The sequence below is a fragment of the Cannabis sativa genome, chromosome 1 (assembly GCF_029168945.1).
Source record: "Cannabis sativa cultivar Pink pepper isolate KNU-18-1 chromosome 1, ASM2916894v1, whole genome shotgun sequence".
Taxonomy (NCBI): Eukaryota; Viridiplantae; Streptophyta; class Magnoliopsida; order Rosales; family Cannabaceae; genus Cannabis; species Cannabis sativa.
In genome coordinates this window covers 23,951,348-24,095,526 of record NC_083601.1, presented here as the reverse complement: position 1 = coordinate 24,095,526, position 144,179 = coordinate 23,951,348, and the positions used below count along the sequence as shown (strand labels likewise).

General features: G+C 32.6%; 8 protein-coding genes, 1 long non-coding RNA gene and 1 other non-coding gene across 14 annotated transcripts; 7 read left to right on the top strand and 3 right to left on the bottom strand.

Moving 5' to 3' along the window:
* Positions 1-23,851: 23,851 nt before the first annotated feature.
* Positions 23,852-24,826, bottom strand: LOC115704865 (uncharacterized). Its single transcript, XM_030632074.2, has one exon. It carries the CDS (start codon positions 24,662-24,664, stop codon positions 24,023-24,025), a length of 642 nt encoding a protein of 213 aa, XP_030487934.2. The 5' UTR covers positions 24,665-24,826; the 3' UTR covers positions 23,852-24,022.
* Positions 24,827-45,716: 20,890 nt separating this feature from the next.
* LOC115704165 (uncharacterized) lies at positions 45,717-47,276 on the top strand. The gene is made up of 4 exons (XM_061107121.1): positions 45,717-46,011; positions 46,118-46,218; positions 46,396-46,441; positions 46,549-47,276. The coding sequence occupies exons 1-4, from the start codon at positions 45,717-45,719 to the stop codon at positions 47,274-47,276; spliced, it is 1,170 nt and encodes a 389-aa protein (XP_060963104.1).
* A 13,111-nt stretch (positions 47,277-60,387) lies between these two features.
* On the top strand, positions 60,388-61,625 carry LOC133032326 (uncharacterized). Its single transcript, XR_009685046.1, has 2 exons — positions 60,388-60,667; positions 60,875-61,625. It is a non-coding gene; the product is annotated as an uncharacterized LOC133032326 (long non-coding RNA).
* Positions 61,626-80,875: 19,250 nt separating this feature from the next.
* Positions 80,876-82,915, top strand: LOC133032754 (uncharacterized). Its single transcript, XM_061107082.1, has 2 exons — positions 80,876-82,063; positions 82,208-82,915. The coding sequence occupies exons 1-2, from the start codon at positions 80,876-80,878 to the stop codon at positions 82,913-82,915; spliced, it is 1,896 nt and encodes a 631-aa protein (XP_060963065.1).
* A 9,249-nt stretch (positions 82,916-92,164) lies between these two features.
* On the top strand, positions 92,165-95,862 carry LOC115706232 (uncharacterized). The gene is made up of 6 exons (XM_030633810.2): positions 92,165-93,542; positions 93,660-93,792; positions 94,243-94,363; positions 94,505-94,541; positions 94,634-94,901; positions 95,036-95,862. Exons 1-6 carry the CDS (start codon positions 93,336-93,338, stop codon positions 95,113-95,115), a joined length of 846 nt encoding a protein of 281 aa, XP_030489670.1. The 5' UTR covers positions 92,165-93,335; the 3' UTR covers positions 95,116-95,862.
* A 16,169-nt stretch (positions 95,863-112,031) lies between these two features.
* Positions 112,032-112,138, top strand: LOC115711759 (small nucleolar RNA R71). The gene has a single exon (XR_004010636.2). It is a non-coding gene; the product is annotated as a small nucleolar RNA R71 (small nucleolar RNA).
* A 6,487-nt stretch (positions 112,139-118,625) lies between these two features.
* Positions 118,626-121,413, top strand: LOC115705573 (uncharacterized). Of its 5 annotated transcripts, none has more exons than XM_030632944.2 (6): positions 118,626-118,750; positions 119,158-119,340; positions 119,462-119,594; positions 120,218-120,338; positions 120,480-120,516; positions 120,610-121,413. In XM_030632944.2, the coding sequence occupies exons 2-6, from the start codon at positions 119,158-119,160 to the stop codon at positions 120,856-120,858; spliced, it is 723 nt and encodes a 240-aa protein (XP_030488804.1). In that variant the 5' UTR covers positions 118,626-118,750; the 3' UTR covers positions 120,859-121,413. The 5 variants fall into 5 exon arrangements, with proteins under 5 accessions (XP_030488804.1, XP_030488800.1, XP_030488803.1 ...); XM_030632943.2 differs by having other exon boundaries at positions 118,652-118,771; XM_030632942.2 differs by lacking the exon at positions 118,626-118,750 and adding an exon at positions 118,838-118,994.
* An 8,991-nt stretch (positions 121,414-130,404) lies between these two features.
* Positions 130,405-131,290, bottom strand: LOC133029143 (uncharacterized). Its single transcript, XM_061101623.1, has 2 exons — positions 130,722-131,290; positions 130,405-130,614 (listed from the first exon to the last, which is right to left on the bottom strand). Exons 1-2 carry the CDS (start codon positions 131,101-131,103, stop codon positions 130,580-130,582), a joined length of 417 nt encoding a protein of 138 aa, XP_060957606.1. The 5' UTR covers positions 131,104-131,290; the 3' UTR covers positions 130,405-130,579.
* A 10,686-nt stretch (positions 131,291-141,976) lies between these two features.
* Positions 141,977-142,729, top strand: LOC133032737 (uncharacterized). Its single transcript, XM_061107025.1, has one exon. The coding sequence runs from the start codon at positions 141,977-141,979 to the stop codon at positions 142,727-142,729; it is 753 nt and encodes a 250-aa protein (XP_060963008.1).
* Positions 142,730-142,942: 213 nt separating this feature from the next.
* Positions 142,943-143,982, bottom strand: LOC133029142 (uncharacterized). Its single transcript, XM_061101619.1, has 2 exons — positions 143,242-143,982; positions 142,943-143,137 (listed from the first exon to the last, which is right to left on the bottom strand). The coding sequence occupies exons 1-2, from the start codon at positions 143,742-143,744 to the stop codon at positions 142,999-143,001; spliced, it is 642 nt and encodes a 213-aa protein (XP_060957602.1). The 5' UTR covers positions 143,745-143,982; the 3' UTR covers positions 142,943-142,998.
* Positions 143,983-144,179: the final 197 nt, after the last annotated feature.

Below are 144,179 nucleotides of genomic sequence, written 5' to 3'. Positions count from 1 at the left end.
CCCCGAGTCTGAATTTCAGGAGGAGTACCGAAAGGAAATTCAAACTCTCAACTATGATGAAAATGACAACCAAGATGTTGTCAACTTGGATTCAAGTGGTATGATATTGGATCAAAGTGGTGATGTTGTAAACTTGGATGCAAGTGGGATAACATTGGATCAAAGTGTTGATGAGCACCCAATACCTGAAGAAATAAGCATATCTTCATCTCAGCAAGAAATTGAGGATACAGTCCCAACTCCATCCGACATACCACACCAATCTCTTACTGAAGATGTTCCTGAGACACACAAGAGACAACTACCCCCACGTCACACTAGAGGTATCCCTAAACTCACATATGAACCTGATTTATCTAGTAAAGTCAAATATCCTATGAGCCATTATGTTTCCAACCATCGCTTGTCAGACTCAAATATGTCTTTTATGAATCAATTATCTGTTGTATCTATTCCTAACAGTGTGCAGGAAGCCTTAGCTGATCCCAAATGGAAAACAGCTATGAATGAGGAGATGAAATCTCTACAAAAAAATGAGACATGGGATCTTGTTGACCTTCCACCGGGGAAGAAACCAGTTGGTTGTCGATGGATCTACACTATCAAATACAATGTTGATGGCACAATTGAACGCTTTAAAGCAAGGTTGGTGGCAAAAGGGTACACTCAAACCTATGGAGTCGACTATACAGAGACATTTGCACCTGTGGCCAAGATCAACACAGTTCGAGTCCTTTTATCTCTTGCAACAAATCTTGATTGGCCTCTACAACAATTTGATGTAAAAAATGCATTTTTGCATGGAGAATTGTATGAAGAAGTTTATATGGATCTACCACCGGGATGCAAAATGCCAGAAAAACATAATCAGAAGGTTTGCAGATTGAAAAAATCATTGTATGGGCTGAAACAATCTCCAAGAGCGTGGTTTGGACGATTTACAAAGGCCATGAAAGCCTTTGGATATCAGCAAAGCAACTCAGACCATACTTTTTTTATGAAGAAGCAACAAGGGAAGATCACTGTCCTTATCATTTATGTAGATGACATGGTGGTCACAGGAAATGATCTAGAGGAAAGAAAAGCTTTACAAGAATACTTGGCTAAGGAATTTGAAATGAAAGATCTAGGTACTTTGAAATATTTTCTTGGGATAGAAGTGTCACGATCAAATAAAGGCATTTACTTATCCCAAAGGAAGTATGTCCTAGACTTGCTGCAAGAAACAGGCATGTCAGCATGCCAACCAATTGATACACCTGTTGAAGAAGGCTTGAAATTATGCATTAAGAGTGATCAGGTTCCAGTTGACAAGGGAAGATACCAGAAACTTGTTGGCAAGCTGATGTACTTAGCTCATACAAGACCAGATCTTGCATATGCATTGAGCATTGTCAGTCAGTTCATGCATAATCCTGGGGAACAACACATGAAGGCAGTTATGCGCATTTTGAGATATTTAAAGTCTGCTCCAGGAAAAGGAATTATGTTCTCTAAAAATACAGAGGAACAAACCATAGATGTATATACTGATGCTGATTGGGCTGGGGACAAGAATGATAGGCGATCTACGTCAGGGTACTTCACTTTTGTAGGAGGTAACCTGGTTACATGGAGGAGCAAGAAGCAAAATGTTGTTGCTCGGTCAAGTGGAGAAGCTGAACTAAGGGGAATGGCACTTGGAATTTGTGAAGGGTTATGGCTAAAGTTTCTACTAGAAGATTTGGGGTACCCACCAAAGAAACCAATCCAGTTATATTGTGATAATAAGTCAGCTCGTGACATGGCTTATAATCCAGTTCACCATGATCGAACAAAACATGTTGAGGTTGACAGATTCTTCATCAAAGAAAAACTGGAAGACAAGATTTTGGAACTACCGGTGATCCGATCAGAAGACCAATTGGCTGACATCCTTACCAAAGCTGTATCAAACCGAGTTTTCTTAAAGTTTTTGAACAAGTTGGGCATATGTGACATCTATGCACCAACTTAAGGGGGAGTGTTGAATTACCATGATATTAGCTGTGATATTAGCTGTGATATTTGCAGTAATTCTAGGATTAATTTCTTAGGTGATTCTTTCCTATTTTAGGAATGAATAGCTGTAAGTGAGTGAATGAAATTAGCTGTAAATGAGAATAATGGGTTGTAATTATAGAATGAAAATCCTATATATAATGATTCTGTAAAAGCATAACAGTAATACAAAATAATGGATATCAATGTTGAGAAGATTGATCCATGTTTTTTCAATTGTTGTTTCCATTAGTTCTTGCTCTTCTCATCTCCATCATCTTCAAAATTTTCTTCAGTTTTTTAAGCTTCTTTTTCAGTTTTTATTTTTTATTATTTTTTTTGTTTGTGCATGTTTAGTCTCAGATATCAATTTGGAATTTTGTTCATCACTCCTCGATTTTGTTAAATATACATTTTGTAGTTCTGTATGTATTATTCGGTGTTTAGTATTATATACTTGATTTTTATATTTTTTTAACAGTTGTTTTTTGTTGTTCTGAATTGTTTTTTTAATGTATTTAGGGTAAGGGGAAATTTTATAAGGTAAAGGTTCCCTTTCGTGATGTTATGGTAGTCCCCACTGGCAAAAGAGTTATTGAGGTATAGTTTTTTTTTTTTGTGATTTTATTTAATTATTTTGTTTTGTAGTTTTACTCTTGTTTTACAATTGTCCTAGTAATTTTTTATGTTATTGTTCCAGGATTCTGACTAGAAAAATAGTTGTTTTCTAGCTATTATGATATTACTCTGGTAGTTCAGTCTATAGATATTGAAGATGGAAACTTTGTATGCGTTTTGAAGTACACACAGTATAAAGAAATAAAAAAAGTCTAGGGTAGTATATTTATAAAAAATACCGTGCGGCAGTATATTTATAAAACTTACCCAAAATTTCAATACTAATTTAAGATAGTCAAAATCTAATACTAAATACATAAATATTAGTTCTCTGAACAGTAATACATATTCTCAAAATCTGTTATTAAACTGCTATTTTTATATTTATTTTTCTATCTAAACTCTTAAATCACGCCAATTTAATCTATATTATATTAGTGATATATTAACAAATTGAATATGATTAATTCTGAAAAAGGAAAAAGATTTATAAAATAAAGAAAAGATAGGCCACTTTATAAAGATAAAGATATAACTTTCTACATAAATAGACATAAAAGAAAATGACCAAAAGATTGTGGCATGTATGTTTCAATTAAGAGAGTGTGTGGCTCTTATAAAAACTCAACATCGGTCACTTGTTCATCTTCTTGAAAACCACTTACCTCTTTAATTAAATTTTGTTTAAAAATTAAAACTAACTATACACAAATATGAAAGCTATCCTTCATATATACTCGAGCTGATTAATATAATTATGTTAAAAGAATGTGAAAAAGTGGCTTATTTGCAAATTTTACTAAGTAGGATCACCCCTGAGCAGGCCATTAAACCCATATCATCACACCTTAACTTTTGTACTTGTACATATCCATATTATTAAGGGAAAATTACATTTACAAACGACATTTTTCTCTAATTTACAGAATTATCGTTGCTCATTTAACTTTACAAAAATAACGTGGGGAGTCAATACAATACCTTCTCTCATCATTGTCAGCGCACTTTTTTTTTCTTCTGTTTTTCTTGTCTTTCTTTTTTCTCTTAATCTTCTTTGTATGTATACTGTAACTTATTTGTTTTATTTTATAATTCTTTTTTATCTTTATCTCTTTTTTATAATTTTTTTTAATATTTTTTTGACTATATAAATAATTGTTTGAGATTAAAAATTAAACTGTGATGTCTAATTTTTCGAAATAGAAAATGATAAAATTAAAAGTATATGATTAGTTTTTTTTTTTCTATTTGGTAAACAAAAAAGAAATCATCAACCCAAGCAAAATTTAATATACCAAACTAATTTTATTATTATTTTTATATATATTTTTTTCTAATTCTTTCTCTCTTCATTATAATTTTTTTAAGAAAAAATTTTGTTTAAATCTTTTAGTTACTATTTGGTTAACAAATATAAAATAAACTAAAAGGATAATACTTTAATTTAAAATATTTCTTTTATGACCAAATAAATATATACTTTCTACATATTAAAATTAAAATAATATACATTAAAAAATAAATTATTATAGTATTATTTTTTAGCCAAATAATTAGTGGTGTAATTAAAATTCTTTGTTAATTTTTTTTCATGAACATTTTTCTAAAAATATTATTGAGTGAGAAATGTATAATCTTTTTTAGTAAAAAAAACACAAAAAGGAAAAAATAAAGGAAAAAGACGTCTAATGGTTTCTCAATTAAACAGAAAAAAAGCCTAAATATTTACTTGTTTCTAGGTTTTTATTGTCAGGCACTAATAGTTAAAGATGGGTATTCTTTGGTGACATGGCACGTTAAAGATTGTGAATTGTTTTTGTAAGGTTATTATTGTAAATAATTTTCTATTTATGTATATTATTGAAAAAATCCCTATTATTAATGAGAATGGGCTCTTAATCAAAAGCCCATTCATCAGTTCTTGTTAATTAATCAAATTTTAATATGAGAGGTCGTATATATAGACACACATATGTTCATAGGTTGATTCACATAGATGACAGAACCTATTTATTTAATATATAATGGTTGACCAACTTATTGAATATTTTTAGTTTGTAAATTTCTTAGACCATAAATCGATTCAATATGAATGCATATTGATATAATTTTTATATTTATATAGAAGAAGCAGCCATATAAAAGGCTACATGACCAACTTATATGCTACAAATTTTATAGCCAATTTTCCATTTTTTTTTTTTTTAAAAAAAAAGGGAAAGAAATTGGAGTGAATTAGTTATAACAGTTCTTTTGGCTGATACTGGAAAAAGAGCAATAACTTTTTTTTTTTTTTTAACAAAAGCAATAACTTATTTATTTGATATTAGTAATGTTACCCCTTTTCAAAACATGAGTTTTATATTCCCTTCCATCCCTTAATCTAATCATCCTCTAAATTACTCAAACATGATTCTAACATAGTTTTATTTTATTTATTAACTAGAGAACTAATTCGCGCTTCGCGCGGTATTGGACAACATTTGTTATTTTTTTTTTGAAATTGCTATTTTTTTTTACCAAATTACTGATATAATATAGAATATTATATAGTATTGTGAAAATTATTGAAATTATATATTTTTTTTATTTTTAACTGTGCATAAGTTTAACAACAAATTCAACATTATTCTCTTTTCTTTTGAAATTATAAGATATTATTTTAATTAAATATTCAATTTGAAAATACATGTGCTATCTTTTTTTTTTAATTCCCTTTGTAGGTTTTTTTTTTTTTTAAATGGAATCCCTTTTCGTAGTTTGTTATAAAATATTGAATTAGTTGTATAATTATATATGTTTTATTTTTAATTTAAACTAAATAAAATATATCAAAAAGATTTATAAGCATAAGTGAAATAGAATAAAAATAAATATTATCTTAATTATTTTTAATTTGTAAGTCTTTGCTCTGAAATTGTCATAATAATAAATAAAACATACATAACACAATATCAATATTATTATTGTTTGAATTTTTTTTTAATATTTTTATTATTGTCATTATCACTATCAATATCATTATTGTTTAACTATTTTACTTTTTTTTTTTTTATAAATACTTTAACTGTTTTATTTATATTTGTGATTGGTTAAATATGATATAAATAAGTCATTAATATACTAATTAATTTTAAAAAGTTCTATAAGAAATCGGTTATGGCTTCATTTTTTTATTTCATTAATTGGTGGTCATCTGTCATTAATTGAAGTATTTATGAATTAACATGAGAAGATAAATAGTTTTTTTTTTTTTTTTGACTTGTTAAATAAAAAAAAAAATAAGAAATATTTTTTCTTGCATTAATTGTTAATTTTTTGGCAAAGGAATAGTATAATTGTGAATAATCTTTTTTTTTTTTTTTTGCTAAAAGTAAATAAATAAACATTAGCACAATAACACTACAAAGCCTTGTGTAATATTATCAATATCTTTAGCTTTAAGCTTGCTAAAATAGCATTAGTTTTAAGAAGTTGCCTTTAAATATTATCATTTCTATAATAAAAAAAAAATACTCATACAATGCTAATATTAGGATTCCAAGTCATCTAAGTATTCAGTTGTTGCTTTTACTTAATAATAAAATCTAAAATAGCTAAGATACGCAAAAAAATAATTAAATAATAGTTAAAAATAGATAAATTATATAATAGAAATATCATAAATATATTCTAATTTTTTTAAATATTTCTATATTGAAGAGAAAGAGAATTTTTTCTCTTTTCTTCAGTTTTTTAAATATATTTTAATTAATACGTCAAAAAATATTTCTAGTTAAAAGATTGTTATATATCCTTTTATATTCTTCCTTTTTATTTTATTTTTTGGAAAAAAAATCCTTTCATATTCTTTAGTTGAAAAGAGAAAAAGTTTTCATTCTCTTCAATGAAAGAATTAATATTTTATTAATTATGTTTTAAAAGGCTATTAATTATTAACACTAATGTATAACAATTTTTTTTGTTAATATTAATATTAATAATATTATTAAAGGAAAGATTGTAGACTATTTATTACATAACTATAGAAATATAATGTTAATAGCACATTTAATTTACATTAAAATTAAAAATAATTAATATATATACATTATATATAGAGTTTATATATAGAGTATGGAGTATAAAATAATATTAAAAAACTAAAATACATGATAAAAATTGAGAAAACTAATAATAACATGATAAAACTCATGTACTGTCACCTCGTACTTTGGTTGTGCTCATATTCAAGATTAGTAAGTGTCCCTTTAAAAAGTAATTGTAATACATGTAAAATAATAAATGAAGAAGCATATATATATATATACACATATATATTACAAAGGAGGTGAGACTATTAGAAAAAATATAATAAAAATTAAGAAGAATTGTGTCATTTTTATTTTATTTTGTAATAGATAATAGTAAGAGAATTGAGAAGAATATAGTAAGAGAATATATGAGATAATTTTTTTTTTTCAAAAGAAAATTACCTGATATTTTTTTTTCTTGCAACTATAACAATTGAATAGAATTTACTTTCTCTCTTGTGTTGAATTTTCATTTGTGACGATAATCTTGCAAAATATCATATAAAAACAACACTAACATGACAATAATTTTCAATTACAGTGATATGTATTACTTGAATATTTTTGAATAGCTCAAAAAGAAAAAAAAAAAATAGAAGAAACTAAAATCTTAAGAAGACATAAAAAGAATACATGAATATTTTCAATTACAGTGATATATATTACTTGAATATTTTTGAATAGCTCAAAAAGAAAAAAAAAATAGAAGAAACTAAAATCTTAAGAAGACATAAAAAGAATACATGAAAGTAGTTTTCTATATGATTACAATATCAAAGTCATATAACATTTGGACTTTGGAGCTTCTAAATATATATAAGTACATAAATTTTAGGGGTCCTATAGTCTTTACCAATACCAAAACATATTATATATATGTATAAAATAAATAGTGTTATTACTAACCTAGTCTTTTGAACTTTCAAAAGTAATGTATAATTATTAATATTGATGATATATAATTTTATTATATTAATTAAAATTTATATTGTCTCAAATATAAGAAGGTGGAAGAGTGTATATGTGTATATATGCATTGTATCTTGATACATTAATTAATCGTAACTATTATTTTTGTAGAGCTATTATTATTTTGTAATTGTATATGTTAAGAAATTTTTAAAATAATAAGGAAATAAAAATAGATAATATAGAATATAAGAATATTAGAAGTCATTGCGGATCATAAATTATGTATGTGAATATACAATTATAAATTATATATGTAAATAATGTGTAAAATAATATTGTATATGTGTGAATATTAAGTACTGAATTTTTTTATATATATATATAGAAATGAATTTTATTGCTCATAAACTAAATTATATATATATTTTTTAAAAAACTCAATTATATGATCTATGAAATTCTATAAATAAATAATATATTTTGTGCTTAATAAAGACTAATTATATATATCAGTGGAAGGAATACCAATAGTTTTTATATGTTACAAAATGAATGTGCATATTAATAGTTTTTTTTTTAATGTTACAAAATTAATGCAAACACACTTTGATTTTATTTTTGTTGGAGAAAATGTTAAGCCCTCAAAAATTAGAAAAAATAGAATAAAAAAGATAGAGAATGCCACCTAAATCTTTTGATGCTTTCCTTTATATATATATATTGATTATATTTTATATCCACATAAAATATTAATTAACACTACTATATGCCTTAATATCTAAGCACTTACTATTCTTATCATTCATTTTATTTAAGTCTGTTAATAAAAAATAAATGACTGTTTAAAACCGACGACTGTAATATACTATATTTTTGACAATTTTAAATAGTGTGGTTTAATATTTTTGACAATTTTAAATAGTCATTTAATGAGAATTACCGACGATTTTGAAATGTCCAGTATAGTGGGGTTATAATAATATGAAAGCCCAATTTCTCATTTCTCATTTCAGATTTCATATTTAATTTCTGTCATCCGTGCTCTATCCTCTCTTTGGCGATTTTGAGCACCCATCACGAACCATCGAACCCAATGACCACCCACCACGTTATCCCTTCCCTCTCTCTCTCTCTCTCTCTCTCTCTCTCTCTCTCTCTCTCTCTCTCTCTCTCTCTCTCTCTCTCTCTCTCTCTCTCTCTCTCTCTCTCTCTCTCTCTCTCTCTCTCTCTCTCTCTCTCTCTCTCTCTCTCTCTCTCGGAGCACCACTAGTCGTGCGACGACCCCTCCTCCTCCCTCTCCCTCATTTGTAGTCCCTTTTCATTGCTGGGGACTTTCATTAATTTCATCCACGAGCACGATGGGTCGGTTCATGGCATTCATTTCCACAAGTCATAGCCACTGTTTGTTTCTGGGGCAACGAAGCTATGGGAGAGTAGAGAAGGGTTGCAAATATGTGTGTTCTTGCTATTGGTTTGCTTTTTTTTTCATTGTTATTCTCCATTTTCTCGAATTATCATTTATTTGTTGTTGAATCCATTTTAGATCTAGATTTGTGCTTACCATCGTTTTGTTTATTTTTTCTTTTTTTTTTCTCCATTCTATGGATATTTTGATATATTTGTTATTGATTCCTTTTCAGATTTAGGTTTGTGTTTGTCATTGCATATTTTTCTTACTCATTATTATGCGTGGATTATGTATGAATATCGTCTAAGATGAAGTTAGGTTTGAATATTTTTAAATAATCAATTGATTTAGAAATATTTAGTATTAAATTCATGCTCCGCATTGGATTGAATTTTGTTTGTTTAAACTGAAGTTTCTTTAATTTGGTGTTTCTCTTGTAGCTTTTGTTTCTGGGTGTGTTAAGTGTTGTTCTGGCAATCTTGGTGGTTGTTTTGCTTTGCCTGCTATGGTTCTAGTGCTGTAAATTGACAAAAGTAATATATGTAGTCGACAGTTTTGCACAGTCAGATATACTATAAGCGACAATTTTTGCACTGTTGTATAGGTGAGTGTAAAAAATTATCTGCAATTCTTCTTATTATTGCCAACGGTTTTCTAGTGTTAGTAAAATTTTTTGTTGACGTTTTTACACCGATGCCTATTCCACCCAATTTTGCGACAGCCAAATAGGCGTTGATCTTAGAGACCGACAACAATACTATACCCGACTGTTTAAAACAGTTAGGAAATCTCCATTTTTTAGTAGCGAAGGCATGTTTCGTGTTTTCTAATTATTACAGAATAAGTTAAGAGAAGAATGAAGGAAGAGAGGAAGAAAGTTTTATTTTAAAAAATAAAGAACTTGTATACAGAATTTGTAAAGCCCGCTTAGTTAATTTGGAAATTAGCAGTTGTTTATGTTTAATTATGAAATTATTTATAGCTATTTAAATAATTTATGATACTGTTATTTATGGAATTCAAATATGCATGATTATGTCATCAGTAGCTTTATATTTCGCATTCCCGGTGTCCGGTATTTTGGAACTCGGCGTTTGGCTCAGTAGAAATCACAACTTAGTATGTTAGTATTTTGGGGACGGGTTTAGACATTGGGAATGTCGGGAATGGCCGGGAATTTAGAATGTCCCAAAAATACCCCTTTAGTATGATTTTCATGATTTTATGGTGGAGGGGCAAAATGGTCTTTTTGCCCCATTAGTATTTTTGTCTTATGTGATTTATGAAATGGAAAATAAATGTTAATTGTTTATTTTATTTATTTGTTGGCTGAAATAAAATGTGATATATGGCTTATATTCCTTTTTCCTCACAATTTCAACACTTAGTCAAATTAAAGAAAAATTTCAAAGAAAACACTCTTTTTGCTCTCTCTCTTTTTCGGCTGAGACTTGGGGTTCAAGAGCTGGAATTTTTGGTGGTGATTCAAGCTTGGATTGCAAGCTCTAGTAATCCCTTGTTGAGGTATTTCTTTGTTTAATTTCTCTACCTTGGTTTCTTGAGTTTATTTGATGAAAAAGTTGAGAAAATGCATGTTAAATTGAAGTTCTTGCTGCTGTGTTTAATTGTTGTTTCCAGTAGCTTAATTAGGCTTTAAATGGTTGGATTACATAGGTTTTAATGCATGCTAGTGGTGTTGTTTAAAGCTTTGAATTTCCTATGCAAATATGTGATTTTTGAGTGAAATGGTTCATTTCGTTTCTGTGAAATTTCTGGGTGTTCTTGTATGTTTTCAGAGGTGATTTTATGCTTAGTTAAGTAGAATTAACTAGGTTAGGATGCATGTTAGTGGATTTAACCAAGTTTGAGTTTTTGAACTCAAAGCTTGGTCTTTAATGGAGAATTTTGTATATGTGCTTTCTGGGTGATTTTGAGGCTTTGGATTTGTTCTAGGGATAGTTTAGAACAGGTCTGGAAAGTTTGGGACCAATTGGGGTTGAATTGGTCGAGTTATGGGATTTTTAGTTGGTCGTTCGCGAGGAACCGATTCGGTTGTGCATCCGAATTCGGATGGGGGTCCTGAATTTCCCAGAACCGGAATTCCGGTTGGGCAACCGGTCTTCCGGTTGGGGGATTTTTCAGAACCCTAGTTTTCCTCGTTTTTGGGTTTTTAGGGGTATTGCCATGCTTTTTATCGATAGGGAAACTTTTAGTTTCGAGTTTTAGTCCCCGGAAGTGATTTAGAGTGTCACTTATAGCGTTGTGATTTTTATGGTTTAGGAGCCGCAATCCGCCGCTCACTTCGGTTCCAGTCGAGTTGACCGCACACCTGAAATCTAATCCGTGTAAGATTAGTATAACAAGATGCATATGTAGATTACATGTTTAGCGTGCATGTAGGAAGCCTGCTAGATAACATAAGATATGTATTTAGGCTTCGAACCATCCAACCCCGTCACGCTCTGTGACAGTGCCGGGAGTATGACCACAGCCGGAGTATGACCGGCTCGACCGATCAGTGACACTTGGTTGGTGGTTCGTCTATTGACCTATCCCGTCTGTACAGCCGGAGTATGACCAGCAGCCGGAGTATGACCGGCTCGACCGATCGTGAGGATACTTGTCAATAGTACCGTCCCCCGAACGTTCAAAACTCGGCACCATGTTGGACATGGCAAGAGTGCTCGGCACCATGTTGGACATGGCGGTAGCGGGACTCGCATCGTGTTGGACACGGCGATCGGTTTTATGTATGATATTATTATGCTTTTCTTACCGAGTCCGTCGACTCACGCTTACGTTCATGTGTAGGTAAAGGCAAGGCCGTAGCCGATGGACCGTGAGCGAGCTTATGAGATTGTACATGCTCGGGGCGGTTAGGCCTGGAGCGTACGATCCTCGGGACAGCACGGCTGAGATTTTTGTAACTGTCGTTAGACGACTTTCATTTTGATGTAAAAGTTAACCAGTTAAAACGTTTGTAAATGATTTTATAAATCGGGATCCCGAGACTTTTATAATATGGTTTATAAGTTTAATTAAAAAGCAAAATTTTAATTAATCACGTTTTTCCATAAACCTCGTTGATTAGCAACGAGCTGCACAGTACGTTTAAAAATTCACGTAATACGCCTAAGTTAGTTAGGGTGTTACAATTTGGTATCAGAGCCGCCAGGTTGTCTTCCGAAGATCGTCACGACATGTACAATCATCATCAGCAGTTAGCTCGGTTCACGGTTCGCAAGCCTTTATTGCTTTAGTAGTTTATTTTATTCGATTATGAAAAAGAAAAGCCTCGTTAGGAAGCATGTTAGTAGCTCGATAGTAGAATAGGCGCATGTTTCATTTCTAATTTCCAAATTAAGCGGCATTAGTAAGCTCGCCTTGAATACGACCTGATATGCCAACTCTTGGTTTCGCAGGCGGTTCTAACTAGATGGACGCCAGGCGGACTACCAGAGTCGGCAACTCCGTAGGGTCGAATCGGGACGGGGAGCTCGGTTTCCCCCACCTGCCAGGGGCGAGGCGGGGTCCCCGAGGCGGGGCTCGTGGCCGGGTGATGAAAACCCGCCACGGGCTGCCCAGCTCCCCCAGCCGATCGTGGAGCCCCGAACCGGAGTTACGGTTTGCGGAGATGCAAGCCAGATCGAAGAGCAAGACCTCGAGATTCGTAGGTTGAGACGATGCAGGTGCTCCTGCAGTTCCAGGCCCGTAGTTCCAAAGTGGCACCTGCCCCTGCTGCCCAGGCCGAGATAGTGGTGGCGGCCCATAGATTGGAACCATTGTATGAGCGGTTCCGGAAGCAAGCACCTCCGGTATTCCTGGGAGGTCCAGATGTATCGAAAGCCGAGCAGTGGCTGACGGTGATTACCAGAATTCTGAATTTCATGGGTATCACCGGTAATGACAGAGTGGTGTGCGCCACATTTCAGTTCCAGGAGGACGCCCTGGTATGGTGGGACATGGTGTCTCAGATTCACGACGTCACCACCATGACTTGGGAGAGGTTCCAAGAACTCTTCAACGCGAAATACTATAATGAGGCGGTCAGAAGCGCCAAGAGGAAAGAGTTCGTTCACCTGACCCAGCGGGAGAACATGAGCGTCACTGAGTATACTACTCAGTTTGACCGGTTGGCGAGGTTAGCCTCGGGAATTGTGCCGACCGACTTCAGCAGGAAGGAGAAGTATCTGGACGGGTTGAATCCCAAGATCAGGCATGACCTGATGATTACCACCGACGACAGCACCACCTATGCTCAGATGGTGGAGAAGGCACTGCGAGCTGAGGGCGCAGTGGGGTGCATGTCAGATTCAGTCAGTACTCCGGTTGGTGGCGGGGCTCCTACCCCTCCTGCATCAGGCTTTAGCAGGGGGAGTAGTGGTTCGGCCATTGATCAGAGGAAGAGGGCACCCACTGCTTCCGGCGGCTCGAGTCAGAACAAGAGGTCTCGGGGGAACCGCAACGCAGGAGTCGTCCAGGTGGTACTGAGACCCGATTCTCCTATCCCGAGTGCCCTAGCTGCAAGAGGCATCATCGGGGTGAGTGCAAGGGGCAGGGATGCTTTCATTGTGGCATGCCCGGACACTTTAAGAGGGAATGTCCCCAGCTCCGGCCAGAGGCACCGAGAGCTCCAGCGATACCCACTCCAGCCAGGGTGTTCGCTATCACGCAGGCTGATGCAGATGCCAGCCCATCAGTTGTTACAGGTCAGCTTTTTATTAACAACTCGCTTTATTCAGTGCTGTTTGATTCTGGGGCTACACACTCTTATGTGGCGGCCAGAGTCTTTAGTAAGTTGGGTAGACCCTATGATAGATATGAATCAGGGTTTGGAACCCTGTTACCTGGCGGAGAATTGGTTATCTCCAATAGGTGGATTAGGTCTATGCCGATCAGGATAGATGGTAGAGAGTTAAGCGCTGATCTGATAGAGATGAGCTTAGTCGAATTTGATATTATTTTAGGAATGGATTTCCTATCTAAATATTCGGCGAGCATTGACTGTAAGAGGAAGATGGTGGTCTTCCAACCGGAAAGTGAAGAACCGTTCGTGTTTGTGGGTTCGGTTCAGGGATCTCGGATCCCGGTGATCTCGGCTATGTCAGCGAGAGAATTATTGCACGGTGGGTGCTTAGGGTTTCTGGCCGTGGTGGTGGACACCACTCGGCCAGACACCATTCGGCCAGAGGACATCAGAGTGGTTCGGGAATTTTTGGACGTTTTTCCCGAAGAACTTCCAGGGTTACCACCTCAGCGGGAGATTGACTTCGTGATTGACTTGGCACCAGGGGTGGATCCGGTTTCCAAAGCCCCGTATAGGATGGCTCCAGCTGAACTTAAGGAGTTAAAAATTCAGCTCCAAGGATTGCTTGACATAGGGTTCATTCGGCCCAGTGTGTCATCTTGGGGAGCCCCGGTTTTGTTCGTGAAGAAGAAGGATGGATCTATGAGGATGTGCATCGACTACAGAGAGTTGAACAAGCTGACGGTGAAGAATAAATATCCATTACCTAGGATCGATGACTTGTTCGATCAGCTTCAGGGGAAGACGGTCTTTTCTAAGATTGATCTCCGTTCGGGTTATCATCAGTTGAGAATTCGAGAGGAGGACATTCCAAAGACGGCTTTCCGCACTAGGTATGGACACTACGAGTTTCTGGTTATGTCATTCGGACTAACCAATGCTCCCGCAAAGATTCATGGACCTGATGAATAGAGTGTTCAAGGATTTCCTCGATATCTGTGTGATTGTGTTTATCGACGACATCCTCGTGTACTCTCAATCAGAAGAGGAGCATGAGTTACATCTTCAGATGGTACTGCAACGACTTCGAGAACATAAGCTCTACGCCAAGTTCAAGAAATGTGAGTTCTGGTTGTCTCAGGTGTCCTTCCTAGGGCACATTGTGAGTAAAGACGGGATCAAGGTGGATCCCGGGAAGATTGAATCCGTCAGGGATTGGCCGAGACCGAAGACAGTGACAGAGATCAGAAGCTTCTTGGGATTAGCTGGGTACTATCGTAGGTTCGTGGAGGGGTTCTCCAAAATTTCAATGCCCCTAACCGAGCTTACAAAGAAGAATCGCCGATTTATACGAGTCGGATAAATGCGAAGCCGCTTTCAGAGCCGAAACGAGGTTAATTACTGCTCCGGTACTAGCTTTGCCTTCGGACAAGGAGAAGTTCGTAGTCTACTGTGACGCATCCAAACAGGGTTTGGGGTGCGTATTGATGCAAGCCGATCGGGTTATCGCTTATGCCTCCCGTCAGTTAAAGGATTATGAACAGCGATACCCGACTCATGATTTAGAATTAGCCGCAGTGGTTTTTGCACTGAAGATTTGGCGGCATTACTTGTATGGGGAGAAGTGTGAGATCTATACCGACCATAAGAGTCTCAAGTATTTCTTTACTCAGAAAGATTTGAACATGAGACAAAGGCGTTGGTTAGAATTAGTGAAGGACTACGATTGCGAGATCCTCTATCATCCCGGAAAAGCCAATGTAGTGGCTGATGCCCTGAGTAGAAAGGGTCCCGGGCAGGTAGCTAGCATGGTTCAGATCTCACCCCAGCTAGCAGAGGATATGGTTAGATCCAGCATTGAGTTTGTGGTAGGTCAGCTTCACAACTTAACGCTGCAATCTGACCTGTTAGAAAGAATAAAGGTTGCTCAGACGACAGATCCGGAGTTAGTGAAAATCCGAGATGAGGTATTGGCTGGTCAAGCCAAAGACTTTTCAGTGTCAGATAGTGGGATGCTTTTGTATAAAGCCAGGGTTTGTGTCCCGAACAGTGTGAATTTGAGAAACGAGATCTTTGAGGAGGCTCATTCTACTCCATATTCTCTGCATCCCGGCACCACCAAGATGTACCAAGATTTGAAACCGTACTTCTGGTGGAGCGGTATGAAGAAGAATTTGGTAGAATTCGTATCGAGATGCCTCACTTGTCAGCAGATCAAGGCTGAACATCAGAGACCAGCAGGGTTGTTGCAGCCTCTAACCCTACCAGAATGGAAATGGGAGGATATTACGATGGATTTTGTGGTCGGGTTACCTAGGACCACGGGTATGTATGATTCCATCTGGGTAGTGGTGGACCGATTTACGAAATCTGCTCATTTTCTGCCGGTCAGAACAACATTTTCAGTGGATCAGTTGGCAGAACTGTACGTCAGGGAGATAGTGAGACTTCACGGGGTACCGAAGTCTATAGTTTCGGACAGGGATCCGAAATTCACCTCCAAATTTTGGCAAAGTTTGCAACGGGCAATGGGTACGAAGCTGAAATTCAGTACAGCATTCCATCCTCAGACAGATGGTCAGTCCGAAAGGACAATTCAGATATTGGAGGATATGTTGAGAGCCTGTGTTATGGACTTTGAGGGTTCATGGAGCAAATATCTACCGTTAATAGAGTTTTCGTACAACAACAGTTATCAGAGTACGATAGGGATGGCACCCTATGAACTGTTGTACGGTAGGAAATGTAGATCCCCTATCCACTGGGATGAGACAGGGGAGAGGAAATACCTAGGTCCAGAGTCAGTTCAGCGGACCAATGAGGCAATAGAAAAGATAAAAGCTAGAATGCTTGCCTCACAGAGCAGACAGAAGAGTTACGCAGATCCGAAACGTAGAGATGTTGAGTTCCGAGTAAGGGACCATGTGTTTTTGCGAGTATCTCCGATGAAGGGGATTAAACGTTTCGGGAAAAGAGGCAAGTTATGCCCTAGGTTTACAGGACCTTTCGAGATTCTCGAGAAGATAGGTCAAGTGGCATATCGGTTAGCATTGCCTCCAGCTTTATCAGCAGTGCACAACGTATTCCATGTCTCAATGTTGAGAAAATACGTTTCAGACCCCTCTCATATACTCAGTTATGAGAGTCTTCAGCTTCAGCCAGACATGTCCTATGAGGAACAACCAGTGCAGATCCTGGATAGAAAGGATAAAGTCCTTCGGAATAAGACCATAGCATTGGTCAAGGTTCTCTGGAGAAACAGTAAGGTGGAAGAAGCCACTTGGGAGCTAGAGTCAGATATGAGAGCTCAATATCCAGAGTTATTCAGGTTAGATTTCGGGGACGAAATCCTTTTAAGGGAGGGATAGTTGTAAAGCCCGCTTAGTTAATTTGGAAATTAGCAGTTGTTTATGTTTAATTATGAAATTATTTATAGCTATTTAAATAATTTATGATACTGTTATTTATGGAATTCAGATATGCATGATTATGTCATCAGTAGCTTTATATTTCGCATTTCCGGTGTCCGGTATTTTGGAACTCGGCGTTTGGCTCAGTAGAAATCACAACTTAGTATGTTAGTATTTTGGGGACGGGTTTAGACATTGGGAATGTCGGGAATGGCCGGGAATTTAGAATGTCCCAAAAATACCCCTTTAGTATGATTTTCATGATTTTATGGTGGAGGGGCAAAATGGTCTTTTTGCCCCATTAGTATTTTTGTCTTATGTGATCTATGAAATGGAAAATAAATGTTAATTGTTTATTTTATTTATTTGTTGGCTGAAATAAAATGTGATATATGGCTTATATTCCTTTTTCCTCACAATTTCAACACTTAGTCAAATTAAAGAAAAATTTCAAAGAAAACACTCTTTTTGCTCTCTCTCTTTTTCGGCTGAGACTTGGGGTTCAAGAGCTGGAATTTTTGGTGGTGATTCAAGCTTGGATTGCAAGCTCTAGTAATCCCTTGTTGAGGTATTTCTTTGTTTAATTTCTCTACCTTGGTTTCTTGAGTTTATTTGATGAAAAAGTTGAGAAAATGCATGTTAAATTGAAGTTCTTGCTGCTGTGTTTAATTGTTGTTTCCAGTAGCTTAATTAGGCTTTAAATGGTTGGATTACATAGGTTTTAATGCATGCTAGTGGTGTTGTTTAAAGCTTTGAATTTCCTATGCAAATATGTGATTTTTGAGTGAAATGGTTCATTTCGTTTCTGTGAAATTTCTGGGTGTTCTTGTATGTTTTCAGAGGTGATTTTATGCTTAGTTAAGTAGAATTAACTAGGTTAGGATGCATGTTAGTGGATTTAACCAAGTTTGAGTTTTTGAACTCAAAGCTTGGTCTTTAATGGTGAATTTTGTATATGTGCTTTCTAGGTGATTTTGAGGCTTTGGATTTGTTCTAGGGATAGTTTAGAACAGGTCTGGAAAGTTTGGGACCAATTGGGGTTGAATTGGTCGAGTTATGGGATTTTTAGTTGGCTGCCTGCGAGGAACCGGAATTCCGGTTGTGCATCCGAATTCCGGATGGGGGTCTGAATTTCCCGAACCGAATTCGGTTGGGCAACCGGTCTTCCGGTTGGGGGATTTTTCAGAACCCTAGTTTTCCTCGTTTTTGGGTTTTTAGGGGTATTGCCATGCTTTTTATCGATAGGGAAACTTTTAGTTTCGAGTTTTAGTCCCCGGGAAGTGATTTAGAGTGTCACTTATAGCGTTGTGATTTTTATGGTTTAGGAGCCAGTAATCCGCCGCTCAGCTTCAGTTCCAGTCAGGTTGACCGGCACACCTGAAATCGGAATCCAGGTAAGATTAGTATAACAGTATGCATATGTAGATTACATGTTTAGCGTGCATGTAGGAAGCCTGCTAGATTACATTAGATATGTATTTAGGCTTCGAACCATCCAACCCTGTCACGTCGGTACAGGCTGGAGTATGACCAATGGCCGAGTATGACCGGTTCGACCGATCAGGCTGACACTTGGTTGGTGGTTCAGTGCTATTGACCTATCCCGTCGGTACAGGCTGGAGTATGACCAGCAGCCGGAGTATGACCGGTTCGACCGATCAGGAGGATACTTGTCAATAGTACCGTCCCCTGAACGTTCAAAACTCAGTACCATGTTGGACATGGCAGTAGTGCTCAGTACCATGTTGGACATGGCAGTAGCGGGACTCAGTATCGTGTTGGACACGGCAGTCAGTTTTATGTATGATATTATTATGCTTTTCTTACTGAGTCTGTCGACTCACAGTTTACGTTCATGTGTAGGTAAAGGCAAGGCTGTAGCTGATGGACCGTGAGCGAGCTTATGAGATTGTACATGTCGGGGCGGTTAGGCCTGGAGCGTACGATCCTCGGGACAGCACGGCTGAAATTTTTGTAACTGTCGTTAGACGACTTTCATTTTGATGTAAAAGTTAACCAGTTAAAACGTTTGTAAATGATTTTATAAATCGGGATCCCGAGACTTTTATAATATGGTTTATAAGTTTAATTAAAAAGCAAAATTTTAATTAATCACGTTTTCCCATAAACCTCGTTGATTAGCAACGAGCTGCACAGTACGTTTAAAAATTCACGTAATACGCCTAAGTTAGTTAGGGTGTTACAGAATTGGCACAGGACAATTACATATATACTAACAGATCTGAGCTAACTAATCAAGAACCAATAATGAACATAGCTAGAGTTAGACAAACTAACTCTAACTAATTTAACTGGACTAACTAAAGCTAAAGACCAATAAACTAATTAACAGTATTAATAATAAAAATAGTATTTACTGAACTAATCACTAACTAAACACTACTCACTGAGCACTAAATTTGGCATCCCCCTGGACTATATATGCATAGACAACCATATTGTGAATGTGAGAATGAAGTGTTGTAGAGGGCAATGGCTTAGTGAAGGCATCTCCAAGTTGGAGATTGGTGCTAACAGGAATGAGACGAATAATAGATTGTTTGATTTTGTCTAGAATAAAATGGTAGTCAAGTTCGATGTGTTTAGTTCTTTCATGTGATGTAGGATTATTGGTAATATGTATTGCGATTTGGTTGTCACAATAGATGAAAGCTGGTGTGCCTTGTGCGATTGAAAATATTTGAGGAGATATTGGAGCTAGGTAATCTCACTACTTATGGGTTCTAATGCAATGTATTATGCCTCATCAGAACTTTTTAAAATTATTAGGTGCTTCTTAGTTACCCAAGATATGAGGCAGTCACCTAAAAAGATACAAAAATTAGTTGTAGATCATCTGGTAGTTGGAGATGAGGCCCAATCCGAGCCTAAAAAACTTCTGTGATGTAGGGAAGCTGTGGTTGAGTATAGGAGGCCTTGACCTAGTTTTCCTTTGGGATATCAAAGTAAATTGCTGATGGCTTGCATATGAGGTGTTTGGGGAGCTAACATGAATTGACTGAGGTTGGGGACAACAAAAGTAATCTCAAGTCTAATGTGAGATATAATAAGCGACCAATGAGTTGGTGGTATGCTGAAGGATTTTCAAGCAAGGTGCCTTGTTGATCATCCAATTTGATCTTGGTGTCCATTAGAGTTTTGGTAGGTTTGCTTCGTGTGTAGCCTCTATCTTCTAATAATTGCAAGGCGTACTTCCTTTGAGAAAGAAACAATCCTTCTTTAGCTCAAGCTATTTTGAACCCCAAGAAGTATATGAGGTTGCCTAGAGCTTTGAGTTTGAACTGTGCATGCAAGGATCCTTGTAACTGGTGTAAAAGAGAGATGTTTAGTCCTGTTATCATGATGTCATTGACATAAATAAGGAGTGCAATGAAGGTACTATTGGAGCCTTTGGTGAGCAGGGAATAATGTGCTTGTGAATGAGTAAAACCTTAGAGAATGAGAGCATCGGTGAACTTATTGTACCATTGTCTGGAAGATTGCTTGAGTCCATAGATCGATTTGTGGAGTTTGCACACTAAATTTGTTTCTGCAAACAAAGATGAAGGAAGTGTAAGCCTTTTTGGGCGAGACATATATAATTCCTCATGGAGATCTCCATTGTGGAAAGCATTATAAATATCGAGTTGAAGTGTGTGCTATTATTTAATGGTACAGATGGTAAGTAACATCTTGAAGGTGACCATTTTGGCCAGGGGGAAAAAGGTTTTAAAAAATGCAAGTCCTTCTTGTTGTGTATATCCTTGAGCTACAAGGCATGCCTTGTATCTTTCAATTGAACCATCACTATTAAGTTTGATTTTATAAACCCAACAGCAGCAAATGGCATGTTTATTTGGAAGGAGCTTAACAATGGTCCATGTGTGATTGTTGAGAAGAGCATATAGCTCTGTTTTCATTGCCTAGTTTCACACTTTATTTTGTACAACTTGATTGTAATGTTTTGGTTCATTATGAGTTTGGACTAGACAAATAAAACTTTTGTGAGATGTGGACAAGTTAGTGTAGGACATGAATTTATGAAGAAGATAAGGTGTAGATCGAAGATTGATCTTGAATAGTAGAATGACATCCATAGTCTCGAAGATAACTTGGTGGTTTATAAATTCTTTTAGTTCTTTTTAGTGTAACTAGACATTATCATCATCTGGTGGTTAATCAGTTTGCTTTGTAGGTGTAGCAACAATGTCTTATAACTTAGGGGGAGAAGTGGATTCTGGTATGTCATCTACTGCAATATCATCAGAAATAAGGGCATGAATTGTATTGTTGGTAGGGCTGATCATCGATCGATTTGGTCGGTTTTTTTCTATATAGAAATCCAGAATTCAGTTTTCGGTCTGGATTGGTGCAATCTGAAAACTGACCGACCAATCCATAACCTATCTCAAAACCGACCGTTTTGAACCTCGGTTTGGTCGGTTCAAACTGTCCAAACCGAACTTCTTTTTTTTTTAATATGATCCATATTCCATAAAAACACTATTTAGTATTTTACAACTACAAACATATAAATTAATTGTTCAAAAACTAATTATCTTATTCTTTTAACTTTAATATTAATAAAATAATAATATATTATTATGATATATCATTAGTAATTACAATACATAAAGTAAAAAAAAAAACTTAATAAATTAATGTATATATATATTTATAACGGTCGGTTTCAGTTTTTTCGGTTGGTTTATTACCCAAAAAAAAAACCAACGGTTCAATGGCGGTTTTAACCGTTAGCGGTTTTTTCAATTTTCGATTCCAACGGTGTTCGGTAGGTCTGTTTGAATAATTTTTTCAATTTTCTATATTTTATGCGCAATCCTAACTTTTGGTACCAGTGGTGAAAGGTATATGTGAGGGATAATCAATTATGTGTGTATGAGATAGGTACATGAGGTACATGAAGGTCTATAATTGGACAATTCTTCTCAAACCATTTTCAGTTTAGTGAAATACATGCTTACGGTTTGAGCTTCTTGCCTCAGATTTATTAGACCATTTCCCAAATTGTAGATGCGAGGGCCATTTCTTGGTGAATTCTCACCTTAAGATCGATCCAAATTGCTACAACACTGTCATCATAAAAAAATGCTAAAAGAATTTTTTTTTGGAAATAGAATTTAGAATCCAAGAAATAACAATACTGTTATTTCTAACCCATGCATTATATAGAAGAAAAGCATTTGGTAAAAGTTTAGGGATAGAACCATCAATGAACCCAAGCTTGTTCCTTGATCGAGATTGTAAGCTGCATTGCTCTACTCTAAGACACATAATTGTCTTGACCAATTAGAAGTTAAGATACTAGAGTATTCCCTAGACTGTCACCATGATAAAGGTAATATGGATTAGTTGGATCTTCAAGAGGATTTCTTGGATTGGTGGCTTGAAGATTCTAGTTGTCTTGAGCGGAAGGAACTTGTGGATTTGTGGATCGAACTTTAGAATGGACAAATTGATCATCATTCAACATTATTGAGCTGAGCTAGAGGCGAAGACTCCAAGGAACCTAGAAACACCAGGATGAGAAGAAGAACAAAGAAGAACACAAATTGAGAACACCACCTTTGTCATAGAAGAAGACACAACAAGGAAGGAAGAAGAAGAACAGGAGCTTTAAGGAAAAGCTTATCTTTTTCGCTCTGATACTATATTGCGGAATGAATTAAGAGAAGAATGAAGGAAGGAAAAAACTTTCATTGCAGAAAATAAAGAAGTTGTATACAGAATTGGCACAAGACAATTACATGTATACTAACAGACTTGAGCTAACTAGAGTAATCTAACTAATCAAGAACCAATAATGAATATAATTAAAGTTAGACAAACTAAGTCTAACTAATTTAACTGAACTAACTAAAGCTAAAGACCAATAAACCAACTAACAGTATTAACAGTACAAATTGCATTAACTGAACTACTCACTAACTGAGCACTAAATCTGTTACTAATCAATGTGTTAACCTTTGCTAATCAAAGGATTTTAAACATAAAAGTGTGATTATTAAAATTTTCATAACAACTAAAACTTTAATAAATTTAAATAATTAGTCAATTTTCGTGCCTGAAAATATATGTCAGAATATTATTTTGTAAAAAAAAAAAAATCATGGTTAAGATACTATAATAGGAGATTGTAATAAGGAGTTTTCATTTATAAAGAAGAAAAGAAAGTTGATTAATCAACCAACCATGCAACCTTAACAAATTTTCACCAAGGGAAAGCCAAACAAACCCTTAGTTACAACTTATCCTGCTAATATATAAGCCTTTGTTCCTGTAAAGTTCCTTTTCAGAAAATTATAAATTTTTATTCTATTACGTATAAATGACAAAAGGTATATTTATGGAAGGGAACATGCCTTCATAAAAAATGTTGCAAATACCTAAAAGTTGCTTATTAAAACTTAATATAAGTATAAATATATTTTATGTTAAAAAAAAAAAGTACAAATATATTTTATGAATATTTGTTGCTACAAAAATTTAACTTTTAAAAACTAATTATCAATATGTAAAATATATATAATTATGATAAAACCTATAATTAATTAATTATTATTTATTTAAATAAATATCAACATAGTTAGTGTAATATTATTTATTGTAATTAATTTGCAACATATATAATTCAACGTACGTATATAAATTAGATAATTAATATTTCACAAATTATGTATATAACAACACTATACTAAAATAAGTTTGAAAATAAATAACTACATAAAGACACATAATTAAAATAAAATAAAAAGAAGCCAATTAATAGTACTAGTCTACTAGCTAGAATGAAGATTATTATGAAATCTAAACATCAATTGACTGATCCCTTCCAACTACTAGACACACTACATTGATCGGAGTTAGCCACAGAGGAGGCGCCGCCGCCGTTACCACACTTGGCCACCGTCCGTACACTCTCAATAAGAGCCTCAGTCCGAGCCTCCTGGGACAGAATCTCAGAAAGCTGCTCAGGGCTTATGACCAGCTTCACTTTCCAAACCCCACTGCTGTTGTACCTCGGAACCACCTCGGCATCCGGTGCAGCCGCGGCGGCCCTACCCTTCCTCATCATCATTGTCATCATCAGATTCGAATTCCCTTGTCCTTGATGATCACCGCCGCACGACGACATCCGATACGGGGTTGCAACGACACTATTAACGACGTCGTTTGCGGCGGACGACGTCGTTTTGTAGTTATTATAATTATTGTAAGGGTTGAGAGGCAAGAGATAGTAGAGCTCACCAGGGTTGAGCTCCTCGCTGTGGAGGAGTGGATCGGAGAAGAGGTCCCGGCTACGGAATATGGCGTGGCCTGGGAACTCGTCGGTGATGGAGCTGACCGTTATGGGAGCATAGAGCTCCATTATGCCGCCGCTTGAGGTTACAACTTTGACTTTGACCGCATCTATTTCTGACTCTCCTAACCCTGCTTTGAACACACAATTTCCCATTATTATTTGTTAATAATAATTTTAATGATCATATATGGGAGGTTAATGGGTTTCTTTGGTCATAATCTTTAGTGTAGGGAGTTTCTTGAGGGTTTCATGTTGATCGATTCGATAGCTGTGTTGGGCCGACACAAGAATTCCTTTTCTTTCTAATCCAAAATTGTGTGTGTGAATATATATATGCCGTTTTGAATAGCACTAATATGGGTCCCACTTTTCCTTGATCATGATAAATTATTGATCACTACGCTATACGAATATTGTAATATTTATGGAAAGTTTAATCCAAAAAAAGCTTTTAACAGGAAAAAAAAGTTAAGAAAGAATCTTAATTTTATATAGATTTAGTCACATCCCTTACCCAGTAGCGGACCCAGAATTTAAAGTGAGAGGGCGTAAATAAATTTAAAAAGAAAATATAAAGTGTAGTTAGTGGGATTTGAATCTTTACCCTCTAACCTATTTAACAACTACCTTAACCATTACACCAAGATTACTATTATGTCTATAAATATCATCTTTTAATACAAATATATGTTGTAACTAATTAAAATACATATATATTTTTTTCTCGATTTTTTTTTTCAGGGGGGGCGACTGCCCCCCCTCGCTACAATGTGGGTCCGCCCCTGCCCTTACCAATTATCCAATTGTTTATTAATTGATATCAAAGAATAATCATAGTATAATTAAATTTAAATATGCAAAAAAAAATTTGTGTATGCGTTATTTTTTTTATATAACAATGAAAATAAGCAGACTAAACTTCAACTAAAAAAAATACGAAAAGAAAGAATAAAGTCTTGTCAATTGACATGTTAGAAAGTTGAGGTTTGTTTCTGGTGAGTTTTCCTGGTGAGATTGTTGGCGTTCCTAGTTTGTGTTATGGCTTCAAGTAGCAGTTTGAATGAGGGATTGGAAGAGCAATATGATCAGTTGAATTTGGAAGAGGAAGAAGAGGGGATATTGATAACAGGGGACGATGAGGAAGAGGCGATAATCTTTGATGATAGATGGTGCTTGGTGGGCAAATTTTTAACGGGACGAACGATGGATTTTGATGCTATGCGACACATGATGGCATCACTTTGGCAACCTGGCAAAGGTGTGTTTGTCAAAGAACTGGATACGAATAGATATATATTCCAGTTTTATCATGAATTGGATGTGCAGGCTGTGATTGATGGGAGCCCTTGGACTTTTAATAGGGTCCCTCTTGTGTTTCATCGACTACAGAAAGGGGAAGATCCACGGAGTGTGCGTCTCCATAAACTCGACATGTGGGTGCAGATACATAATTTACGATCTGGTTTTATGATGGATAAAGTGGTTCGAAGTGCAGGAGCGTATGTTGGTACGTATGTGAAGACGGACCCGAGAAACTTCAATGGAATTTGGAGGGACTACCTCCGTGTTCGGGCTACTATCGACATCGAAAAGCCATTGAAACGACGTATGAAACTGAGTAAGGAATCGGGTGAATGGATCTGGGCTAATTTCAAATACGAATACCTTCCAACTTTTTGTTTTGTGTGTGGAATCATTGGTCACTCCGATCGTTTCTGCCCAAAACGTTTTGACCAACCTATAGCTGAACTTTCAAAGCCTTATGAGATCGGGTTACGTGCTGTTATGAAGAAGAAGAATTATCTAATCGGTGCTCAGTGGCTTCGGTCTGGGAGGGAGGAGGAGACGGTGGCGGAGGGTGGTGTTCACGGTCAGCCCAGCACTGGTGGGAAGGCAGTTAATGTGCCAAAAATCATGGAGATTGACATAGATATTCCTGGCGTGATTGGCTCTGGCGTGATTGGCTTTGGGACTATATTTGGAAAGGAAGATCACCTAATTAATGCTGTGCATTCAACAGAGAATATTGAAGCTGGAAGGGATGACAAGCATGTGAATGATACAAATATGGAAAGTCAATCTCAGCAAGATATTGTTTGTATCTTAGATAATAAAAAGAGGCGTATGGAGGATAGTGTGGAGAAAGATGTATGCGTGAATGACATGGCTGAGGTGGATCAGGTGGTTATTGGTTCGGTTGGGCCAAAAAATGTGCAAAAGGTGGGCCTTGGTTTCCAAGCCCACCAGACATTATGAGTGTTTTGGCATGGAATTGCCATGGGCTTGGGAACCCATGGGCTTTTCAATTCTTTAAGGATCTTGTGTTCCAAAAGAAGCCCAATTTTGTTTTTTTATGTGAGACTTTATCAAGAAGTGTTGTTGTGGAAAAGTTAAGAGTTGCTGTGGGATTTGAAGGAGCGGTGTCTTGTGATGTTCAAGGCAAGAGTGGTGGAGTAGCTTTACTTTGGAGACATGAGAGTGAAGCTCAACTTCTGGGTTATGGTAGAAACTACATCGATGTTGAGATTAATGGGGATAATGGTCAAAAGTGGCGATTGACGGGACTATATGGGGAACCTAATAGAAGTTTGCGACAACGCACTTGGGATCTTACGAGGAATTTAAAAGCTAAGTCCAATTTGCCATGGTGTATCATTGGTGATCTCAATAATGTTACTTCTCAAGCTGATAAACGTGGAGGTAATAACTATCCTAATTGGTTAATTGATGGCTTTTGTGATTCTTTGTCTGATTGTGAGTTAGTTGATTTGGATTTATGTGGTTATCCCTTTACTTGGGAGCGTGGAAGGGGTAGTTCAGATTGGATTGAAGTGAGAATTGATAGAGCTTTAGTGAGCCAATCTTGGCTTAACTTATTTCCCTCGGTCAAGCTTTTGAATCTCGAAGTTACAACTTCTGATCATTGTCCAATTCACCTTGTTCTTTCTCCTCCTTTAGGAGCGGTCAAAGCTAAGATTTTTAGATTTGAGAATTCTTGGCTCAAGGAGCCACTTTGTTATCGGATTATTGAGGATGTTTGGAGTTTAGATTCGACTACTCATGTTTTGGAAAAAATAAAAGTTTGTGGTGAAGTGTTACTTACTTGGGGTAAAGACTATTCCGGTAATTTTCAAGAGAGATTAAGCAAGTGCAAGGCTGAGTTGCGCAAATGGAAGAAGGGCCGTGACCCTATGGCAGTGGACAAGTATAAGGAAGCCGAGATTGAATTTAATAATGTTTTATTGCAAAAGGAAATTTTCTGGAAACAACGAAGTAAGCAGCTTTGGTTGAGAGAAGGTGATCAGAATTCAAAATATTTCCATGCAATGGCTTCGTCTTTTCGACGAAATAACTCCATTCAGAAGCTTCGATCTCCTACTGGGGGTTGGGAAACTTGGGATGGTGGTCTCCCGAGTTTGATTACTGGGTATTTTGAACAATTATTTACGCCTGGTGTTGTGGAGGGTTTTGAAAGTATTTCCACGGGTTCAGGCATGGTGTCACATGATCAAAATTCAATGCTACTTGAGCCTCTTTCTGATGAAGAAATAAAGAAAGCATTGTTTCAAATGCACCCTGACAAGTCTCCAAGACCTGATGGGATGACTCCGGGTTTCTTTCAAAAGTTATGGCCGGTTGTGGGTGATGATGTTCGGATACTGGTGCGGTCTTTTTTTGCTTCAGGTTTTTTTCCTCCTTCTTTAAATGAGACTAATATTGTTCTTATTCCTAAGAAGAAAAATGTTGAGCTTATGAATGATCTTCGACCTATTTCGCTTTGTAATAATCTGTATAAAGTCATTTCGAAAGTGTTGGCTAATAGGTTGAAACTTGTGTTACCTGATGTTATTTCTGAAACTCAAAGTGCGTTTTTACCTAGACGGTTGATATCAGATAATATTATGGTATTTTTTGAGATTATGCATTATTTGAAGAGGAAAAGACTGGGGAAGGATGGCTATATGGCTCTCAAACTTGACATGAGTAAGGCTTATGATAGAGTTGAATGGCCTTTTATTGTATCGGTGTTGTTGCGTATGGGCTTTGATAGAAGAGTGGTGTCTCTGATCATGTTTTGTGTTAGTACGGTGCGGTACAAGGTTACTCATGGTGGCCATAGTATGGGACCTATTACCCCTGGCAGAGGTCTGAGACAAGGTGATCCTTTGTCCCCTTATCTCTTTCTAATTTGTGCTGAAGGGTTTTCTTCTCTTTTGAAGGATTATCAACGACACCAGCTCATTTCTGGCATTAGAGTGGCGAGGGGTGCCCCTATTGTCTCTCATATGCTATTCGCGGATGATAGCTATGTGTTCTACAAGGCTAAAGATGAGGAGGCGGCTAGTATTCTTCAAATCCTCCAATTATATGAAAGGGCTTCGGGTCAAAAGGTGAATTTTGCTAAATCATCTATATTTTTTAGCAAGAATACTAACGCTGATACTCGGTCCCGATTGTGTAATATGTTGCAAATGGCGGAAGCTCCTGAAAATAGTCTTTACCTGGGTTTGCCTTGCACTATGGGTCGTAACAAAAATGCAATCCTTGGTTTTCTCAAAGACAAGATGAAAAAGAAGATTTTCAATTGGGAAAGTCGGTTCTTATCTAAAGCTGGCAAAGAAGTTCTGATTCGATCTGTTGCTCAAGCATTGCCCATGCTATGAGTGTATTCTTGCTTACTAAAGAAATTTGCTCAGATTTAGAGGGTCTTATGTCTAAAATCTGGTGGAAATCTCAATCTAACTCTTCTAGCAAAGGCGTGAGTTGGATGAGTTGGAAGAGATTGTCTAAGCATAAGCATGAGGGTGGTCTTGGTTTTCGGGATCTCCGTGACTACAACTTGTCCTTTCTTGCTAAACAGGGTTGGCGCTTGTTGACCAATGAGAACTCCCTGGTTGGAAGGATGTATAAGGCTAGGTATTATCCTAATGGTAGCTTCTTATCTGCTTCTTTAGGCCCAAATCCTAGTTTTATCTGGCGAAGTATATTTGAAGCTCAATCCGTGGTTAGGCATGGGGCTCGGAAGTCGATTGGGTCTGGATGTGGGGTTAGTATTTTGTACAGTCCTTGGTTACCGGATTCCATTAACCCGTATGTTGAAACGGTACATCCTGCTCTTGTTAATCAAAATGTTGTCTCTCTATTGTGTGTGGATAACCATTCTTGGGATGTTGAGGTGATCAATGACTTGTTTGTTGAGCGTGATAAAAATCTAATTCTCTCTATTCAGCTTAGTGATCACAGTCCATTTGATATATTGTCTTGGAACTTGGAGACATCGGGCTTTTTTTCGGTAAAGAGTGCTTATAGATTTCTGCAATCTACACAAGGGAATTGGACTGATATGGTTGTTACTTCTAGCTGGAAAAAACTATGGAAATTGGAAGTTCCACCCAAAGTTTTGCATTTTTTATGGCGAGCCATTACTGATTGCTTGCCAACTAAAGTGCAACTGAGCACAAAGCATGTAAATGTGGATCTCTTTTGTCCTTTCTGCAATAACTTTTATGAGACCATTTCACATGTGCTTTTGGAGTGTTCCTTCTCTCCTTCTTGCTGGAACCTTTCGAGCTTGAGTGCTATTCAAGGTTTTAACATCGACTATGGCAGCTGGTTTTTCACCATCCTTGATACTAAACCAACTGAGACTTTGGTTGAAGCTGCAATGTTGAGTTGGAACATTTGGAATGCTCGAAACGACGTCTTCTGGAAGAGTAAAAATCGAAGTGCTGCTAGTGTTGTTCTCTCGGCCCGATCCACTCTGCAACAGTGGAGTGCAGCGCGTGTGGAGAAGTTTGGGCCGCTGCTGGTGCCTAGTTCTCACACGGGTCAGGTTCTGTGGAAGAAACTGGGGTTAAATACCATCAAAGTGAATGTTGATGGTGCTATTTTTTGCAGAGGAGAACAAGTATGGCTTCGGTTGTGTGGCTCGTGGGGCTAATGGAAGACTAATTGAGGCCATTTCAAGCAGTCGGCTGGGTGCTGTGGGACCAGAGATTGCTGAAGTTATCGGGGTGAAAGAGGCTTTGAGTTGGATTAAGCGCAAAGGATGGATGGAGGTGGTGATCGAGACGAATGCGCTTGTGGTAGTTCAGGCTGTCTTGGGCTCTATCCAAATGCCTTCACAGTTTGGTTTCTTGGTATAAGATTGTCGTAACTTAATGTCTTGTATTAATCATGTGTCTTTACATTTTGTTAAACGGTCTGCTAATAGGGCGGCTCATTGTGTTGCAAGAGCGTCTTGTTACCACCCAGATCGTATCTTTAGTGAGCATGATGCTCCTACTGATCTTATGACTATTATTGTTGCTGAAAGTTTATAATTGAATAAATCATTTTAGTTCAAAAAAAAAAAAAAATACGAAAAGGTATCCATCAAAACTAATTACCAAATATGAATTGGGGACATAAAAAAATAGTTATAATAATAATTTACGTTCATTTGATATTTAAGGAAAGTTATATAGAGTCAATGAATAGTAGTTATAGAAAATGATGAGTTGTCATTGTGATATAGAGTGAGACACACACAGCAGATCACCCTCGGGCCATTTCCTATATCTTCCGGAGCTAGTATTTGTGTCTGTGGGGCCTAGTGAGTTGCTCACGTGCGTTACAGAAAATATATATGGTGACAGAGAATTAGAGAACAATTAGTTTGATTTGATCAATGATTTAAGGACTAAATAACGATGGTATACGAAGCTGCACATTTTGTGCCCTAGTCAACGATTAATTAGCTAAATAGTACTTGAAATGTGACTAAGTAGGTGGACAATGATGATCGTCCAGGCTCACCACTCTATTACATGCTCTTCATCTTTGAATTACTTATTTTATATATATGATCTAAAATGTGGTCCCACGTGTCGGTTCGACAGAGTATTATACATGAAACAAGACCAATAATATATAATAGAACAAAAAGGGTGCCCACCTCAAAAATCAATACTTTTCACGATCCAAAAATGGTGTCGTTTTTTGATCATGGAGCCTTTTTCATTGAGCTTCAGCTAATTACTTAGGTGGCGTTTGATGGGGATGAATGAAAATAGATGAATAAGAATAGAAATGAGAATTGGAATAAGAATAAAATGGAATAAAATTTAAAATACATAAATAAAAAATTATTAATTTTTTTTTTAAATTTTGCATTAGAAAGATCTTTCCTTTTATTTTAAAATGAAATAGTCATTCTACTAAAATGGTAGAAAGTTTATTCCATTGAATGATATTCTAATACTTTAAAATACAACCAAACAAAGAAATAGAATAAAAATTATTTCCTTTCCACTCTATTTTATTACTTCCAACTAAATGCGAACTTAATTTTTAAAAGCAAAATTAGAAAGAGAGGTATATGTAGTCTTACACTTTTATGTACATATATACATTATCTTCACTATATTGATAGAAAGAAATGTAGCTACCTATGCATGCCACGGTCGGTGGGGAATAAAGAACAAGATTCTATTTAATCTGAATGAAAACGAAATCTAACCAATAAATGTTAAAGATGGAACCTGATTCCATAACCATAGCTAGATTTGGTACCGGCTATATATCATTTTTCTAATGTTTAATTTTTGAATAGGAATAATTGTAAATGAAGGGATGTGCTAGCTTTAATTTTCCCTAATTTCTTTCTTTTAATAATCATAATTAATAATAATAAAAACTATACGTAGGGTATAGAGTTATAACATGCAAGAAAGGAAGAATGTATATATATTGGCTGCCTAGATGACTTTGTACCACACTCAATAGATTACCACCCAAAAGCTTTCGGTGTACACTCAATTACACTTTTGAAATTCCATGTCGTTTGTCATTATGATCATGGAAATTTCATTTATGTCCTACAAAAAGCAGAAAACATTTTACTAATTACTTAACGGTTAATTTGGGGATTGTAGCCATATAAATTTAGATACATTATTCCATCCATATATGTGGGGACCTTAATGAACATTAGTATAATTGTCTTATATTGCCTTACATTGTAGTCTATATATACTCTTATATTATGATCACAAAACAAATAGGGAAAACGCCAACACAAATTGTGTAATTATTATCAACTGACCACAATTATTGATTAAAAATGACAAGAACGTTGTTCTCGAGCTAAGTGTCATGTATAAGATATTAGTGTCAATGTATGGATTTTCTTGCTTTAATTTATTAGGCTGTAAAGACCGTTTGTACTACTCATCTTGCATGATTAAATCTAAAGCTCATGAACCTTTTAATTTACTTTATTGGCGAATTAACTAGAGAAAATTCTACTCTATACTCTTTTTATATTGTCCTATTTTATTTTTACTCTTTTTTTTAAAGTCTATTATTTTTACCTCTTTTTTTAAACATTGTACCAATTTTGCCCCTGTCACTTCAAGATACTCTCCATGTGACTCTCTTATGTCAGGGTATTTTGGGTACAATACATATAAAAAGAGGTATGTTTCAAATAAATATAAAATTAGAGGCAAATTTGGTTAATTGATTAATAAAAGAAGCATTTTTCAACTTACCCCAATTAACTATGTATAGATTAGCAACAATTAATGCTTGCCAAAGGAAGGAACCGATAATATATTGGCTAGTCATCATTGTTAAATGTATTGCATTGAGATATTTACCCCTCATCCCTTTCAAAATAAAAGTTATGTATATTAGTTTAGTTTGAACTGCACGCACCTGCACCTGCTAGTCTGCTACTCTAATTAACATCACCAATTATTAGAAATTGATATACATTTCTACGATACTCAATTAAGTCTAGAATTTTCTACACATTTGTAGAAAAACATACTCTAAACTTTTAGATAATTGTAGAATAATTTAGAATTTTCTAAACATATGTAAAAATACAATAGAACATATATAGGCATTTCTAAAAAAATTTAGTCTAGAGGTTTTTAGTTATGCATGCTTAAGAAATATGTAGAGATATATGGATAAAATTCTTGAACTAGAAAGATCTAGAGAAAACAATTCTAGCCTCAAATGCTTGAAGGCTAGCAACTATAAATATCCATCAAGGGTTCCAAATTGTAATCAAGCTTGAGTAAGCCAAATCAAGTCTTTTACTACTAACTTACTACATTGTCTCCTCTCTTACTACACACATAAAAATTAAACGCATAACTCTTCCTTGTCCCACCAATCATCCAACTTATCAACTTATCAACATCATCATACTACACTACCTAATATCCATCACATACAAATCTAAACCAATACAAATTTATTCTCAAACCATCAGTGGTATTAGAGCTCCGTTCGATCATATATCAGTGGACGTAATCTTTTCCACTCATCAACATGAGTTCGGAGTACAATCACTCTTCACTACCTCTTCTAATTTTCCATGGAGAAAACTATGATTTTTAGTCCATCAAAATGAGGACCTATTTTCGATCACGAAATCTATAGAAAATTTTTAAAGGACACTACAACATTGAACACCATTAGCGGCGGACCCCTCCGCCGCTATTGGTGTCATTTTTGGCCGCTAAAGGGCATTAGCGGCGGACCTCGGCCGCTATTGGCCTGCCGCTAATGCTTGGCCGCTATTAAGAGTATTAGCGGCCAAAAAAGACGTCCGCCGCTAATATTATTAATAGCGGCGGAGCATTAGCGGCGGGGCCCCGCCGCTAATACCCGTCAAAATAAAAAAAAATTAATAAATATTTGTAAAAATTTATTTATATATTAATAAATAATTATTTATATAAATATTTAATAAATAAAATGTAATTAATATAATTATAACAATTTAATAAAATTTATTGATAATTTTAAATTGTCTCCAATGTAATTAACTTTAACATATTAAGCCTAATAAGATATTGTCTCAAAATTAAACTAAATTATTACAAAACATAAATAAATTATTCATTAACATCTTCGTTCAGGTCTCTAATTATAAAGTCTTGATCCGGATTATTTTCGTTACGAGTCCCCGAAGCCCGTGGCGGAGAAGGCACATATGCTTGGTTTGATGATAAACCCAGCGTTAAATTACCGAGCTCAGCTTGGTTGAAAATGGGAGTTGAATAAAATTAGTTCTCCTGCGATGAACTTCCAAATAATCCAAAATCAGCAAAGTTTGAGCCGAGCGGAGGAGACTCTGATGGTGTTCGGTATAAGAACTGATTAACAATTTAAGTAAAAGAATAAAATTAACAATTTAATTGTAATAAACTTAAAAAAAAATTATTCATTTAATTGCCAATTATATTTAAATTAAAAAATAAATAAATTCTTCATTATGAATTAAAATTTTATAAAATTAAAAGTTTATCTTTATAAAATAAATTTATATTAAAAATAAATAAATTGTAATAAAGTTAATATATTATTTCAAAATTTATATAATTTATTACAATTCAAACTAATTTTTTATTTAGTTTATAAAATTAAAAGTTTATCTTTATAAAATAAATTTATATTAAATTATAATTTTTTAATTCTATATTTATTCTCAATTTTTTATAATAATAAAATTATAAAAACATAAAATTCCATTACCATGTTTTTTCTTAAAAACTTACATAAAAATTTAATAATTTAATTACAATTTTTATTAAAATTAAAAAAAATTATTTTTATTTAACTTTTTAATTTTTAATATTCAAATTTTTATGTTATATTATACTTTTTTAATTTTTTTTCATTATTTTCATTTTTCTTTATTTAAAAAATAACAAATTACAAAACTTAACACCTAAAATTATACCAAATAATTTTTTAACTATCCTCATTTTATTATGATAATACTACATATTAAACATACCCGATAAAATTAATTAAATCAAATAAAAATTATAATATAACAACAAAAATAACAAAAATAAATACTTTCAATTCCACAAAATAAATTAAAAAAGTAAAAAAAATTACAACAATAAAATATGTATATAAACTTTACAAAATATATTTATTTAGTATATACACTCACTAAAATTATATATATTAAATCTACACATATATAAACAAAAACAACATATATTATATATATAATATACAAAAAAAAAATACATTATATTTTAAAAATATAACCAATTAATATAGACATATATATATACACAGTGAACATATATACCCAAATAAAACAATAAATATACAAATCAAATATATATATACCCAAATAAAACAATAAAATATATATATATACAGTGAATATATATATACAGTAATATATATACATACACAGTTAATATATACACAAATAAAATAATAATACCCAAATCAATTATATATATATACACAGGAAATATATATCAAAATTAAATAATAAATACCCAAATAAAATATATATATATACAAAAAATAAAGAATTAATACCCAAATAATGTATATATATACACATTATTATATATACACCCAAATGCACAATATATATACAGATCTATCACAAAAACAAAAAAAAATCCGATCTAAATATAAATATATACCCAGATTATAAATCAAAGATATACATACAACAATAAAAACTGTATATACAAATCTAAAACCTAAAATTATATAATATCAAAATCTAAAATTAAAAAACAAAACTTACCAAAAATGGCCGGTCGGTAATGCAACGGCGTCGGGATGGTGCTGGTGGTGCGTTGGGGTGGTGCTGCGTCGGGGTGGGGGTGCTTCGGGGTGGTGGTCGACAGCCAAGGGGGGGAAGGCTCGGGCTGATGGGGGGAAAAGGGGTTAATGGATTTTTTTGAATTTTGAAAAGAAAAGGGAAAATGGAGAAGTGGGGCTGATGGGGGTATTTATAAATGGTGTAGCGGCGGACTATTAGCGGCGGGGGTCCGCCGCTAATAGTAATTAAATAATTAAAAAAAATAAATAAATACTATTATCGGCGGACCCCCGCTGCTAATAGTCCGCCGCTAATAGTTTGAAATGCAGGGAATTATCCACCTATTTATTAGCGGCGGACTATTAGCGGCGGGAGTAATAGTGGCGGAGCAATTGCGGCGGACTGCCCGCCGCTAATACTTTTTTTTTAAAAAAAATCAGCCATTATTAGCGGCGGACCCCACTGTCCGCCGCTAATACCCATGTTATTAGCGGCGGAGAGTGCCCGCCGCTAATAGTGCCACCGCTAAAGGGTATATTTGTTGTAGTGGGAATTACTATTCTAGAAGATATTACATCTCTTTTGGAAGATCAAAAGAAGGCACTCGAGGATAATCAACAAAAGGATTCCCATGCATTATACTGCTTGCAACAAGCTATGGCGGACAATCTTTTTCCACGAATTATGAGCGCAGCAACGGCAAAAGAAGCATGGGACACGCTGCAGGAGGAGTTTCAAGGAACCGTCAAGGTACGCACAGTTAGACTACAAAAGCTTAGAAGAGATTTTGAGAATCTTAAAATGAAAGATAATGCACTACTACAAAACAAGCCTTTAGAGTCGCTTTTTTCAGCATAATAATTAATAACCAACGCCATAGGGTTGAAAATTTTTAGAAGAGAATTTGACGCCACTTTTGGCGTCGGTTATTTGGAAATAACCGACGCCATAGGGTGTGCCCCCCTATGGCGTCGGTTATTTCTAAATAACCGATGCCAAAAGGGTTTATAACCCTAGCTCATCACTTCATCTTCCTCATTCGACCAGCCAGCCCAGAAATCCCCAAATCAGAGAAACCCCAAACCCTCTCCGCCAACCACCACGAAAAATCACCCCCATTTCACCATTTTTTTCACCATTTTAGCTCATTTTTGTTTCTAAATCTTCTATTTTTCATACTTAAAACTATATACCTGAAAAGATCACATTTTTCCTCATTTTTTAGGGTAAACCGAAGGTAGAGGTAGTGGTTGTGGTGGTTATACCTCCGGCCACCGTTTTTAGAGGAGAAAACATTGTATCTCAACGTCTATTAAGGTATAAATCTGATTTCTACTAATTTTAGTAATGTACATTGCTTTATTTTTTATTTTATAAATTTTTTAGGGTTTTTCTATATTATTAAATATGTATTATGTTGTATTGAATATGTATTGTGTGTATATATATTGTGAATGAGAAATGTATTGTGTGTATATATATTGTGAATGAAAAATGTGATATAGGAGAGTATATATGTATGTATTTTGTGTTGTATTGAATATGTATTGTGTGTATATATATTGTGAATGAGAAATGTGATATAGGAGAGTATTTTATATATTGTATATGTATATATTGAGTATTTTAAAGTTTAAACTAATAGTTTTGTTAATTAAATATTGTGATGAGAATGAGATAGGAGAGTATTAAAATAAAAGTTTAGAAATTAATTTCTATAAAATTAGTTTAGAAACAAAAATTTAGAAATTAACTATATTTTGTATTAATTTTTTTTTTCTATTTTCAATTTTATTCATGTGTTTTTATTTTTTTTAGTAACTAGTAAATAGTTAGTTACAACTATTTAGCAAGTTACTAATTTTCATTCATATTCATGTATTTTTATTACTAACTAGTTACTCATAATTTATATAAGTAGTAAGTAGCTAAATAAAAAAATTGGTAATTTTGTAGTATTTCTTTACGTTGTAGGTTGTGAGGTCAATTTGCAAGGATCCGACTTATTTGGTGTTGATCGGTTTCAAGGTAGCTCGAGGTATACATTTACTAACTTTTATTATAATAATTATGAATGCTTAGTAGAGTTTGAATATCTTAAATATTCATCCGTAGTGAAGTAGGTTCTGTGAATACATATACTGCAGTCGGATGGGTGGTAAACTTTTATATTCCTAAATGTTGTTGTGATTATTTTATATTGTTTTGAATTGTGTTTTGTTGTTATTAATAGGTTTGAATTTTTTGGAAATGTTCAATTATAACTTAATTATCTTTCATAGAAATTTCAGTAGAATTAGGATAATATTTGATTTTTTTTTCTATTAAATTTGGTTGTTAGAATTTTATCGGAAGTCAAGTACATAATTTTTAGTATAAGGTATGCTTTCTTTAACTTACTTTTATAAGAATGTTTTTTTTATATATATTTAGATAATTCTTAAATACTTAGAGTAATTTTAGAATAATATTGATGTAATACATATGATAGATATAGTAGGCTAAAAAAAATACAAAAAATAGTCTAATGAGATTTGAACTTGTGACCAAAAAGATAAATTGATAAGTCTTTACCAATATACCAAAACACAATCTTTATATAAATTAACTACAATGATTTTATTTAAATATTAGAAGAGATATAAAAGAATTTTATTTAACATTGATTCTAATACTTAATATTAGAATTTTATTAGTTTATTTAAGTAAAATAGCAAAATAAAACACAAAAAGTTAGGTGAAAGAGGTGCATAACATGATTTTAGTATACAAAAGATCGTTTTTTGGACAAAATAGTTGGCCAAACCGCCATAGGCTGTTTGGGATGCGTAGAACGCGAAAAAATACCCAAGTTAAAAAAAATAATCGTCTCAAATGGATAATCGGATCAAAAGTTATTAATATTCAAAGTTTTCAAAAAAATTCATGCAAAGTTTAGCCCTTTCTCTAATTTTTTCTATTTATTTTGGTCCATAAATTATTGTTTTATTTTATTGGTCTTGAAAATTTTAAATATATAAAAATATGAAATTACATAAAAATTAAAAATATTACACATTATTTATTATTTAATATACTAATTATTATACAAAATATAACTTAAAAAAATTATAAAAAATATACTAATATACTACAAAAATACAAACACATAATGTCAAATATAAAATATTAATAAAAAGATAGCTAATATACAAACACTTAGATTAATGTAAATGTGTATTTATTTAACTTTTCAATTTAATTTTTATTTATGCTTATTGTATATAATTTATACTTAATTTAATTATATTAATAATAAAATAATATATATATAAATTATGCTAAAAGACGAAATTGTAAAGCTAGTAAATACCAAGACCCTTTGGCGTCGGTTATTTTAAACCCTATAGCGTCACCTGGAACAGCATCGGTAGCGAATTTCGCCAAAACCGACGCCAAAACCCCTTAAAAACCGCCTCTAAAGCCCAATTTTGTAGTAGTGATGAGACTGGAAAAGATTACTATTCTAGAATTAAACAAATAGTAAATCAAATAGGAGCCTATGGAGAAATAATTTCTGACAAGAATATAGTACAAAAGATACTAATTTCTTGTACAGAAAAATATGATTCAATAGTTTCTGTGATAGAGGAAACTAAAGATTTAGAAACTCTATCACCAACTGTACTAATGGGCTCTCTTGAAGCATATGAAAGTAGACAAGAAATGCATAAGGAAAGTGAAGCTGAAAATGCCTTTCAGACTAAACTCAATCAGTGGTCTCAAAAATCAAAAGCTGGTGGGAAAAAGACACAAGAAAAACAAAACGAAAATAACGACAAGTATCCTCCATGTGGCATTTGTAAAAGAAAAAGTCACTTGGAGAAAGACTGCTGGTTTAAAGGAAAACCACAGTGCCAAAATTGGAAAAAATTTGGCCACACTGAAAAAACTTGTCGTTTAAAGAAATCCCATCAAGCTAATTTTTCCGAAGAGAAAAATGATGAAAGTACTCTCTTCTATGTCTGCCAAGCTGTATCAGAAGAAGAAAAAGATACTGGGTATCTTGATAGTGGTTGCAGTAACCACATGACGAAAAACGAAAGCATCTTTTGTAGTCTTGATAGATCCAAGACTAAAGTCAAAATTAGTAATGGTGACTTCATGGAAGCAGTCGGCAAAGGCACCATTGCCATTGACACTAAAAAGGGCAAGAGATACATCAATGATGTACTCTTGGTACCCAACATTGATCAAAACCTACTTAGCGTAGGTCAAATGATTGAAAAATGGTACTCTTTGCATTTTGAAGGAAATTCTTGCACACTATATGATAAGCAAGATAAATCCTTTCAAATTACAAAGGTAAAAATGAAAGAAAACAGATGCTTTCCTATACAATGGAGATATGCAAGTAGTGTGGCAATGCAAGCACAAACAGATGAATCATGGCTATGGCATAGAAGGTTCGGTCACTTTAACTTCCATGGGCTAAAGATCCTCAAGCAGAAGAATATGATGCGAGACCTCCCAGCATTTAAGGAGATCAGCACAGTCAGCAGGGTGCATGCTCGGGAAACAACATCGACAACCTTTCCCATCCGGCAAAACTTGGAGAGCCAAAAAGCCACTGGAGCTAGTCCATACTGATGTATGCGGGGCAATGCGCACTCCATCAAATGACCAAAACAGGTACTTCATTATCTTCATTGATGACTTTACTAGAATGACATGGGTTTATTTCATGCAACAAAAGTCGCAAGTCTTCGATATTTTCAAAAAATTCAAATCTCGTGTTGAAAAACAAAGTCGTCACTACATCAAGACAATTAGAAGTGATAGAGGCAAAGAATACACTTCTAATGAATTCAACAAGTTTTGTGAAGATGAAGGCATGGAGCACCAACTCACTGTTGGATACGCACCAGAACAAAACAACGTATTTGAAAGGAATACCAGGACTGTTATGGAGGCAGCAAGAGCCATGCTGCTAGAGAAAGGTCTCCCAAAACGATTTTGGGTAGAAGCAGTAAGCACTGCAGTCTACTTGCTCAACCGATGTCCAACCAAAGTCGTAGAGAATGAGACACCGATCGAAGCTTGGAGCGGACGTAAGCCATCAGCAAAGCATCTCAAAGTCTCCGGCTGCATATGCTATAGTCATATTCCAAAAGAAAAAAAAAAAGGAAAGCTTGATGAGAAGACTGAGAAAGGAATCTTCTTAGGCTATAGTACTCAATCAAAAGGTTATCGAGTCTATAGCTTAGAAACAAACAAGCTAATAATCAGTCGAGACGCAAAATTTGACGAAGATGCTGCATACAACTGGGAGACACAAGAAGTTGAAAGAAAGACAGTCAATATTCCTCTACCGCCAAGACAAGAAACTAATCAAAATGAAGTTCTTACTCAACCAACAACACAAGAACCTGCACAAGTTATAGAATCTCTGCCAGACTCACCAGTAAGGCGAACAAGACCACTATCAGAAATCTACGAGACATACAACTTAGTACTTATGGAGCCAGAAAGCTTTGAAGCAGCTCATAAACAAGAAGTATGGAGAAAAGCTATGAATGAAGAGATAAAGATGATTATGAAGAATGAGACTTGGGAGCTTGTAGATCGTCCACAAGACAAAGATACTATAGGAGTCAAGTGGGTCTACAAGACAAAGCTCAACGCAGATGGCTCTATCCAAAAGCACAAAGCAAGATTAGTTGCGAAAGGATACTCACAACAATACGAAGTCGACTACAACGAAACATTTGCTCCAGTTGCACGCCTTGACACTATTAGGGCTTTAATAGCTCTAGCCGCACAGAAGAAATGGAAGATTTTTCAACTCGATGTGAAGTCGGCATTCCTAAATGGTTATCTTGAAGAAGAAATTTGTGTGGAGCAATCTTAAGGGTTCGTGGTACAAGGACATGAAGATAAAGTCCTCAAATTGAAAAAGGCTTTATATGGCCTAAAGCAAGCTCCGCGAGCCTAGTATAGCAGAATTGATAGCTACTTTACCGAGCAAGGATTCAGGAGGAGCAAGAGTGAGCCAACTCTTTACATCAAAACTCAAGGTACGAATGATACACTAATTGTCTCTTTATACGTTGATGATCTCATATACACAGGCAATAATGAGAAGATGATAAAGAAGTTTAAAGAAGACATGATGAAAAATTTTGAGATGACTGACCTGGGATTAATGCACTCCTTTCTCGGGATTGAAATAACTCAAAAAGAAGATGGGATTTTCATCTCACAAAAGAAGTATGCAGAGACACTATTAAAGAAATTCAAAATGGAGGGATGCAAGACTGTATCAACTCCATTAGACAACAACAAAGCTCTCAAGAAAGAAGATGGCTCACCGAAAGCTGATGAATCAAAATTTCGAAGTCTAATTGGCAGCCTACTATATCTAACTGCTACAAGACCAGACATAATGTATGCAGTTAGTCTCCTATCAACATTCATGCACGATCCAAGTCAAGTTCACTACGGAGCAGCCAAGAGAATCCTCAGATACTTGCAAGGAACAAAATTCTACGGAATATGGTACGGAGTTACAAGTGACTCAAAACTTGTTGGCTACACAGATAGTGACTGGGCAGGATCCATGGACGACATGAAGAGCACGTCAGGATATGCCTTCAAACTTGGATCAGGAATATTTTCATGGGCATCAAAGAAGCAAGCAACTGTAGAGTACATTGCAGCAGCAATGACTACAAGCCAAGCTATATGGCTCAAAAGAATATTTGAAGACATGGGAGAATTACAAGAAGAAGCTACAAACATCTATTGCGATAGCAAATCAGCTATAGCAATGGCAAAAAATCTGGTATTTCACAATAGAACTAAGCATATAAGCATCAAGTACCATTTCATCAGAGAAGCAGAAGCAAACAAAAAAATTGAGCTCTAGCACTGCAAGACTAAAGAGCAGATAGCAGACATATTCATAAAGGCACTACCAAGAGGCAAGTTCGAGCTACTACGAGACATGATTGGAGTTACAGAAATGTGTACCAAGGAGGAGTATTAGAAATTGATACACATTTCTACAATACTCAATTAAGTCTAGAATTTTCTACAACAAATAAAAACATACTCTAAACTTTTAGATAATTGTAGAATAATTTAGAATTTTCTAGACATGTAAAAATACAATAGAACATAGGCATTTCTAGAAAACTTTAGTCTAGAGGTTTTTAGTTATGCATGCTTAAGAAATATGTAGAATTGTATGGATAAAATCCTTGAACTAGAAAGATCTAGAGAAAACAATTCTAGCCTCAAATGCTTGAAGGCTAGCAACTATAAATACCCATCAAGGGTTCCAAATTGTAACCAAGCTTGAGTAAGCCAAATCAAGTCTTTTACTACTAACTTACTACCTTGTCTCCTCTCTTACTACACACATAAAAATTAAACACATAACTCTTCCTTGTCCCACCAATCATCCAACTTATCAACATCATCATACTACACTACCTAATATCCATCCCATACAAATCTAAACCAATACAAATTTATTCTCAAACCATCACCAATATTTCTTATCACTACTAAAAAAAGTTATTCCCCTCAATTTTCAAATCAATTTTTTTGGGGAACCGTCAGGAATACTCTACTATTTTCAACGATTTTAAACATTCATTTTAGAATTCTTGACTGTACAAAGCAGTCATATTTTTAAAATTCAAAAACGAGTTAAAACGGTATTCTTAACTGTTTTAAATCGTCGGGTATACTATAGCCGACAGTTTTAAACCGTCAAAGATAGCGTGTTAAACATATAAAAACCCAAAAACCTTTATTTTGTTCAAGCATTCAGATCTCTCTCTCTCTCTCTCTCTCTCTCTCTCTCTCTCTCTCTCTCTCTCTCTCTCTCTCTCTCTCTCTCTCTCTCTCTCTCTGCATGATAGTAGATCTCGAGGGTTAGCGTCCTATGTATAGTGTTGTATAGATGTGACTCAGGGACCATGAACCTATATTTTGAAGCTCTATCGATCTCATCAATAGAATAATCTATTTTATTAAATCCATTATTACTCGCCTATAAATATAAAATTGCACTCTTTGACAATATAGAGTTATATTTACGGAAGTTTTACTTGTAGTCCATTGATATAATCAATATAAGTAGTTTGCCCTCCAATATTAATTCATAATTAGAGTTGGTCAAAACTGTTACTTTACACTTCTAATATCTTTTGACTCCTTATGTGTCATTGACCCAATGAAGGACTTGTGTGGGCTTAAGCCCATGCTGGAAAAAAAAAATCATTTTACTTCTTAACTAAAAAAAAATCTTTTAATTATTTTAATTGTCCACCCTCAAAAATCTCAACCATCTAATTTATAATAAGATAGACTTTTCAGTACTAAAAAAATAATAAAAAAATAAAGACTTTTGAGTTACCTTTTTTTCTTCTACAAACCTACTTCTCTCTTACTTTGTCTGTACAAGATATTGCTCTATCTTTCGTATTTTTTAATTCACATTGCACAACATCAAAGAAGAGGAGAAGGGACCACCATTATCAATCAAGAGACCATTAACACTACTACAAAGAAAATCATATTTTAATTATCTTCAGGTAATAATTTTATTTATTTTATACTTTTAATAATTGAAATATATATTGATTTGTTATTTTAGTGTTAGTAATTAGTTCATGGATAATAGCCCTAAATATAATATCAAATATTTTATAAAGAAATTTTAGTAATTTTGTTTGTAAGAGCCATAGAAAATAATGCTTAGTCGTCATAATTCTTAGTCCTTGCCTAAGTATGAGTATGTTGTTGTACTAAGGTTGATTAGTCTAAGCATATCTCGCTAGGGTTGATTCATGAATCATGATTGATGTTATTTTTCTCAAAATTCTCTATAACTATTACTTTAAAATGTTCCTGTTATATATAGAAAATTGAAAAATGTACAACAAAGGAGTGTATTGATGCATTCTTATTTGTTTTTGTATTTGATTTTTTTTTCATCAAATATGTTTTTTTATAATTGTGTATATTGTAGTTATTTAAATTGAAATTAGACTATGGAGAATTTACATATATGTATTTGTGTTTATATGATTATATATATAGTCTAAAATCTAATTATTATAATTTATATTTGAATTGCAGGTATGAAGAAATATTATCCAATAGTTCCAAATTTATCACATCAAATTGAACCAGAGGTTGATAGAAGTTCAAAGAGACATTGTAATTCAATACATATGGCAAATCTTCCAACTATTCCTGGATTACGAGCTCTGATTTCTAATTATAATCCCAATATTCAAGATGAAATTCGAAGACATTATTTACAACAAGGGCCTTGTCAACCAAGAAGTCACAATTTTCCTCCTACTTTCTTTGGAAAACAAAAGCGTTGGTTCAACATTGCATGGTTTGATCAATTTCCTACTTGGTTAGAATATAGCATCAGTAAAAATTCTACGTTTTGTCTATATTGCTACATTTTTAAACCAAACAATGGAAAACAAGGTGGCGGTCAAACATTTGTTAGTAAAGGTTTTTTAAATTGGAAGGACAGAAAAATTTATTGTTCATGTAGGAGATCACAATAGTGATCATTATCAAAGTTACAAGAAGTGTAAGGATTTGATGAATGAAAAACAACAAATTCAACATATATTTTCGAAGAAGAATAACAATGATCGAAATAGCTACTATGTTCGATTAACTGTATCGGTTGACAGTATTCGATTTCTTCTACGACAAGGTCTTGCATTTCGTGGTCATGATGAGTCCCAAAATTCTACTAATCAAGGTAACTTTCTTGAACTTTTAACTTTTTTAGCTGATCATAATGAAGAAATTAGAGTTGTTGCTTTGAAGAGTGCTCCTAAAAATCTTAAATTGACTTCACCAAAGATTCAAAAGGATATTGTAAATGCAGGTGCTGTTGAAACAATCAATGTTATTATTGAAGACATAGGAGATGCTATATTTTCTGTGTGGAGATGCTATATTTTCTGTGTTAATTGATGAATCCCGTGATGTAGCTATAAAAGAGCAAATAGTCGTAATGTTTCGTTATGTGGACAAGAAAGAATATGTAATTGAACGATTCATTGGGATTGAACATGTTCCAAATACTACAGCTGTCTCACTAAAAATAGCAATTAATAAGCTATTTTCAAAGCATGGGTTGAGCATATCTAGATTACGTGGTTAAGGGTATGATGGAGCTAGTAACATGAGTGGAGAGTTTAACGGTTTAAAGAGTATTATCATGAAGGAAAATGAATGTATTTTCTTTGTCCATTGCTTTGCTCATCAGTTACAGTTAGCGCTCATGGGTGTGGCCAAAAAGCATGATTTGATAGGTATTTTCTTTATTATTTATTATCTTTGATACTATGTTCCAATTATTAATGATTTTTATTTTGTAAAAATATAGGTACTTTTCTCACTGTGGTATCAAATATTGCAGTGAATATTGTTGGAGCATCATCTAAGCGTCGCGACATTTTTCGAGAAAAACAAGCTGCCAAAGTCATTGAAGCATTAAAAAGTGGACAACTTTCAAGTGCAAAAGGCCTAAATCAAGATAATGGGATTAAACGTCCATGTGAGACACATTGGGGATCACATTTTCGTACTTTGGTAAGCTTTACTATCATGTTTTCATCTATTATTGATGTGCTTGAGGAGATTGCAAATGATAGTTTGAATAGTGACCAAAAGTATGAAGCATCTATTATGTTACAAGATGTGCAAACATATGATTTTGTATTTAGCTTGCATTTGGTGAAGAATATACTTGGAATTATAAATGAGTTGTCACAAGTCTTACAAAGAGGTGATCAAGATATTGTAAATGCCATGGATTTAGTTAGAGTATGCAAGAAACAATTACAAATGATGAGAGATAATGGATGGAATTCTCTAATGGAAGAAGTGTCTGATTTCTGTGTTGAGATGAACATTGATGTTCTCAATATGGATAATATGTATTGTGCTCAAGGAAAATCACGACAAAAGACTCCAAAGCTTACAAATTTTCACTTCTTTCGTATTGATTATTTCAATACTGTGATAGATTTACAACTACAAGAGTTGAATAGTCGTTTCAATGAGGCTAACACTGAGTTATTGCTTTGTTTGGAATGTTTGTCTTCCAATAATTCATTTTCTGCTTTTAACAAGGGAAAGTTATAATGTATGTAATATAGCATATAGAAATGATATGAAATGCGGAAAATAAACTGTAATCATATCAATAATATATGCAATAAAGGATCGATGTACCTCCAGCCATTGATCTTTGAGCTTCAATCCCTGCGATAGCTTCGGTATTGGAGTTCGGGCTTCCTCGCTCTCTCAACTCTCTTTAGATGGAATTTGCTGAATGAATTCAGAATGAGTGAGGAGCTCGGGGACCGAGACCCTATATTTATAGGTGAGATACTCCATCAGTATCTGCGCCACATTAATTGTCAGAATATTTTGACAATTAATTCAGGAAATCAAATCAGGTAATGAATATAGAAATCTGACCATATATAGAATATTACATAATTGATTTTGTCCAGATTCAATGAATATAAAATATTCATTTATCAGAAAATCAATTATTTATTTATTTCCTTAAATAGAAAATCATTTCCTTAATTAGAAAATAACTTCCATATATAAAATATTCTAATATTCTCCTACTTGGTCAGCATTTAAACTAAAATATTCAAACACAACGTTCCTCATTATATAATAAACATACGAATCATAGCGACATGTCCTCATTATGAATCGAGTATTATCTTCCATGTATTACAATACATTTATTATATAACAATGTACTTTATGTGGCAATGTACTTAAGTGAATAAACCCTAAACCTTATGTTTGTTCAGGTCCTCTGAAATTTTTCTCAAATGTAAAATTAAGATGCGCATAAATATGAGAAAAATCAAAATAAGAGTTTCATTGATAATAACTTTATTTGTACAAATTACATAAGGGAACCAAGTCCCATGTTCTCTACATGATCCTTGAATTTATGAGGTGGCAAGCCTTTTGTCATAGGATCGGCAATCATCAATTCAGTGCTAATGTGTTGAATGACCACTTTATTTTCCTTAACACGTTCTCTAATAGCTAAGTACTTAATGTCGATGTGCTTGCTTCGACTTCCACTTTTGTTGTTCTGAGCCATGAAAACAGCAGCTGAATTGTCACAAAACATCTTTAGCGGCCTTGCAATGGAATCAACCACTCTAAGGCCTGAAATGAAACTCTTTAGCCATACACCATGTGATGTAGCCTCAAAACAAGAAACGAACTCAGCCTCCATAGTAGAAGTAGCGAGGTCAAAGTTTGTTTGTTACTCCTCCAGACACGGCTCCACCGGCAAACATAAACACGTAACCGGATGTAGATTTACGTGAATCGGTGCAACCAGCGAAATCGAGTACGAGTAGCCAACTACTTCTAGATTGTCAGTTCGTTTGAACATCAGTTTGTAATCCTTAGTACCACGAAGATACCTCATTACTTTCTTTGCGGCTTTCCGGTGGTCTATCCCGGGTTACTGCGAAATCTTCCTAACATTCGACGAATAAGCAATGTCGGGTCTTGTGCACACCTGAGCATACATTAGGCTTCCGACAGTAGAAGCATAAGGAATGTTCTTCATTTGTTCTCTTTCAAAATCATTCTTTGGGCACTGGCTCAAATTTAATTTATCACCCTTCACAATTGGAGCAACGCTCGGTGAACAATCTTTCATATGAAATCTTTAAAAAACTCTGTTGATGTAGGCTTCTTGAGATAAACCTAAGATACCTCGGTATCTATCTCTATGAATCTTAATGCCTATGACATAGGATGCTTCACCCATGTCTTTCATCTCAAAGTTCTTTGAAAGAAATTGTTTCACTTCACGTAGCAACCCTTTATCATTGGATGCAAGAAGAATATCGTCCACATATAAAACAAGAAAACAAATTTTACTCCCACTTTCCTTCAGGTATATGCATTGATCCATGACATTCTCTTCAAATCCAAAGGAAGAGATGACATCATGAAATTTTAAATACCATTGGCGGGATGCTTGTTTTATTCCATAGATGGACTTCTTGAGCTTGCATACCAAATCCTGACCTTCACTAGAGGAGAATCCTTCTGGTTGTTTCATGTATACCTTCTCCTCTAGATCACCATTCAGAAAAGCAGTTTTTACATCCATCTGCTCCAGCTCTAAATCAAAATGAGCAACTAATGCCAAGATGACTCTCAGGGAATCTTTCTTTGATACAGGAGAAAAAGTCTCTGTATAGTCAATTCCTTCCTCTTGAGTGAATCCTTTAGCAACAAGTCTCGCTTTGTACCTCTCAGTGTTGCCTAATGAGTCTTTCTTAGTTTTATAGACCCATTTACAACCAATGGCTCTCGCCCCATTAGGCAACTTTACAAGTTCCCAGACTCTGTTGCACCTCATAGAATTCATTTCATCATCCATAGCATTGTACCACAATTTTGATTCTCTACTGTTCATAGCTTGTAAAAACGTTTCTGGATCATTTCCAATTCCAATATCATATTCTAATAAATACACAACATAGTCTTTGTAAATCTTTGGTTTGATAGGTCTAGTAGATCTTCTTAAGACTTCACCAACAAGCTCTTGGGGAGCGACGGTAGTTCGACGGGTTGTTCAACGAGTTGCGGGCAACTCTTGAACATTTTGATCCTACTTGGATTATCATTACCAACTTGTGGATCTTCAGTGATTGGTAATGGTTGTTCAACATTCGTTTGAACTACAGGAGTGTTAACCATTATCAATCTTGCTTTTGAAGTGGAAGGTTCTGAATGATCTTTCTCAGGACCTAAGTCCTTTGATTGATCACTCCCACTGATCAAGGTATTTTCAAGAAATTTTGCATTCCTTGATTCCACAATTCTTGTGCTATGAGATGGACAATAAAACTTGTAACCTTTAGACTTTTCAGCGTACCCTATAAAGAATCCGCTTATGGTCCTTGGGTCCAATTTCTTCTCTTGTGGATTATATATTCTGACTTCAGATGGACATCCCCAAATGTGTACATGATTCAAACTTGGTTTCCAACCTTTCCATAATTCAAAAGGAGTTTTTGAGACTGCCTTTGTTGGAACTCGGTTTAATATGTACACGGATGTCTTTAATGCTTCAGTCCACAAGGATTTAGGAAGGTTAGAGTTGCTACTAAGCATACTCCGCACCATGTCCATTAATGTTCGGTTTCTTCTTTCTGCAACACCATTTTGCTCGGGTGTACCGGGCAAGGTGTAATGGGCAACAATCCCATTTTGTTCAAGAAACTTCGCAAATGCACCAGGTGCTTGTCCATCTTCTGTGTATCTACCATAATACTCACCTCCTCTATCTGATCTCACTATCTTAATTTGCTTGTTGCATTGTTTCTCTACTTCAGCTTTAAATATCTTTAAAACATCTAATGCTTCACTTTTATTATGAAGTAAGTAGATATACATGTAGCGTGAGTAATCATCTATGAATGAGATGAAGTATTTCTGACCATGTGACTCCATATCTGGACTACATATATCAGTATGTATGATTTCTAATATTTCAGAACTCCTATGGACACCGATTTTCACGAAGTTGGAGGTTTGCTTTCCCTTAATGCAATCCACACAAGTATCAAAGTCAGTAAAATCTCAGGTATTGAGTACCCCATCTTTTACCAACCTTTTAATTCTATCAATGGAGATATATCCCAATCTCCTGTGCCACAATGTACAGGAATCCTCTTTCATAACACATCTTTTAGTGCCAGCGTGAACATGCATAACATTATTAGTGGTATTATTTTGTAAATTAAGGCAGTAAAGACCATCAGACAAAATACCATTTCCAACACATTCAGATTTATAATATAAATTGAAATATTTGTCTGAAAATGTAAAGGAAAAACCAAAGGGTATAAGTCTTGAAACTGAAATCAAGTTTCTAGAGAAACTTGGTACATAAAAGGTCTTTTCTAACTTTAAAATAAAACCATTACTTAAAACTAAATTGCATGTTCCAATAGCTTCCACATGTGAGCCCATCTTGTTTCCAGATAAGATTCTTTGCTCACTTGCCACTGGCTTCCTTAGATTTTGAATATCCTGCAAGGAATTTGTTATGTGAATTGTTGAATTGTAATCAATCCACAATGTGTTAAGTTTAATATTAGCCATATTAGATTCATAACATACTAAGGAAATTGGATTACCTTTGTCATCCATCCATTTCTTGAACTGGCTGCACTCCTTTTTCGCATGTCCCTTTTGTTTACAAAAGAAACATTTGATGGAATCTTTCTTTATGGCAGCCTTGGGAGCTATGGGCTTTTTCCCTTTGTTCTTCTTGAATGGCTTGCGTTTCTTAGGTTGAGTGGTCAGGTGAACACTTTCTCCTTGCTCCTGTAGGAGCCTGGCTTCCTCTTGAACACACATGGTCATCAATTCATTGATAGTCCATTTTTCTTTATGTGTGTTGTAGGAAATTTTAAAAGGCCCATACTGTGGAGGAAGATTGTGAAGGATGTAATGAACCAGGAAGGTATCAGGAATGATAACGTCGAGTTTCTTCAAATGAGCAGTGATGTCCCTCATTTTAGAAATGTGTTCTCGAACTCCTTTAACACCGGTGATTTTTGTGGACGAGAACTCTTCGATGAGGTTGATGAACAAAGATTTATCTGAAGTGTCAAATTGCTCATCCATCACTTTGATAAAATCTTTCACCTTCTCAGGTGGCTCCACCGATCCACGCATTCCCATAGGAATTCTGGACATAATGAACATGATGCATAGACGATTAGATTGCTCCCACTTTTCACGTAGTGCAATCTCGCCGGCGGTGCTAGTATCGGTGATAGCGAGTGGTTCATCTTTCCTTATTGCATAATCCATGTCAGTGCAAGCTAGGTGGAGAAGAACTCGTTCCTTCCAGATTTTGAAGTTGTCACTCCTAAGCTCAGGGATTTCACTAGTGATTTCAGCGTATTTAGAGGTGGATGAAATAGCTGCAAAAATAGGATTACAAAAATTTAGATGTTAAAAGAATTGAGGCTTTAATGAATTCATGTTTTACCAATGTAGAAACATGATGAAGATGTAAATTTTATTAAATCTAAAATTGCCTGTGGGCTAAATTTTAAATCTAATAAAATTATATGAACTTTATGATAGATTTAATGAAATATTTAATTTAGATTAATGGAGGAATGAAATCTATCGTTAATTAAAATTTGTGATAACACTATTAAATCAAATCCTCATAACTCCCTGTGGGGTAAATTAAGAGAATTTAACTTAATATATTATCCTAATTAATTATAAAAATATAATAAAATCTCTGTGGGGTAAAATTATTATATCCAAATAATTAATTACAAGTTTTGTCCATTAAGGTGAATTTTAATTAATATATAATTTTATATAATTAAAGATGCTGTGGCTACTCCCTAATTATAAAAAATTATATTTTCACTTTAGACATTAGGTATTGGGCTCTACCTAAAAGTAATTTCGTTATTAACATAATAGACAATCACTGAGATTAGTGCTCCTAGTGTGGTCGTCCGAAGATCATTAAAAACCGTTCTAGATATGAGCATTTGTCCCAGGTTCATGTTTTCTTATGTCAAACCACAAAACTACTTACGTTTTATGTATATTTTTATTCATTTTATAAAGTTTTATGAATATTTTATGAATAATTTTATGAAGTTTTATGAAACTTAATTGCTAAATAAAATATTCAACATACCTTAATGTTTGAATATTTCTAAATATATCTAGCACTATAAAAGGAATTTATGTATAGCATTTAAATTATACAAATCTAAATTAATTGCATTAAACATAAATTTGTCAAATAAATACAAAATAATACAATTAATGTATGATCATTAATTAAATGCAAATTCCTTAATATGAAATTAATGGCAGATTTTTCAAAATTAATTTAGACAATAAATTGCAGAAATTTGGTAATATATAATTAAATGCACAAATTAGCACAATTTTTACATGCCTAAAGAAATCATGTAATAAATTACCAAATTTAAACAAATTTCCATTTTCAATTTATACTATATATATATATGTATTAAACAAAAATGGAAAATTAACTAAATGTAATTTATTGACTAAATTAACACAAAAAAATAGGAAAATAATTAATATTCCAAATAAATAAAAATTTATAAAAAAAATTCGGAATTTTTTTTTTTTTTTTTGAAAAAACCACACTGCCAAACGACATGTCGTTTTTGCAAAAGGCAAAAACGACACGTCGTTTTTTACATTCTGAAGTGTGCAGAGAAAACATACAAAAACGACACGTCGTTTTCCCTAAGGGAAAAACGACACGTCGTTTCATTCATCAAGAGGCTGCCTCAGAAGACGGAAAACGACATGTCGTTTTTCACAGTGTGAAAAACGACATGTCGTTTACTATAAACGACAGCTGCAACGTGCCATTCAAACGACACGTCGTTTTACGCCAGACGACATGTCGTTTTCTCCAAACGACATGTCGTTTTGCGTCGTCTTCTTCAGCCAACCGGGTCGATTTTGACCCATTTTTCTGCACGCGGGTCCGTCGAACCCGACCCAAACCCGATCGGAAATTGCGTTTTCGACGACCAAATTGCGTGTTTTCAAATCTAAAATGTTCTAAATCAAATAATAAAGAGATCCACATAGATTTTATGCACGAAAACACGAAAAAATATATACTTTAATATCACGAAATTAATCGGGTCCGAAAAAGTTTTAACTGAAATTTTTTTTCATCTTTAAGTTTTTCAATGGATTTTCAATGCTTAGATCGATCTATAATACTATACGAATATAGTGATATATTTAGAATTCGAAATAAACACCGAAAAAATAAAAAATGGAAAAAAAAAAACCAAACAATGGACCGATCGTGTTTATATATATATGCATGTATATATATATGCATGTATATATCACATAAATGAAAATGAATATTATGATTATTATTATGCGATAAAATATATATATAATATACAATATATATATATGTAAACATATATATATACGTAAATACACCGATAAAAATATATATATACACTGTACGAGTATGAATCTGTATGAGTATATAATATATATATATGAACAGTATGAAGAAAATGTATATATAATATAAATGGTATGAATATAAATATATATATACTCACGAATAGATCCGAAAATAAATATATATATATATATGAACAGTATATATAAGTGTATATATATATGAAACTCAAATAAAATTAAGGCAGAGATAAATCCGCTCTGATACCAACTGTTAGACTATATATATAGTGTATGTAATATAGCATATAGAAATGATATGAAATGCGGAAAATAAACTGTAATCATATCAATAATATATGCAATAAAAGGATCGATGTACCTCCAGCCATTGATCTTTGAGCTTCAATCCCTGCGATAGCTTCGGTATTGGAGTTCGGGCTTCCTCGCTCTCTCAACTCTCTTTAGATGGAATTTGCTGAATGAATTCAGAATGAGTGAGGAGCTCGGGGACCGAGATCCTATATTTATAGGTGAGATACTCCATCAGTATCTGCGCCACATTAATTGTCAGAATATTTTGACAATTAATTCAGGAAATCAAATCAGGTAATGAATATAGAAATCTGACCATATATAGAATATTACATAATTGATTTTGTCCAGATTCAATGAATATAAAATATTCATTTATCAGAAAATCAATTATTTATTTATTTCCTTAAATAGAAAATCATTTCCTTAATTAGAAAATAACTTCCATATATAAAATATTCTAATAAATTCGTCTTGCTCAACTTTATCCGCATGATTTTTCTACAACAGATTTAAAGATGTTAGAGTGTCAACTTCAAACTTATGTTGAAGGTATGCGTTCTCATATTGTATTTTCAGAATTGAAAGGAATTGCTGATCTTTCTAAGAGACTAGTAGAGACAAGAAAACATGAGGTATACTCATTGGTATATTTGCTTATTAGTATGGCACTAACACTTCCAGTTGCAACAGCTTCAGTAGAAAGAGCATTCTCAGCTATGAACATTGTGAAAAATCAAATGCGCAACAAAATGGGAGATCAATAGTTGAATGACAGTTTGACAGTATATCTCGAAAAGGATGTATTCAATGCTATTGACAACGAGCTTATAATTAATCGTTTTCAAAATATGAAAACTCGTCGAGGACAACTCTAAAGATATGAGCTTTAAAATTAATATATTTTGCTAAAATTTTAGGATATTAAGTATGTTATATATTTTGAACATCGTTTTAGATTGCCTTTTTTTTTTCTATTGGAGGATTTTTAGTGTTTGATATTTAATATATTTTTTGTTGGGAATTGAAATAATGAATTGTGTTTTTCTTTATATTTACTTGTTTTATTTTTGGAATATTTTTATATATGAAAAAAATTTACGCCCACCCTCCAATTAAATTCTGGGTCCGCCACTGGTCATTAATTCAATGTGAATAGTTAATCTATAACTTATTATAGATTTAGATCCAACTGTTAGTACTCCCAGAATTAACACTATATGAGAACTAATATTTGATCTGTTAAAAAAGCTTGAATTTGTATGACATGTTCCCAACCACTTATGTTATTGAGCTCCCAAAACAGATGTTGTAAGAATTATCTTCTCTGAGAAACTTAAACAAATGAATCAAAAAACTCAATGAACACAAACATGAGTTCACGTATACTCAGAATTCAGGATGATCTACTAATAATCATCGTTGTGATGTGAATAACTATTTCATGGTAAATGACAGGTTAATGAAAGATGTTTATTACATATCATCCAGCCATGCATAATCAAATTATACACATCACATTTACTACATGTCTATCTACATATGTGATTTGAATCAAAAGCACACACACTATAGTGTATAGTAAACTGTACTTAGTAGTTCCATATTAAAGATTCTCAATATTTTAATTCACTGCCGACTTGTTTTATTCATATCATATAATCTTAATTCTCTTGTACGTCCTTACAAGATTATACTTTTATAATTATTAATTATACTTTTATAATTAATGTATCATTTATCTTATAATAGTATTTCACATATTCTCTAATATATTATCCATTAATTACTTGATTTTAGAACATAAATCTCAACAAGGGCGCACCCTTCTCAACCTTGAGCCAAGCTTCTCCCTCACCGGATGATGGAACTTTACAAGTTAACTTCAGGTTACTCCGCCGCACAAACAGGCTACAGAGAGCTTAATCGTCTCCCTCATTTGTCTCTTTGTGGTTAGTCATTTTAAATTTGGCCTTTTATATTAATTTTTTGACTCTCTCTCTCTCTCTCTCTCTCTCTCTCTCTCTCTCTCTCTCTCTCTCTCTCTCTCTCTCTCTCTCTCTCTCTCTCTCTCTCTCTCTCTCTCTCTCTCTCTCTCTCTCTCTCTCTCTCTCTCTCTCTCTCTCTCTCTCTCTCTTCCTTGTGCAAGCATCCAATGGCGATTTGGGGTTTGTGGGGGAAGGTGGTGGTATGGGGTTTTTGGTCGACGATGGTGGTCTGAGAGTTATGGACGACGGCAGTTTTGTACTGGATCTGATTTGTTTTTAATATTTTAGGTTTCTTTTTCTTTTTTGTTCCTAAGTGTGTTCATACCCACTTCGATTTATTATTTGTATTTGTTAATTAATTTGAACTATTTTGAAATTTTGTCTTTATTTTTGGTTAAAGTTAATGCATACCCATTATTTCGGTGATTAATGTGAATATTTTCAGTTTTAAAGTGTTGTATTGTGTCTCTTGAGTTATTAATTTCTAGAAAGCATTATGATACAAATGTTGTATTTCATATTTATATTTTTGTTAATGTATTTTTTAAATTGTATCATTAGTTAAATTAATTATGAATTTATAATATATAATTTGAATTAAAAAATAATTTAATTTTTTATAAATAAAAAAGCATAGATATAGTGACGCGTTTTGAGAGTAGTTGTTACTTTCATAGTCTGATAAGGTTTCACTCTAAAATCCTACAGTGACGCGCGGGGAGGGAAGCTAAAGGGGTTTAGTGAGCCACCATAAAGGGTCACTAAATACTATTTTTCCAGTCACCCACATAAGTGACGTGTGGTGAAGGGTCACTAAATAGTTTTAGAGTCACTTAACACGGGTCACACTGAAATTAGTTTTTCGTAGTAGTGTTTGAAGAACTGCTTGATTCATCTTCATTCCTTATTAAAAAAAATAAAATCATCTCCAATTTCAAAATTTATGTTTTCAGTTTGTCCCAACCGAACATCATGTGAATTTTTTACTTCGATGCAATCTCCTACATATATGCCACAAACCTATTCTTCTAATTCACCAGCTGTATCACATTCTTTCCCTTTCTTTCTGGTTCTCAGTCGTCTTGCCGTACGGCCAAACCTAATGATGTCGCACGTTGCTCATAAATCAATTGACAATAACAACAAAATGTCATTTTGTCTTGTCTACTTTTCTTCAAATTCTTTCTACATATTTTTTTCATGAGGTCCACTCATTTTTAAATGATATTTTTAGCATGATCATTATGTCATTCATATATAATATTTGTATTTTTTTTTTTCTGCTAATGTGAAAATTTCATACCAAAAGAAAAACTAATATACCAAGTTCATGGTAGAGAGTCTTGACACAAAAGGCTCCACCTCCTCAATCAATGTAATTTCTCAGTGATCATTTAACTATGCAATTTTGTCTCACTTGTTTCAAATATTTTTTTGAACGCGATGAGGAAGGAGCAACAGAAAAAAAAATTAACTTATCTTTAAATTTATAATTATTATTAGATTTTATATTTTTTATTTTTTAAATTAAAAAAAAATAAATGACTTGAACCAATTTAGAAATTGAAACTGGCATACTGATTTGGCACTTAAAGTATTAAAAATAAGATTTAGTATCGAATTATCTCTAATTAGAGGTTATTTTTACTATTTTCTTATTAATTAATGTTATGTGTGTAATAATTTTAAATTATAAAGAATTTTGTTACAAATATTTCAATAATTAAGTGTAAAAAAATTACTAAAAGATCGTTATTTCATAATAAATTGTAAAAAGTTAATTAATAATTATTAGTAATTTAATTTTAAATATAATCAATTTTAATTAAGATTTTATAAGAAAATAAAGTATAAGTGTACTATTATTTTACAAGTTAATTATTATTTATTTATTTTTTATTTCTAAATTAATCACAATTATTTATTAGAAATTTAATGACTAAAAATAAATGTAATTCATGGTGGTTATATATTTGATATAATCATTAATAAAATTTTCTATATATGAATGTTATATTGATATTTTTTTAGTAAGAAACTTTTGTTTTAATGTAATATATATTTATAGTCAAGTATTATAATTTTATTTACGAACGTATTATAAAGAAAATATATTTATGTAAAGTTCGGTTCTTGAAATTTTTATTTTTATTTTGTTTATTTTTAGTCAATAATTTTTTTTTTGTTTTTTGGAAAAAGAAGAAACTTTATTCAAAAACAAGCAAGATTCACACAAAGGCAAGAGGCCACAACAACAAACCAGCGACAACTGTTACAGCCAGCAGCCCCACAACAAAAGCTACCACCTATTAATTACAAAGTTTATTTTGTTATTGTTTAAAATTAATTTTATTATCTAGATGGAGTTGTGGATATTAATGTGTATAAAGTTTATTTTGTTATTGTTTAAAATTAATTTTATTATCTAGATGGAGTTGTGGATATTAATGTAGAAATATACAATATGAGGTTTTAGGAATAATGATATGTCTGATATTGAAGTCACTAAAAAAAAGTTACCTTAGTGATAAATTTTTTATGACTAAATTTGATTATTAGTCACAATAAAATATTACTTGTGATTAAAATATAATATTTAGATACAAGTTATCATTAATTTAGTTTTAAGCACAACAAGTATTGTGACTAAAAATACGTTTAATCATAACAAATTATAATTTTTGTGATTAATACTTTTAGTCATGGATTTTTTAGACTTTAGTCACAATATAAGAATGATAATTTATAATTAATCACAATTTTTTTACTTTTAGTTATAAGTTTTGTATTATTGCTAAAAGTAAAATAAAAAAATTATAGTGAATGAAAGAGAAAAAGGAGAATGATAAGGATAGGGAGAATGAGAAAAATAAGAAATCTATGGGAAAGTCAGATATTGAATTTTAATTTTCTAATCAGAATATTATTAGTTTAATCTCACAATATTTGCTTATTATGTAGAGGTTTTACTCTCTCTCTCTCTATATATATAATATACATGAAATTAAAATTTATGTATGTGTACACGTACGATGAGAATGGTTACATTAATTGCATATATATATATACGTTCGTGTGCGGCACGGCAACGGATGATTCAGACAAGAAATCAAATGTGCTGATATGAATCCAAATGAGTTAATGTCAACCTATTCAACGTCATTTTTTTTGGGGGGGCTGTTTGTAATTGGATTAGGCGTACGTACGTAGCTATATGGATTTTTGTTTTGAAACCACCACCATATACTTTCTCTGCATATAACAATTTCTCTGATCCCCATCCCCTAAGCCTAAACATATATATTTATACACGCTAGCGTGTTATGGGAAACATATTTACTTTACTGCCCATAGATACATCTTGACCTAATCACATGAATGAGATCACATAAACATGGTTACTAATTAGTTACTTGTACTATCTAATAACATGTATATGACTATATGTGAACAAAAATTACTAATTATATTATTGTACTTTATATATGACCTTTAATTTAATTCGATCGTTCACACAACGGCGCCAACTAGGTTTTACTTTCAGTTCTTAGGTAATTTTAGTGAATTACGAACCTTTGAACAAAGACTAAGAATTAAGTCAAGAAAATAGTCTTTCCAAGTGTACGTACGTGTATACTATGAAATATAATCGAACTACGTTTGTAAGCTACCGTGAACAACATATATACTCTCTAGCCTCATGTTATCCACATCATATTAATTACTCCTTTGCTACGTGGCAATCCGTTTCATAAACCGAATTCCACATCATAACGGGCCTTAATTATTGTTTGGCGGTTTTGGCTTGCAAAAGACATGTATTTTCAACTTTGTAATATAAACTAATTATTTATGTATATATTTTCAAAAAAAATTATTTATGTATATACACGTACGCATATGTAGGACCCATTTTTATTGATCATAGTTGAAGCTCCATTATCTGAAGGTGTGGTGGGACCAATATTGCAACTGCATGAGACATGTGTTTTGGCAATAGATCATCATGGATGACTTAATTAACTAAGTACGTACGTAATTGTATTGTACCCATAAGTTTTTGAGTAATTATTATAGGCGTTTTCCAAGTTGATAAGCTGCAGAATATGAATTGGAGCTAGCTATAGATATCTGTTTTGTCAACACTTTTGTGGTTTTCTCTTTCGTACGTCAACCTTGTAAGGCATAAACCATGCATTTCTTGTGAGTATTGGCAGGTTTGAGTAATTAATGCCCATCCATATTAATTGGTATTACTTTCATTTGTTGGTATTTATCGATAAATATGAACACAAACACACACACACTTGAAAGACAAAGTATATGAATATTTATATATGAAGTAGTTGTTCTTCTCTCTCTCACACACACATATATATAATAACTTATCTATATATATTTATTGATCAGAGAAAAGTATAAACAAAATATAATGGGAAATATTTGGTTCGGTAAGAACAAGGGATTTCACCCTATAAACGACGACAGACAAAGAAAAACGACAACAAATAATAGTAGTGTGACAATTAAGGTGCGTATGAGGGCAACAGAGTTTAGGGAGCTGGTGGCTCAGGTGGATATGGATTTAACCAAAACTAATAACGCTAATTCAGAGCTTGGCTGGTTGATCCTTCAACACTGTCTTCAAGGTAAGAATCGTTCTCCAATGGACGTCGATCGTTGCCGTTTATCGCAAACGACAATAGATTATCGTCGTCTAAGCACCATTTGTGAAGAAGAAGAAGAAAAAAAAAATAAGTAGTGATTTTTTTTTCTTAATTAATTTATGTATTGTTATTATTGGGAATTAACAAACGCATATATGGTCATGATGGAACCTATATTATTACATAATATTTGAGAGACAAAATAGATCAATTTAATATAAACAAGTATATATATGATATTGAAGACGTTATTTAATTTTTATTTTGGTTGTATTTTTTTAGGTTTGTCATTAAACATGAGTTTTTAGTTAATATTCAATCTTATACACACAAGTTTTCTTTTTTTTTTTTTTTCTTTTTTTTTTGGGGGGGGATTAGTAGTAATAAATAGCCGTTGAAGAAAATTGGGTAAATTCCTGGAGCGGTTTATTGTTGATATGCCAAATTAATAACTATTGATTTAATAAAGCTAGCGTTGCTAGAAATTTATATTATTGTTGTTAATTTGGATTGGAATGAAGTAACAGTAAGGCTTTTCTCCCTTCCCCATTAATATAGTCAAGTCTATGATGTTTTATTTGAATTTACTATATATAATCCTTAAATTTATTATCTATTAAGTTAGATTACCTTTTTGTGGATGAAATTATATAATTGGATAATTTTATCAAATTAGATGAAATTACATTGTCTAAATTTTATCAAACGCACTAGTGAATTTTATATTTTGAATCCAGTACAATACATAGCTCAAATTTAATTTAATTCAATCCCTCAAAATATAAATTTTGTTATAAATATTAATAATTATGTGGATGTTCAAATCTTTTATTTATTACTATTAATTGTAATCAACATTCATTTTTTTCTTAGTTTCTTAATATTTGACTCTTGTATTTGTATAAATAGGGGTTCACCCCATTAGAATAAACAACTGAGAAATTCTCATTCATTTTCTCTTTCTATCTTCATCTTCTTCTTCTTTCTTCCCATCTATTCTATATTATTTTATAACACGTTATTAGCACGAGTCTCTGCCAAGCTCCAAGCATGAGTCTCTGCCCAAGTCCAATGTAAGTATTTTGTTAAAGTTCTTAAATTGTTTCAAAGTCACGTTACACTAAATATATATTTATATATATACTTATCTGACTAAAACAATTTCAAGAATCTATAATATGATAGAGAAAATCTATATAAATTATACATATATCCAGAAGATTATATATGTATCATCGATAAAATATTGTATATATCATGAATATTATGCCTCCTCAATAAAATCTTGCATATATCCTGAAGATTATGCAAATGTAATATTCATCATATAGTTGACGGATATATGATGAAAGAGATAAATATATATTTATGTATATGTTCTTGTATCCTTTGAGGACAATAAAAAGTAATCTAATATCGATATAGATTTTGACAAACATTTCCTGGAGTAAATGTTTTATATTTGTCGAAAAAAATGATTGTATTTATGTGAATACAACTAAAGAATCATTAAAAATAATTATTATTTGTGCAATATTATAGTGGGTTTTGAATAAAAAAAAAAAAGTTAAGAAAATTGCATTGAAACATCAAAGTATAAGAATAACAATGAGCATGACTAATGTTATTGAAATGATACGAATTGAATTCAATTACTTTTAAAGATTGTTCGTATTCTATAAATTAGTCATGTTATTATACAGTGTTATTACTTGCAATATTTATATTGAAAATTATTGCATGTGACATATATTAAAGATCAAATTTTGCATACATCTTAGAGATTATGCAAAAACTGTATTCATATATTCTTTGAAATATTGTAAAAGAAATTGCTGAATAATTTCTTATATTTTTATGGATGAACAAGTAATAAATTTTTAAGAAATTTATAATAATGTTCTACTTGTTCAACGTCATTCCCTCAAGTGAATGCTATAATTTTAAATAATCGATGACATTATTTACTACTCATATATTTCCAAAAGAAAGTGGAAACAACCAAAAGATGAGATATACACAATCAAAGTGCATGAAATCTATATATCATGTGTGGAATTGAATAATAGTACTAGTCGCGTACCTGTAGTACGGACACACTTATAATCAGGATAAAAGTATATTTGATTATTGAATAGAATGTGAATTATACAAATTTATTGTACATTTAGAATATTTAAATATCATTCCCTGAAGAGAATGAATAGGCATAAAATTCTATTTTAAAGAATATAGATTTCACATATATTAGTAATGCTAGAAGTAAATTAATATATACATATTTTATTATTTCTTGAAATTAATAGTTTCAAACTATTGTTGGTACATGATATGTATATATATAGTTACTATTTAATTCAGTTTGCATATTTTTCTAGAAGTGGATATATAATTTACTAATATTTGTTAGTGATCCAATATAATCAAAGTGATAAAGAATCACAAAATGATTATTTGAAAAGCTTACTGGTCTTACATACAATTGCTACTTGGAGTAGTAAAATATCTTTGTATGTACCTAGATGTATAACTTTTATCTAGTTATGAAAGTGATAAGAAATAACTTATTATATGTACTGGTTGTACATTTAAATATATAATATATCAAGTCATGATAATTAGACTGATGAATAGTCTATTAATAAATTAGACGACTTGTTAATAAAAAGATACCAATTTAAATGAATGATATATTATGGTTATATCTATTTGACCATTACAATAACATGATAAAGTTGTCATGTATCTTTTAAATTGTATACATCATTGAATTGATGATAGTAATTCCTGAAAAAATATAAAGTTTGATAAACATAATAGTGACTCCTGAAGAGTGTATATGTTTTGGAGAATAATATAATTATATTATTCGTGTATATAAAAATGAAACTTGTAATGATTACTTATATGTTGTAGTGATTTTACATTACCTTTATGAAAGTTTCATTGAAATACAAATTATAGTGAACCTGAAGTTCATGAATTTAGTTATTTTGACATGATCAATCATGTGCAATAAATTGTCAAAGGATTTGACTAAGTTTTGTTGAAGAATCAGAAGATTCTTCTCATTGTTAATTTATAAGGCTCAAAAGAAGAATGTGCATATATTTGCACATAGAAAATATTTAAATTATATTTCTTTAACAATCTTGAGCCATTGTTAGATTTTTATTGCATAGTTTTTTATCGATGTGATAAGATTATATGATCATGCATTTACAAAATGTGTAAATTTATGTATTTCTAATTATACATGTATGACTCATTCCTAGAAATGAATTAAGTTCATAAGTATTGAACTTGAACCTGAAGTTCAATGTCATATAGTATATACTAAATCACATTAACATACTTGCATTTTATGAAGCAAGTAGAGAATGTGTAGGACTGAGATCATTGACATAGCATATTCAGGAAACATATGGATTGCACTCTATAAAAAAATATCAACATAAACAGTTCTCTATGAAGATAATACTGCTTGCATCGCTCAACTAAAAGGAGGGTACATTAAAGGAGATAGAATTAGAACACACTTCACCAAATTCTTCTTTATACGTTTCAAGAAAATGCATATTGGTGTTCAACAAATTCATTCAAGTATCAATCTTGCAAACTTATTCACAAAGTTATTACCAACATCAACATTTGAGAAGACGGCAGACAAGATCCAAATTCATCGATTAGAAGATCTCTCTACGAATGCCTAAATGAGGGGGAGTTAGTTTACACTATACTCTTTTTCTTTTGATCAAGTTTTCCAGCAAGATTTTTAATGAGGTAGTTATTATGGACATCCAATGGAGGGTGTTATAAATATTAATAATTATGTGGATGTCCAAATCTTTTATTTATTACTATTAATTGTAATCAACATTCATTTTTTTCTTAGTTTCTTAATATTTGACTCTTGTATTTATATAAATAGGGGTTCACCCCATTGGAATAAGCAACTGAGAAATTCTCATTCACTTTCTCTTTCTATCTTCATCTTCTTCTTCTTTCTTCTCATCTATTCTATATTATTTTATAACAAATTTGATTAATTATTTTGGATTGATTATTTTTAATACTGAATTATTTAATATTTATTAACAGATATTTTTTTACCAAACTAACAATAAAATAAAACAAATGAAATAAAAAAATAATAAATTCAAAATAAGAAAAAAAAAATTATACAAATAAAGAAATATTTAATTTTGTTTAAATTATATTTTCCTTGCAAACAAGTATGTGAAATATATTTGTATCTTATGTATTAAATTTTTAACTTACTATTTTTGTATTAAAATATTAAATATGTTTTGAATTTAATTAGATCGTTTACTTTTACATATCAATTAACATTGATTCAATCCGCACAAGTGCAGATTTTAGATTTTTCTATCCAATTCAATCCCCACAAGTAGGGGTGTGCATAAATCGATCTAATCCAATAAGAATCGACCAATCCAATTACAACCGACCGCAAAACATTAGATATCCAATTGTGATCGGATCGGATTAGATGTTATTTTTAAATATCCAATTGGATTGGATCGGATGGTGGATGGGGTGTCTAAAAATCAAATACATCCAATCAAACTAATTAGTATATTCATTTAGTTTGGATGAGTATTAGATTTTATATTGTTATACGTCAAATCTATATGTATATATGAAAATTAACATTAAAATTTTACTCATTTTTTCTTGGATTAGATGATCCAGTAAAATTCAATACAAAATGGACCTAAAATATTGGATGTATCCGATCCGATCCAAAAAATACTAGGTCTAAAATATTAGATAAATCTAAATTAAACAAATAAATATATTATGAAATACATCCAATGGATAGAACCGATCCAATCCAACATTCAATGGATGTTAGATCGATTGGATGATGGAAGATTAATTGAATCGAATCGGATGGTAAAATATAACATCCAATATATAATTGGATTGGATCTGGATAAGCCTAAAAACATAAGATGTGATCCAATGAACACCCCTACCCACAAGTATGGATATTCGTATTTTGTGAATTGAATTGGCTTGAGTATTTTATGAACACTTCTTTGTGCTAATTAAACTCTTCATATTGCACTCTTTTCTAGGAGTGTTTATAAAGTAGTTGATCCAATTCAATCAGCACGATCCAATTCATTCTAATCCGCAAAAGTGCGGATATCTGCACTTGTGCAGATTGAATTGGATTGGAAAATTCAAAATTCGCACTTGTGCGGATTGAATGTTGATTGATATGTAAAAGTAATTGATACAATCCAATCTACACATATTTATAAAAAATTAAAAAATTAAATATACAAATAACATTTTAATGTAAAGAAAATAATAATTTAAAAGTATAATACAGATAATACAATTATATTTTAAAACTTAATAAATTAAATGTATATTCTATTCTTATATATAATTTTTTTATATGCAATTTTCAATAAAATTAAACATTTTTTTATACATACAATTTTTTTCTTCCTTTTATTATTTACTATTTTATTTATTTTAATGTGTTGTTGAAGATATAAGATAACTATAATTTATTTTATTTTGTTGCTAGTTATGTGAAAATAGTAACTATATATTTGTTGCTAGATATAAGATAACTATATCTTTATATATTAAAAGTGCCTATCTAACGGCATTTCTTGGTTTAACAGAATATACTTAAAAATAAAAGAATATTCTGTTAAATTTAACGATTAGTTTGATCTCCTGTTAAAAAATAAACCCAATAATTAAACCCAAAAAATTAAACAATCTTTTAAATAAACAATCTTTTAAATATTAATAATCTTTTTTTAAATTAAAAAAATCATCTTAGCCCCATATCTCTCTAACAAACCTAGAATATTTATAATTTTTTTATTTATTTTTTAAAAAAGAAAAATATATATAATAATATTGCTATTTCTCTCTCCCTATTTCCATTGACCTATATTAGATGGTTATCTCTCAAACTCAAATTTATATTGCGATTGAAGATTCAATCAAAAAAAATATTGCAATTGAAGATGCCCAAACGAGAACGATCATGAAACTCAAGGAAAAGAAGAAATTAAAGCTGCCCAGAACGAGAGCGATTGTGAATCTGAAGGCCAATATGAAATGGGAAAGAAGAAACTCAAAACAAAGTCTCCCAAAGATAGTCGACCAAGAAAACAAGATTCTGTAAATCTGATTCTCTCAATCAGTTCTTCGCTTGGTCTCCTTTCTTATTTTTTTTTTTATATTTTGAACCGATTTTTTTTTTTTTCAGTATATGTATAAATAGTGGTTGTAGGATAGTGGCTATGAAACCTTTCTTCTTCAATAGAATTGCAATTTCTCCAAATAAAAATAACAAATTCTTTTCTCTTTTCAGATTCACTCAGTCACCTTTCTTGTTCAACAGTATTGCGATTGATATTGTCGTATTCACTCAAATACAGTATTTTGCATAGAAAGAATGGATGCCATTCCAGGTCGATCCTTTGCTTTTCAACAAGTGTATTTTGACGAGTACAAGTGAAGCCTTCATTCCATTATCTTCTTTCTCAAGGTAATTAAATTAACCACATCTATATACCTTCTTACCTTTATTGTAGCAACAATCTCTTAAATTACGAATAAAAATTTATAAAGGCTGAAGAAAAAGAGTTTTCATGAATGATCCTATTTTGTCTTGAAATTTCATTTATTTATTCTCTTTTAAAACCGCTGTTTAAGATTGAATAATATGATTAATTTGTTTCGTACTACATTTTTTTGCCATTCCATACAAGTATTTCTCTAATGTTGTTAATTATTTGTTTCATGTTACTTCTTATAGTGGTTTAATGATTTTGTTGTCCTCAGGGGTTGGAAAACAACTTAGATTGACAATTAATGAGGAAGTTTGCCATTCAATTTCAGTAAGTAGTACAACAATTTAGATATTTTACTAGAAGTATCCTTGCTCCTCTTTCCGGTCCTTTTTTCTCCCTTTATAACAGTGTTTATGTCATAACTTGAAAAAAATTGTTAGACTGCTTTTTCGAAATCTGAATGTGGGTTTGTTGAAGAAAGAAGTTTCTTGTTCTGAATAAAATACTTCAGATATCTACTTACAATAAAATTAGCTTCTGTATTGTTATTATTGAATCCAACTCAATTGACAATTTTGCAATATGATTGTCCTTGCTATGTAAGCAAATTTTTGGGTTTTTATTGTGAGCAAATATTATTCATATATGTGTATGCAATAAAGTGGCATTTTCATTTTACTTTTCTTTTTGGGTTCTTATCGAAATGATATACCCAGAATCGAAATCGAAATCGGGTTGATGGTTCAACTACTTTTAGATCGGCCACTTTTGGTGGGTATACTATGTGCCTATAAATATATATGTTATACACTATTGATTTATTGTGAAATTATATTAATCTACATATTATATTATATAATTTGAATAGTTATGAGACTCTTTAATGGTGAAAGAATTTTCACCGTGGAGCAAAGCAAAACGTTCACTTGGATTGACATAATGGAAAAGAAAACATGAATGATAAGAAGTTTGAAAGAGGAGAAGATTTAACAAAGAAGATTATAATTAGTTAACAAAATAATAAAATAGAAACAGAAACAGACAATGTTAAGAACAACAATTTCTAAAAGGAGAAAGTTGTCTTAAGATGATTAGATCACATATTTTCTTGTTATGAAGTTGTGCTATGAAAATCTTGCTCTCACTGTCACTAATATATATGGGGTTGAGTTAAAAGATAAATGGATTTTCTGCAATCAAACTAATGTGACTGAACTTTATGTTGGCATTAAGGTGTCGCCTCACTCGTCAATTTCGTAATTCTTATTTTGTGTCATGGTCTTTATTTTCTTGGAATTTGATTCGTTGGGATGGTTCCTTTTAGAAAGAAATATTAGTTGTGCTTTCGTTATCTGTTTATGAGGAAGATGAACGTTTTCCTATTTTTTGTGGCTAGAGTGACAGAGACAGTGATAGAGTTCCATCAAATTTTTGGATTTTTTAATCAAATTTTGCCACTTTTTTCAGGCTATTGTATCCATCAGCCGTGAGCTTTATGCATAATTCTTGTAATGCGAGTGGAAGTAATATTTTAGCTGTTCCTGAAGGTTTCCAGGTAAAATGCTACATTACATTGTTTCTAAATTCTGATATGAGCTTTCTTCTCTTTATTTGTTTATTAGATTTTTATTTATTTGCTTCCTTTTGCTAATTTATTGTAGCTGACATTATGGGACTTGAGAATGAAAGCTAATGGTGGTTGCCTGCAACGGATTTGTGGTTCTGTTGGTGATATATATTATGTTGCTGCAGTTCTACAATTGGTGACATTGCAATAGGTGGAGCTGACCGTACTGTGACTATCTACGATCCTCGCAAGTTAGTGACCTTAAACCATTTTAAAACAAGGCACTTAGCTCACAAGCGTTTACTTGACTAACTTTCATTTGTTGAGGATGACATGTTCTGTATTTGTCATTAGATTAGTTTCAAGTTTTTAAAGTAAAATGGTAAGTATTATATGATAAGCTAAAATAAGGAAGTAGCTTTAAGGGTATGAACAAATGATATGTTATGACCAAAAAGAAAGTAGCTCCAAGACCTTTTCACCGCAAAGGGGTAAGTCTATTGTGTTATTTTATAGTTTGTTTATTAACACTATATGATAAAAGGATTAATGAAGTTCTGAAAGTTGGATAGGACAAGCGTGCACTTAAAGTAAAGAAGAAGAAGCTTGAAATCCATAAGAGGGGGAATTAGCGTGAGGAGAAGTCCAATGATCTCCGCAAGAAGAGATAATTTCAAAAAATGACCTTGATTAGTAGAATAATATTGAGAATTTCTCAACTTGTTTTTCTTACATTGAGTAGATTTTAGCTTTATAACATTGAATTTATTTTCATCACATAATCGTTAGAAAATTAATAATTCTATTGTTGTCTTTTTTTTTTTTTGCTTTCTGAAACAGTGTTCATTTATGCATTATCAATAAAGATTTATTTATTTTGGTTCTAATTCCTTTTTTTAAATTTTTTTTTTTTTTTGTGATTTTCTTGCAAATTTGGTGGAGCCGCTAAAAAGAAGAAATGATAATTCTTTTTTCAAGTTATATGTGGGTTACCATTACAATCCAAGTTCTTTTGAAATGAGATAGACTTTATTTTGAATATTTATCTATTAAAGTGATGTTAACTCTAGAAATTATAAAATGCAGCCTTTATGTTTGGTTTTATATTTGTGTGTAGACATGTTTTCTTCTCTAAACATTATAAGCAGAATTTTCCTTAGTTTTTAAAATTTTAGAGCATATTTCCTTTAAATATTTAGAGTAGTAAACAATATCTTTTTAATTTTCAAAATATAATTATTTTTAGCTCATTTTGTAAACATTTTGCATTTAATTTACTATTCTTAAAACTTTAAGTATTTTTAGTTAACTGTTTTTTCAAAATACTATTATGTGCTTTGTAAAAAAAAAATTAAATTAAGCAATTTTTTATTAAAATAATATTGTATACTTAATGAAATTATATTTGATATTTTTTTAATTCAAAAATTTAAATACAACAATTAAAATAAAAATTAAATATAAAATTAAGTATACGTGCATTGCACGTAACTTCTGCCTAGTATATATATATATATATATATTTTCATAAATATTAAATAATTTAATATTAAAAAGTAACCAATCTAAAATAATCGATCCGATCTGCACTTTTGCGGATTAGATTGGATTGAATTGGAACTATTGTGAGGATTAGATTGGATCCAAAAAATAAAATCTGCTTATTATTTATTTTGTATTTTTTAACAATAATAATTTTGTTGAAAAAAGAAAAAAGAAAATATTAATGGCATACTTCTAAAAAGCAAAATCTATACATTCTGAAAAAAAAAAAAAGAAGAAGAATTTTCTAACTATAAACACGTTCTATGTTTATTTGTTATAGACTATAGTGCTGCATATCATGGTTCCTTATTAAACTAATCTAATCTAATAATAATAATTACGTTTTAGAAAAATATTATATTTTCATTTTCAAGCCTTTTAAAATAAGAATAATTATATAAGATACTATTTTTCTTGTAAAAAAGTTACATTTTTACGTTTAAAGAAATTATTTTTTTATATATTTTTTATGTTTTTTTTATGAAAACAACAAGAAAACTAAATAAAAATAATATGAAAATAACATCTAAATAACATCAAAACAACAACAAAAAATAACATACCAATAACAAAAAATCAACAATAAATTAACAAGAGGACAACATAAAAAAAACTGTATTTTCTGTAAATAAAATTAAAAAAATTGTAAAAATATTGAAAATTCTATAAAACCGTATTTTTGTAATTTTTTTTTATTGTTTGTGTGTATTTGTGTATTTGTGAAATAATCCTTTTAAAATATCAAAATAATTAAACTAAAAAAGGCCCACTCTCCTCGGATTCAGACAAGTTTCATGTGCTTAATTGTAGAAATGGCCCATTAGTTTGTGAAACTGCCAAACCATGTGGGGGAAAGAGGAAATTATATAAAAGAAAATGGCATTTTTCCAATAAGTTTGATTAATATGATTTTATTTTTATAAATTTTTAATGACTTTTTCTAACTTATATATAGATATATATATATATATATATAAATAAATATGTATATATTTATGGGAATTTCTTTTTCAAAATTGTTTAACAAAATGGTAAATACCATTTTAGATTTTGTATTTTATAAAAGTTACAGATTAGATTATCTGTTTTGTTAAATGACAAAATAGACTCTGTATATTCTAAAATGGTAAAAATAAGACCCTGAGCTTTATTTTCGAAAACTTTTTTTTTTAATATAGCCAACTTGAAAACAATTCCTAACACGAACAGATACAGAAAATGTAAATAGTTTTGTCATAACACATTTAGATCGGATTATTATTAAATTTTATTTTGATAAAAAATCAATTTAGGATCCTATTTATACTATTTTGGAAAATACAGAGTCTATTTTATTATTAAACAAAATAAATAATTCAATTATTAACTTTTACAAAAACAGACTTAAAATAATATTTACCCTAACAAAAATAATTGATATTGTTATAACTCGTTACTTATACATAAATTTTTAAAATAACTGGTTACGTATACATGAAATTTTTAAACAAACAAACAAACAATTTTAGTGATATATGTTAGACATTTAAATGTATAAACTGAAACATATATGATTAAGTATAAAATGCGGAATTAAGTCAAACATCTATACACTATGAATAAGGATCGAAATACCTCCAGCCATTAATTCTTGAGCTTCAAACCCATATAAGCTTTGATCTACAAAGAAAACTGGTTGATGTGGGTAATCGGGCTTCCTCGCTCTCTCAACTCTCTTTAGATGGATTTTGCTGTTATGAACAGAATGAGTGAGAAGCTCGGGGACCGAGACCCTATATTTATAGGTGAGATACTCCATCAGTATCTGCGCCACATTAATTGTCAGAATATTTTGACAATTAATTCAGGAAATCAAATCAGGTAATGAATATAAAAATCTGATCATATAAAGAATATTACATAATTGATTTTGTCCAGATTCAATGAATATAAAATATTCATTTATCATAAAATCAATTATTTATTTATTTTCTTAAATAGAAATTTATTTCTTTAAATAGAAATATATTTTCTTAAATAAAAATATTCTTATAATATATTTATGAATTATTTTTAAAAGTTATTCAATCCTATTTAATTGCGTTTGACGACCATTTCACTTTCTTTTTAATTTTTTTATTTTATTTTATTTTTTTCTTCCTTTTAATTTTTGGCTCTTTCACTTGAATAATTCATTGACAACCATTTTTTCTCATTTTTTTTTTTGTCTTTTGTCTTTTTGTTTATAATTTCTGAATAATTTGCCCTCTTTTTTTTGAAAAAAAAAATAAAAATTAAAAACACTTCTCCTACCACTGCTAATTATTTGAAATAAAAAATTGCATCATCGCGACCTTCTCTTCAAGATGATCATTTTGACATGCGGGAAGGATATATATTTTTTTGCGTCACCAAAATAAAATAATTAAAAACATATGTAATTTTTTAGTTTCTTTTCTATTTAATTAAAAAAAATTGACAAAAATAAAAAATTAATTAAATTTTAAATTTCAACAAAATTATTATATTGTATTCTTCCTAAGCTTTTGTTATTTTAATAGATTTCTAAAAAATAATCTACAAAAATATATATACTAGTACTTTAAATATCATAAAATAAATTATATTTTAAAATAATAAATAATTATTATTATACTAATTTTGATAATAAACTTAAGGCTAACATTTTATATATATTATTGTTAATTTTTTATATTTGATTATAATTTATCAGTTTCTTCTTCTTTTTTTTTTTTTTGAATGCTAATTTATCAGTTTCCTAAATATCAATTAACATGAAATAATTGTTAAATAAAGTAACTTAACATATTTTAATAACTAATCGAGTTACTAAAAAGCATTTTTTTTTTTAATTTTCACTTTTAAATGTTACTTTATAGTATTTTAAATAAGTTATTTTTATTGAGTTATTAAATAGATTTATAAAAATAAAATCTTAAGAAGTAAAACGTTATTTTAAACATTATAATAACATTATAATTAATAAGATGAGTTACATAAGACAATACTAATTTTATTAATGAATTTTTCATATTTGCTATTTAATTCATTATATTCTTAATTAGATTAGAATATAATGTAAAAATTGCTTAAAAAAAGTAATATATTAGAATTTAAAATTAAAACAATTATTTTAAGAGCAACTAATGGAAATAAGTAACCAGAAAGTAGTTTATGAATTTTTGTTAAATTTAAAGTTTTGTTACTTATTTCTTAATAAATTAAAATGTTACTTTTTATTTAAGTTATCTAGAAAAATGGAAAAAAAATCTACCAAAATACATCTTTAAAGAATGTATTGTAGTCTCTCTCTTTTGAGTGTGTTTACGTATGCAAAAGTGAAACTGTGAGTGTCCTTTTCGTCCCATATTTTTTTGGTTTGTTTGTGATTGGTGAGTTTGATACTGACAGGTTCTAAGGTTGTTGTGGCTTTAGGCTGTTTGTATTCCTTTTGGCTGTGCGTGTTATGGCTTCTAGTAGTTATGTAATGGGTGATCTTGCTAAACAATATGAGAACTTCCAGATTGATGATGAAGAAGAGGGTGTTCTTATTGAAGGGGAGGCTGATGGTGGTGAACAGACTTTTGATGATAGATGGTGTCTTGTAGGGAAATTTCTCACGGGCAGATCTATTGATTTCGACGCCAAGAGACACCTAATGGCATCTCTATGGAAGCCCGGTAAAGGTGTGTATGTAAAGGAATTGGAAGCTAATTTATACATTTTCTAATTTTATCATGAGATTGATATTCAGATGGTGATTGATGGAAGTCCATGGACTTTTAATAAGGTTCCTCTTATTTTCCATCGGTTGAAAAGTGGTGAGAATCCTAAAATGATTCATTTGCACAAGCTTGATATGTGGGTACAGATTCATAACCTTAAAACTGGGTTTATGATGGATAAGGTGGTGCGTAGTGCGGGTAGTTACATTGGGACGTATGTGAAGTCGGATCCTAAGAATTTTGTGGGTGTTTGGAGGGATTACTTGAGGGTTCGTACAACAGTTGATATCGAAAAACCGTTGAAGCGGCATATGAAATTGTATAAGGAAAATGGTGAATGGATTTGGGCTATGTTTCAATATGAACATCTCCCAACCTTTTGCTTTATTTGTGGCATCATAGGCCATTCTGAAAGGTTTTGTGCTAAATGTTTTGATCATGATATCGATCAAATCGTTAAACCGTATGGTATTGGCATGAAGGCGCAGATGAGAAGAAGAAACCACCAGATTGGTTCACAATGGTTGCGTTCTGGAGCTGAGCAACAGCCGGCGGTGGAAACGGATGCTGGCCGACGATTGGGGACAGAGGGGCAAGCTGAATCCGTGGCTAAGATCATGGAAGTTGATTCCACATTCCAGGGTAATGGTTTCAATTCTGATGGTGCCTAGAAAGGTAAGAAATTGGGTATTCAAAGTGGTGTTACTTCTAGCCAAAGAATAGGGAAAGTGAATCCCATGCAATCAGTTGACAGTATTAATGTGGGAGATGATGGTGAAGATATTTCCAAGATTATATTGGATGCAAAAAGGAGGCGTATGGAAAGTGGGAATATTAGTGAGAATGCTGATGTGGAAGATGAAGAGTGTGAAATGATGGAGAATGAGGTGTATGTTGGTGATGGGCCAAAAAACTTGTCAAAGGTGGGTCTTGGTTCCAAGCCCACCCATCATTATGAGTCTAATTACATGGAATTGACATGGGCTTGGGAACCCATGGGCCATCCAATTCATTAAGGATATTGTTATCCAAAAGAAGCCCATTGTGTTATTTCTTTGTGAAACTTTGGCCAAGAAGGAAATGGTTGAAAAGCTTCAGGTCTGTATTGGTTTTGAAGGAGCCTTTAGTGTTGATGCTCAAGGGAAGAGTGGTGGGGTGGCTTTACTTTGGCGAGATGCTGAGGAATTTCAATTAGTTAGGTTCGGCTCTAATTATATCGATGGCATTGTTCATAGTCGTGATCATGGAGAGTGGAGATTGACGGGGTTATATGGCGAGCCCAACCGTAGCTTGCAAAAGCGTACTTGGGATCTTCTTCGATCGTTGAAAACGGAAAGTGACTTGCCATGGTGTATTGTAGGGGACATCAACAATGTTTCTTCCCAACAAGATAAAAATGGAGGTAATTTATATCCGAATTGGTTGATTAATGGATTTTGTGATACCTTGGATGAGTGTAGTTTACATGATTTGGAGTTGAGTGGTTATCCTTATACGTGGGAAAGGGGTCGAGGAACTGATTTATGGGTAGAGGCTCGGCTCGATAGAGCTCTAGTTTCAGAAAGTTGGCTTGCTAAGTTTCCTTTAGCTAAACTCTATAGCATGGAAGTGTCCACTTCGGACCACTGCCCCTTACATTTAGTCCCTGTAGCCGAGAATATTCAGGTGACTACAAGAGTTTTTAGATTCGAAAATTCATGGTTAAAGGAGCCAATGTATTTTAAAGTTGTTGAAGATAGTTGGGAGTTGTCTACCACTACAAGAATTATGGTTAATACCAACGCCACTATTACCAACGCCTAAAAGTCCTCATTGAAAATGAGGGTATCAATAACGACATTTTCCTGTCGTTGGGAAAGCTATTCATATTTTTTTTAAAAAAAAAAATAGTTAATTAATAACGACTTTTTTTTTCAATAACGACAATGTCGTTATTGAAAAAATCTTCAACAACGACATTGTCGTTGGGAATGCCTCTGTTGTTTTTGAAAAAGAGCTGTTGTTTTGGGCGGCAAATTTCCCCCCAAAATTGTCCCCAACGACATGCCCCAACGACTATGTCGTTGGTGACAGTGTCACCAACGACATAGTCGTTGGGGACAATTTTGGTATAAAAAAAATGCTGAGAAAACCCTCATTTCCCCATCCTCATCAGTTCACTCCCCCCTTTCGAAAAACCCTCATTTCAGCCACTTCGAAAAACCCTCAGCCACCACGTTCGACCGCCTGAAGCTACCTCAACCACCACGTTCGACCGCCTGAAGCTTCGTGCGTCAGCCCAGCACCGCCCGCCTCCGCCTGAAGGTTCGTCAGCCCACCACCGGCGGCCATTTTTAAGGTATACCCTCATTTTTAATATGTATTTATAGTACTTTTTGTTGTATAATCTTGTGTATATATATGATGTTCTTTGGTTTTTTTATTAATCTCTTTTCTGTAATTTTTTTGGAACTGTCATTAATTTGTTTGTTTTTTTTTGGTTAATATGCTATATGGGGTTTTACAACCGAATTTCTTGTCTTTAATTCCTAAATAATATAAATGAAAATATTAAAAGATTCATATAGGATTTAGGCATTGAAAACATGTAAAAAAAAATATGCTTTAATTTCTGAAATCATTTTTGGGTAGGAAATATATTTTCTAGAATAAATTTTAAGCTTCATGATTTTTTAAATTGTTTTCATGGAGAAAATTTCTATATAATATAATATAAATGTGATAATGCTATTAAGATTAAAAAAAAATATCAAGATCAAAAATATATATATATTTTTTATCACATGCCAAAAACGAAAAATTGTGTGTATATATACAATTATATAAAATGATTTTATTATTAAAATTATGAGGAATAAATAGAATAATAATTTATTTTTTAAAAAAAAAACAGAAATAGAATAATAAATTTTAATTAATATAAAATAATTTTGACCATTTAAAATGATAGTGTGGTGTTAATATATGTAGTTATTACTATATTCACAGTTGATCTATGCGTTGATCTATATATGTATTTGAGATATATGTATGTATTTTTAATAATGTATGTATTTTGTTGTTGTAAGTGATTGTAATTTTTTTTTCTTTTTAATATATATGTGAATAATTTGAATTTTTTTTTAGATAATATTCCGAAAATAGTATGTGTGTTTGTATGTGTTTTTTTGTTATTTTTTGTATTGTAATAAATTTTTGATTTATTTTGAAAATTAGTAATATTTAAAAATTTGTAATGTATTTAAAAGTTGTTAAGATTGTATAAATCAGGTTATTAAATTTTTGGGTATAGTTTAAAATATAAATGTTATTCTGCCCAAATTTTAACAAAATTTTGAGATAATAAAAAAAATTAGGTTAACTTAATAAATTTTAATAAATTAGTAATTTTTTTTTTACAAAAAATATTAAAGTGATATTTAAAAAGAAAAATTATAAGTTAATAATTATTTATAAAAATTAATGAAATTAATGTTAAAATTAAGTAATTTAAGTAAATGAAATTTGTATTTTGTTTAAAAAATAATAATAAATAATTAAATATTTAATAAATAACTTTTATTAGTTGAGAATAGATAATTAATAATTGAATAAGTAATGAATTTAATATTGAATAAATTCTTACAATAAAAAATATTAATAAATAATTATATTTATAAAAAAATATAATATTTTATTAAATAAAAATAATTTAAATAAAAAGATTTCGGTAAAATTTTGAGATAATAAAAATTTTGTTATTTTAATAATTTATAATAAGTTAATAGTTTCTTATAAAACTAGTAACAAGTTATTTTTTAAATGGACAATTATTTAAATTAATATTTATTTAACAAAATTAGTGAAATAAATCCTAAAATTTAGTAATTGAATTAAAAAGAATTTTTTGTATATTTATAAAAAATAGTAATAAATAATTAAATAATTATAAATAACTTTAATTAGTTGAATATAAATAATTAATAATTGAATAAGTGATAAATTTTATAATTAACAAATCATTGTAATAAAAAAAATTAACAAATAATTTGATAAATACTATAATATTTAATTAAATAAAAATAATTTATTATACTTACAAAAAATAATTAATGTAAGTATAGTTTAAAATAAAAGTTAAAAAAAGTTTCATAAAATGACATAAGATTAGCCTTAGTTCAACTGCCGCAAAATGTTCAGATGTCGACACAAGGGCAGCAATATCAGAACACATCGCAGACGATGCCGACACAACCATGGGAGCAGACATCTCAAATGATGCCGACACATCTAGGACAACAGACTTCTCAGATGATGCCGACACAACAAGGGCAGCAGACATCTCAAATGATGCCGACACTACATGGGCAGCAGACATCTCAAATGATGACAAGTTCGCAAATGTCGCCATACTACCCACAGATGTCGGATGTTCCTGGGTCGGATGTTCCTGGAGATGCTAGTGATGAGGACGATGCTACTTCAAACTTCTTTTAGAATATCTATTTTAATTTTACGAACTATCGGTCTAATATGTTTGTTAATATTTTATGAACACTAATTTATATTTAGGTATGCAGTACTATAATGTTTATGACTCACTTTTTATTGTAATATTAATGACTCTAAATATTTTCTTTTAGTTAAATGATTTCATATCTTAATTAATTCAATAATTTTATATATTAATTAATTAAATAATTAAAAAAATAAAATTAATATTAATTATTTAATTTAATAATTTTAATATAATATTATATATTATATATTAATTACAAATAATTTTAATATAATTATTTTTTTTTTCGAAAAAGCTCTTCAATAACGACATTGTCGTCATTGATAATAATATCAATAACGACAATGTCGTTGTTGATGCACTCAGGTTTTAAAAAAAAAAAATTAAATAAAATGTTATTCCCAACGACAATGTCGTTGTTGATAATTTTTATTCCCAACGACTTAAAAAGTCGTTGTTGATAATCGTTTTTACCAACGAAGTAATCCCAACGACTTTTTACCAACGAAATGTCCTCATTGATGCGCAATACTGACGAAAACAGGGGTTTTTACCAACGAAATTTGTCCTCATTAATGCTCATTTTTCTTGTAGTGTACAGGTCTTTCCATTACAGAAAAAAATTCGTGATTGTGGCAATGTTCTGCTTGAATGGGGAAAAGAATACACTGGTAACTTTGGCAAGAGGATAAAGGATTGCAAGGTCGAAATCAAGACTTGGAAGAAAGGGCGAGATGCTAATTCTGTTGATCGATATAAAGCTGCGGAGTTGAACTTGAATAATCTTTATTTGCAAAGAGAAATTTTCTAGAAGCAGAGGAGTAAGCAGCTTTGGTTGAGAGAGGGCGATCGTAACTCCAAGTATTTCCATGCTAAGGCAACATCAAGAAGAAGATCGAATGTCATTCAAAAACTGAAGAATGCTGATGGTGATTTGGTCGGCTGGGAAGATGGTCTTCCTACATTGGTGGTGAATTATTTTCAGCAATTGTTTCAGCACTCTGATGGTGATTATTCTTCTGTTATTAACTGTGTTTCCCAATCGCTTACTGAAGAACAAAATGACTTGCTACTTGAGGAGGTGACTAGAGAGGAAATCAAGAAGGCATTGTTCCAAATGTATCCCGATAAGGCTCCTGGTCCCGACAGTATGACTCCTGGTCTTTATCAAAAATTTTGGAATTTGGTTGGTGATGACGTAGTGCGAGTGGTTCAGACGTTTTTTGCTACTGGTGAGTTCCCATCTGTTTTGAATGAAACTAATATTGTCCTTATTCCTAAGAAGAAGAGTCCTGAACAAATGGGCGATCTTCGGCCTATATCGCTCTGTAATGTTCTTTATAAAGTTGTGTCTAAGGTGATTGCAAATAGACTCAAAGTGGTATTGCAGAATGTCATATCTACCAATCAAAGTGCATTTCTTCCGGGACGGTTAATTTCTGATAATATCATGGTTTCTTATGAGGTTATGCACTATATGAAACGGAAGCGTATTGGTAAAGATGGTTTTATGGCGATCAAGCTCGATATGAGCAAAGCCTATGATCGAGTTGGTTGGGCGTTTCTTAAGGCTATGCTTATTCGGATGGGTTTTAGATTGAGATTAGTGGCTCCGATTATGTTCTGTGTATCTACGGTGTCTTACCATGTTACTTATGGAGGAAAGAAGTTGGGTCCAATTGTACCAGGTTGTGGAATACGTCAAGGGGATCCCATATCTCCGTATTTGTTCTTGATTTGTGCTGAAGGTCTCTCTTCTCTTTTAACTTTGTATGAGCAACGTAGATAGTTGACTGGGTGTAAAGCGGCCAGGAGTGCGCCTCGTGTTTCACACATGCTATTTGCTGATGATAGCTATGTGTACTGCAAAGCTAATGAGGGTGAAGCTACACATGTGATGCACCTTCTCCAAGTTTATGACCAAGCGTCGGGCCAACAGGTGAATTACTCTAAGTCCTCAATTTTTTTTTTCAGTAAGAACTGTTCTGTGGATACTCGTGCTAGTTTGTGTGATTATATGGGAATGGTGGAGGTTGGAGATAATAGCTTTTACCTTGGCTTACCTTGTATTTTGGGACGCAATAAGAAAGCTATTCTCAGTTTTTTACAAGAAAAGATGAAAAAGAAGATTTTTACTTGGGAGAGTCGTTTCTTGTCAAAAGCGGGGAAGGAAGTTTTATTGAAGTCAGTTGCTCAAGCGTTGCCTTGCTATGCCATGAGCGTATTTTTATTAACAAAGGAGATCTGTTCTAATCTTGAAGGCATGATGGCAAAGTTCTGGTGGAAATCTCAATCGCGTTCGGGTTCGAAGGGTGTAAATTGGATAAGTTGGAAACGATTGAGTAGACATAAGACTGATGGAGGGATGGGTTTCAGGGATCTTCGAGACTATAATCTTTCTTTCCTTGGTAAACAAGGGTGGCGGTTGTTGACTAATGAAGACTCTTTGGTAAGCAAGATATACAAAGCTCGGTATTATCCTTCTGGTAGTTTTCTTAATGCTACCTTGGGACAAAACCCAAGCTTTATTTGGAAGAGTATTTTGGAAGCACAGGGACTAGTTAAGGCTGGTGTAAGAAAGTCTATTGGCAATGGAGATAATGTAAGCATTTTGTTGGATCCATGGCTTCCTGACCCTTCTAATCCCTTTGTATTATCTGATCATCTTGGCTTAGTGAATCAAAAGGTGTCTAGCTTATTCTCGATGCAATCTAAGAGTTGGGACCATGATGTTATCAATGATCTATTTGATGAGAGGGATAAGAATCTTGTGCTGTCAATACAATTGAGTGTACATGCTACGGCTGATAGGTGGTGTTGGAATGAAGAAACCAATGGCATTTACACTGTCAAGAGTGCTTACCGACTGCTACAGCAGGATTCTGGTGCGCATGTTTCGGTTGAAGATCAAAAAATGTTCAAGGCTATATGGCAGTTGGAAGTTCCTCCAAAAGTGCAGCAATTCATGTGGCGTGTGCTAGTTGGTTGTCTCCCAACTAAGGTTCAACTTAGCACCAAAAAGGTTAATGTTGACTTGTATTGTCCATTTTGTAATCTGGCAGTGGAAACTATCTCTCACATCCTGCTTGAGTGCCGATTTGTAAAAAGTTGTTGGTGTGTCTCCATCGTTCCGACTGGTGTTGATAATGGCGGCTTCAACAACTAGTTTTCTGCATTAACTGAGCAACAGTCGGCTGCTGTGGTTAATGAAGCAGCGTGTATCAGTTGGAAGATTTGGTATGTTCGTAATGAGCTTCTATGGAATAACAAAACTTGTTCTGCATTGGATGTGGTCCGATCGGCTAGGATGGTGCTTAACCAATATTGTACTGCTCAAACTCAAAAGACGGGGGCATTGTTGATTGATGATATCAATAATGTAGATGAGCGGTGGAAGAAACCAATTTCTCATATGGTTAAGATTAATGTTGATGGGGCTATTTTTCAAGAACAAAATAAGTTTGGCTTTGGGTGTGTGGCCCGAGATACGAATGGAATGCTCCTTGAAGCTATTTCTGCCTCTCGATTTGGGGTGGTTAAACCTGAGATCGCCGAGACAATTGGCATTAAGGAGTCCTTGAGTTGGATAGAAAGAAAACAATGGTCCAGTGTAGTAATTGAAACTGACGCTTTGGTGGTGGTACAAGCTATTAATAGCTCAATTTTAATGCCTTCTCAGTTTGGATTACTTGTTGGGGATTGTCGAGCTTTACTTTCGTCTTTGAATAATGTTTCTTTAAAGTTTGTTAAACGATCTGCAAATAGGGCTGCTCATTGTCTTGCTAGAGAGTCTTGTTTTTCGTCAGATTGTGTTTTTAATCAGCATAATGTCTCTGCTGGTTTCAAGTCTATTGTAATGGCTGAAAGTGTTTAAATAAATTTTTCACTTTGACTCAAGTTATCTAGAAAAATAGTAAAAAATATATATACTCTTCATATATCAAATTAATTATCTTAAAAAAAATAGACCACAATAATATTATTTTTAGATCAAAATAATTAATAATTTAATCTGAAAAGATTTTTGAAATAATAAATTGAGAGAGAGAAAGTTAATAAAAAATGATAAAACCTATATATTTTGTTAGAGCATTGTTATAAGGCACCAGTGGTGCCTAGCACCTTCTCGACATGTCACGTTGCGATTGGTTAGCGATACTCCTTAAAAACTATTATATTAAATTATATGGGACCCGATACTTAGTTGGACCAATAGCGATACTGACACATAGGAGGTGCTAGGCACCACGGGTGTCCTTTAGCATTAGAAAGAGAAAAAAAAAAAAACAAAGACGGATGGATGGAAGGAAAAGAAGAAAAGGATTATTCTAGTCAACCGTATTAATAGCAATTAATTTATCATAATTATATTTATTATGATTTTCATTATTAAGTCTAATATTGAATGTTACCCTTCAAATAAGAGCATTGCTATTAGGTACCAGTGGTGTCTAGCACCTTTGCAACATATCGCGTTGCGATTGGCTATCGATATTTCTTAAAAGCTATTATATTAAATTATATGAGACCCGATACTTAGTTGGATCAATAGCGATATTAATACATAGGAGGGTGCTAGGCACCACTGGTACCCTTTAACATTTCTCCTACAATAATTATACCTCAGATATAAATTCTATCACTTCCTACATGTAGCCAAGGATATAGCTAAATAAAACACAATATTCTCTATTTTACCTTTTGGTTTACCTCAGGTGATGTATGTTTGATTTAGGATTCTTTACCTATTTTTTTATGTAGCGTTTGATTGGAATGAATGAAAACATAGAAATGAAAATGGAAATGAGAATAGAATAAAATTTAAAAAAAATAAAAAAAATTGATAAAAAAAATTATTAAATTTTTTCTAATCATGCATTGGAATGGTTTTTCCTTTCATTTCAAAATAGAATTGTCATTCACCAAAATGGTAGAAAAGTCATTCTATTATAATGACATTCTAACACTTTAATATATAACTAAATAAAAGAACAAAATAGAGATTGTTTCCTTTCCTTTCCATTCTATTTTATTATTTCCAACCAAACGTCACCTTAGTTATTTAGCTACTATACCTTTGTCGCCGGGGATGCTCTTAGTTGATGTGGTGGTAACCTGATACCAATATCAATAATAAAAGTAAAATATGTAACCTACCATAACTAGTTATAATAAATAATAGAGGAATTTATCGTGAAATTTCTTTATGTTTTAATTTATATAGGCATTTGATTGGAGGTAATGAAATGGAATAGAATGGAAAGGAAACAATTTTCATTCTATTTCTTTGTTTGGTTGCATATAATAGTATTGAAATGTCATTCTAATGGAATGGCATTTCCACTATTTTGGTGGAATGACTATTCCATTTTGAAATGGAAGGAAATGTCATTCTAATGCATGATGAGAAAAATTTTAATAATTTTTTTATCAATTTTTTTTATACATTTAAATTTTATTCCATTCCTATTCCTATTCCCATTCCCATTCTCATTCCTATCCATATGTTTTCATTCCTCCCAACCAAACGCCAATTCTTTTATTTTTTTTCTTGTGAAAAAATTCTCCTAAGTTTACTTTTTTTATACATAAATTTAAGGTGTTACTTAGATATTACTGTTAAATACCAACTAAATTATTATTGTATCGACTTCAAAATTTTATTGTTACATATACACATGAATACAGTAGTCATCTAGTTAATGTTTAACGGTAATATTTAATTGGTGTGTCAAATTTGCAAATAAAACTAAACTTAGACTATCTCTAATGGGAGATGTAAAAATTGTGTTATATTTAGCACAAAAAGTAGTTGTGTGGTAAATTTACATCAAATTTTAACTTTGTGCTCCAATGCACAATTGTAAAATTTTGATGTAAAATTTAATATCTAATTAATGTTTTATTAACAAAATAAAAACTAATAACTTTATAATCAATTTTATTATTATTTTAATATGTAAGACAATAAAAAAATAATATAAATGTTTCATAATTTAATGTCATAGTTTTTTTTTTTTTTGAGATAATTTAATGTCATAGTTAAATATACTGATAAAAGAGTACAAAAACATAAATATAAATGAAAAAAGTAGTGCATTTATCGTGGTGTAAATTTTACATCATAGTAAATGTTGTGCTAAATTTTACACAAAATTTGCTATATGCCAAATTTACATCACTTTTTGGCACACTATTAGAGTACATTTTTTTGTCGAATGAGCTATATTTTAGCTTCCCACTACTTATTTACATCTTCATTGGAGATGCTCTTAAGGAAGTTTTGCCACAAAAAATAGATAAAAGAGTTAAGTGTATAAAAATTAAAAACATAAAAAAATTTTGCCACAAATTACTCTAAATGTTATATATTTATATGGGGAGAATACCCTTAGAAAAACTAAAAAAAATTGTCATTATTTTCTGTCTATATTTATAAAAGCTAAGATTAAACTTATCAAATTTTTGTAAATTTTCTCGAGAAAATACGCAAATTTATTATCTTGTTGGAATTTGAAATTGACTCTTGGTTTTTTCAAATCTTAATTTTTTTTTTTTTTTTGAAGAAAATCTTAATTTTTCATTTTCATGAAGGTTCATAATTTCTATCTAATTTGTAGAGGAATTGTAAAGACAAAAATGTATATTTCAACTAGTATATTTTTTTAAAAATATTTATTATAACTAGCATATCTATCTAATATATAGAAGAATTGAGAAGACAAGTTACAATGTAATGGCTTGCCTTTTTCAATTTTCATTTTTGTGTATTTTGTTAGCTTTCTCTTATCTTGTTTTATAGATTAAAAAAATATGTACATGTAAAATATTTGTTTGAGAACTTAATTTCTCTATTTCATTTTTATTTATCATTTTATAATAAATCAATGGCATGGTGAATTGATATTTTAATGTTTTGATGTTTTTTTTTGGTATTTTTTTCTTATTTTAATAAATTATTTAACTATAACAAATTTATATCATAATTTGTATATAGACAAAATACTTTGTACTCTTTCTAAAAATTTACTTAATAATGTGATAAAAATAGCTTAAATATTTCCTTCATCATAAAAATACTTCAGGAATATTCCTTAGAAATGCTTAATGGGATATTTATCAAGCCTATTCATACAGAATATATCTGATGTCCTAAAGATGAGGATGACATTACAATTATTTTTGTCAAGTGAGGAAATGATCTCTATTTATAAATAAGTTCTCAATTATAAACCTCATTTAAACTTGAATGAGTGTCTAGGTTGGTCCCTAACCTAAAAGGGGCTTAATAAAAAATGTAGTACATTAACAAACATTGCATGCATATAAAGTAACATTTTTAGAAGTTAATAAAGGGACCTTTCTGTGTAGCAAAATATTGGTATTTAAATAAATAAAAAAAAAAGGCCCATTTTAATGGAAGGCACTAGGCCTTGGTCTAACTTGCCATGGTCCTATGCACAAAGTCCTCGGCTGTTATAACTGTTTAATTCAGCTTAGATGAACTTAATTGTGTCATTTGTTTTGAAGGATACATTGTTACAAACATTCAAAAATATTTGAGTAAATATTATTAGGATAATTTCATAAATACTTAAAAATAACAAAAAAAAAAAAAATTACAAAAACAGGATTGTATTAAATTTTAAATATTTTTACAGTTTTTAAAATTTTATTTTCAAAAAATACAATTTTTTTTGTATTTTTATGTTATACTCTTGTTATGTATTGTTTTTAGATTATTGTTATTTGTATATATTATTTTTATATTATTTCTCTTTTACTTTTATGATGGTTTACTTGTTGTTTTTGTGTTGTTTTTATAGGACGTCGTAAAAATATAAAATAAATTATATTTGAATGTGAAAGTGTAATTTTTATTTTTACTAAAAATAATAATTTATGTAAATTTCTCAATATTATAACGGTGAATGATGTACTTAATGTTTTCAAAGTGTTTTTATCCTTAAATTTTCTTTCTCAAAATATCACAAAAAAAGTGTCACTGATAAAAAATTGGACTTTCTCGAAAGTTTTAAACAATTGACTAATGTATTGTTCTTGGGTTCTATAAACATCGCCTATTCAACCCTCGCAAAACTAAATTTTAAACTGTCGGCTAAAATTTTAAACCATTAAGGGATACCCCTTTTTAAAAATGTATGGCTTAATTTTTTGTGAATATATTTAACCGCTGGGGATTCCCGATGACTAAAATTGTCAAAAATATTTTACTATAACAACGATTTTAAACAATAATTTTATAAGCAATAATCCTTTGTTATTTTCGTTATTTTTTTTAAGTATAGTTACTTTCATGCTGGTTTCCTTGTTGTTTTTGCTACAGTCACATAACCAGATATGTATATATATATGCATGCAAACAATGATAGAGCCAGATTAAAGCATAATTAAAGGGCCAATTTATTTTATTAACAAAGATTAAAGCATATATGTTATTTCTTTTTCAAATTAGTTTGCCAAAATATAGAACAGGTATGTAATATAAGTGAACACAGTAATTAACTGTCCAAACCTAGATTTGGGGACCCTGATGTAATAAAGCCCAGTTACGACAGATTATATGTATACCTGACAGCTGTTTACATGACCTTAAAAAAAAAGTCAATAGTCCCTATTGACTGATCACGTGGGAGAGCCGACCACCCAAAAATAACAGTACTAATATACCAACACTTACACCAATGTTAAAGGTACTTATTAGTTATTACACACAAACAAGCATGGCAAATATTTGTGATATGATTACCGTGATAAAGAGAAATTAACTATACTTATTAATAATTAACAATAGGCTAGTATATATACGTCGACAGTTTTAATCAATGTATATATAATATATATGCATGGTGTGGCAGGTGCACCATTGGATTTGTGGATTGTGAGATCAAAGGGCGAAGGATGGTTGATAAAGTGGGAGCTTGTCTATAGCTGGCTAGGACCGAAAAGTTAGCGAAAATGGGTTGGGAAAGAGAGAATGAAGGGTGATGAGGTGGAGAAGTTGGTATATATATATATAAAAGTGGGTGAGAGAGAGAGATGGTAAAAATGGTAAGTGTAGTTGGAGTGGTGTGTGGGACTGATAATGGAAAGCACTGGCAAGAGGCATGTGCTTTGGTTCTGACGGGTGCATGCTGCTGCGCTGCGCTTTGCCTAGCTGCCTCCCTGCCTTTGCAGCCTTCATGTGGATAGTACGACATAATACTCCACAATTTCTGATGCAATACTATACTACTCTCTTTTTCCTTTATTGGATTATTTTCCTTCTCTTTCTCTCTCTCTCTCTACGTTTTAGCTCATTGGCTTAATTTGCTTTGTCTTCTCTCTTTAAGCCACTTCCCCACCCTTTGACGACCTATTCTATTCCTTTGACTCGACTTTTCATGTGCCCATGTGAGTTGAAAATCTCAACCGCAACATGGGCTTATCACTTTTTTCCTTGTTGTAATAATTTTATTTTTTAATTTACTTTGGTTTGTGGCTAAAAAACAAGAGAAAACATAAAGGATTGAGAGTTGAGATTTGAGATACAACTAGTTCTCGTGCTTCACGAATCATTACTATGCAATTCAATTTGGTTTTTTGGATATTACGTACTAATCTATTTTTATTTTTAAAAAACATATTATTGGTACTTACTATTTTTTACTATTTTTTATATTATTGTTAGTGTAATTTAATATTAAGTTTTATATAATTTAAGAAAAATAATACTAACCAATTAAAAAACGTCTCTTATAGAAAGTAATAGGAATGACCACCACTAATACTTAATAAATACTTAATAATAATTAATGTTGTTTTTTAAATATATCTTTATATATTAAAAGTGCCTATCTAAAGGCATTTCTTGGTTTAACATTCTTAGTTTAACAGAATATACAGAATATTCTGTTAAATTTAACGATTAGGTTTGATCTCCCGTTAAAAAATAAACCCAATAATTAAACCCAAAAAATTAAACAATCTTTTAAATAAACAATCTTTTAAATATTAATAATCTCTTTTTAAATTAAAAAAATCATCTTAGCCACATATCTCTCTAACAAACCTATCTTGAGAGAATATTAATAATTTTTTTATTTATTTTTTAAAAAAGAAAAATATAGATAAAATATCTAGAAAAGATAATATAAAAGAAGATTGATTGTGTTGGCTTAGAGATTTTTGGGCTTGGGCTTAAAAAAATAATTAAAAAAAAAAAAAGATGAAATGGGCTGTAATTAGTATTTACCTTATATGTTTGTGCTTATTTTTAGTTTTATTTTTAATTTTACCACCAAGAGGAGAAGGTTGAAAAATATTAGAATATGAAAATATTATTGGTGCTTATTAGTAATTTGCAAAGAATGTGAAAGTCTATAAATATATAGTTGTGTAGCTATTATTAGATATGAAATGAGATAATAGAACTTTTTTCAATTAGAAGATTAATGTACATTTTACTATTAATAACATACATTATTATAACACAACTATGTTTTACTTACTAAATATACTAACACATATTTTATTTTTATAAAACAAATTGTTCAAATAATTATACTATTTTAATTATTAATTAAAATAAAAAACTAAAATATTAAATAAAACTAACACTACGTGACTTGGCACGTAACAATCACCTAGTATAATAAAATACCTTCAAATAAGAGAAAAACCAAATGAGCATATAATGGATGTTGTGTGCTGAATCATGGATCGTACACACCTTATAGTAGTTTTCATTCCCTCTGTGCGTTATATATTTATTATTCTATATATATCATGCATATGCATAAATGCATGTATTTCATGTACATCTCTCAAAATATACTTAACACAATGGTAGTTTAATTGTAAACCACTTTAAGAAACAAATTTTAAAGGGATTATTGGAGGACTAATGATCGACTCTTCTATATAATCATAATAAATTGACTACATGTAACCTTACAAATTATCTTGTTATAACCAAAGATGTCATGTAACCTATATATATTAGGCAAATTGAGTTTTTAAATTTAAATATATACTACTCTCTCCCTCTCTTTAATCATATATTTATTATTAGAAACTTAGTGGCCTTACACGAGATAGATTTATTGTATATATGCAAGCACGTTTTGTTTCTATGACAAAAGTTTAAAAGGTTCGTTACTCTCGTTTCTAACTAATTAAATAAATAATATATATATTTTTTCAGCAACTATATATATATATATATTCTTAATTAAACATAATCATAAAAGGGTACTTTATTTAGGGCAAAGCATGGAAGTGTATGTCATCAAACTAAAGACACTTTCATCTTAATTTAAACTTACTAGGCGTTCTAATTTAAATGACAAGATCGTCTTAATTAATTGCTCCCAATATCTAAAGGCACTTTAAAAGGCTCATTTAGATATTTAAAATAGGTCCGATCGATCGTGATTGATCGAAGAATTGGCAAATTAATAACCATTACTTTAACACTTACCAATTAATCTTTCCAATATATATCATTAATTTTCTTCCCACTTTGACTTTTATATATTTTTAGATTATAACGCTGTTTGTCTCAGTCATGAAATACCTATCAGACTTATTTAGTATAAGCAGTAACCCATTTCTATTTTCTAGTATGGAAAAACACTTAGTAGTCTAGCTAGAGCTAGTATTAACCTGAAATATATATAACCGTTATCACAAATCAATAATTATATATTTAAAATGAAAAAGCATAATTAGTGTTAATTAGCATTAATTTATAGACAAATCAGCTGTCGATTTCATTTTTTTTTTCTTATCTTTTTGAATCACGGAAAGATCTTTGAAAGGTGGTATGGTATTGGCTTGACTTATTGGGATGATCTTTGCAAAAGAGTAGCTCATCAAATGCCAATCCAAGCTCATCAGCTCATATAGTTTCTCTTGTTCGTGCGATAAAGAGAGCCGACAAAACTAGAATATATATTCATTCACCAAAATGTATATTATCTATATGAGAGTAAATATGATGATAAATTAACAAAATTACTTTTATTTGAATGAGAAATAGAAGGAGAGACATATAGGAAGGAAAAAGGACAGGTTTGACCGTTCTATTCGAGAGTCCAAAGCGGTTGAGCGGTAGCGACAGTAATGATTCGGTTTCAGAGTGTTTAAAATTATATCTGGTGGAGATCTAATTACCCATTTCCTCTAACCCAATAATATTCTCTCTCTCTCTCTCTCTCTCTCTCTCTCTCTCTCTCTCTCTCTCTCTCTCTCTCTCTTATCCCATTTGACCATTATAAACGCCGCTTACAACGGTTGTCACTATTTCTTTATCCTTTGTTTTTTAATCTAAAACAATCATCCATAATTTTTCGAACTCATTATGTCTACATTTTTATTATATTATTATAATTATTATCTCAACCAAATTCTACAACAGCCAATGGGATGCCATTTACTTCTTTTGGAAAGACAATTGTACCCTTTCTTCTCACTAAGTTCGTGTAGTTTCCCTATAAATAAATTAATTGATGAGTAGTTCTTCTTCATCAAAAGTTATAGCTATATAGTTTCAAATTTTACCACCTACACCAACTACTGGTAAGTGCATAGCGATCATTTAAGTTTAAGTAGGTCATATATGTTATGATTGTTTTAGATTGAAGAAAACAACAATGCTTGAGTACTATATATGTATGTACAAATTACTACTGTCTCATCATATATATATATGTTTAAAGCATTGTAAAATGATCTGATAAATGAAGTTAATATATATAGGAGTCCTGATCAACTTTTAATGAAATGTGATCCTCATGATGGAGATGGTTTATACGACATTTTTTAAGAGTATATTAAAGCTCTTTCAAGGCTGTACGTATTTTCTACCATATTAATAACCAGCCAGCTTGAGATTTCAACTACTAACATGATGCCTAATAATACTACGGAGTACTACTGACTATATAATTGCCCCCAACTGCTTTTTCTAATGCAAGGAATATATAATATATGAAAGAAAATTAGCCATGCAATGAAGGGTACTTTGGGTTTTTTCAACCTACCTGAATTAAGAAGAGCCCATAATGGTTATCCAAATTAATTATTTATTAGGACTACGCCAAAAAAAATTTAAAAGGGAATTTAGAAGGTTGTGCCAGAAAGTTCTGGCCCACCAAACATAACCACCAATTCTGTATTTTTACTTATTCCTTTTCCGGTTAAGAATACAGCTGCAGTTTTTTATTTTTTAATTTTGAACAGAGTTTAGAGAGAGAGAGTTCCAAGCCAAAGGTTATATGATTTCAGAGCCCCCACCAAATGCCATAAACGGAGCTCAGGAATATTAAGACGAGGGCATTAGAGAGATTTTTTTAGTTATTTATTTTTTATATAAAATGTAAGGTTGAATACAGCGAAGCAGATGTTTATGCATCAGACCCACCTCCCACAAATGTATATAATTGTAAAAATTATGTGTGTGTATATAGCAGAGCCAGAAAGAAAGTAGTGCTGATTACAGCAAAGGGAAGAAAAAAAAAATTAAAAATAATAATAATAAAAAGAAAGGTTGGTCTCTTCTCTCTTAGTCTTTGAGTTTTTATTGGACAAGATTGAGCCTACTATTGTCGTCGTGGGTGCCCACTAGCAGCTTTTTTGTCTTCTCCTCTTTTTTTTTATTTTCCTTTTCTCATAATAATATTATCTGGTTTTTGGTTTATTATTATTGATATTAGTTGTGTATATGATATTATTATTATTATTATAAGGGTGATGGTTTCTTTCTCTCTCCCTTTCTCTTTTTATTCTCTTTCCACCCTTTAAACAGTAATGATTTTCTCGTTACGGGTATCGTTGTTGAGGAATCTGAGGAGGAGTTTTGGTTGTTGCTCTGGCTGTGAAAAAGTGGCAGTTGTAGCCTTAAAAAACAGCAACAACAACAACAACAACGAGAACAAGTTATAGAGGACGAGAAAGCCAGAAGAACAAGAATATTATTACTATTATTATTATTATTATCAACAGAACCATCTCAAGCACACGAGTGTGTCATTTTTTTTTTTGGCCTTTCATTGATGTGATTTTTGAAAGAAGCGAAAGGAGAAAAAATATATATCACCCTCTTTCTTCTGGCTTTATATACCAAAATTCTTTTCTTTTCTTCATTTGGGTTCTGGGATTTTTTTCTTTTCTTCTTTTTAACTGATTTGTATTCCGGGTTTGGGGTTTGGGGACAAATTTTTTTATTATTTATTTTTATATATTTATAGATAGAATTGATCTTTTATTTTATTTTATTTTGAAACTGTTCTATGTCTCAACCAAGGCAATTTCAGATGGTTGGTAATAACAATCCGGGACAATACAGTGACACAACTTTTACCAAAATCTTTGTTGGAGGGTTGGCTTGGGAGACTCAAAGGGAGACTATGAGAAGATATTTTGAACAGTTTGGAGAGATCTTAGAAGCTGTTGTTATTACAGATAAAAATACTGGAAGATCCAAGGGCTATGGCTTTGTAAGCCCATTTCATTTTTCATCATTCTCATAATGTTTTTGTATTTGTGATTAAGAAAGGTGGGTCTTTTTCTTCTTCTTTTTTTACATTTTTTTATTTGGCCTTGTATTTTCATAGGTTACATTTAAGGATCCAGAGGCAGCCATAAGAGCATGTCAAAACCCATCTCCTGTGATTGATGGAAGAAGAGCCAATTGTAATCTTGCCTCTCTTGGTGCACAGAAAACTCGTCCACCAACTCCTCAACATGGTCTCCAATCTCTTATTTTTCTCTTAATTATTTATTTAGATCATTAAAATGATCACATTTTCATTTTTAATTACTTTACTTTCATTGCCCACATTATATTCTAATTTCAAAGTTATCAAAACTTGAATGTTTCCTCACATCGGATCACAAAACATCAACTTATGCATGCACAATGCATTTAAACTTTATATCTTATTGCTTCTTTTTTCTTTTTCTCTGTAAAAAGTACGGTTTTTTTTTTCTTCTTTTCAAGCCGTTTCTCTCAAGCATCTATTTTTAATCCCAACCAAGCATTTTTCAATGTCATATACTAGTGATGGAGGTACTTCAATCTCTCTTGCTGAACTAAAAATGTGGATCTAAACATTGGAGAATGCTTCAAAGGATAATGTCATATAGATTATAGACTGATTCTATATATTTATTTATTTATTTTGTTTGTTCCTGCAGGAGGAGCAGGAAGATTTAGACCAAGCCCTGGATTAGTGGCTCCACCAACCTATCAAGGCTCAACATCAACATACTTTCACCAACCCACTGCTCAATATTCATTTCCTTATTCAGCTTATGGGTAAGCTAAAACGCTCATAATTATTAACATTAAATCCTCAAATTATTACTATCAGTTTTTTTCTTTTCTAAATTCCCCCTGCATTTCAGTTTTACATCAAACATTGATTCATTTATTTCTTTTATGGGGTCTAATTTACAGTTACACCGGTTATTCACAAGACTCCATGTATCCCATGGTAAATACTAATTCATGCTTCTATCATACATTCTTTTCTTTTCATTGGATTCCATTATTACAACTTTAAAAGAAAAAAAATTGAATTTGCAGAACTATTATGGTGTGTATGGAGGTCAACAATATCCACCTTATGTAGCAACCTCTGGGGGTTCCGGGGCAGCTGCTGCCATGTACCATAATTTCTACCCTTTATATGCTCAATATGCACAGAGTGACCAAGCTCATCACCATGGTTTCAATGTCCAATACCCCCAAATGGTACAATACCCTTATTTGCCTCAGCATTATGGCTCCCCAGGGATTCTTTCACTTCCTTCCTCAGTGCCACCACCAGTGACTTCAACCACAACTACACCAGGTGAACTCAGTTTCTTTTCTTATGCATATACATAAAGTTTATGTATTCAGCAAAATGTGATTAATTAAGGTCTTGTTTGTTTGGTGAGATCAAGTTGGAATAAAGAAAATAAAATGAATAAAAACAATGTGCAGGAACAACAGGAGTGACAGTAACAGGAACAGTTGTTTCACAAGCCTCTGCAACAGCTTCCGAACAGAACTCATCAACTTAAAAACTTTGGCTGAAGAGAAAAAAGGAAAAGAAAAACATTATTGTCTTCTTACAAGGCTAACATGGATAGAGTCAAAAGGCTCATGAAAGATCAGCAAACAGAAAAGAAAAAAGAAAAAGAAAAGAAAATATATATACTGATTACTGGAAAAGGATTCTTGGTGATCAGCTAGCATATATAACAAGAGAAAGGAATGCCAAGTCTCTCATAATTGGATACTTTCATTCATGGAACATGCATTTGGGGATTACTTACAAAAGCTTTTCTCAGCTACTAACACATGTTTGCTTTTTTAGAACAGTAGGAAAGTCTTTCTTTTTTTTTTTTTTTGTTATCATCATCCTTAAGTAGTTTTTAGCATTAGAAGGATAAGAATCATATTCATTTTACAATTTTATGCATTGGCATAAGGTAGAAGCTGAATATTGGCTTTGGATTCTACCTTGCATACTGATAACTAGATAATTATTATTATCATTTTATATTATTATTATCATATGTCTTGGAAGCATAAAGCATCCGAGGTCATATACCCTTTGTTTATATTGGTAAGAATTCAAGGTTCAAAAGATTGTTTTTATATCTTTGAACCATTATTCCTTGTTGGTCAACAAGAGAAGAAAAAAAGAAAAAAGTGGCAAAGCTTGGACAGCTTTGGCCAGTAACTTGTAATTTTTTTGTTGGTTAATTGTTTATGATTAATTGATAAGTCTTTTAGATAGGATTTTAGTAAGAAGATTTTATATATATTAGTCATTATTTATTTATTTGTTAGCTTTGCTTCCAATCAGCATATTGTTAATTGCTTTGTAAGATTCTGGTATGGTATCCAATGGTATCTATTACAAAAATAGAAGAAAATAATAAGGGTCAAAAACTATTTTCTTTTTTTTTTTTTCTATAAAGAAGATAAGGGTCAAAAACTCGAAAGTGGGTGTTGTTTACTTTTATGCATCGATCAAAGTTGGGCATGCGGGTATTGCATCATTAGCTTTAATATTTGAGAAATATATTATATACATATATATAATTTGTATTGGTGTTTGGTTTTTGACAGACATTGATGGAAAAAAGAAGAATCCAATAAAATCTATTTGATGTGAACTTAAGTGCGTTGTATCAAAATCACCAACAGTTTTTAACGACATAAGAGAAGAAAAATAAGGTGATGATTTGTTTGTTTATACCTATTTTTCATTTTCAAATTTGATATTTTTTTGCCAAAAGAAATCAAACCATTCATAAGTTCAGAAGGTTTAGATAAACCAATAATATAATGTTAATATTTCATTGAGTCCACTATAAATGTCCTATATTCATAACTCTATTCCTTGTGGAGAGTGGAGTTAATAATGCAAATAACCAAGTACCACCCTCCCCCCTTTTTTTTCCTTTCACTAAGTTCGAATATGTACTTTTTAAAAAATATATATATACATGTATATACCATATATTGTTGGAATATTGGCCAGTTCATTACTTTTTAAAATATGCATATTGGCCAGTTCAAAAAATTGTTTTAGGTAGTTGTGTTGTTGTTTTATTCTCCACTTTTTATTGACAAACATTTACAAGGAAAAAACGAAGCAATTTCGTTATGAGCCCATCCACCCAATCTCCAAGTTTTGTGGTTGGACTATTTTGTATCCATTCAATTGGGCTTTTATTGTCATCGTCACTTGTTGTTGTCTTTTATCAATGAGGCTGTCCGAGCCCCTTTTTTTTTTGTTTTTTTAATAATTACATAAGGCACTATTTTTTTAAAATATTTACATTTTTTAGTTCAAAAATATTTTTTTTATATTTTTACGGTTTTTCAAAAAAAAATAACACAAAAACAACATAAAATCAACAAGAAAACTACATAAAAGTAACATGAAAATAACAACAAAAAAATAACATACAGATAACAAAAAATCAACAACAAATTAGCAAGATTACAACATAAAAAGACCGTATTTTCTATAAATAAAATAAAAAAAATCGTAAAAATACTTAAAATTCTGTGAAACTGTATTTTTGTAAATTTTTTGTTGTTTTTACGTTTTTGTGAAATAATACCTTTTTTTAGCAATATATCAATATATCTTACCTATATATATAAATATCTATATAACATTTTTTGTTGTGTTTTTTTAACAGAATATATCTTATATAAGGTGACATTTGGTTGGGAAGAATAAAAATATAGAAATAGGAACGGGAATGAGAATAGGAATGGAATAAAATTTAAAATACATAAAAAAATTAATTCTTACATTGGAATGGTATTTCCTTTCTTTTTAAAATAATAGAATATTCTAAAAAGGTACGCTATATTTATTTATATATACTAAAATAATTAATAATTGAGCCAACAGTCGCGTGGTATAACTTGGATGAAGTGGAGCCGTTTGAGTCGTCACAAGAGTATTGGAGGCCTTGGTTTTCGCAATCTCCGGGATTACAATCTGTCACTTCTTGGAAAACAAGCTTGGCGGCTGCTACAAGGGGCTGATACGCTGGTTAGTCGTGTGTACAAGGCTCGCTACTATCCTCATAGCTCAATGTTAAGTGCTCCTCTTGGTGCCAACCCGAGTTACATATGGCGTAGCATTCATGAATCTCAGAGTTTAATTCTTGCTGGTGCAAAAATCAGAGTGGGAGTGGGAGATATTGAAGTACTGAATATCCCATGGTTAGCTGATGATATCAATCCGTTTGTTACATCTACTCACCCTGTTCTTGCACATAGCAGAGTGCGCCAATTAATGAGCCCAAATGGTCAATGTTGGGATGTTGAATTGGTGAGGGATTTATTTAACCAAAGAGATGCTTCTGTTATTATGAGTACTCCAATTAATGTTGGAAGGGGTGATAATTATTATTGGAAACATGAGCACTCAGGTTTTTACACAGTGAAGAGTGCATACAAGGCTATTCAAATGGATAAAGGTAATTGGGGTCATGAAATGGAGGATTTAGTGTGGAAAAGGCTTTGGAAAATCAAGATTCCACCTAAAGTTCTGCATTTTATGTGGAAGGCTCTCACTCAATGTTTGCCTACTCGAACGCAGCTCCAAACGAAGCATGTGGATGTCCCTGCTGCTTGTGTTTTCTGTCACTCTAGTGCTGAATCCATCAGCCATGTTCTTCTTGAGTGTCAATTCGCACAAAGCTGCTGGAATCGGGCGGCCGTGTGCACTGCTACTGCTGCTGTCGGATCAGATTTCTCTCTCTGGTTCGAGTCCCTGCTGCACAGAGGTCGGGTAGGAATGGTTGAGGAAGGTTCTATGGTGGCTTGGTCCATTTGGAAAGCTAGAAATGAGCTACTTTGGAAGAACAAGACCCGTACAGCTGCTGAAGTTGTTTCCCATGCACGTTCAGTCCTTGATCAATGGTGTTATGCTCAGTCCAATCGGTTTGAACCCTTGATGGTGTCCAAAAATAATCATCACAAGGAGGAGCATTGGTCTCAACCCGAAGCTAATAAAATCAAGGTGAATGTTGACGGTGTAATTTTTCAAAGTACGGGATCGTATGGTGTTGGAATAGTAGCTCGAGATAGTAATGGTCAGTTGATTGAAGCATCTACTATTCTAAGGGTGGGGAATGTTCAATCGACAACTGTGGAAGCTTTTGGGATCAAGGAAGCTTTGAGCTGGATCAAGGGTAAACAATGGTCTAATGTAGTTGTTGAAACCGATTCCCTTGTGTCAGTTCAAGCTCTTTCTAGTTCAGTTTTTATGCCTTCTGTTTTTGGTTTGTTAATTTCCGATTGTAAACGTTTGTTAGATTGTTTGTGTGATGTGTCTGTTACATTTGTGTCGCGATCTGCTAACAAAACCGCTCATTGTCTTGCTCGCGGTTCTTGTTATTGGTCTGATTGCATCTTTAATGTCAGCAATATCCCTAATGCTGTACATTCTTCTATAATGGCCGATTTGGCTATTATAAGTTAATGAAGTTTCACCTTCTATTCAAAAAAAAAAAAAAATAATTAATAATTGAGGACTGATAAACAGTGTACTGAGTTACTTGAAACAGTTAGTTGTGCCACTTGTATTAGCTGTCATGTTTTTCTATTATTTCTTTTCTTGATCAAAGCCTTGTAACTAACTCTGTAAGCATCTCTCTATAAATAGTAAAGCTCCATTCAAGACTTGCTAACTTTTTCAAAGTCTTGTGATTCAATCTCTAACTGTGTCCTTGTAGATTTGCATAAATTAGTTTTCTGGTTTTACATGATATCAGGAAGCGCTTTGACCAACGTCGATCATGAATCCTCGTCACCCTAAACCTATTGCTCAAACCTTTGTTGCTGTAACTCCGGATGCTCTGCCAATTCAGTAATGGAATCCATTTCAGAATTCTCTGAATTCATCTCTTATTATTCGATTAGATCGAACCAACTTTCTTGCATGGAAATCGCAAGTAATTCCCACTGTCATTGGGCATGGCCTTGATGACATTCTTCTCAATAGTGTTGTCCCTGTTCGAACTCCGTCAATGGAGTTGTCAATCCAGAATTCACCACCTAGCAACGAAAAGATCAATTCTTACTGAGTTGTCTTCGATCTTCAATGTCAGAGACGATTCTTGGATCTCTGGCTCAGTATAACTCCTCCTTCGACGCTTAGCGTGCCCTGGAGCAAAAATTTGTCAGTCAGTCCAAGGCTAGATTGCATCAAATCAAATCTCAGATCTCAAAAATTAGGAAAGGTAATCTTTCAATCTCTGATTACTGTGACAAAGTGAAACTTCTTGCTGATTCTTTGTCCACGGCTGGTCATCCTCTTGATAACAGTGATCTCATAATGCACATGCTTAACACATTGGGACCTGAGTATGATATTGTGGTTGTTCATGTTACAAGTTTGTGGATAATCTTTCATTAGAATCTATAAAATCTTTATTGTTAACCTATGTAAGCAGGCTTGGAAGATATTACTCTATTGGAGACTCTAATTCCAACATCTCAACAAATCTTAGTATCCACAATACAAGATCCAACACAAGAAATGGCTATTGCACATAAGCAAATCAAGGTCGTGGGTATCCTTCCAACAATCGTGCTCAGGGTCATCCCTATGGTAAAGGCAATCCATCAATTCCACGATTACTCTGTCAAGTTTGTCACAAAGATGGACACACGGATGATGTCTGTCATTACAGATTCGACAAAGCCTTTGTCACACTCAAGATTAATGACTTTAAGGTCTTTCTTGCTTAAATTGATGAGCAAGATGATTAATAGGTTTACTCTAGTTCAGCATTACTAGAGTTTGTGGAAGATTATGATTGGTATGCTAACACAGGTGCAACCAATCATATAGCACAGGGCATGGAACATCTTGAATCTAAAATTCCATATTTAGGTTCTGATACTCTTACTGTTGGAAATGGCAAAGACTCGCTATTAGTCATATTGGTAACTATTCAATCCCCTTTTCTAATTCATCTTTACATTTAAATAATGTCCTTAAAGTTCCCACTATAACTAAAAATCTTATTAGTGTCTTTAAGTTAACAGCAGAAAATAATGTTTTCTTAGAATTTCACTCCAAATATTAGTTTGTTAAGGCCAAAATCACAAGGAGAGTGCTACTCAAGAAGAGGCTTAAAAATGGTCTCTACATGTTGTCTCACAGTTCTTTCCCTTCTAAGGTTCAGCTTGAGTGTCATCTAGTCACCAAGCAATCAAACTCTAAGTCAAGTTGTACTGTTTCATCTGCAAACAATCAAGAATTTGTACAACCTTCTATTTTTAGTTCATCTTAATATAATAAGAGTACTATTAATACAGTCTCTTCCTCTTGTACTGGTTTACCAATTAATAAAAATAATGTTTGTACATTGTCTATTGCTCATAATTCTGCATTATTTCTTGCTCAAAAATTTGATATAAATTTATGGCACTCAAAACTTGGCCATCCTGCTCCTGAAATCTTAGCTAAGATTCTAGCTACCTTACATATTCCAAGCAACCTAAGAAACCTAAAGTTTTGTAGGCAAAAAAGGCAAAAGCCATAAACTACCATCTTCTATCTCTGAGTCTAGGGCCTCTCAACCTTTAGAATTGGTCCACACAGACTTGTGGGGACCATCTCATATAGCATCTAAAGAAAGGCATAGGTACTACATTCATTTCATAGACGATTTTTGCAAATTTACATGGATCTTTTCGTTGTCTGCAAAATCTCAAGCCTATAGAACCTTTCTACAGTTTAAAGTTCTTGCTGAAAAAGAATTTGATGATCTCCCTATTAAGCCTGTTCAATCAGATTGGGGAGGTGAATATAGGTCTCTAGCTTCCTTTCTAACTTAACATGGAGTCCATTTTCAACATCCTTGCCCATGACCATGAACAAAATGGTCGAGCTGAAAGGAAACATCGTCATATTATAGAAACTAGGCTTACTTTATTCCAAAATGGTCGACCATAATAGGTCCACTAACTTTATTCCAATGAATAAGTGAACGATATTTCCTTTTCCTAAAACATTTTGTACGGTGCCACATCAACAGTACTCTGATAACTATTATTGTATGAAAACTTAATCAGAGGGAGATGCTTATTTCAAGAACCTTCAAATCTATTATACATACTCGTTACAGACTCTCAGGATTTGGATATAAATTTTAAATCTCAATCTGAGATAATTACTTTCAGAGCATCACAGGGTCGAACTATTTCCTTGACAAATAGATTAGCACACTAATCTGCCATAAATATATTCCACTATGATAAAGATACTGTATTGATCTTATATATCTTAGTTACTCCCGAGTATAAAGAGTATGGTGTAGTATAAAATTCATTTAGAACCTCCTATTTAATATCCTTATCTGACTGATACACCAACCTTGTCTTTATATCATAAAATTCCTTTAAACGAAATTAAAAAGTCATTTTCCAATCCGGTTCCAAGCCTTTCCTTGTACTTCTAAAGTTCAGAGTCACTCTGCTGGGCCACTTTATTTCTTTCCAACATATTAAACTACAATGTAATATTAACAAGTTCTCCTATTATGAACTCAATCCCTATTCTGGTTACATTTCTAGCAACCTTTGGTGAGATCTTTTCGTTTCCAAACTTATCCTAGACCTCTTTGGTTTAAAGTATCCACAACTAATTTTCTTCCCAAAAAGGTAGGGAATCACACTGTTATAATCTTCAATCAGCTTTAACCATCGTCAATGCCTCCTAATTAAATCTTTCCAAATGATAAAATATTGAGGCTCTTATGATTCGTATAAACTTCGTGCTTTTGCCAAACAGGTAAAAGCGCTAAATTCCCAAGGCAGAAGCCACTGCTATCAATTTAATATCATAATTGGAATACTATTATTCACATTTCTTCAATCGTTTAGAAGCACATGCAATAACTCTCCTGGACTGTGTCAAAATACAATTTAATCCTTGTTTAGAAGTATCACATCGAATCATAATTTCTCCTCACTGACTGGCAATGTTAACATTAGTGTAATGGTTAACCTCCATTTCAATTCCTTCGATTTAATTCTACTAAGGGCGTAGACAACCCTCAACAAATATTCTATAGCATCCTGTTAGTTCCAGAAAATCTCTAACCTTTAGAGTAAAGTTGGGGTCAACAAAACTCGCGTTTCTTATATTTAGCATAAAACTTATGCTTCTAGAAATATTACAGCACTATATAAAGATGTCTCTCATATGTCTCCTTTGAATCGAAAGAAATCATAATACCATTAATGAGGACAACTACAGAGTCATCGATACGAAAAACTATTTTGGGAATATCATTCTTTCGAGTCTTCAACTGGAAATAACCAGATTGAAGACCGATCCTAGAGAAGACAATCCTGCCTTAAAATTGTTCAATAGCATCTATCCTTGACAAGGATACTTATTCTTCACCGTTAATTGATTTAATCTCCCAGCAGTCATTACACACTCATAAAGTTTCGTCCTTCTTCCTCACAAATAAAACTAGCGTACTCTAGAATAAAATACTCAAACTAGCAATTTCAAGCCTAACATTTCCTACAACGAAATCTTTACCCTTTCAATTCTACAGTTACCATCCAATTCAGAACTTTAGATACAGGTTTTACCCCCAATATCAACTCAATTAAGAGTCAATTTCCTGCTTTATCAATAACCTTGGTGGCTCTTCTGAAAAGGCATCTAGAAACCCTTGGACCACAAGATTTTGTCTCTGTCCCACCGATGTTCCCTTTGTAATATTTATCACACTAACTGAAAGGTTGGTACATCCATCCCATAATAAACCTTCTACCTTAAATATCGTGATTAATGGATTTTGGGACCTTTAAACCTAGCCCAAGAACACAAATGGGTCCTCACCTTTTTGTATCAATAATTGCCACCTTTCTTTCACAATCGATGTTTGCACTATACTTTACTGGTCAATCCAATCCCCAACAGTACCTTAAATTCTCCTACTAAAACCCATAACTGGTGGGTTATTAATATTTTTCCCTTGAGTTCATTAGGGTTAACACCCTTTACCTGATCCAACATTGGACATTTACTTTCATAAATCTCTCCTTATATTATTTCTTTTGTGATCTAGTTCTTGCACCCTTAGCAGAAAGGGTTAGCTCAACCACCTGCGCATAAGGTCAGACAACTTTTAGCTGTTTAGCCACTATATCCACATTCTAAGTGATATACTTGTTCCACATTAAAGTCTTCCTAGCGGCCTTAGCAGCCGCTTCATTAAAACAAAACTTTACCAATCGATCCATCTTAGTGTCATCCTCCATCACCACGCTGCACGGGATCAACTATGTAAGTTCTACAACCTTGCCACTCAGGTAATCTCTTACCTCATGGCATACATTTGCTCCTAGTCTTATGGTAGTGGAAAATTCGTACTCATACTACAACCTCCGAGCCTGGTAAGCTCGCCATTATTCTTACTAGATCGGTCCAGGTACATCTTCCAGTACACTCGCGACCATTTCTTTCCATCATTAACATCTTTCAAACCAGAATAAATGCTAATATGTATTACCACATATACATAAACATATATAACAATTTTATCATAACTTATCATGTTTCTCTAACAGCTTACACATTTCAAATAAGCAGGCAATTCAAACAATCAATAAATAGTCTATTAATCAACTAACAATTAACACTTACTAAGCCATGAGTCGAACGAGTCTTTGCAGCCAATGTACATATCGAGCCAGTCTTCAGGATCATTAAACCTTGGTCGTTCTGATACCATGTTGTAATGTCCTGACCCTCAGGGACGCCACATGTGTGCTTTTACAAACTTATTTCTTTCTAATCTATTAGTTTGGAAAAAGTGTGGTTTAATTAAAAACTTTTTGATTAAGTTGAAATAAAACTTTCATACTTATTACACCATAATACGGGGATCCCCTGTTTATAAAATTCTTTTACAATAGGTTACAAAATCACTATTACAAAAATTAAAGTTACATTTCCAAACATAGAAAAGAAGTCGATCCTGCTTCCCGAATGCTAAGACACCACGACTGATATGTACATTGCTCGGAGACCTTTGACTCATGGTCGAACGCAGCTTCTAACTTTTTTACCTGCACCATGAAGCACCCGTGAGTCACAATGACTCAGCAAGAAAAGCTACTAATTAGACATCATGGAAAGTGCTAGCATATTTCATTACAATATAGTATTCGTACCAATAGGTCATACATATTCAATGTACATATACAACTTAATGTTTATGCAAGCACACTTATTACATAATAAAGAATATTTATAGCTATTCATAATCAACAATCTCAGTGTTTCATAAAGCACCCTAATCATACATCATTATAAACACTCACTTTCAGTGCTTCATAAAGCACACTAATTCATATATTACCATAACCATATAATCTCAGTGCTTCATAAAGCACTCTAATCTTACATTCCTATAAACATGTATTCTTACCTCCTGTTAGTCATTGAGACTCTGCAAGAAAAGTGACTAAATTCATAAGTAGTATAAAATTCGTATAGTCACACTATAACAAAACATATTTGATTATCACTCATCACATAATAACATGCTTCATCAATTTCATAATATTGTAATCACACAATCTGGGTACTTCATAAAGTACCTCTACCACTCGTTAACCACGAGCTACGTATGTCACTATCGTTGCCTGATACAGTGAACGATAAGTAAAAAACTTATCCGCAGTTTCAGGAGTAATTACTCATAACAGTAATGACCGTATCTTTTTTTATTCACAATAACGGTAATAATTGTCCTTCCCCTCGATCATAATCGAGTCACAAACGATAATAATCATTTCTCATCATTATCTCGATTATACTCGAGTCACAAACGATAATAATCATCCCTTATCATCACCTTAATCACGGTCGAGTCATAACAATTATATATCATTATTCTCGATTATAATCGAGTCACAACAAATACATATCGGGATCTCGATCATAATCGAGACTATAACAATCATATCATTAACCATAAACAGTGCTTAATACTTTTCTTACCTCAAGTCCAAAGTCAGGTATGCGAGCTGGCCTGAGTGGAACGATGCTCGACGATCTTGGTTCCAATGTCACGACAAAAGTAAATCAATAAGGGTCTATTCCAAAATACTGTCTAAAACTTGTATAAAATAACCTAGGGTTTTCTATCGAATCTTATGGTGAAAATACCCTAAAACAAAATACATCTTTTGGCTCTAATCTATGACTCATACGGTAGAGCTCTTCATAAGCTTCGAAACTGTATATAGAATGTCTAAAACGGACTACCGAGTGAAAAGTTATGGCTAAAATACAAAAATCGACGATTCCTAAAAATTGACCATCCAGAATTTCGGTTCACTACTGCAGAAACTCGAAAATTTCAGATTTTTAAAGTCCCAAAACTTGCTCCAAACCTAACCAATTGTTCCCAAACTTCACAGAACAGTTCAATAACATAAAAATAAGGTATTCAAATCATCAATTCACCACAATTCATCAAATTATGCAAAACACCATGTTAGAACCAAAAATCAAGTTCTTAAACCAAAATTCCAACTCTAATTCTAACAGCCACAACAATCACATAACCTATGCACAAGGATTCCCTAATTCAATCCTATAAACACAATCTAAAATTAATTTAACACCACAGTTCTGAAATCTATAAAACCTAACCCAAAACTCAATTCATACATCAAGAAAATCAATTAAGAAAAGCTAGAGAACTTACCCCTCAACTTAGAGAACTTCAATTCTTGATCAAACTTTCTAAGAACTGATTGAAATTTAAGGAACATAAATAAAACCCAAGTTATTAATCAGCCCACACCTACTAGAAAACCACATAAAAACAAATTAGGGTTTTTACCCCTCTTCCTAAAACTTAAGCTATAGAATAACCAAATCAATAACTTAGAACTCTAAATTAGTCCAGTATATTTCCAAATGAATCCATTTTATTTTGTCGTGACATCTTTGACCACTCCGTCGAGTTCCCACAGTCGCCGGGCTTGAAAATATTTTATTTCAAAAATGGTATTTACTATACCCACTTAATCTAATAAAATCTCCGTAATTAATAAATTACGCTTTATTTATTCACATATTAATTTTTCTCTAATTATCACACAATTAGCCTAAGTAAGATCACAATCTTACCCTAACATTAATTCTATTACATATTCAATAAAATATATCCAATTAATTATCATAATAATTTTTCGGGATATTACATGATGGCTCAATAGACAAATTCAAATCTAGACTAGTGGCAAAAGGGTATTCTCAAACTCTAGGGATAGACTACATAGAAACTTTTAGTCTTGTAGTTAAGCCAACTACTGTGAGGACACTGCTAACCTTGGCTATTTTACACAATTGGGACATCACTCAGCTTGATGTCTCCAATGCATTTCTCAATGGCACACTCAAAGAATCAGTCTTTATGAATCAGCCACCTGGTTTTATTAATCTTGAGTACCCTACACATGTGTGCAAATTGAACAAAACCATTTATGGCCTTAAACAAGCTCCTAGAGCTTGGAATGAAAAACTCAAATCAACACTTGGTAGTAAAGGTTTTACCTGTTCTCGATCAAATAACTCACAGTTCTTTTCAGGATCTGGTGACAAGCAAATTCTATTACTTGTATATGTTGATGACATATTGGTTACAAGTCCTAATAAGTCCTTAATATCAAGTCTCATTCGAGATCTCAACAATGAGTTTAATGTCAAAGATCTGGGGCCCCTTCACTACATTTTGGGCGTGGAAATTCAAAGAAACAAACCTGGAATATATGCACTTATCCCAATCCAAATACATAGCTGAACTACTCAGCAAAATCAAAATGGATGGAGCAAAACTAAGTCCTAGCCCCACAAGTTCAACTCACAAATTGTCTTTAATAAGCTAAGTCAATTCTTCCATTCTCCTAAAACCACACATCGGGATGCCTGGAAAAGGTTATTTAGGTATTTGAAGGATATAATTCATGAGGGAATGTTCATACAACCAACTGCAAGAATGGATCTCCAAGCTTACTTAGATGCTGACTGGGACTGTTGCTAAAATTTATAAACACTCACAAGTATACGCAATCAAGTAGTAAACTCACACAGGTGAGGTCGAACCACAGGGAATTGGATTAACTACTACTAAACTATACCTATAATTCTATTTGGCAAATCGTAGAGAATTTTGATTTAAAAGAATTAAAGATATTCAAAAAACTTATAACACAGTTAGAGTTTAAGCAAGATGAGATAATAGGGAGGAGAATCCTGTTGTTATTTACCCAAATCGTTAATGCCTAATTGCTATCCTATTCTTGAAGTGAATGACAGATTATAAAGTAACCTAGCTCTTTTCAGATCTTCTAGGTTCTAAGTCACATGTTATCTAATTAATTCCTTAATTAAACTAACATGAAATCAACATTAGGTAATAATCTACTTGTCACATAAGTCATGTGAATACTCTCGTTTCACATAGAACATCGATTATCCAAATTTTAGCATTCTCAATTCTCACTTTTTCAGATTTTGAATTGAGATCATAAAGCATGCACAAGGTGATCAATCTTAAACATGAAATTAAACACAAATTAAGATAATTTCACAAACAAGAATGAAGGAATGGCAATTAAACATTAACTAGGCAAAACATTAAACAACAATCATCATCCTCCCTAAATGGGAAATTTAGTTCAGAAATAAATCCATAACCATTCCTATAACAATATTCAACATAAAGAAATTAAAGAGGAATAAAGAAAGAAACTGTTGGTGGATTGATTCTGGATCTTCACTTTGATTTCTTCTGCTCTTCCTGCCGCTCTCTGCTGTGTTTTAGGGTTCCAAATCGCTTCCTTTGACTTCTAATCGCAGTTTTCTATTTATAACTAATTTTTAGAGTTTATCGGACAAAAATACCCCTGACCGTACGGACGCTCGCCGCGGCCAAAAGTGGTCTCGCCGTGGCCAAAAGTGCATCAAAAGTCCACGTTTTTGCCCAGACTTTCTAGCCGCGGCCATGGAAATCTCGCCGCGGCGAGATGGAATTTTCAGCTTCGACATCTTTTAGTAAAATGGGCATAACTTTCTCATACAAACTCCAAATGGGCTGATTCAAGATGCGTTGGAAAGATAAGAAAGAGATCTAAAACTTTTATGTTTTGACTTCTTCCAAAATATGACCAGAACATAGTCGAATTCAGGCTTGAATTTTCAGCTTTATTCTCTTTCAAAATTTTCTCTATTTTATAGATCACTGTTTTCCGAAATTTGTCCAATTTCTACATCCCATGTGTAGAAACCTGAAATCAAAGAAAACAAGCGTAATTATATTCCAAAAATAATAATAAAGAAGAAAAACAACTATAAAATGTGACCCAAAACTTAGGCTAAAAATAGCCTAACAAATTCCCCCAAACTGAATCTTTACTCGCCCCCGAGTAAAGCTAAAACTCAACTAAACTAAAAAAAAAAACAATGCAATAGATAACTAAACCTTCCAATGATTGAACTACCACTACCACCTGCACAACTTCAAGCAAATCAATAACCAGAATTTCAACTCAATAACTCTAAGAACTAACTTGGATGCACCATTTAGAAGTAAGCAATTCATACAGACACAAAACATTGCATTTGACATTCATATCACAACCATTCTACACTTTTCGACATTCCCCTAACCCATGTTCAATAAGTTTGGATGACATACCTCTCTCCACTAATATTTATAATTTTTGCTCGGAATGAATAGGTCTTTTTCGGTTATATTAGCATGGCTTAGGTAAATGGGTAGATAAAAAAGTCATTTAAGCTACATTATACCATAAGCACAATTATACCAAACAAGCACCCACGTATTTTTTTCTTTTTCATATACCCCAAAGAAGATAGTAAGAGATTGCATATTTTTTTCCTATGTGCCTACCCCATTGTTCACAATTGATTCTCAAGAAGAAATTATCACATTTTCTTTTTTTTTTTCTCTTTTGTCTTCTTTCTTTTTACAATAGAGGCACAACACATAACAGCTATTATTTTTTTTTTTCAATCTCTTACTTTCAAAATTATTCCCCACTTACAACACCTCATTCCCCCCAAACTTGATTAAAAACTTATGGCATAATAAGGTACGTTGAGAATGAAAGTAGTTAAAGATAACAAATTAAGCTTAGTTAAGTGGTAATTTTTTTTTTTTTTTTTGAAATAGGCTAAGGCTCAACTTTGGGTATACTAAGGATAAAACTTTTTAGGTAGGCTTGAAAGGCTCAATCGATCCAAAGAAAACTTTCCTAAATCACATTCCAAACAAAAATCAACAAGAATTTCGCTTCAAGAGAGTATGTCAAACAAATTCTATTCCATGTCAAGCCAACATTCCACAATCCAACTAGAACACAAGTAATATGCGTCAAAAATAAATGTTTTACATCTACATGAACAACCTTCTAATACACATCCAATTTAAATCAAAAAGTTATGAGTCAAGCACACAATTAAGATTTTAATAAATTGCACAAGTGAATAACAGTAGTTCAATCAATATTCCAGCTCAGATATCAACACACGACACTAAAAAAAACTAACTAAACGAAAAAAAAAAAACTGAAAAAAAAAAAAAACTGAAATAAACTGAAAGAAAAAAATTAAGTCTCTCCCCCCAAACTAAAGATGCACATTGTCCCCAATGTGTGAAAATAAAACTGTGTTGAGAGAAACTTACCTGAGCCCCATTAGAAGGAGTTTGGTGGACCCTTTTCATCCAAAAGAGCCCTCGTACTAAATGAAGAAAATTTACCACCAATAGTGTTGATTTCAGAGTTTTGCACAAGAGTAAGATCACCTTCAGAACTACCACACATCAATCTTTTCCAACGACGCTGAATCGTTCGAAGTCGCTCTTTAGGCTTTGCTTTCTTCTTATCAGCTTTAACAAAAGAACCTTTCACCATCTCAATCTTGCAACAGGTAGGAATGTCGGTTGGGGTAAAAACATTAAAACTGACCTCTTCATCTTGCACTCGCAACTTTAACTCCCCCTTTTGAAAATCTATTAATGCTCGGCCCGTGGCTAAGAATGGTCTTCCCAAAATAATGGGAATAGTTGAATCTTCCTTCATATCAAGAATTAGGAAATCAACAGGGAAGATAAACTTACCAACCTTCACCAGTACATCTTCAATTATCCCACGAGGATGAGTCAAAGAACGATCTGCCAGTTGTAGAGTCACTGTTGTAGGCTTTGCTTTTCCCAATCCTAGCCTTTTGAAGACAGACAATGGCATTAGATTAATGCTTGCTCCCAGATCACATAGAGCTTTAGTTTCCACTGAACCCCCTATAGAGCATGGAATATTGAAACTACCCAGATCTTTAAGCTTGGGCGGTAGTTTCTTTTGCAAAATGGCGCTACAGTCCTCAGTTAATGCCACTGTTTCATAGTCTTCCATTTTTCTCTTCTTAGACAATATCTCCTTCATGAACTTCACATAACGGGGCATTTGTTCCAAGGCTTCAGCAAAAGGAATGTTGATGTGTAGTCTTTTGAAGACCTCTAGAAATTTTGTAAACTGCTTGTCTAGATTGGTCTTTCGGAGTCTCTGAGGATAAGGTATCTTCACATGATGATCAATACTGATTGGTGGAGACTGTTGTGGTGGTGCAGGGCTATCAGTAGCTTTCTTTTCCTTTGGTGCCTGTGTCTGTGCCTATTGATCCTGAACCCCATCTTCAACTGGTTGCTTGCCACTAGGTCCTTCATAACTCTTTCCACTCCTCAAGGAAATTGCTTTACATTGCTCTTTTCCTTTTGCCTCACTAGTGCTAGGTGAATTTTCTTGAGCTTGTTTTGCCACTTGAGTAGCCAATTGTTCCATCTGAGTTTCTAGAGTTTTAATAGAGGCTCTAGTCTCCATCATGAATTGGAGCAATAAATCAGCTTGGATATTGGAGCTTCCACTAGGACTTTGTTGTTGGTTTTGTTGGGGCTGATTTCTCTGCTGGTAGAACCCCTGTTGGTTGTGCCCATAATTATTATTTTGGGAGTAGTTCCCAATGGCTTTTGCTTGATCCATTGGCAAATTATCCACATCTACTTGACAATCTAAAAAGTGATGGTTGCCTCCACATATCTCACAAATAACTTGGGCTTGTTTAGCTTGCCCTGCAATCAGCTTTGTCAAGGCCTCAACCTGAGCTGTCAACTTTGTGATGGCATCAACCTCTAGCACACCAGCTACTTTCTTAGTTTGACTCCTTTCAGTTAGCCACTGCTGATTGTTTAGAGCCATCTACTCCAATAGATCGTAAGCCTCATTAGCACTCTTTCTCATAAGAGCTCCACCAGTTGCCGCATCTATCAGAGTTCTAGTGTTACCAACCAACCCGTTGTAGAAATTGTGAACCAGCATCCACTTCTCTATACCGTGATGAGGGCACTTTCTGATCAGATCTTTAAACCTTTCCCAAGCCTCATGGAGAGATTCATTATCTTGTTGGCAGAAGTTGTTTATTTCTCCTTGCAGCTTTGCAGACTTTGCTGGAGGGAAGAATTTAGACAGAAATTTTGTTGCTAAGTCTGTCCATGTTGCTATAGAATTTGGTGGCAAGGAGATCAACCAACTCTTGGCTCGCTCTCTCAGTGAGAATGGAAACAGTCTCAAACGGATGGCGTCATCACTAACCCCATTGACTTTGAAGGTCTGACATAACTCCATGAAGTTCGATAGATGCAGATTGGGGTCTTCAGAAGGGAGTCCACCAAACTGGACTGAAGACTCCACCATTTGTAGTATGGCAGGCTTGATTTCGAAGTTGTTAGCATCCACTGCCGGTGGCCTAACGCATGATTGAACCCCCGTAAGAGTTGGGAGGATATAATCTCTCAAGATGCGGCCATTAGCTTGACCTTCAACGACACCTCCATTATTACCGTTGTTGCCTCCATTATTCGCAGCATTAGCGTTGTCAGCCATGATTTCTGGTGTTTCAGCAGGTGCTGAAACTCTCTCTTGCCTTTTGTTCCTCCTGTTTCTCCTACAAGTTTTCTCGATTTCAGGGTCGACGGGTAATACAACTGCTTGCCCTTGGCGGCGCATGCACTCAAGATACCTGAAATAGATAAAAGCAACTTTGCAAGAGACAGGTTAGAAATTTAGCAAGAGAAATAAACCAAAGTAGAAGTTAGTATAATTTTGTGTAATATCAATCTTTATACAATTCCCCGGCAACGGCGCCAAAAACTTGTTGCTAAAATTTATAAACACTACGCAAGTATACGCAATCAAGTAGTAAACTCACACAGGTGAGGTCGAACCACAGGGAATTGGATTAACTACTACTAAACTATACCTATAATTCTATTTGGCAAATCGTAGAGAATTTTGATTTAAAAGAATTAAAGATATTCAAAAAACTTATAACACAGTTAGAGTTTAAGCAAGATGAGATAATAGGGAGGAGAATCCTGTTGTTATTTACCCAAATCGTTAATGCCTAATTGCTATCCTATTCTTGAAGTGAATGACAGATTATAAAGTAACCTAGCTCTTTTCAGATCTTCTAGGTTCTAAGTCACATGTTATCTAATTAATTCCTTAATTAAACTAACATGAAATCAACATTAGGTAATAATCTACTTGTCACATAAGTCATGTGAATACTCTCGTTTCACATAGAACATCGATTATCCAAATTTTAGCATTCTCAATTCTCATTTTTTAGATTTCGAATTGAGATCATAAAGCATGCACAAGGTGATCAATCTTAAACATGAAATTAAACACAAATTAAGATAATTTCACAAACAAGAATGAAGGAATGGCAATTAAACATTAACTAGGCAAAACATTAAACAACAATCATCATCCTCCCTAAATGGGAAATTTAGTTCAGAAATAAATCCATAACCATTCCTATAACAATATTCAACATAAAGAAATTAAAGAGGAATAAAGAAAGAAATTGTTGGTGGATTGATTCTGGATCTTCACTTTGATTTCTTCTGCTCTTCCTGCCGCTCTCTGCTGTGTTTTAGGGTTCCAAATCGCTTCCTTTGACTTCTAATCGCAGTTTTCTATTTATAACTAATTTTTAGAGTTTATCGAACAAAAATACCCCTGACCGTACGGACACTCGCCGCGGCCAAAAGTGCATCAAAAAACCACGTTTCTGCCCAGACTTTCTAGCCGCGGCCATGGAAATCTCGCCGCGGCGAGATGGAATTTTCAGCTTCGACATCTTTTAGTAAAATGGGCATAACTTTCTCATACGAACTCCAAATGGGCTGATTCAAGATGAGTTGGAAAGATAAGAAAGAGATCTAAAACTTTTATGTTTTGACTTCTTCCAAAATATGACCAGAACATAGTCGAATTTAGGATTGAATTTTCAGCTTTATTCTCTTTCAAAATTTTCTCTATTTTATAGATCACTGTTTTCCGAAATTTGTCCAATTTCTACATCCCAAGTGTAGAAACCTGAAATCAAAGAAAACAAGCGTAATTTTATTCCAAAAATAATAATAAAGAAGAAAAACAACTATAAAATGTGACCCAAAACTTAGGCTAAAAATAGCCTAACAGGGACATAAAATCAACTGGTGGTTATGCTATATTTCTTGGTGAAAATTTAATCTCCTGGTCAGCTAAGAAGCAATAAGTAGTTGCTCGATCAAGCACTGAGAGTGAATTTCGTGCTTTGACAAATACTGCTGCATAGGTGAACTGGATCTACCATTTACTCAAAGAAATTCAGGTTTCTCTTCTAGCATGCCCAATCATTTGGGTTGAGAACTAAAGTACAACATCACTTGCAGCTAATCCTGTGTTTAATGCACGGTCTAAACATATAGAAATCGATCAACATTTTATTAGAGATCAACTGTTGGCCAAGACATTAAAAGTTCATTATGTTCCATCTATTGACCAAATAACTGACATCCTTACCAAGTGTCTCTCAACTGATTGTTTTCACTACCTCAAAGACAAGCTCAAAGTGTGTCCCTCACTATTTCACTTGAGGGTGGATGATAAACAGTATACTGAGTTAGTTGAAACAGTTAGTTGTTAGTTAGTTGTGCCACTTGTATTAGCTGTCATCTTTTTCTGTTATTTCTTTTCTTAATCAAAGCCTTGTAACTAACTCTGTAATCATCTCTCTATAAATAGTAAAGCTCCATTCAAGACTTGCTAACTTTTGCAAAGTCTTGTGATTCAATCTCTAATTGTGTCCTTGTAGATTTGCATAGATAAATTCTCTGGTTTGGCAAGGACTAATTAATAATAACTTTTATAATATATTTCTTAAAAAAAGACTAAATATATTGAAAGTATTTCTAATGAATTGTCAACAAAGTATTGGATACTATAAATTTATACTAATCAAGAGAAGATAAAGACTCAAAATACAAAAATTTCAATGTAAACTCTATTGAATAAGTAAAACAAGAAGAAGTTGTTAAATCTTCATCTTAGATTATAAATAACATATAACTAATTTTATAAAAATTAGAATAAGAACATTATCCATGTAATATTTTTAAATGATTAAACATCTCATCTTATAAAATATATAATAAAATTTAGAAATAATATTTCTATTATTAAATCAAATATTTTAAATAAAATAATTAAGCAAACCAAAAAATATATATGTACAAGGTGCCTTGCATGTAGTTGTCGCCTAGTATATATATATAAAAGAAAAGAATGAGACAGTGACGTGACAACCCAAAATTAGTTCAAATAGGTCTATGTATTCTCTCCTTAATTCTTGATTCTTGTGACCTCCATTAAAAAAAATCTATGAGGGACGATTTCTTTAAAGGTTAGTCGACACTTTGAGTCCATCTTTGCGTTATTTGTCTGTTGAGATTAACAAAAAAGGAGAGTAGTAAGTTTCAATTTTTGGTTTGTGTGTTTAACTCTGGACCCTTTTTTCATGGGAACTTAAGTTTGGTTTATGTGTTAAACTTTTGTTAAAATTAGTATTGTATTTTGTGTTAATGATGTGCTTTTCAAGAGGGGTTTATTTCTGTGATTTTGCTAACTTTGTGTTGCAAGTATTTGAAAATTAAAAAATATTTTAATTTTCTAAAGTGCCAAAGGGGGAGATTGTATTGTTAGGCCATTTTTTTGGTAATTTAGTTGTCAAAATATTATTTAATTTATTTGTGAATTAAAATGTTTATCTTGTGTTAATTTCGTGGCTTTGATTGCTCTTTTTCTTTGAAACTTTTATTTACAATTGTTATTTTTTGTTTAGCAAACATGTCATACAAGAGAAGAAAATCTCTTTATGAAAAGTTGTCTATTTTTAGAAAAATTGACTTTTGCTTTCTCTAATTGTTAATCTCGTTTTCGCTATGTATATAGTAGATGAAATAATCTTTATTTGGCAGGTGTTGAAGACCAAATCGTGATCTTGGTCCTATTTAGAAAGTTTCATGTTTTGTCTTGATCTGCTGCAGCAGAATAGAAACTTGATGCTGCAATTATGGATTTTTTTAGGAAAGTTTTTTACAGTTGTGTAAACGTATTTGTGGTTATCTTTACAATTTCTATGTTCTATAAATAGGACCTAAATAGCACACAAATGTTTCTCACATCTTCTAGTTTCATTTTTTATATTTTCATCTTTATGAGGAGAGAATTTCTTTTGTGAAAACCTAAAGTGTTCAGCTAGGTTTTAGTCTTTATTTATTGTGCTTACACTATTCTTAGAATAGGTTGAAGAACTTCATTGAATACGAGAAGGGTCTTTGGAAATTGGAAGAAGACTTGTCAAAGTCTTACTTCGGGAGAAGGTAAGCACTCACACATCAAAAGACAAAGGAATTTCTAATACTACAAAAATGATTTTTTCTGACGTTTTTAAAACAGTCATTTAAAGTATTCCTGTCAGTTTCTATAACCGTTGCCTATACGACCGTCGTAAAATGGGAAAAATAGGCGACAGTTAAAAACTGTTGCTAATGTGGACTTCCTAACGGTTTAAAACCATCGCCTATAACAGGGTATAGGCGACGATTTTAAACTGTGCCTTATACTATAGACGACTGTGAATATGCATACTGTGCAAACTGGTTGAAAAACTGATTGTGAGATGTCAAAATATTAAAAAAAAAATTAATAAAAAATCTAACAATATTAATATCGTTCTATTTTACACTCTCATAACTCTAAAGATACTAAATAAGTCCTCATAAGCAAAAGATGGTTAGATGGTATATTGATATTTGCATAATTAAATATAAGATCACACATATTTTAATTAACTAATTATTACTATGTCTTGTTAATTATTTACAAGGTAATACATTTAGATAATGGTAAATACTTCTAGTATTAAGCACCGCTAATACTAGATATTGTAGTTAATAGAAAGAAAAATATTAAAAAGCACTAATAATATTTAGTACCTTTCTAAATATTAAAAACAATATAATAATTTTTAAAAAATATTCTAATCAATTGCATAATACATTTAGAAAGTTTTAGCCACTACCACGAAAATACTAACAGAATTACTTTGATTATTCAAAAAAAAAAAAAAACAGAATTACTTTGATTTGAATGAGAAATAAAAGGAAAAAGGAGAGGTTTGACCGTTGTATTGGAGAGTCCAAAGCAGTTGAGCGGTAGCGACAGTAATGATTCGGTTTCAGTGTTTAAATGATATCGGCTGCATATGCTCTAACCCAATAATTCTCTCTAATTACCCGCATTTCCTCTAATCTCTTCCTTCTAACTTCTAACTATTCCTTTTATCATTTTTTAATCTAAAACAATCATCCATAATTCTTCGAAATCTTCCTTCAAAAAAAAAGAAAAAAAATTCTTCCACCTCATAATTATGTTCCCTTGAAAAAAAACGTATCAGTATGTCTACATTTTTATTATATTATTATACTTATAATTTCAACAAAATTCCACAACAGCCAATGGGTTGCCTTTTACTTCTTTTTGGAAAGACCAGTGTACCCTTCTTAATAAGTTGGTGCAGTTTCTAAAAACATCTAGGGCTCATTAGATTGTATTGAATTATTATTATTTAAAATAATATTATGTTTGATATTCACTTATATTAACATATTAATAGATTTAGTAAAATTATACTAACTTTATTATAAATTCGATCCAATCTCGTAACTTTGGATCACAATCTCGAACGAACTTAGGAATTAGATCCAAGATTTGGGATCCAAATCCCAATTCTGGTTTAGAGTTTGGAGTTCAGAATTTGGGTCCAGTGTACGGTGCTTGGGCCTAGGTCTAGGTTTAGGTTTAGAGCCGGGGATTGGGATCGATTTTGGGTGAGGTTCGGGTCAAGTTCTAGTTTCGAGATTGGAGTCCAAATTTAAGTTTAAGTACAATTCTGAATGCAGTTCTAAGTCTAGAGTATCTCTAATCTTAAACTTTTTCTAAATATTATAATACAAGTTTATTTATATATAAAATAATATGGTTCACTCATAATAATTAATACATTATAAAATTTTATGCAAAAGTATTTTTTCTTGTTATTTAATATAATACCACTTTTAAACCCTCTAATAAATCAACCCGAAATCAGTAGATGAGTACGGATTCTTCTTCATCCAAAATTAACTTATAGTTTCAAATTTTACCACCTACACCAAATACTGGTGAGTGCAAATCGATCATTTAAGTTTAAGTAGGTTATAAATGTTATGATTGTTTAAGATTGAAGAAAACAACAACGCTTGAGTACTACATATGTATGTACAGATTACAGTATATATATACTATATGTATATGTACATGTACAAATTACTACTGTCTCCTTTTTTATACGATATGATATGAGAGTCCCCACCAAATGCCATAAACGGAGCTCAGGACAACAATATTAAGACGAGGGCAATAGAGAGATTTTTCATATTTATTTATTTTTATATAAAATGTAAGGTTGAATACAGCGAAGCAATGTTTATGCATCAGACCCACCTCCCACAAATGTATTATATATAATTGTAAATATAATGTGTGTATATAGCAGAGCCAGAAAGAAAGTAGTGCTGATTACAGCAAAGAGAAGAAGAAAAAAATTAATAATAATAATAAAAAGAAACATTGGTCTCTTCTCTCTCTTTGGTCTTTGAGTTTTTATTGGACAAGGTTGAGCCTACTATTGTCGTCGTGGGTGCCCACTACCAGCTTTTTTTTTGTCTTCTACTTTTTTTTTTTCCATAATAATATTATCTGGTCTTTGGTTTATTATTATTGTTATTAGTTGTGTTACTTGTGTATAATATATGATAATAATTTATATTATTATTATCTTTTATTTTTTATATGGGTGATGGTTTCTTTTTCTCTTTCTTAAAAAACAACAAGAACAAGAACAAGTTATAGACAGAAGGTAGGAGGAGGAGGAGGAGAGAACTAGAAGAAGACGAATATTATTATTAATAATTTTTATATTTATTTTTATTATTATTCTTTTCTTTTTATAGATATAGAGTTGATCTTTTATTTTATTTTATTTTTGCAACTCTTCTATGTCTCAACCAAGGCAATTTCAGATGGTTGGTAATAACAATCCGGGACAATTCAGTGACACAACTCTTACCAAAATCTTTGTTGGAGGGTTGGCTTGGGAGACTCAAAGGGAGACCATGAAAAGATATTTTGAACAGTTTGGAGAGATCTTAGAAGCTGTTGTTATTACAGATAAAAACACTGGAAGATCCAAGGGCTATGGCTTTGTAAGCCCATTTCATGTTTCATCATTCTCATAATGTTTTTGTATTTGTATTTGTGATTAAGAAAGATGAGTCTTTCTTCTTCTTTTTTTCATTTTTTTTATTTGGCCTTATATTTTCATAGGTTACTTTTAAGGATCCAGAGGCAGCCATAAGAGCATGTCAAAACCCATCTCCTGTGATTGATGGAAGAAGAGCAAACTGTAACGTTGCCTCTCTTGGTGCACAGAAAACCCGTCCACCAACTCCTCAACATGGTCTGGAATCTCTTATCTTTCTCTTAATTAATTAGATAGATCATATGTTTTAGGCCTAGATCCGATCCAATAATTAAATTTTGTTAACCGATCTAATCCAATTAATTCGAGTCATTTGAATATTCGATTAGATTTGTTTTATTCTTTGTATACATTTCATATATATTTACTAAATTGTTTCGGATTTATCTAATCTTTTAAACTTAGTATTAGTATTTTTAGTATTTTCTTATCAGATCCATAGATCTAATATTTATTAAATTGGATTTGATCCAACCCCCAAAAAATGTCAAATTTTAATCCTAATAATTTTCATGTATACATTAAAAATATTTTTAAGTAGAACAACATAAAATCTCACAACTTCTAAACTAAATTTCCTTCAAAAAAAAATTTAAATTAAATAAAAATACTAATTAATTAATTAGATTGGATATTTCATCCAACATCAAATTTAATTAGATATTCAAAAATAACATTCAATCTCATCATAATTAAATATTCAATATTTGACAATTGATTATGTTAATCCTAATTAAAATTATCACATTTCCATTCTTACAAGCTTCAAAGGATGTCATTATATATTTTTTTTTCTTTTTTCTTATTTTTTGTTCCTGCAGGAGGAGCAGGAAGGTTTAGACCAAGCCCTGGAATAGTGACTCCACCAGCTTATCAAGGCTCAACATCAACATACTTTCACCAACCCACTGCTCAATATTCAATTCCTTACTCAGCTTATGGGTAAGCTAAAACGCTCATAATTATTAACATTAAATCCTCAAATTATTACTATTAGTTTTTTTCTTTCCTAAATTCCCCCTGCTTTTCAGTTTTACTTCAAACATTGATTCATTTATTTCTTGTATGGGGGCTAATTTACAGTTACACCGGGTATTCACAAGACTCCATGTATCCCATGGTAAATACTAATTCATGCTCCTATCATACATTCTTTTCTTTCATTGGATTCCATTATTACAACTTAAAAAGAAAAAAAAAATTGAATTTGCAGAACTATTATGGTGTGTATGGAGGTCAACAATATCCACCATATGTAGCAACCTCTGGGGGTTCTGGGGCAGCTGCTGCCATGTACCCTAATTTCTACCCTTTATATGCTCAATATGCACAGAGTGGCCAAGCTCATCACCCTGGTTTCAATGTGCAATACCCTCAAATGGTACAATACCCGTATTTGCCTCAGCAGTATGGGGATTACGTACAAAAGCTTTGCTCAGCTAACACATGTTTGCTTTTTTAGAACAATAGCTAGGGAAAGTCTTTTTTTTTTATTTTTTGTTATGATCATCATCGTTAAGTAGTGTTTAGCATTAGAAGGATAAGAATCCTATTCATTTTACATTTCTATGCATTGGCATAAGGTAGAAGCTGAATATTGGCTTTAGGTTCTACCTTGCATACCGATTACAATTTTATGCATTGGCATAAGGTAGAAGCTAAATATTGGCTTTGGATTCTACCTTGCATACCGATTACAATTTTATGCATTGGCATATAAGGTAGAAGCTGAATATTGGCTTTGGATTCTACCTTGCATACTGATAACTAGATAATTATTATTATCATTTCCATATTGTACTATGTCTTAGGAAGCAAAAAGCATCCGAGGAGATATACCCTTTGTTTATATTTGTGGTTCAAAAGATTGGTTTTATATCTTTCAACCACATTATTCCTTGTTGGTCAACAAGAGAAAAAGTAAAGAAAAAAGTGGCAAAGCTTGGACAGCTTTGGCCAATAACTTGTAATTTTTTTGTTGGTTAATTATTTATGATTAATTGATAAGTCTTTTAGATAGGATTTTAGTTAGAAGATTAATATATATATATAGTCCTTATTTATTTATTTGATAGCTTAATGGCTTCGTAAGATTTTGGTATGGTATCCAATGGTATCTATTAGAAAAAGAGAAGAAAATAATAATAATAATAATAATAATAATAATAATAATAATAATAATAAGGGTCAAAAACACAAAAGTGGGCATGCCGCAGCCGCATGCGGGTACTATTGCATCATTAGCTTTAATCTTTCAGAATAAGTATATATATATAATTTGTCAGTGTAATGGAGTTTGGTTTTTGACAGACACATAGAAAAAAGAAGAATCCAATAAAATCTATTTTATGTAAACTTATTAAGTGCGTTGTATCTAAAATCACCAACAGTTTTTTAACGACATAAGAGAAGAAAAATAAGGTGATGATTTTTTGTTTATATATTTTTTTTTTTCATTTTCAAATCATATCTTATTTGATATTTTTTGCCAATCAAATCAAACCATTCATCTTTGAATGAGATAAGATCTCGAGGTTTAGATAAACCAATGATATAACATATGTCCCATTGTCCACTACAAATGTCGAGGTTTAAAAAAAATAGTATAATGTTGATATATCATTCAGTCCACTATAAATGTCCCATTCATAACTCTACTTTTTGGAGGGTGGAGTAATAATGCAAAATAAGCAACAATCCTTCCCCCCGAGATTTTCTCTCTAGTCTCTGTGACTTTGAACTATGATTGGTGTGTTATGGTTACTTGTGCTTGGTTGGTTGTGGAACCGAGGAGGAGTGGGAGATTGATGAACAGGGGGTTGTGGATTTTTGGGAGAAGTGCTAAATTGGCAGGGTTATATATAGCCAAGCGTCCAGATAATGGCAACATGTTTCTCACGATCTTTAGTTGTATATGGAAATCTTATGTGGGGTGGTGGAAGGTGAAAATGGAGGTTGAAGATGGGAATCATACATTTGTAAGATTGACCGCATGATCAAATGTTGGGTTAAGATGAGTGGAATTGTCCTTAAAACTTTCAGGAAGAACAATGTTGAGCGTGTATTGGAAATATTTGGATGGAATTCGACAGAACAAGTGTTGTTGAATGGTTATGGGAGTGGAAGGCCTGGATGGAGTGTGGGTTCTTAATTAAGGATGGAAATTGGGTAAAGGAAGAGGAGCCAACCCCCCCAATTGCTTCATAGCGCATAGACAAGCTCAGGCAGCTCTTCACTTGGCAAATGCATTAAACATGGAAGGCGGACTAAATGACGAAAGGCTGCTGTTGGTTGGCACAGGCCCACCCAAAAATAAAATAAATGCATTACACAAAATAAAATTACGCAGTCCTAACTTTAAATACTGGGAAGAGGAAACAGTTACAGACCCTGAGACTAGGAAAGTGGAGGATTGATCTATTTTATGTTTTATTTTAAAATTTTGTTTATTAATTTAATTAGTTTTTCTCAATTAAATGTTGAAAGTTGTTATGTGTCCATTATATCAGTCAAAGTCAAAGATAACAGAAAGATAACAACTAAGAGACTACTATTGCCGCCAAAAAAAAATCTCATTGGCATTAAATTGTAACAATTTGAACTACTTAAGAATTAAGAAAAATGCAAAAAGTGTTTAACATCCTCCTATGTGTCAATATTGCTATTGGTTCAACTAAATATCGGGTCTCATATACTTTAATATATTTACTTTTAAAAAGTATAAGTGTTAGACACTAGTAGTACCTAATAGCAATGCTCATGAATTAATGCCCCAAATTTTCCATTTAAATAAAAGTAACCTTGTAAAGTGAAGATTTAAAAGCAGTAGTAGTGGTCACCATCTATTCAAAGAAATGTTAAACGAACTTATACTAACTAATATTTTTGTGAGATATAATATTATTATTAGTATAATTTAATATCGGATCCTATTTATTTTACTTTTAATAAAGATTATAAAACCTAACTGTTGACCGAGGTTTTCGGCAACCAATTAAATAGTAGAATGAGAAGAGTTGTAGGAAAGTTTAATGCAGGTGATTTTTACGTGGTTGAGGCATTAATGAGCCTTAGTCCACATATCTTTGTTATTAATGAGAGTATTTTTACAAAGAATGTTCTTGGTGAATCTCTCTCTTCTTTACTCTTTTCGATTCCTTAATTAATCAATCCGCCCCTTTTCCATTATGTCTATGGGGTATTTATAGTGTTTTTCGGGGGGATCCCTAGAGAAAGATCACTTGTCTTTTTATGTTAGCCTCTTAGGGGCACAAATTTCTAGCAGATACAAAATAGGAAATACATGACCTATACCGTAGGTATCTTAGGGGTTAGGTGGATATAATCTTTTATCCTCTCTTGTTTGATGTGATTGCTCATAATGTAGCCGTCACTAGACTCGTCAATTGTTGTGTAATCGCCATAAAAAGGGGCTTACACCATCTGTCAAATCCTTTTATGGTGATACGTTTTCCCCCATGCGGCATTAAATGCGAAGTGACTGTTCGAACAATCTCTTTCCCTCCCAGAGATGCTTTGTTACAGTTCTAGCCTTCCGGAGAGTAAAAGCGTGTCTTATGCTCTCCTCCGGGAGGCTCGCTTCATGAGGTGTACTTTCTCGCCCAAGACTTAATTGATTTTTGTGAGTGGATGCTCTTTTAGGTCTACGTGTCACCCTCATTCGCGGCCACATATTTTAGGAAAAATCAAAGGCAACACCAACTAATTATAAAGCGTCACTTCATAATAGTGTTGGATTTTATGCCCTAAATAAAACTCTATTTCAATGTAATATTTATCTTTTAAATATCAATAAAGAAACAGAAGTATTTTCATCACCTATTTGTGTGTCATTTGGTTCATGTTATCATTTATATGTTTATTTGATTTATAAATTCATCCAAACTCTTATCACATTTATATTCTTATTTATTGTGTCGTCAGCACAGTGGAAAGTAATCAAGATGTGATTAAATATATATTCCTAGATTTATCATTACACAGGGTTTAACTGATATGATAATCTACAACATAGTTTACTTGCACATTGGATAAGTGCTATGTCCTTTACAGGGCATTGGTTAAAGTAAAGCTTAGGTTGGATGCATGGAGTATGCATTGGAAGGGAGCGATATTGAACTTTGAATCGGATATGATAAACTTACCGTAATATCTATTCAATTCAATATCAACTAGTTGATCTTAGATCAAATGATCTTAATCCTGACATGGTTAGGTTCAATCTCAAGAGTATTATACATGTTCTTTGATTTGTTAGTTAAGCATACTTTTTGTTCAGGGTGATACGTACATTTTGGGAACATGGTAGTGCAATTGAGTGGGAGCGCTAAACATAGATATGGAATCTATAGCTTCTTTCTAGACATATAAGTGAAATGATAATTTCCTTTGAGCTTGGCTAAATAGAGATAAATGGTTGAGTACTCATTTCAGTAATTATGTTTAGTTCACTGAAATATCGTTTATAGGTGGCTAAGTGTTTTAAGGATAAAATACATTGAAGGGTGTAACGGTAATTTAATCCATATACAATGTAGATCATCTATAGAGGATAATTGATTATTGAGATTATAACAATGGATAACTAATAGCGTATCTATATCGTAGAACATATAGAGCGTTCTATATAACTGAGAGTGCAATTCCATATTCTATGAGTGGATGCAACAAGGAATTAATAAGTCAGTGAATTTACTTAGTAAATTCTGGAGCTACTTATTGGAAGCTCAGATATATAGGTCCATGGTCCCCATACTAGTTGAGACAATACTACTTGTAAGACTCAGTTAATTGATTTTGATTAATCAATTATAATTCTAAAATTAGACTATGTCTAGTTTATGAATTTTCACTAAGCAAGGGCTTAATTGTGAAGAAAGAGTTTCTAGGATTCATTTGTTAATTAAGAGACTTTGATTAGTCTAATTAATCAATATATTAAATGACAATATTATTTAATAAATAATTTTTATTTATCAAATAATTAGAATTGGCATTTAAGTGGTTAAATTAGAAAATTGGCATTTTTGAGAAAATGAGATGAAAAAATGACAAAATGGCAAAATTACTAAGTGGGGCCCAATCCATGTCATGGCCGGCCACTTATGTAGCAATTTACCATTTATTTTTTTTCATTATTTTAATGCCAAATAAATCTAACCTAACCCTATGTGGTTTCCTATAAATATGTAGTGATAGCTTTAGGAAAAAAGATGATGCATCTCTTTCCTTCAGATAAATTTTGAGCCTTCTTCGTATACCCTAGCCGAAACCTCTCTTCCTCTCTCTTCCTCTCTTCTAAACCAAGCCTATAGTGAAAGAGTGAGTGCCCACACACATCAAGTGGTATCTCAATCATAGTGTGTAAGGCTGTGAAGAATCCAGATTCAAGAGAAGGACATTTGGGCTCAGATCTTGGTAATACTCTACTGCAGTAAAGATATAAGGGTTAGAGATCTGAGCGGAAAGAGACATTATATTCCGCTGCAACCACTGTAATATTTCTTATACTTTATATGTGTTTATTTCATATCGTTTTAGAAGTTCATATTTAGGATATTAAATAACATACTTGTTAGTAAATCTAAGATCTTAGTAAAATAATTCCAACAAATAATGGTAGACACCTTAATACCCTATAATAATACTCATTAATTGACGTAGTTGAAGTTCTAATAAACAATAATGTGAAGTTTTAACATGATGTCTTTAATTATTTAACAATTCAAATGCAATGAGAATAAATAGTAATAAGGTGGTCTCCAAACTCAGATGCGGCACCCTACTTTGGTCCTTGCTAGACTTTACAAAATACTTATTAGCTAAATCAATTAATCAATTAGAAAAATATATATATATATAAAATCTAATTTTAGTATTATTTTTTGTGAGCAGTTTTAATGAAATATTTAAAGTGTGATATATATATATATATATTAGTCGATTTTTATAAAAGTAAATTCTAATTGTAGGGTAAAATGATTCAAATTTAGAGAATGTTAAAATTTGTGTCAAATTCAGTGATTCTGAGGAGGGACTTTGTCGGATTGGAGAAAGTGATACGGGATGCTGCGGATATAGTTTGGGTGGCATGGTCATCTGGTGTGTTAGGTAATTTTTCTGTTAATGTGACGAAGTTGCTTGCCATTCGTCTAGGCCTAACTCTTGCGCATCAATATAGTTTCAATATCTTCATTATTAATAGTGATTCTACAATGGTAATTGGTTGGATTTGTTAGACTATATATATAGTGTATGTAATATAGCATATACAATGATATGAAATGCGGAAAATAAACTGTAATCATATCAATAATATATGCAATGAAAGGATCGATGTACCTCCAGCCATTGATCTTTGAGCTTCAATCCCTGCGATAGCTTCGGTATTGGAGTTCGGGCTTCCTCGCTCTCTCAACTCTCTTTAGATGGAATTTGCTGAATGAATTCAAAATCAGTGAGGAGCTCGGGGACCGAGACTCTATATTTATAGGTGAGATACTCCATGAGTATCTGTGCTACATTAATTGTCAGAATATTTTGACAATTAATTCAGGAAATCAAATCAGGTAATGAATATAGAAATCTGACCATATATAGAATATTACATAATTGATTTTGTCCAGATTCAATGAATATAAAATATTCATTTATCAGAAAATCAATTATTTATTTATTTCCTTAAATAGAAAATCATTTCCTTAATTAGAAAATAATTTCCATAAATAAAAATATTCTAATATTCTCCCACTTGGTCAGCATTTAAACTAAAATATTCAAACCCAACGTTCCTCATTATATAATAAACATACGAATCATAGCGACATGTCCTCATTATGAATCGAGTATTATCTTCCATGTATTACAATACATTTATTATATAACAATGTACTTTATGTGGCAATGTACTTAAGTGAATAAACCCTAAACCTTATGTTTATTCAGGTCCTCTGAAATTTTTCTCAAATGTAAAATTAAGATGCGCATAAATATGAGAAAATCAAAATAAGAGTTTCATTGATAATAACTTTATTTGTACAAATTACATAAGGGAACCAAGTCCCATGTTCTCTACATGATCCTTGAATTTATGAGGTGGCAAGCCTTTTGTCATAGGATCGGCAATCATCAATTCAGTGCTAATGTGTTGAATGACCACTTTATTTTCCTTAACACGTTCTCTAATAGCTAAGTACTTAATGTCGATGTGCTTGCTTTGACTTCCACTTTTGTTGTTCTTAGCCATGAAAACAGCAGCTGAATTGTCACAGAACATCTTTAGCGGTCTTGCAATGGAATCAACCACTCTAAGGCCTGAAATGAAACTCTTTAGCCATACACCATGTGATGTAGCCTCAAAACAAGAAACGAACTCAGCCTCCATAGTAGAAGTAGCAGTTAAAGTTTGTTTGTTACTCCTCCAGGACACAGCTCCACCAGCAAACATAAACACGTAACCAGATGTAGATTTACGTGAATCAGTACAACCAGCGAAATCTGAGTCTGAGTAGCCAACTACTTCTAGATTGTCAGTTCGTTTGAACATCAGTTTGTAATCCTTAGTACCCTGAAGATACCTCATTACTTTCTTTGCAGCTTTCCGGTGGTCTATCCCCGGGTTACTCGAAATCTTCCTAACATTCCGACAGAATAAGCAATGTCGGGTCTTGTGCACACCTGAGCATACATTAGGCTTCCGACAGCAGAAGCATAAGGAATGTTCTTCATTTGTTCTCTTTCAAAATCATTCTTTGGGCACTGGCTCAAATTTAATTTATCACCCTTCATAATTGGAGCAACGCTCGGTGAACAATCTTTCATATGAAATCTTTCTAAAACTCTGTTGATGTAGGCTTCTTGAGATAAACCTAAGATACCTCGGTATCTATCTCTATGAATCTTAATGCCTATGACATAGGATGCTTCACCCATGTCTTTCATCTCAAAGTTCTTTGAAAGAAATTGTTTCACTTCACGTAGCAACCCTTTATCATTGGATGCAAGAAGAATATCGTCCACATATAAAACAAGAAAACAGATCTTACTCCCACTTTCCTTCAGGTATATGCATTGATCCATGACATTCTCTTCAAATCCAAAGGAAGAGATGACATCATGAAATTTTAAATACCATTGGCGGGATGCTTGTTTTAATCCATAGATGGACTTCTTGAGCTTGCATACCAAATCCTGACCTTCACTAGAGGAGAATCCTTCTGGTTGTTTCATGTATACCTCCTCCTCTAGATCACCGTTCAGAAAAGCAGTTTTTACATCCATCTGCTCCAGCTCTAAATCAAAATGAGCAACTAATGCCAAGATGACTCTGAGGGAATCTTTCTTTGATACAGGAGAAAAAGTCTCCGTATAGTCAATTCCTTCCTCTTGAGTGAATCCTTTAGCAACAAGTCTCGCTTTGTACCTCTCAGTGTTGCCTAATGAGTCTTTCTTAGTTTTATAGACCCATTTACAGCCAATGGCTCTCGCCCCATTAGGCAACTTTACAAGTTCCCAGACTTTGTTGCACCTCATAGAATTCATTTCATCATCCATAGCATTGTACCACAATTTTGATTCTCTACTGTTCATAGCTTGTAAAAACGTTTCTGGATCATTTCCAATTCCAATATCAGATTCTAATAAATACACAACATAGTCTTTGTAAATCTTTGGTTTGATAGGTCTAGTAGATCTTCTTAAGACTTCACCAACAGGCTCTTGGGGAGCAGCAGCAGGTTGTTCAACAGTTGCAGGCAACTCTTGAACATTTTGATCTACTGGATTATCATTACCAACTTGTGGATCTTCAGTGATTGGTAATGGTTGTTCAACATTCGTTTGAACTACAGGAGTGTTAACCATTATCAATCTTGCTTTTGAAGTGGAAGGTTCTGAAGGATCTTTCTCAGGACCTAAGTCCTTTGATTGATCACTCCCACTGATCAAGGCATTCTCAAGAAATTTTGCATTCCTTGATTCCACAATTCTTGTGCTATGAGATGGACAATAAAACTTGTAACCTTTAGACTTTTCAGCGTACCCTATAAAGAATCCGCTTATGGTCCTTGGGTCCAATTTCTTCTCTTGTGGATTATATATTCTGACTTCAGATGGACATCCCCAAATGCGTACATGATTCAAACTTGGTTTCCAACCTTTCCATAATTCAAACGGAGTTTTTGAGACTGCCTTTGTTGGAACTCGGTTTAATATGTACACGGATGTCTTTAATGCTTCAGTCCACAAGGATTTAGGAAGATTAGAGTTGCTACTAAGCATACTCCGCACCATGTCCATTAATGTTCGGTTTCTTCTTTCTGCAACACCATTTTGCTCGGGTGTACCGGGCAAGGTGTAATGGGCAACAATCCCATTTTCTTCAAGAAACTTCGCAAATGCACTAGGTGCTTGTCCATCTTCTGTGTATCTACCATAATACTCACCTCCTCTATCTGATCTCACTATCTTAATTTGCTTGTTGCATTGTTTCTCTACTTCAGCTTTAAATATCTTAAAGACATCTAATGCTTCACTTTTATTATGAAGTAAGTAGATATACATGTAGCGTGAGTAATCATCTATGAATGAGATGAAGTATTTCTGACCATGTGACTCCATATCTGGACTACATATATCAGTATGTATGATTTCTAATATTTCAGAACTCCTATGGACACCGTTTTGACGTACTTGGAGGTTTGCTTTCCCTTAATGCAATCAACACAAGTATCAAAGTCGATAAAATCTAAGGTATTGAGTACCCCATCTTTTACCAACCTTTTAATTCTATCAATGGAGATATGTCCCAATCTCCGTGCCACAATGTAAAGGAATCCTCTTTCATAACACATCTTTTAGTGCCAGCGTGAACATGCATAACATTATTAGTGGTATTATTTTGTAAATTAAGGCAGTAAAGACCATCATACAAAATACCATTTCCAACACATTCGAATTTATAATATAAATTGAAATATTTGTCTGAAAATGTAAAGGAAAAACCAAAGGGTATAAGTCTTGAAACTGAAATCAAGTTTCTAGAGAAACTTGGTACATAAAAGGTCTTTTCTAACTTTAAAACAAAACCATTACTTAAAACTAAATTGCATGTTCCAATAGCTTCCACATGTGAGCCCATCTTGTTTCCAGATAAGATGCTTTGCTCACTTGCCACTGGCTTCCTTAGATTTTGAATATCCTGCAAGGAATTTGTTATGTGAATTGTTGAACCGGAATCAATCCACCATGTGTTAAGATTAACATTAGCCATATTAGATTCATAACATACTAAGGAAATTGGATTACCTTTGTCATCCATCCATTTCTTGAACTGGCTGCACTCCCTTTTAGCATGTCCCTTTTGTTTACAAAAGAAACATTTGATGGAATCTTTCTTTATGGCAGCCTTGGGAGCCATGGGCTTTTTCCCTTTGTTCTTCTTGAATGGCTTGCGTTTCTTAGGTTGAGTGGTCAGGTGAACACTTTCTCCTTGCTCCTGTAGGAGCCTGGCTTCCTCTTGAACACACATGGTCATCAATTCATTGATAGTCCATTTTTCTTTATGTGTGTTGTAGGAAATTTTGAAAGGCCCATATTGTGGAGGAAGATTGTGAAGGATGTAATGAACCAGGAAGGTATCAGGAATGATAACGTCGAGTTTCTTCAAATGAGCAGCGATGTCCCTCATTTTAGAAATGTGTTCTCAAACTCCTTTAACACCGGTGAGTTTTGTGGACGAGAACTCTTGGATGAGGTTGATGAACAAGGATTTATCTGAAGTGTCAAACTGCTCATCCATAACTTTGATAAAGTCTTTCACCTTCTCAGGTGGCTCCACCGATCCACGCATTCCCATAGGAATTTTGGACATAATGAACATGATGCAGAGACGATTAGATTGCTCCCACTTTTCACGCAAAGGCAATCTCAGCAGCAGTGCTAGTATCAGTGATAGCAGCTGGTTCATCTTTCCTTATTGCATAATCCATGTCAGTGCAAGCTAGGTGGAGAAGAACTCGTTCCTTCCAGATTTTGAAGTTGTCACTCCTAAGCTCAGGGATTTCACTAGTAATTTCAGCATATTTAGAGGTGGATGAAATAGCTGCAAGAATAGGATTACAAAAAATTTAGATGTTAAAAGAATTGAGGCTTTAATGAATTCATGTTTTACCAATGTAGAAACATGATGAAGATGAAAATTTTATTAAATCTAAAATTGCCTGTGGGCAAAATTTTAAATATAATAAAATTGTATGAACTTTATGATAGATTTAATGAAGTATTTAATTTAGAAATAATGGAGGAATGAAATCTATCTTTAATTAAAATTTGTGATAACACTATTAAATCAAATCCTCATAACTCCCTGTGGGGTAAATTAAGAGAATTTAACTTAATATATTATCCTAATTAATTATAAAAATATAATAAAATCCCTGTGGGGTAAAATTATTATATCCAAATAATTAATTACAAGTTTTGTCCATTAAGGTGAATTTTAATTAATATATAATTTTATATAATTAAAGATGCTGTGGCTACTCCCTAATTATAAAAAATTATATTTTCACTTTAGACATTAGGTATTAGGCTCTACCTAAAAGTAATTTCGTTATTAACATAATAGACAATCACTGAGATTAGTGCTCCTAGTGTGGTCGTCCGAAGATCATTAAAAACCGTTCTAGATATGAGCATTTGTCCCAGGTTCATGTTTTCTTATGTCAAACCACAAAACTACTTACGTTTTATTCATTTTATAAAGTTTTATGAATATTTTATGAATAATTTTATGAAGTTTTATGAAACTTAATTGCTAAATAAAATATTCAACCTATCTTAATGTTTGAATATTTCTAAATATATCTAGCACTATAAAAGGAATTTATGTATAGCATTTAAATCATACAAATCCAAATTAATTGCATTAAACATAAATTTGTCAAATAAATACAAAATAATACAATTAATGTATGATTATTAATTAAATGCTAATTCCTTAATATGAAATTAATGGCAGATTTTTCAAAATTAATTTAGACAATAAATTGCATAAATTTGGTAATATATAATTAAATGCACAAATTAGCACAATTTTTACATGCCTAAATAAATCATGTAATAAATTACCAAATTTAAACAAATTTCCATTTTCAATTTATACTATATATATGTATTAAACAAAAATGGAAAATTAACTAAATACAATTTATTGACTAAATTAACACACAAAATAGGAAAATAATTAATATTCCAAATAAATAAAAAATTTATCAAAAATTCGGAATTTCCCCTTTTTTTTTTTTTTTTGAAAAATCCATACTGCCAAACGACATGTCGTTTTTGCAAAAAGCAAAACAACACGTCGTTTTTTATATTCTAAAGTGTGCGTAAAACATACAAAAACGACGTGTCGTTTTCCCTAAGGTAAAAACGACATGTCGTTTCATTCATGAAGAGGCTGCCTCAGAAGACGGAAAACGACATGTCGTTTTTCACAGTGTGAAAAACGACATGTCGTTTACTACAAACGACAGCTGAAATGAAGGCTTTCAAACGACACGTCGTTTTTGTCAAACAACACGTCGGTTTTGACAAACGACACGTCGTTTTTGACAAACGACACGTCGTTTTTGACAAACGACATGTCGTTTGCGTCGTCTTCTCCAGCCAAACCGGGTCGAATTTGACCCGTTTTTCTGCACGCGGGTCCGTCGAACCCGACCCAAACCCGATCGGAAATTGCGTTTCCGACGACCAAAATGTGTGTTTTCAAATCTAAATGGTTCTAAATCAAATAATAAGGAGATCCACATAGATTTTATGCACAAAAACACGAAAAAATATATACTTTAATATCACGAAATTAATCGGGTCCGAAAAAGTTTTAACTGAAAAAATTTTCCATCTTTAAGTTTTTCAATAGATTTTCAATGCTTAGATCGATCTATAATACTATATGAATATAGTAATATATTTAGAATTCGAAATAAACACCGAAAAATGAAAAAAGGAAAAAACAAAAACCATGGACCGATCGTGATTATATATATGCATGTATATATATATGCATGTATATATCACATAATAAAAATGAATATTATGATTATTATTATGTGATAAAACATATATATAATATACAATATATATATATATAAACATATATACATATACGTGAAAATGAAAAAATATATATATATACAGTATATAAATGTATATAATATATATAAGAATAAAGATATATATATACGTATAAAAAATTATATATATATTTAGAATTATATGAATATGTGTATATATATATACACCACGAAATGAACGAAATAAGTATATATATATGAACAGTATATGTATGTATATATATATATGAAACTCAAATAAAATCAAGGCAGAGATAAATCCGCTCTGATACCAACTGTTAGACTATATATATAGTGTATGTAATATAGCATATACAATGATATGAAATGCAGAAAATAAACTGTAATCATATCAATAATATATGCAATGAAAGGATCGATGTACCTCCAGCCATTGATCTTTGAGCTTCAATCCCTGCGATAGCTTCGGTATTGGAGTTCGGGCTTCCTCGCTCTCTCAACTCTCTTTAGATGGAATTTGCTGAATGAATTCAGAATCAGTGAGGAGCTCGGGGACCGAGACTCTATATTTATAGGTGAGATACTCCATGAGTATCTGTGCTACATTAATTGTCAGAATATTTTGACAATTAATTCAGGAAATCAAATCAGGTAATGAATATAGAAATCTGACCATATATAGAATATTACATAATTGATTTTGTCCAGATTCAATGAATATAAAATATTCATTTATCAGAAAATCAATTATTTATTTATTTCCTTAAATAGAAAATCATTTCCTTAATTAGAAAATAATTTCCATAAATAAAAATATTCTAATAGGATTAATAAAATTCATATAAATTTTAGTTTTCAGTCTATTTTATTAGATATTTACGCGTTATTAGTTATTGTTGTTAGTGGTTTTTGCAGCGCCATTCCTCGTTCAGCGAATGGTGTTGCCCATACATTGGCAACCTCTGTTACTAGTTTAGGGGAGTGTGTTTGGACGGATGTTTATTCACGATTTTTGAGTTCTTCTGTAACAACGAATTTATCTTAATGAATTATATTTTTTTTTTCAAAAAAAAATATAGCATGAGTCAAAACAATAAATATTATTTTTTATTTACTCTTTTGTCACTTATTATTATAATTAATAACTTTTTACATTTTATTTATATATTTTATAGATTTTATTTATATACGTATTATTAATAATTTTTTGAATAAATGTTAAAAAATTTTAGTGTCTTCTCACTTTTTATTGTCATTAAGAATAATTAAAAATAATAAAAAAAAATTAAGAAAATAGAAAAAGTGAAACAAACCTCTTAGAGATGGCTATATCGTGCATAACAACAAAATTATATAAATATATAGATAGGTTTTTTTTTATATTTTTTCAATAAAAAAATTAATAATTTTGAACTTTTTTATGTAGATTTTTATATAAAATGTGTTATCTAACAAATTTTGTTGGTTTACCGGAATATTTTAAAAATATAAGAATATTATGTTAAATTTAACAGTGTTAGTAGGGCTAGTTTTATAAAATATATATAAATAGTAATATTATTTATTTTTAATTAATTTAAATATATATAATATTAATATTATTTTCTTTAAGTTAATTAGTCTTATATCAATTTTAAATTAATTTAAATATATATAAATATTCATATATTATTATTTTTTATTGTTATTTTTAATATTAGGAGAATATTCAATTTTAATATTATTAAATTTCATATTTAATTTCCTCAAATTTTTAAACTTTAAATATTATTTCTATTTATAAAAAAATTAAAAAATTAATAATTAATGTCTTTTACTTTATAAAATTTTTAAAATACACATAACAAAAATAAAAACTAAATATACGTTTAACAATAACCTAGTATCTATTCTATATAAAATATGGCTATATAACTAAATTCTTAGTTTAACGATATTTTTTTATGTTTTTTACGTTAACTTTAACGGAATATCTCAATTACTTAATATAAAATTTTTTTTATTAATTTTATAATATTATTATATATATTTAAAAATAAAAATTATGTAGGTATTTTATATAAAAATAATTAATTTTATTATATATATTTAAAAATAAAAATTACATCAATATATAATCACATCTATATATAATATATATATATTTAAATCTTAATTTCACGGCAAACTTTTTATTTTAAAAATACTTAATGATATAAATATGCTTCTAATAATTTGTACACTTTATTATAACTACACTCTCCTAACTACAAATTAAGAATGTATCTATTACAATCATTATATTTTTAAAATATATATTAAGACATAATATATAAAATATATTTTGAAAGTAATTAATTCTCTAATCAAACTCAAATTTTGTCAAAATATTTTCTAATATAATCCTTATATATAGAGAGATTAATATAAAATACGTATAACAATGAAATTCATTCTTTTATTGTATATATAAAATACGTATATATGATTATATTTAAATAGCACACCAATGTAGCCGCAATAACAAAAAAAAAATATCTCAAAAATTAAAATCTCAAATCCTATTTCAAAAATAAAAAAAAAATAAAAATACATTACCTAATTAAAAAAATTGAACATACATGTATTGTACTTTATAATATCACTTAATTAAAGGGAAATTTGACAATCTATACTTAATTAACCTTAAAATTATTTTTCTAAACATAAATACTATAAAATTGCCTATATATGACAACTTTTATATTATGTCTAAAATACCTCTTTAATTACTTCACCCCCTCCCTCTCACTTCTTCTCTCTTTCCTTCTCTCTTTCCTTCTCTCTGCTGCCCGTAGCTACACCACACAAAGGGAGGGAAGCTCAAATTTTTACTTTCTCTATTCTCGTTATTTTCACCTCACTACACTAGCAGCTACTAGACTACAAGCTCACCACTTAATTTCTGTCATTTTGGCCGAGCATACACTAACTCATGGGTAATTTTTTTTTTGTTTGTGTAATCTTGTTTGTTGTTATTATACTTAGTTTAGAATGTTGTTTTGATGCTTGATCTGTGGAATGTTGCTGTTATTTTGCTGTTTTTTCTGTTAAATTGTTTGCTGCGTGTAAAAACTGGAATTTTCCTAGTTTCTGCAATTTTTTTCGTATGGCCCGATCGGGTCCGATGTTGTCCCGATGGTGGCCCGATGCATAGTGAAAAGGGCTGACAGGGGTGAAAGCCCAATGGGGTCCGATGGGCCCCGATAGGGGTCCGATGGTCGCCTTAAAATGTTTTTCGTCTAATTTTTTTAGCCGGGTCCGATGGCATCCCGATAGGGTCCGATGGGCTTGTAAAACATATTTTTTGTCTTTTTTTGAGCCGGGTCCGATGGGGTCCGATGGACCCCCCGATAGGGTCCGATGGGCATTGTAGAACATTTTTTTTTCTCTTTTTTTGAGACGGGTCCGATGGACCCCCGATAGTGGTCCGATGGCCACCCATTTCCTTATTTATTTAGGAGGAGCCCGATGGGGTCCGATGGAGCCCCGATAGGGGTCCGATTTTACCCTGAAATGTCAGTTTTTAAGTTTTTTTTGGGTCCGATTTGGGTCCGATAGGGCCCAAAAAAATGGTTTTTTAGCTTTTATCGGTGAGATTTTTGTTGTAAATTATAATTGTGTTTTTTTAAATGTATGTGACAGGTTCAACTGTTAATGCGTGTGTTATGCATAATGGTGTTTGGGAGCTTGATGGTAGAGATTGGGTTTATAAACGGAGTGAAAATTTGACAATTGACATTGATCCGAACCTAAGCTACTCAAGTTTGGTTGATGTTTTGTACGAAGAACTGGATGTTGACAAAGCGGAGTATGACTTGAAATTGGAAGTAAATTACAAGTACAAGAAAGGTTATGAGTATCGCCCTGAAGTTATTCGAAATGATAAGCGTGCAAGGTACTTTTTATCTACACTTGCAAAGAAGCCAGATGAATTTATTCCTTTATTTGTGACTTTGTTAAAGAAGAATGTTTGGGTCGATCCTAGTCCCACACCAACATCTGTTAAGGATAATCGTAGCGAGGTTGGGAGTTTTGTTCCAGAAATAAATCCAGAGGTGTTGGTTGCGGATGTATTACCTGAATTAAATGCTATGATGCCGAGTGCTGATATTGTAGCACAAATGCCCTTCATTGATGGTTTTTTTGATGGTCCAGACCCTGAAAGTTATGTTGAGGGCAATGATGGCGTAAGAGACGATGAAGGTACAGAGGCCCCTGCTGTTGTACCCTTGAACTTGACTCCACTATCGTACCAAATACCACCGAGGCCACCGACACGGAAAAGAATGCCCCGTAGAGAAAATTGCCAAACACCTGGTACTAGTAGTAGTCGTCCAGGCGAAACCAGTCATGCTAGAGGAACTACTGACAGTACAGGTCCTAATAATGGTAGAGAGACCAATGATGTTAGTGGTCCTACTGATGCTCGAGGGACCAATGTGACTGGATGGAGCGATCCATTTTCTTCTTCGACAAGTTACGGTAAATTCAAGGAGAAAATGTATACAAGAGAAGACATCGAGGATCATAGTCATTATATATCTACGGGTGGCACACCAGGTGGGGAGTTACATGTGGGAAATTTTTTTAGAGACAAAGAGCATTTAAAGATGGTTGTTGGCCTGTATGCAATGAAGAAAGGGTTTGACTACTACGTTAGGAAGTCTGGTACTGATATTTGGTACGTCACATGTAAGGATACAGATTGCGGGTGGAGATTAAGAGCGACGAAGAACGTACTTTGTAACATGTTTGAGGTGAGTACATTTCATAATGTACATACATGTTCCCTTAATCTTCGAGGAAAAGATAACTGTCAAGCATCATGTAATACCCGGAATTAAGAAAAAGGATTAGCAAAGCCCTAACTAGATAATTATGAGTAATTGATGGAATTATATTATTATATAGTTCAATATATGTGAAATTATATGAATTTTAATATGTTAAGACCCCGTTGGTGAGCCAGGGGCATTTTAGTAATTATGACCCGAGAAGGGTAAATTGATGAAATTAATTGAGTTACTTGCTTAATAGAACTATATTATCATATAGTATGCCTGTGTTATCTTTTCAGGTGTGTTCTGACAGGTTTGCGCGGTATAGTCACAACCGGGTATTTCGGGCCGAACGGGGTTCGTGCCCAAAATGCAATTTGAATTGAATTATTTGGAATTTTATTTGATAATATGAAATCTGAAATTATTTGGAAATAAAAGAGTGTGGAATGACATAAATACCCTTGTGTGGGTGAATAAGTGTGCATTAGCCATAAGGGCATTTTGGTCTTTTGACCTTTAATTTCTAAGCTTAGAAAATTGTTTTTTTGAGAGAAAAATGAATCAATAGTGGCTGTGTATTTTTCTCTCTTGGCTGAAACTCTCTCTTTCTCTCTAAATTCATTCTTGTTCTTGAATTGTTGGTTGAGTTTGGCTTGGAATCAAGATTGGTGTTGAAGGCTTTTGTGCTAGAAATTGGGAGGAACTGAGGTAGCTCTTTTACTGAATTTTATTTGAGATTCTTGCTGAATATTATTGTTGTAAAAGCATGAAATATGATGTGGGTTGTGTTTATGAGTTTGTGATGCATGTTCTTGGTTGTTGGGGTTGTCTTGAGCATGCTTAGAGCTTTAAATTCATAAGTTTGTGTGGGTTAAGTTTGGGCAGAAATTAGAGGATTTGATTAGTGTAATTTTCTGTTGTTGAGCTCTGAAATTTATTGTTTGAAATCGGAGTTCAAGCTCTTGTTAATGGAAGTTTGTTTGAGATGTAACTCAAGTTAAAGCTTTGATTTTCATGGATTTGCAATCTGAAATTATGGGGTTATAATGTTGGATTTTGATGCTTGAGCATGTGTTTTAAACTTCCTTTATCATGATTAAAAACCTATTTTATGGTTTGGGAGTTTTAGTTGTGAATTGGGGTGAAAAGATTGGATTTTTCTTGTTGAAATCGTGTTCTTGCTGCTGTTTTTCTGGGTTTTGAACCTAGATGCCGCGGCATGGTATTTAGCATGCCGCGGCGCGCTCATTTCTTTCTGGGCAGACCCTTTTTGCAAACTTTAAATGGCCATAACTTTGTGATCCGGACTCCGATTTGGAAGTTCTATATACCGTTGGAAAGCTCTTTCCGAGATCTATTTGAATATCTGAATTTTGAATGCCATGTGAATATTTTATGAAAATGAAATCAGGGGTTAACCCTATTTGTGAAATCCCAGATTGTGTGACTAGGATTACCGGCACCTGATCAGGAGCACCCGGGGATTTGGAATCTCTATCATTGCAGGACATCAGGTAAGACAGTGATTAGCACGTAGAGTATGTGCAGTGGCGCTCATATTGTGAATGATATGCATGAAAGTTTAGTAACCGGGATTAGGGTTATTACCCTAACATGAGCGGTTTAATAGCCTAGGGTTATTACCCTAGTGATATATGTTGTATAAATACTATGCCACGTTGGAAAAATGTATATATTGAGATTATGAATTATGCGCTTAAGGCATAATTAAGCTAGACTCGGTAAGTTGGTACCTTGAGTTAATTTTAATGCGGTCTAGGGTTATTACCCTAGAATATTAAGAATCCAGTGAAAGCATGAGTTAGGGTTAACATTCTTAGTAAATGTTATCTGAGTATATATAGAAGTGTATTGTATGAGTGATTACTTGTTTGTAAGTTAGGGTTATTACCCTAAGATTATATATGTTGTAGTAAATGTTGAATACACGCATGTATGTTAAAAGTTATGTGAATGAGACATAACTGGGTTAGACCTGGTATATATCACCAGGATAAACCATTGAAAGAACGTAATGTATGGATTACGTATATATATAAGAATAGGGTTATGCGAGCAAGGCATAACCAGGTTAGGCTCGGTAATCAAAACCGAGGTAAACCCTACTAAGGCCTTATTGTATATAGACGTGTGAGAGCAACACGTAGGTCTACGCCACGTAGACTTAAATAGGCATGTGAGCGTAACATGCAGGTCTACAGTAGATAGACCAATGGTGCAGTGGGCACCATCAGTTATGTTTTATACATATTGAGATTAAGGGTTATGCGTTCAAGGTATAATCAAGTTAGACTCGGTAATCAAAATCGAGATGAACTATTCTAGGGCCTTATTGTAATTAGACGTGTGAGAGCAACATGTAGGTCTACGCCACGTAGATATAAATAGATGTGTGAGCGCAACACATAGGTCTACGCCACGTAGACATAAATAGGCATGTGAGTGTGACATGCAGGTCTGTGACACACAGACATATATGAATGGCATTATTGTTTAAATAGTATGATGAGCATATTATTATTGTTATGTTATATACTTTCTTGCTGGGCTTGGCTCACGGGTGCTCTACTGTGCAGGAAAGGGTATAAGGCATTAGCTGATCAACCATGAGTTTCAGGAGCAGGGCGAGGAATGTACATGTTCATGCCACTTCAGACCAAGCGGGTTATGGGTCTAACAGTGTTGACTTTTGTATTCTGTTTTGCCGCTTAGGTCGGCTAGAAAGAAAGGACTTGTAATAAGTTTGTAAATATTTTTGGGATCCCAACGGTTTAAAAGTTTAAAAGTATTACAAGTTTTATTTTCATTCCGATTAATTTAAAAGTTTAAATTCTGCGCTATTTTGATTAGTAATCCCGAATTAGGGGATTAGGATTCCATAAGCATTTTGGGTAGCGTGCCTAATTATTTAGGGCGTTACACATCACCTTTGATAGTTGCCCATCTAATTAAGGATAAGTTCGCAACTGACGGCTCGGATCACTTGGCCTCTAATATAAGAAAAAGTATGCACAAGGATTACGGGATCCAAATGAGTTATCAAAAGGCATGGAGGTGCAGAGAGAAGGCACTACACCTAGCTCGGGGTACACCTGAAGATTCGTACTCGAAATTACCTAGTTACTTACACATGCTACAGTTGAAAAATCTAGGTACCATCACGGATTTTGTGGTAGAAGATGGTCGCTTCAAGTATTGTTTCTTCTCTCTGGGTCCTTGTATTCGGGGGTTTAGGTTTTGTCGACCTGTTGTATGCGTTGATGGGTCTTTCTTGAAGACTAGATATGGTGGGCAAATGTTGTGTGCAGTGGCTTTGGATGCAGGGAGTCATATCTTTCTGATAGCTTTTGCTATAGTTGACAGTGAAAACCACAATTCCTGGACCTCTTTTATGAGAAAATTGAAAGAAACGATTGGTGATGTTGAGAACTTAGCCTTTGTTTCGGATAGGCATCAAAGCATTGTTCGTGCTTTGGATATTGTGTTCCCTGATGCACACCACGGTGCATGCTACCACCACATTATTATGAACGTCAACCACAAGTTCAAGACTGACGTCTTCACGAATCACATTTACACGTGTGCCTACACGTACTCAAGATCAGAGTTTCACAGAGAATTTGAGAACATTCGGGCAATGAATGCTGCGGTTGCACAATATCTTGAGGAAATTGGATTTGAAAAGTGGGTCCGGTCGTACTTTCCAGGGGTACGTTACAATGTAATGACGAGCAACTGGGCTGAGAGCTTCAACAACACAAGTAAGGATGCAAGAGGCTTCCCGATCACTGCTGCTGTGGCATTCCTGAGGTCCAAAGTCCAAAAGTGGTTTGCTTCACGAAAAGAAAAAGCTGACAAGTGGACGAAACCCCTAGCACCAGAAATGGAGGAGGACTTGGCATTGCATTTTGAAAAATGTCGGTTTTTGAACGTTGACTCATGCGGACCTTACACGTTGCAGGTTCACCCTGGAGGAACAGTTCTCACCGGTGGCGTAGTGGACTTGCAGGAACAGAGTTACACTTGCGGCTTGTTCCAGTGCATGAAGTTTCCTTGTCCTCATGCATGTGCTGCATCTCAGGAGCGAAGTATTAGCGTGTACACACTATGCTCGCCATATTACACAACAGAATATTGGAGGAGGACATACGAAGGAACAATTATGCCAGTTGGTGACGAGGATGATTGGGAATTGCCTGATGACATAAAGAACATGACAGTTGGAGTGCCTGTTGAGAAGCAACTAGTAGGGCGACCCAAGAAGCAAAAGGTTGGAAGAATTAAGAACAACCGAACTGCTTGTAATGGTGAAAGGATTATCAAATCACGAAACTGTAGCAAGTGCGGTGCCAAGGGGCACAACAGAAGCACTTGCACCTACCGAGGTTGAACATAAATTTTTAGTTTATTCGTATTGTGATGCGTTGGACTATTATGTTATTTATATTTATGGTGTAAATATTTTTAATTTGTGGCATGAACATGTGTTGTACTGTTATGTATTTCTTAAAAAATTATTTCTAAACTTTGTTAAACACCTGAGCCAAAAACAAGTTCTACTGATAAATAAAATAATTTTAGTGAAAAGTATTTTGTTCAAATTGAAAAGTGTAAAAGTAAACATTGTTCAACAAATATAAAAAATTAAGCATCCAAAGTTCATGCCAAGTTCTGGTAGAATAAATCTACTGCCCATCTCTGGCGAAAGAGCGACATATGCTGATCATGTACTCCATCGAATGGTAGATCCAATAACTTATGCTCAATATGCTCTATGACGTACATTCCACAATCGCCGCTGCAATAGTAGGTAAGCGCAAAATTTAATAAACCATAGAGAATATTATAAATTTTTTTTGTTAATTAATAAACATACTATAAAAAAAAATGCATTTAAATTACCTCGATTTTGTCTGAGGTACAACTTTATTGTCCATTATATCCCAGTTGAATTGTCTGACCTGGCTTTCGGAGGCTGTCATTTGAGGGACCATCACCATGTAATGAGTGTCACATACACCACACTGGTCCACCAATTTGGCTAGTAAGGGGCACCACACATCCATCAGCGAATTCAGTTCGTCTTTCGTTAGAGATCCAAGACTCGAATCGAAGACGAATAGCTTCCACAACTCAAGATTCACCTCCATAGCGATCCAATGTTTCGGTCCGTTCAAGAACATGGCCATGTATATGCACTCCATACCCTTCCAAGAAGGCAAGAATTGGTTTGGATCCCCATGAAGGAGTTCCAAGATGGACTCATCCCAAACAAAGCCATCATGGTCAGTATTGCTCTTCCAAGCATCCCACCGACTCCTCAACGATGAGGAAAACCAAGATGGCATGACAGTACACTTACGTGGGTACAACTCCGGGAAGAAGTGTTGCCTCCTCCTCATCATATGGAAAGCAGCATCCAAATGCTGCACAGCACATACAAATAAGTCAGCACAACCACATTACAACATTAAAAAAAAAAAAAACAAATAACAACGGTAAATAGCAGTAAATAACAACATATAATACTTAGTTAATAAACTTACATCATCAGAAAGCCATTCTTTGTCTATATTTAGCTTCGAGAACCAAGCCACGCCACATAGACCGGTGAAGACGTCCCTCGGATACTTGTTTCCGATGGTTCCCACTAACCAATTTCAAAAACTATGTAGTAGCTTCTCATCAACGGGCCGAAGTGGGTCAACATTCACATTGGCTGTTGATGGCTTCATCTTCTTCTTCATTTCGGTGTACTCGTCAAACCCCCTTGGCCTTTTCTTCGGTCTCTTCTCCACCGGTGTTGGAACGGTCTCTAAAACCTATACCTCTGAATCTTG

What these genes read in the sequence shown, in the direction of transcription:
- LOC115704865 (XM_030632074.2), bottom strand. Translation starts at nt 24,664, where the DNA reads ATGGGAAATTGTGTGTTCAAAGCAGGGTTAGGAGAGTCAGAAATAGAT.
- LOC115704165 (XM_061107121.1), top strand. Translation starts at nt 45,717, where the DNA reads ATGAATGAAAAACAACAAATTCAACATATATTTTCGAAGAAGAATAAC. An exon ending in AAAGGATATTGTAAATGCAG is followed by an intron (nt 46,012 to 46,117) that starts GTGCTGTTGAAA and finishes CCCGTGATGTAG; the next exon opens with CTATAAAAGAGCAAATAGTC. An exon ending in CAAAAAGCATGATTTGATAG is followed by an intron (nt 46,442 to 46,548) that starts GTATTTTCTTTA and finishes CAAATATTGCAG; the next exon opens with TGAATATTGTTGGAGCATCA.
- LOC133032754 (XM_061107082.1), top strand. Translation starts at nt 80,876, where the DNA reads ATGCTATTTGCTGATGATAGCTATGTGTACTGCAAAGCTAATGAGGGT. An exon ending in TTCAACTTAGCACCAAAAAG is followed by an intron (nt 82,064 to 82,207) that starts GTTAATGTTGAC and finishes TTCAACAACTAG; the next exon opens with TTTTCTGCATTAACTGAGCA.
- LOC115706232 (XM_030633810.2), top strand. Translation starts at nt 93,336, where the DNA reads ATGTCTCAACCAAGGCAATTTCAGATGGTTGGTAATAACAATCCGGGA. An exon ending in TCCACCAACTCCTCAACATG is followed by an intron (nt 93,793 to 94,242) that starts GTCTCCAATCTC and finishes TTGTTCCTGCAG; the next exon opens with GAGGAGCAGGAAGATTTAGA. An exon ending in TTCAACCACAACTACACCAG is followed by an intron (nt 94,902 to 95,035) that starts GTGAACTCAGTT and finishes AACAATGTGCAG; the next exon opens with GAACAACAGGAGTGACAGTA.
- LOC115705573 (XM_030632940.2), top strand. Translation starts at nt 119,134, where the DNA reads ATGTCTCAACCAAGGCAATTTCAGATGGTTGGTAATAACAATCCGGGA. An exon ending in TCCACCAACTCCTCAACATG is followed by an intron (nt 119,595 to 120,217) that starts GTCTGGAATCTC and finishes TTGTTCCTGCAG; the next exon opens with GAGGAGCAGGAAGGTTTAGA. An exon ending in ATTCCTTACTCAGCTTATGG is followed by an intron (nt 120,339 to 120,479) that starts GTAAGCTAAAAC and finishes GCTAATTTACAG; the next exon opens with TTACACCGGGTATTCACAAG.
- LOC133029143 (XM_061101623.1), bottom strand. Translation starts at nt 131,103, where the DNA reads ATGAGGGACATCGCTGCTCATTTGAAGAAACTCGACGTTATCATTCCT. An exon ending in GAAATGGATGGATGACAAAG is followed by an intron (nt 130,615 to 130,721) that starts GTAATCCAATTT and finishes AATTCCTTGCAG; the next exon opens with GATATTCAAAATCTAAGGAA.
- LOC133032737 (XM_061107025.1), top strand. Translation starts at nt 141,977, where the DNA reads ATGAATGCTGCGGTTGCACAATATCTTGAGGAAATTGGATTTGAAAAG.
- LOC133029142 (XM_061101619.1), bottom strand. Translation starts at nt 143,744, where the DNA reads ATGATGAGGAGGAGGCAACACTTCTTCCCGGAGTTGTACCCACGTAAG. An exon ending in GTACCTCAGACAAAATCGAG is followed by an intron (nt 143,138 to 143,241) that starts GTAATTTAAATG and finishes CTACTATTGCAG; the next exon opens with CGGCGATTGTGGAATGTACG.